The sequence below is a fragment of the Thunnus albacares genome, chromosome 21, assembly GCF_914725855.1.
Source record: "Thunnus albacares chromosome 21, fThuAlb1.1, whole genome shotgun sequence".
NCBI classification, from domain to species: domain Eukaryota; kingdom Metazoa; phylum Chordata; class Actinopteri; order Scombriformes; family Scombridae; genus Thunnus; species Thunnus albacares.
The window spans coordinates 7,814,478-7,931,588 of record NC_058126.1 but is presented as its reverse complement, the minus strand read 5'-3'; the positions used below and the strand labels follow the sequence as shown (position 1 = coordinate 7,931,588).

The following is a 117,111-nucleotide window of genomic DNA, read 5'->3' as shown; positions in this document are numbered from 1 at the left end:
TGTAAAAACAGCAACAATGATCCATCTATCTTTAATATCCAACCATCCATTCATTGTCTATACCTGCTTATCCTGTGCAGGATCATAGTTTGTTGTTCTTTCTTGTGTTTTTTTTTCTTTTTCTGGATTTATTTGCTGTTATGTCGTTTCTGTGCCAGTGTGTGCAGTCAGCGTGTTGGGGATTCACTAACAGCCCCTGTGGGGTTTGCTCCCTTAAATGTCACAGAAAAGGTCAGAGGTTTCATATCAAAGAAATGTTCAAGTCAACACGGAAGAGACTGCATGAAAAGGAGTTTATACAGGGCTGGTTTGATTTCAACATGACACAGTTTACTCCTTCTGGTATCTCTGAGCTTTTCTTGTCACCAAAGGTCTACAAGAAGTGAATTTGTCAGTTGAAATGGAGTGAAAAATGTTGAAACGTTAGCTCATATTGCATGGACGCAGCCACATGCTAAATGTAAGATGAAGGAAACATCACCAGGAATTTGATCATTTTTATGTTTAAATGAACAAAACAGAGATTACAGCAGGGAGAAGAATCTGAGGCTGATTTTCCAAAGATAAATGATCCAAAACAGATTAAAATGCAAATTATTCAAGTGTAAGAGCACAGTTTGAAATATCTTCTATGTGTATTTACACGATCCATAGAACTTATAAAATTATATTTGGTTTCCAAAAGGAAATGAACAAGCCCAAACAGACAAAACGCAACCTTTCGCAAATCACAGAGAAAATACAGACATCAATGACTAGATTACAAATGACATAAATAAACCTTCATTTACAGTAAGTTTAAAGCATTTTTGTTATTTACAGGTGCATCCAGCCTGTTTATAACGTGCTCATTTAAAATAATTAGCCTGGTTTTGACTTTTAATGCCTGCAGCAATCAATGTCCATCCAATAATGTCCAAAACAAAAATACAGTACAGAACTTGTCATTATAACTTACAGTTTCATATGGTTTGTGCAGAAGCTGTGATGAATTCAATACTCTTGTGATTATGTTATCATATACTGTTATCTGATATGATAATAAATCGCCACATAGTGCTTCAGATTTTGACAGATTACTTTGCCAAATGGCCAAAAAGTTCAGTCCCATGCTCAGTAATGTTTGATGAGCTTTCGTCTCTGGGAGGTCTTCCTCAGTAGATGTCTGTAGTCGTACGGATTCTCATCAGTTCGACTCTCTGTGGAGGACATTCTGGGAACGGAGCTCCTGTCGACACAACAAAAGGAGAGAACACTGAAATTAACCATAAAGATAGAGGTCAAAGTAGAGAAAGTAGAGAAAGAAACAGAAATGCCTTGAAAGATTTGAACCAAAAAAAAAAAACAGAAAAATGAGAGAAGAGATGAAAAGATTCATGTTCAGGAGAAGGTTTTCATATTGTTTATCATCTTCAGCAGTCATTTATCATCTGAGGCAATGTCCAGGCAGGACTGGAAAACAGATGAAACTCATACTTGGATTTGTCACCATCTGTCCTATCTGGCTACCTGGGAATGCAAGTGTAGCATTTTTGTAGAAAAAGCTAATCTGTAAACAAAGAAATATAGATCATGATAGCTGCCAGCACCTCATTATTACCATTCTCACATTAGTAGCTAAAAGTCTTCACCCATAACTGCTTGTAGGGTTAATGAGGTTCTTTCCTCTCAGTTGACTAAAACCCTGCAGCCATCATTCAGAAGCAGGAAATAATTGCTTTTTTTAAATTTCATTTTGTTTTGAGGACAAACATTTTCTTTGGATAAACAAGTTAATTTTCTGTTATGTAACCTGGATTATTACTGTATGGGTATGTATCTCTCTGTCTATGCAATTATGTAAATGCATTAAAATGACTCTTGCTATAATTAACAGTGGTGGCATTAATGTGTTTATGTTTATATATTTAACAAACCCAAGTATAACTAATCGATTGCAACATTTTTTAAATAAGTTCAGGACACAAAAATAATTGAACTGACTTGACTATGAACTTGACTATGAGTGAGTCAGTTGATAGTCACATGTTCCATACACCCTCCAATCATATTTTATCCACAACCTACCTCTGTTAATACAAGGTCTATAAACATTTGGCGCTCATTCAGCCAGTAAACAACAACGCTGAGCTCTGCCCTCGCTGCTGCTGCCTGCTTCAGGATTTATCTCCCTCCCTTTACCTCCCCATCCTCCTCCTGTATTAGCATTCAGCTGTTTGTGATGTTGAACGTTTCTTTTTAATGTGTTTATGTTCATCATAAATGGTTAAAATCTTGACATGAGGGTCCTGATTGGACTGTAGTTTGTGTATCAGCAGTGCTGTTAGTCCAAGAAAAGTTTCCCCACAGGCACAACAGAGTACATTGTGTAGTGTTTATAGTATAAGTGCATTAAAATAATTGAAATGTGCATTATTACAAATGGAAGCTCATAGATTTGTTCCAGGACATAAACCATTTCTCAGAACAGGCCATCAGCCTCTACAGAGATTTCAAATGAAGAATGTTCTTGATTTGACGTACCTGTTGTCTTTGGCAGCTTTGGGAGGCTCTGGTTCAGTTACCGCCCTCTCTCTGGGCTGCCTGCTAACAGCAGCCGGTCTGTGCTCTGCAGACTGCCTCCTGTCTCCACGCTGTCTCCTGTCCATGGACCGTCTCCGCTCTGCAGACTGCCTTCGCTCAGGCATGCTGCTGGGTGGTGATGATGTTTCCTCTGTGGGGATGGAGGGGGTAGATCTGCTGGTGGGCAGGCCCCGGTAGTACTGGTCATCTACATCCAGCAGCTTTCCTGGACTAGAGACCGAACAGAGGGGACTTTATTAGCTATTTCTTGTTTGTTTATATCTACAAATACCAATATAAATTATCTGTGGTCATAGTAACAATAACAAAAGACGTCATATTCATCATTCTGTTCTCCTGTTCGTTTCCAACATAAAGTAGTGAATGTATGTCTTTGAATTTGTGTACGAATGAGGCATTTTTTAAATATTAATGAGTTTGTTGTTTGATTTTCTAGCCTTTGTTAATATTGATTACATGCTACACAGGACATACTAACTGTAAGGCTCAGACCCCACAAAAAAGAGATTTGACATTTGTTTTTAATCTATTTGAGGATAGATCTAATTTCTTAGGGGAGAAAAGTTGAAAAGCCAAAGCATTAGGGCTTTAAAATGCACTAAGATACAATATATTTTCTGTTCTGGACATAAAAAAATAGCATAGGAGAACTAAAAAAACATTTCTGCAATTCAACCATTGTCATATTCTTACAGATCAAGAAACAAACAAACTTTATATAGGCTCCTCCTGCAGGTAAACGACTGCAATCTTGACAACAGATCACAGCTGTGTCCTAACTGAAAGAAACTAAAACTGCACATAAAATGTCTCAAATGAATACAAAGCAGCCAAAATCGGAGATTGATTGTATATGATTTCTTATATTTCTTATATATATTTGCAGACATTATCAAAGGCTTTTGACATAAAAAATACATAAATATACCTGAAACTAGATTTCAGACTCTCAGTGCCCTAAACATAGAGTCGTTGATGCTGCCTTAGTGTTTTTATCTGTACTAGATACACTGATTTTTGGACACTGAATATCCAATACTGGAGCTGCTTTGTTTAACTGAATTATTCGTTTTTTGTTGAGTAACCTTACCTAACATGTTTCCTTTACTTTTACTCTTGAACTTGTTTTACTCCAGTGGTGATTACCATGACTGGTGATTATGACTTATATTTTACTGAAGGGGCAACAAGTTTTACTGATCTAAACGAGGAAACAAAAACAAGGAAATTAGGTTCTTCTACTAATAACTTTGTTTGACTTACTAATTTTGAAGATATGTCTTATAATATTATGATATATGTTATGTTATTAATATATATTATATCGCTTTTTCAGTGCAAGACAAGTCTTCCAGACAGGACACATGCACCTGTGATCGATTGTCATGATTGCAGTTGTTCATATATGAAGCCAGTTTGTTCACTGGTCTGTAACACCATGACAATTGGTTTGATGGTTTAAAGTTCTCCTTTACCATCTTTACAAACATGTTTTACAAAAAAACTTGAGGTTAATCTTCCTGCATTTTCTGTTTCCTCTCACTCAGGAGCAGCAGTTTGAGATCTTCATGCTCTTTAAATAGTTTGTCTTTTTTAATCTTTAGATGCAGCTCCTTTAATAGCTGCTACAGTAGATGCTGGTTGCAAGACTCTCTGTATAGAGAGAGAGTCAGGGAATTTTCCACAAGTAATTGTGGTGTCATAAGCTAATTTAGCTTCTTCAAAGGTGAATTTGAAAGTTTGTACTCCACCAGCAGGATAATTATGGGAATATAACAGCATGAACAACAACAGCAAAGCAGTGACATAATCAAGAAGAAAAAAAGGAAAAGAGGGTAATTATCAAGCCCTCAGTCTGCAAGTATCTGCCCACCAGACTGTGTAAATTGCCCATTGGCAGCACAGCCTCCCTCACAGCTCAAGGGGTGCTGTTATGAAGCTGAACCTTTGCTTTGACCTTCATATGAACAGGAGCGAGAAAAAGACAATTTCCATGTAGGGATCAATACAGTCTCACACATTATTAACATACTGTGAAGACCACTATTGGAAATCAGTCTCTTCATGACCACAGTGCTACAACATCAGAAGCATCAACAGTTACCAGTAACCTTTCACTATCTCATAGCAGCAGTGGGATGAGTTTGAGGCCTGATCTGACCTTATGACTGTATTTAAAGGCACAGAACTCATCCCACTGATGAATCATGATGAATGTGCCTTTTTGAGGCTAAAATGAAAATGTCCCCTCGGTGATAATAGTCTGCCCTGCTGTCTGGGCCATCAGCTGAATTATGTGAGTGGCAGAGTACTGGCAGACAAAAACCTTGATGATATCGGCTCTTACGACAAAATTTTGTCATCAGAGTTTACCTTTTTAGACACAGACCTGGATCAATACTGAAAACAATTTACCAAGAAAACATTGAGGTTAAGTAAAGCTTACAGGTTTTAAGAGGTACAATACTGGCACTGCAATGAACAAAACCTGATCTGATCCATTTAGTTTCTGACAATAATAAGACATTCCTTGATGGTATGGTATGCTATTAATATGTGTCCCCAGTGTCCACATTGAGATCTGATTGAGATCCGATTGCTCTGTCCAGCTCAAACAACTGTACGTCACATCCTCCTCTCGTTTGTGCGGGTCCAAACGACAACAACAACAACAAAAAGATGGTAGCTGGCTGTGAAGCTGCACTACTGTATGGACTTTTGCTTGCTTTTCAAAACAGAAGAAGAAGCCACTCACTAAATACCTACAGAACTGGTGAAAGTCCAATGAAGCTCAGGTGTACTTTGTTTGGTGTGAATTAGCTAATGCTAGTATGCTAAGAAGCTAAGATGCTAAACATTTTACCTGCTAAACATCACATGTTCCTGGTAGCTATTAGTTCAGGCTTATTGCCATTGTCATATGCATGAAATACTTGTGCTCTGGCTACCTCCCTATAATGCACAGTAGACATACAACTAAAAACAAGAAATAAAATACATAGAGAAACATCCACTTGATACGTACAGTTAGGTATGGGGCAAACAATACACAATAGAGATAATACTGTACATACATGATACAAAATACAACAGCATTGTGAGCATGTTTGCACGCTATTGTTAGCATGGACCTTTAAGCAGTGCTGTACCTCAGCACAGTCTCACACAGACTCTTAGATATTCAGTTGATGCTGTATTGGTTTGAGCTTTTGTAGCTTTTGTAGTTTTGTAATCTGTAGTTGCTCATGGTCATGTCTGTTTAGCACTGGTTTGGCCAGCAGGGAAACAATTTATCCCTCATGGCTGTAGCAAGGTTATAACAGGGGCTGGTTCAGCTCTGGGTCACTGCTTATGCTAACAGTCCTTCTTCTGCTTATTTCCTACAAACTGCTGTTGATGCTATTGGAAACATAAAAGACATCACTTCCTGCAGTAAAGAGGATGTTTCACCAAAATGACCTCAACACCTGATTTTGAAAATGGCAAATATGAAAGGTTTCATAAGCTGGCAATAGTCTGACTCACTATTATGTTTCTTATACTTTTATGTCATTTTAGGGATATAGTATAAAACAGACATGAAGAGCATTTCTTTGATACTGAGTGATATTGTACCAGCAATACAATTTGGGATTTGGTGGTATGCAATGACTGTTTCTGCTCCTTCCGTACGTCTTTACTCCCATTTATTGTCATCACCTCTGTCTACTCTCGAGCTTTCACTCTTCTTACCACCTACTCCCATCTCCCATCCTCCTCTGCTGTCAGCTTTAGCCAGAGATGCTATCTTTCCTCTTGACCTTCTCATCCTTAATGATGCATGTAAACTGCTCCTGTCCATCGCAGGCTTTATTTATCTGCTAACAAATTATTACCCTTGATGTTAAGCGCTGTGTCGCACTGTGTGTGCGTGTGTGTGTGTGTGTGTGTGTGTATACATCGAGGTATGTGTGTGTGACTGCTGTGATAAAGTACCCTGGCCCCTTCTTGTTCAGCCAGCCCTATCGGTCTATCTCCCAGCCTCTGTGGCTTCTATAACACCCACACACAGGGTGGTAAACTCACCTTGTGAACTATACGACACATATATATGCATGACCACACACACACACACTCACTGACACACAGTTTCCACTTACTGATCCTCTGATAAATTTAGCAATATCACACAATCCTGCACAGAATAACACCAGAAAGATTTCTGATGCCTAACATTCATTTCATTGAGCATATTCAGTGGATGGAAGTGAGGTGAAAGATGAGGCTAATTAATTTCACTGAGGGTGTACAGTATGTAATGCTGCAGATCGTTGAGTTTGGACCCAGACACCGTCCTTATGTTGGTGCAGGGCTACAGTCATTACTCTGTACCAGGCACGCCAAGCAAGCAGGCAGCAGGCCAACCTTTTAAAGCAGTGCAGATAGGTTGTTAAATTAGTTTAAAAATAAGAGCTGGACTTACTCGTCTTTCCTGGGCTTGCGTTTATCATCCTGGACGGACCGCTGAGTGGAGAGACAGAGCACAGATTAGTTCACGTCACATCAAAAACCCAAAGTCTCTGTGTTCAGAGTCGGTTTTGGAACAGTGGTTCCCAACCTTTTTGGCATGTGACCCCTGAATACAAAGGAATGTATCTACAAAGAGTAATTTTTATGGATGAATTCTGCTTTCCTATCCTCTTGCTCAGCTCATGACTCCCCAGTGTGACTCCCACATTGGGAGCCCCTGCACTACACCACTGTTGTAAAATAACAATAGATGCATTTCTAAAATATCAAATACCATTACCTTAAAGATTTTCACTGAATTTCTCTCCAGTATTAAATTCATAAAAGAGTAATAAAATTATTATTTGGTCAGCTATGTTATAAATAATGTTAAAACTACTTATTTATCTCTTATTCTTTAATATGGTAGAATTATTGCTATTGTAAATGTTTGCTACTCTACTTTTTCAGATGTTAAAAGTCTGGTTTTGGATCAAAACTCTCTATTATTCATTGATTAAATAATTGATTAGATGAACTATGCAGTATAATTCGTACTAGGTGAAATAAACAAAATGAAAGCATTGTAAACAAACCTCAAGTGCTGCAAAACAAGCTACTTTGCACTGAGGTATTGTGAGCTGAAATTATGAAACACTGAAAATAAATTGTAAAAAACAAACTAGAACTGATATTCCTCAAGTGGACTAAATAAACTCTGAAACATACGTTTGAGACAACTTTGTAATGGTCTGAGCATAATGTATGTTGTAAAGAATACAGCAGAAAGAAAAGAAATTGCCAATCAATAGCGCATTGTGAAAGCCAATGGCCAGGAAAGCTGTTACAGAGTCACACGGCATCCGACTGTAAAGCTTGACTGTAGTAAGTATCTAAAATCGTTCACCAGCTTCTCTGTGACTCACATGAATCAGGTTGTAATAGGTGGAGTCCTCCGGTGTGTTGAGAGTCTTCGGCGGCTGGGTCCTGCGGGGGGTCCTCGACAATCTCTTGTCAGCTGAAAAGTAAGAAAGACGTTTAAGAACATCAGACGCTGGTATTGTGTGAACATTACTGTGCAGTTAAAGTTTGTCACTTTGCTTCATTTCTCAAACTGCTTTGTGTTGAGACAAAAGAGGCTCCACTTCTTCCTGTTGAAGGTGTGCACATGGGTGAACACTGAAAGGAAAAACTGAACCTCAAATACACTTTTTACACATGATCAGTCTGCAATGTTCAATTCATTGTTGCAGTTATTTTTAGCTGTGATAGCAGCATGGCTCTAAGTGGTCCACCACTTTTGGTCCTGACTGAAATATCTCAACAATTGTTGGATGGATTGCCATGATATTTTGTGAAGACATTCATATTCCCCTCAGGATGAATTGGAATTTTTTTATATCTAGTGCTATAATCAGGTCAGCTGACTGCTGTTAGCCGTAAGCACCTCAATACTGCCTCACAGAACTGCTAGCATGTTAAATAAAGTGTTGTAATTTACCTTTTTTGATATAATCACATTCCCTTGATAATATTCCTATTTCCTACATTTCCTATAATGCCCAAAGGCCATTTAGAAACCTTTTGTGAGGTTGCTGTCCATTAAACGTGGGTTTTTGGATATAGGCTATATAAATATTGGATAGGGAATTGATTGTTTTGTATAGATATGTTGGTTGAGAGACATTCATACAGTATGTACTGTTATGCACTATTTTCATTATAAATTTTACTGGAGCTGCACCAGAAATATTACATTATGATGACATTATGATACTTTTAGTGTATAATTCCTTATGAATAGTTTGTGTTTAGTGCTGTTTTGTATGTATTTTCTTGTTGCGTTTTGTGCTTCAGTGTATATGTATTGTTGAGTATTGTGTATATGCATTTTTATGCAGTTTAAAAGCCCATCTAGGGACGGGCATTGCAAGCTGGTTTAGGCTATAAATGCTGTGGTATTTAGCATTAGTTCAAGCTATATACTTGTCCCTATACAAATAAACATTAAATAAATTAGATGTACATGTGAAAAATACAATACTAGCCAACAAAAAATGGTCTTGAAATGCCATTTTCAGGAACATTGTGAGTGACTGGAACATTGTGAGTAAGTTCTTTCACCACAGCATCCTTTTCCAGGTCATTTCCAACTTTATGACAAAACAAATCAGTCTTCCTCTTAGTGTTCTCCCTTTATTCCCCACAAAATTTGTTTACCTTATGTTTTTGGTTTATTTTGTCCAACTTCTCTCTGTTCCACTTCAAATTTAAGTGAAGGCGGTGCTAATGTCTGCTGAAAGCTGTGACCTTAACAAAATGACGTGAAGAGCCTTTTCTGGATTTGAAGGGGGTCAACAGACGTCAAGCAACAAAACTGACTATTTCAGTGATTAAACCTACATTAACAGTCAGGTCATTTTAAGTGATTGTCTATTATTTCAAAGTGCACCATCAGCCATCTTGCTGACACAGTTTGCAGCGGTCATCGAGGCCGATCATCATGATCAGATGGCTCGAGAGCTGTTGGGATCATTACACATAGCTGACAGAGACTGAGTGTGATGCTGACCTTTGACTCTGTTGTGCTTATTGAGCTGCCCTCCATACACACTCCAGTTTAACCCTAAGGCCTTTGACTGGTCTGGATTTTCCAACAGAGATTATATGAAACAACCTTTGACACACATAAAGTGTCAGACAACTTTGTGATGATGCGTGTTCGATTCCCCTGCAAACTATTGAACGTAAAGTGAGAGGTGTGTTTGTGAACAGCTGTTTGTCACGCATGAAGTCTTCCATACTGTAGTGGATGTGTTGCAATCTATCATATTTGTCATTGCACTGTAACAATATCCCTCTAGGGGCATGTCTATGTTATTGCAATTATAAATATATTATAATGACCTTTGCTTGTTACTCATTATTAATCACTTGCTCATGCAGGGGGAAACACATGGCAAAAACAATCATGTGCAGAAGCGCTCAGGTAAAGGAGGTGAAAAGTTTGTAATATTATTGAACAACTCCATCTAAAGGTCACTATGTATTGCTCAAACAAAGTAAAGCCAATTTCACACACCCTCTTATTAATTCCCGCCATAATTGTTGGAAACGCTGGCTCACAAAACGTGATTAACATTTGATGACCTTTTCCCATGAAGAGCAATGTGACTGGCATTCCTCTGCTCTCTCTCTCACTGTGTTTGTCTGATTAAGTTTATTATGTCAGTGAAATTTATGAGGGCAGCTTTGGACTGAGAAATGACCAAGTGGGGCTAGAAAGCATAATTTTATAAGAGAGTTGCAATAGCCGTCGGAAATAACACAGATAATTCATTCTGCTTTATCTCAGGCCATGTGCTGCTCTAAAGAAAAGCCTGAAAAGGGCAAACATGCCCAGATTTAAGGAAGACTGTAACTCTGTGTTGACTAAGAGCCAAAATGTACTTCAAATATTGAGTTTATTAGCATGTGCATATTATTACATATTGCTGATGACTGTATTATTATGATAGTCCTGTTTATGATTAGTGGAATTATTTAGTTTATGTATGGATAGTGGGTTATTGCTCTCAAATCTGCATATATTGAGTTACTGCTCATGTGCAGTTCATGATATAATCAACAGTGCTATCAGAATGAAAATATGACTAAAACATTAGAAGCGAGTAAGATAAGCTTAAGAGTAGAACAAAAACAATTTTTGTCCATATAATACTTTACACAGTATCATCATGAATGAGGACAGGTTGTACATTTCCAAATGTTCCCTTTCTGAGAGAAGCTCAGTGGGATTTACTGTGCGGATGGAAATGGAATACCTGAATGGATATGGAAGATAATGAACTGTCAGAACCTGATTGGATCTTCATTGGATGTGTGACTTAATTGGAAAAGTATCACTGAATATTAGAATATAGGTCAAAACCTTCTACCTTCTAAACATTCATTGTTAAACCGACTTATCAACGTTTGTAAATCACTGATGCAGGTGTTAAATTGTTTTCTGCTTATGCTGATTAGCACATCTGGACGGGTGTTTAGTGCAAAATTGGAGGATAATCTAGGCTTTTCTCACTCAATCACTTGCCTTTTTAAAATTGGGTCTATAGTTTATGTGTCACTACAATATGTCATCGTTAACTGAGTAGTTGCTGTTCAGCAAAAGTTGCATTGACTTACTTTAAGTTATGATTACGTTTTGTCAACTAAAACACTAATGTTATGATATGTTTAGGATTAGGATAAACTAAGGAAAGCATGATTCTGTCTTGCTCCATAAAGGGCACACAACTGTCTGCACTGGCACCAAATGTTGTAAATGTCTGATGTTAATTGTGAGTTGGGAATCATCTAATATTGACTTTATTTGTGGGATACTAGATTGCTTATATGAATATTCATTACAAATCAGATTAAAATCTCATTTAAATTTGAGAATCAAACACATGGTACACATATTGCTTCAAAAGATGTTGTAATCCTACAATCTTTTTGTAATATAATTAAAAAATACACAGAAGATGAAATGAGTGGCAGAATAATCATGGTGCCAATCAAGGAGAGGCAATCACTGGTTTTATTACATAATTATTTTTCTTGGGCACCTGAAAACCCCATAACAATGACATTTAAGCTGCCAGCTCTGTTTTGTGACGTGAACTTTCCATTTGCTGTCTTCTGTTGCTCACCTCCCCAAAAGCAATTACACCTATCCCTGTGCAAATCAAATTCTATTTTTGATGACACATCGGGTTGAGAGACGCTTTTTCTGTTTTGCCACTTGACTTTCCCAGGTTTACTGATCTAATCAAGCCCTCACGAGAGAGAAGAGAAAGGACGCCGTCCATTGATAACATCACCTTCTACTGTGAAAAGACGGTAAAAGCTCTCTGTGTCTTTTTCTACATCAAGAAATTATGAATCACGTGGAAACGGCGCACTGGCAAAGACCTGTAACTTTGAGATACTAACCCTACCTACCCCAAATCTTGGACATTTATAATTAAATACTGAAGATAATCCCTTTTTTTCTTTTTAGTGTGGCAGGAAATGACTCAGTTGCAGTGAATGTGTCCTAACTCCACTTTGTACTGTGTGTCTATTGTTCAAATACTCTCTGAAAGATGGACAGACTTTAAGAAAACAGGCTGTCAATCTCTCTTAATTGTCTGATGGTTCAGGGCTTCAAAAACACAACCAAAAATGTACATTAACCTCCATGCCGACACTATGCATTATATGTATTGCTTTACAATCTGTTTTTTTTCACAGAGCCAATCTCACTTATCTTACTTGACTGGTGATTCTGGGAAGCGTAGCCATTTATTGCTTTTCCTCTCACAAACATGCCATTGTTCTCAGGGTTTGATTGATGGGCCTGGATGATCTCGTTCAACTTCTGCTGCAGGGATACAAAGTCCTGAGAAGTCTTTGCGATCTGTTGAAGAGATTGGACAACAACAGTATACGAGAAGATTAAAATGACAAGTCGGAGGGATGATTAGCTGCAAGAAAATGTGTTTAAAGCTATTACTGAAACCTCTTTTGAGAAGTTCTCTAGTTGCTCAGCTTCTTCTTGTGTTGCTTTCTTGTTGGCCTTCAAGTTCTTCCTTTCCTTGTACCCTCTGAAGTTACTCTGGATCTTCACTGCGGCGTGCTCTTCCTCCAGTCTTTCTTTTTCAGCGTCTGTCTCCTCTTTATGTTCTATCACAATTTCAGTAACATCCAGGGCCTCGTCCTCCTCTTCCTCCTCTTTAGTTCCTTCTTCTGCATCACTGGTAAAAACAGCTTCTTCCTCTGCTTTGTCCTTTGCCTTTTGTGCTTCTTTTTCTGCTTTCAGTTTCTTTCGCTCCCGATGGCCTCTGAAGTTACTTTGAAGGACAGTAGCAGCTTTTTCTTCCTCATCCAGTCCCTCTGGGTTCTCAACAGACACGTCCTGCTGGGAGTCTGGCACTGATTCTTCTGTCTGCATCACCTCTTCTTCCTCTTCCTGAGATTCTGGAGTTACCTCTTTTTCCTTCTTCCTTTTCGGAGGGATCTTTCCTTCCTCCTCAAGTCGTTTGCGCTCCTTGTGGCCACGAAAGTTACTCTGAAGCACCACAGCTGCTTTGGTCTCGTCCGGGTCATCTGCTTTGACGTCACTTGCAGAAACATCTGCTGCTTCTTGTTCTTCTGTTGATTCTTCTTCTTTTTCTGTCTCTGTCGGTGCTTCAGCTTCGGGTACATCTTCCTCGCTTGTTGGGCTGCTCACTGTCAGCGCTTCTTCTTCACCTGTTGGGCTTTTTGGGCTTTTCCTGGCTGGGATCTTGCCTTCTTCCTGCAACTTCTTCCTCTCTTTGTGACCTCTGAAATTACTCTGGAGTACAGTGGCAGCCTTGGTTTCCTCCTCTAAGTTGACTTCTTCATCTGCTGCAGCGTTTTCCTGTCTATTCTCCATCTTGTCCTCTTCTTGCCCTTCTTCTCCAGCATCTGCTGCCAGCGCGTCCTCAATCACCATCTCATCTGCCACCTCTGTATGCTCTTCATCTTCTGGCACCTGTGTATGATCACTGTCATCATTCTCCTCCGCTTCATAAGTGCTTTCTTCATCTTCATCATTCTCCTCTTGTTTATCATCTGTCTTTTCCTCTTGCTCTTCTTTGCTGGTAGGCTCTTGCTCACCTTCTTCTTCTTCCAACACTGTGTTTGGAGGTAACTCTAGCTCAGCCCCAGCCATTGTCTTTTTTCTCTCCTTAAACTTTTTCCTCTCTTTGTAGCCCCTGAAGTTGCTCTGGAGAACCACGGCAGCCTTAGTTTCCTCTTCCTCGTTGGGAGCATCGTCTTCATTGGTGCTCTTCTCTAGTTCAGACATCTGTTCCTCCTTTTCTTTCAGAGCTTTCTCAGCTTTTTCCTTCTCTTTGGCTTCCCTAGAAAGAAAATGGGTACATCTTGATCTATGATGTCTTTCTGTTCTTTATGTTTAGTTGTAACACATTTGATTTTGTCCTGACTCATGAATTTATTTTTTCAGTGCCATATTATGTGAATTTCCTGTCTCTCATACCGTTTTCTTTTGAAGCTTTTCCTTTCCTTGTGCCCTCTGTAGCGAGCCTGAATCTTGGTTGCTGCTTTATTCTTCTCGTCTACCAACTCCTTGTATTTCTTTTTTGCCAGATAGCCCCTGCAAACTGAAGAGGAAGACAAGATAAACCAATAAAATACAAACCAAGCTTGGATTGTAAAAGATTGAACTGATTCCACCTAAAATTTTCTTACCAGCCTGAAACTGGGTGATAAAGGCCTCAAACTTTGCTTTGTTTTTGTCATCAGCGACCCTCTTCCGAGCTTTATGACCTCTGTAAGCTGGACATTAAAGCATAAATTACCATGACTGTGATTGATGATTTGGTAATCTTCTAATAGATCATGTACGGTTCACTAACCTGACTGCAGCACCAAAGCACTCTGTTCTCGCTCTCTCAATATCCGGCGGTACCGTTTGGCCCCCATCCAGCCTCGGACGTAAGCCTGGAGCACAATGATTCGTTGTGTGGCCTGCTGCACCATCAGATTCAGATGTTCAACATGGTAGTACTTGAGAAAAACCTGAAAGCCAGGACACATAAAGCACTTTATCAACTTTACATGCTCTTTCTACAATGTGAATTCAGAGTCAACTACAGAGTCAGTTGAGCAGCTTTGGAACCATTTCACATTTGCTAACATTGTGGGGACAAATAGCAACTTTTCTCCCTGTGTAACTTCTGGTTAAGTTTCAATCTATGTGACTGACGCAAGAAATCTGTTAAATCACAAGTCTCCAGCCTCGTTTTACCTCGAACCACCCCACTTAACTCAATGCACTGACTGCCACTCACTGCACACTCCCAGAAGTTACAAACTCAACCCTCTAAGCCAGTGAGTCACTTTCCTTCCAAAACCTTTGTTTGTGTGAGAGAAAAAATGTAGATACAGACTTTTCACCCACATAATTTTAATCTTTTCAGTTAATATTCCATAGATTAGTTTGAAAGTTTAACTGATTATTTTTTATTGCATTATATTTTCATGCATACATTAACAATGTAATTTAGAATGACAACCTAATTTACTTTATTTATTCAATTATTTCTTTATTGCTAGTGTTCTGATTTGTAATATTTCCTTTCACATCACATGATCCATCATCCATCATCCATGCAACCGTTAATTCATCTTTGATTGCAATTAATAAATTGTTGGAACGGCCTTTTGGATCCTGCGTTTAAATGTGCTTCAGATGTTCCATGAGACAACGCCACCACTATCACTGTAGTTTTTTTTTTTTTGTTGTTGTTTTTAAAAAACACTCACACAAACAAGTAGCTTCCTTTCACTAAGGTGGCACCTGATTGTAATAGAGTGCAGTCTAGCACATAATGTCCTTTCTCATGCTTGTCTTGACTTGCTGGAAAAATTCAGTTTCTTGTGTGACTTTCCCAAAAAATCTTATCAGGTTCTATAATACATTTGTAGAGTTTGAGACGTGAAGTGTCACTGAATTGCATGGCCTTCATGACTATCATGTGGACAAAATAATAAGACTGTATTATCAAGACAAGTTCACAGGGACTTTTTCTCAGGTCAGTACTATTAGGAAGCCATTGAATGTTCTGATTTGACCACTTTGATGATCAGTCTTTCATGTACTAAACATTTGTAAAGGCCTCATTGTGTTGCTGAAAGGCACTTCAGTAGGGAGTTATAATTTCCTCCTACTCACTGAGCCAGGATGCTGCACAAATTACAGTAAGTATACTAGAGGCTGAAAAGGGGTTTATTAATGTCAATAGCCCATGCTGCTTTAGTTCCTTTGAACTTTACACATGTAGAGCTGAATTACAATAAATTCAATTCAAATAAAATATCACTCTTTTACCTTAGTCTTCCCCATCGCCCAGTTCTCCAGCTTGGCCTTCTCCAGTATTGCAGCACATGTTTCTGGAGTTGCCGCTGGTTCCTCATGAGCATGGAAAGCCAAGATGTAATACCTGAAACAATCAGCCCAGTCAGCTGCACACTAACACGAGGACCGACAAACATAATGCATGGATTTTTGTTTGATTAACATCACTTAAACCACCCCTAAAATGGACCCGGTGTGAGGTGAGAGCCTGCTGACCTCTTTATGAAGTTGGCAAACAGGATGCGGTGAGAGTAGCCCTGCCGTCTGATCTTGGCGGTCTCCAGAACCCCGGTGTATCGCAACTGAACCAGGACCTTCTCCCGGTCAAACTTGTTGGCTTGGCGATCGTTATTTGGTTTGATACAGCGCACAAAGTGGGGCTGCCCTGCCACCATCTTGGACAGCAGGTCCATCAGAGAGTACTAGAAGGGGTATAGGAACATCAGAGTGAAACCCTTTACAGCTTGAGTTTTGGTAGAAAAGACTTGGGAGACATTTGTATTGAAATGAGAGCAACAAAGACTGAATAAATTCTTACTCTGAAGTAGGATGCCACTGTTTGTGTCCTCATGTTAGTGGTTTCTCTCGGGTGGTAAGGTGTGTCTCCAGGGTCACCCGGCTGAACAAACAAACATCAAGCTTATCAAAAAACAAAATAATTCATGCTGTTCTGTATGGGTAACTACAGTACACTCTACACACTAATTACATACAACTTTATGGGATACATTTGGTACAGTGCACATAAGGCCACCTACAGTAAGTAGTTGAACACAAGACGACGAAATAAGGACACCAAACTAATGTTAATGTGCAGTATTAGCAACTGTGCCAACTGAAGCACACCTGTAGGAGATTCACATCTTTAGAGTTGTAATGGAGGCCACATTTACATTACACTTTTATCTGTGTACTGTGTCTTTATCAAAGCTTTTTATCTTTTTTTTTTTTGAAAAATCACCAATCACCGTTTGCTTTTGTATTGTGTCATCAAGAGGCACATGAAGCAAGCGTTTTTTTTCAGGAGTGAACTTTAATTCCCGAGAAGGCTGCAAAAGAGACGCATAAAATGTATAAACAAAAAACGAATGCCAATTCAAGAGAATGATCTGCATGAGTACATGACTTCAAATGTGTTATTTTCAAGGAAAAACAAAACTAGAAGCATGAAAAATGCCATAATTAACTACATATGTATGCGCTTAGAAATAGAATTACAATACAGCTATCTCTAAAGACATCACAGAATGTTACATCAATATGAATGCAATAAATTACATATAAAATATATTAAACTGATACTGCATCTAACATGTTTTTAAATTCAACAAGCTCCACATCTAACACTCAGCACTAAAACACTGGGGAGAACCACCTTTATAGCAAGCCATCAGCCTAATACTACTGTTTGTAGCATTTTGAACGCTCATTGTGGCTTAAGAGCAAAGCCTTTGATGAGCTTTTTTTCTAAAATGTGCAGATGAATGGAAATAGATTTGATGACTCATCAAACACAGTGCATTTAAATGTAGCTACTGTCAGTTGCTTTCAGGTGAACAAATTGCCTGAGGTCTTACATTTAGCAGGCACTGCAATCGTGTCACAATGTGAACTAATTCACTAAAGTAAGTCATATGATGAAATTTCCGGGAGTTTTATTTGGCCATTGGCGACTCAAAGAGACTCAGGCTGGTTATTGAATGCTTGGAGTGCAACATTCAAAGTTTTAAGACACTTTAAAGCAAATTTTAAAACTTTAATTCACTATGCAAGTGATTTTACTTGAATGAGTTACTAGTATGAGGCGTGGTGCTATAAACAGAAAAATATACCACAGCGATAGATATGAAAGAAACCAAAAGATGCTAAATTAACACTTAATTGAGTTGCAGAAGTGTTTATACATTCTACAAAGCAAGGTTGCACTTGTATGCACACATGCATGAGCAAACTGTGCATACAGACTTTGTGGATAAGGTGAAAATTGTCTACACAGGATTTAGTAGAAACTGGCTCTACTAGACATACAGACCACTAAATTTGGATTCACTTGTACATTTTAGGGCAGGAGTGAGGGTGACTATGTTGGTAAAATAATACTTAGACACAAACTATATGGAAATATATTCATTACCTCACTGAAAGAAAAGGAACTGTATAATGTTAGCACTCCCATCTTTACGATAGAAATGCGTTGACAGAAAGAGAGATAAGGAAAAGGGAAACAAACAGGTAAGAAAAAGAAAAAGAAACTATGGTCACAGTTGGGTAAAAAAAAAAAAAGTAGGAACATAAATGGAAAACACAAGAGAAGCTGAATTGTTATTCAAGAGCACTTCATGACTAATTCGAAAGCCTTGTTCTTAATCTCTCTCACCCAACCTGGAAAACATTACAGCCAATTCTATTTGTTATAGTGTACCGTCCTCCTGGCCTGTACTCTGAATTTTTATCTGAATTCTCAGAGTTTTTTATCAAGTTTAGTCCTTAAGTACAGATAAAGTAATTATAGTAGGTAGTTTCATTATCCATGGAATGTCGATAATGAAAGCCTTACCACTGTGTTTTTCTCATTATTAGACTCAATTGGCTTCTCTCAGAGTGTAAATAAACTCACGCACAGTTTTAACCACATCCTTAATCTTGTTCTGGCATATGGCATTGAAATTTAACATTTAATAGTCTTTCCACAGAATCCTATTTTATCAGACCATTATTTAATAACTTATGAATTCCCTATTACAGGACTACACACCATTAGACAAAAATGTCTTCACTAGATGTCTGTCTGATAGTGCTGTAGCTAAATTTAAGGAAGCGATTCCATCATCCATTTAATTCAATGCCATGTCTCAATACAACAGAGGACTCTTATGCTATAACTTTAGTCCCTCCCAAATTGATCTTCTTTTGATAGTGCTGCAGGCTCACTGCAAATTACACTCAACTCAACTCTACTCCATTGCCCCTCTAAAAAGAAGATAATAAAACAAAAGAGGTTAGCTTCATGGTATAACTCCCAAACCCACAAATTAAAGCAAACATCATGAAAATTTGAAAGGATATGTTGTTCCATCAAACTGGAAGAATCTCGCTTAGTGTGGCAAGATAGTCTTAAAACATATAGGAAGGCCCTCTGTAATGCCAGAACCTCCTATTACTCATCATTAATAGAGGAGAATAAAAACAGTCCTAGGTTCCTTTTCAGCTCTTTGGCCAGGCTGATAAAGAGTCATAACTCTATTGATCCATGTATTCCTATAGCTCTTGGTAGTAACGACTTCATGAGCATCTTTAATGATAAATTTCTAACTATTAGAGACAAAATTCATCACCTAGAGCCCTCAACAGGCACTGGTTTATGCTCAAACACAGGAACCTTAGAAACAGCTGTAAAACCTGATACATATTTAGACTGTTTTTCTTTCCTGAACTAACTTCAATGATTTCTTCATCTAAACCATCAACCTGTCTCTTAGACCACATCCCAACTAGGCTGCTTAAGGAAGTCTTAACCTTAGTGAGCACTTCTTTAATAGATATTATCAATCTGTCTTTATTAACAGGCTATGTACCACAGTCCTTTAAAGTAGCTGTAATTAAACCTCTTCTTAAAAAGCCTACTCTTGATCCAGGTGTTTTAGCCAACTATAGACCTATATCTAACCTTCCATTTCTCTCTAAGATCCTTGAGAAAGCAGTCACCAATCAGTTGTGTGACTTTCTACATAACAATAGTTTATTTGAGGATTTTCAGTCAGCATTCAGAGTGCACCGTAGCACGGAGACAGCACTGGTGAAAGTTACAAATGACCACCTAATTGCATCGGACAAAGGACTTCACTCTGTACATGTTGGATCTTAGTGCTGCAATTGACACCATTGACAATCACATCCTATTACAGAGACTGGAACATTTAAATGGCATTAAAGGTACTGCACTAAGCTGGTTTAAGTCCTATTTATCAGATTGATTTCAGTTTGTACACGTTAACAATAAATCTTTCATCTTCTTAAAAGTTAGACTCGGAGTTCCACAAGGTTCTGTGCTTGGACCAATACTATTCACCCTTATATATGCTTCCTTTCAGTAATATTAGTAGGAAACACTCCATAAATTTTAATTGTTATGCAGATGATATCCAATTATGTTTATCAATGAAGCCTGATGAAACCAGTTAATCAAACTCCAAGCATGCCTTAAGGACATAAACACCTGGATGATCTGCAATTTTCTGTTATTAAACTCAGACAAAACTGAAGTTATTGTGCTTGGCCCTAAGCACCTTAGAAACACATTATCTAATGATATAGCTACTCTTGATGGCATTACCCTGGCCTCCAGCACCTCTGTAAGGAATCTGGGAGTTATCTTTGATCAGGATATGTCCTTCAACTCCCAATAAAACACATTTCAAGGACTGCCTTTATTCACTTACGTAACATTGCAGAAATGAGGCACAACCTGTCTCAAAAAGATGCAGAAAAACTAGTCCATGCATTTGTTACTTCTAGGCTGGATTATTGCAATTTCTTATTATCAAGCTGCCCTAACAAGTCTCTAAAGACTCTCCAGCTGGATCAGAATGCAGCTGCACGTGTACTGACAAGAACTAGAAAAAGAGATCATATTTTTCCCATTTTAGCTTTGCTGCACTGGCTCCCTGTAAAATCCAGAAGAGAATTTAAAATCTTTCTCCTCACTTACAAAGCCCTTAATGGTCAGGCACCATCATATCTCAAAGTACCCTATTACCCCACTGGAACACTGTGCTCCCAGTATGCAGCTTACTTGTGGTTCCAAGAGTCTCCAGAAGTAGAATAGGAGGCAGAGCCTTCAGCAATCAGGCTCCTCTCCTGTGGAGCTATCTTTCAGTTTCAGTCCGGGGGGCCAGACACCCTCTCTACGTTTAAGAGTAGGTGTATAACTTTCCTTTTTGTTAAAGTTTATGGTTAGGGTGAGACAGGCCTGCCTTGGACCAGCTCTTGGTTATGCTGCTATAGGCCTAGACTGCCAGGGGACTTCCCATGATGCACTGAGCTCCTCTTTCCTCCTCTCCCTCTCCATCTGTATGCATTCATGTACCAATAATGCATGTTACTAACTCAGCATCTCTTTCTCTCCCATAGTTTTGTACTTTAATGTCTCATTTCTCTCTCCTCCTGTTGCTTTCTGCAGGTATTTCTGCCTCCAGCAGAGTCTGTAGAATCTGGATCTGTGATTGCAGGCCACCCACTGCTAAACACCCACTGCTACAATTATTATTATTATTATTATTATTATTATTATTATTATTATTATTATTACTATACATATGTATGTGGAACTTGCATTGTGCTATGCTCTCTTTCCTCCTACTCTCGCTCTCTTTCTCTGTCCCCTCCCCCCCTCTCTCTTTCGCTCTCAACCTAACCAGTCGAGGCAGATGGCCGTCCAACCAGAGCCTGGTTCCAGAGCCTGGAGGTTTCTTCCTGTTAAAAGGGAGTTTTTCCTTGCTACTGTCACCAAGTACTTGCTCATAATACTGCGGTTGTATTATTGAGTAATGTATGGTCTAGACCTGCTCTACATATATGAAAAGTGCCCTGAGATCATTTCTGTTATGATTTGGCACTATAGAAATAAAATTGACTTGACTTGACTTCTTGGCTTTGGTAGTGAGCTAAAAAAAATATCAAACAACTTTTCAGGGGAAGTTCTCGATGTGGGAGATAATACAGTGATAACGCAGACAGAGCTGTAAATACCTTGGCGAAGGTGATGGTGCGTGTCGGAGTCCGTGGGCTGCGCATTGTGTTTATGGCTTTACCCTTGGTGTGGGCAAGGTTGCCTGTGAGATAAACAAAGAGAGGATGAGAGTCAGTTGGCGAACTGTTCTTACTCACCGGGGGAGATTTAGTCATACATTTGGGAATCATCCACAGAAACAGACCTGTATGCATATTTTTATCAGGATGTTTAGCATAAAGAAGTCTAGAATTCTGGGAATCGGCTGATACTGATGATACTTTAAAACTTAAGTCAATAAACTCAGTGGATCAGATACAAGAAGTCCAGTAATCTTGCCATATATATATATATAGTTTAGGTAATTGGAAACAACCTCACACTGACATGAAACACTGATGCTCAATGCAGGAGCTTTAACACTACTTTAAAAGAGTGATTATGTGATTATTGGCTTTGTGATTCGATTTTGACAGAGTTGGCGGCCTGCTCTGCCAACAAAGGACTCTCTCACTGCCAAGGCCAACTTGTTACAACAAAAGTCTGGCAGCTAAGAGGGGAAAGCCTCCTATAAACGGAAACAATAGCCCGTTGTTTTACTTTAAGCATGTATTTAGCGCTGCTCAAAAGGTTGTGCTTCCGTCTTATTCCTCTTTTCTTCCACTTCCTGTAAGTTGTTAATACCAGGTGTCCTCTTTACCTGTTTTGGTGAGGGGATGGGTAACAAGCTTGCGAATAAGCTCGTTCTCTGACGACCTCAGCAGCAGGACAATATCGGCCGGTAGCATGTCTCTGTTCTTGGCCAAGAAGCCTGCAGCATTGTAAATCACCTTAGAGTTTGGTAGAGAGGGAAAATGCGTATGTAAGAGGCTAACACAGCTTCAGCTTGAGATAAAAACATGAATACAAATATCAAGTCAAATCCGAGTGGACAGACTGGGACAAATAATTACCTTTCCAGCATAGTGGTGAATACCAAAGCCAAGGTCAACCCTCTTTGGTCTCCAGAAGCTTTTGGTCTTCAAGTTATCTTCAAATTTCTCTAAAACAGCCAATAACATACCTGTTACTCACAACCATCCAAGGTTATGTAAGTGACATGAATAACTCAGAATGACATCTCTGAAGTACATTATACCTGCACTGTGAGAAAACTACCTTATTTAAATATAATTAGATACTTCTTAATATTGTTTTGACACTTTGCTCGGTGGAAATAAACCATATCTTCTGTTCTGATTGCCAGAAACAAGGGATGAGATTTGGTTCAGTCCGTCAGGTGTTAGATTTCAGATTATAAATTAGTCCAAAAAGTTAGCTTCTCCTTCATTTTCCATGTTAAATTGGCTTAAGGTATTTGAATAAAAACTCTGTCCCCATGCTAAAAAATGTGATACTTTGCATGCTTCCTGGGCAAAAATAAAGACTGTAGAAAATGAATGAACCCCAACACAGATTTTCTCCTGTTATAGCTGAAGAGACTGACCTACGAGGGTCTGATCAGTGGCCTGTGGAAATCGACTCTCCTCATCCAGAAGAGACAGCATCCCCATGGGCTTCTGCAAGAACAGGTCCAGGAGGGGCCGGTTGTCTTCATACTCAATCATCCGAGCATCCACCTCTTCATTGAGGTATTCATCCTATAGAGTAATGGGAGACATGACAATCATTTGTTTAAAGACAGTTGAATTATTTGTGGAAAGAGTTCTTCTAAGTATAAAGTTTCACTTTAATGTGGCCTGGTATTGGTTTTTTAGTTGACAAGTATTGAGAATTTGTTTAGGTTTTGTTTACTTGGAGATATTATATACCTTGATAACAGTTTTCTATCCTAACCAGCTACTTTATACTCACTTTTATCTTTACTTTCCTCATGTCTTGATTATTCTAAAATCTAGAGTAAGAGTGCATACTGGAGACATCTGAAATTATAAATCGGCTGTGAGCCCTCCATTGACAAAATTAATTTGTTGCCTTTTATTTGGTTTTAGTTGGTGACACGCTCCCCTTCCCCCATTTCGATATATCTGGTCTGGAGGGCAAAGCGAGCTTTAGATCTCTACTTTATACTGAGCTAACCTGATCACATCAGGTTGACTGACTCTTAGAGCTTCCTTGTATGACTCAGCAACATCATCGGAGAGACAGATTTCTATTCATGGAAGAAAAGGAAAAAATGGGGAAAAATCAAATCAAATCAATGTGCTTATTCTAGCATGAAATGCACACTGTGAAGTAAACAAACCACATGAGGGAATCTGCAGGGATGCAGATAAGACTGGGGCAATACTGTGTGTAACCACAAATGGAAACATATATGTAAACATGTAGTATACAGTAGGTGTATAATTAAGTCATGTTTCAGTGCAGGAAAGAGGAAGACGTAAAAGTATTTGAGGAGTTATTCCTTTTTACATCCACCACAGCCCGATTATTTCAGATTATGTGATGCCTATTAATCCCAGCAGCACAGTATAATTCCTTTACGCTCAGTATATATGGCGGCAATATAGGACAAATGTATTTCTGGGCCTGGTGCCAACAATACCCAGGAGTGAGTTTAAGTCCAACACTAACTGTCTTCATCTCCTAATTGACCCTCGTTTGGGATGATTTATAGCTCCTCTCCATGGGTGAGACCAAATCATTTAACATTAGCAAACTATTCTCTGCCCCCCAAGGCAAAACACACCCACGAGACCACATAAAGGGAGACTCATGAACCTCGTTCTCCCGTAAATAAAGACAGCAGCATATTTTACCCTTGCCATCACTCTTAAAGCGCTGGGTGAAAAACGATGACATGTTATCGCCATTTAGATGGAAATGAGGTAGTACAGAGGTGAAAAATGCATACAAAGTGCTTCCCAGGACGTATTCAAGTACTCAGAAAGCATTCTTTGATTTCAGTGATAAGTTAAGACGGATGCGAGTGTGGGCAGTACTTCACCTGTTCCCAAGCGAATATGTGCTGGTTGAAGTAAAACTGGATCTGCTCGTTGGCGATGTTGATGCAGAGTTGCTCGAAAGAGTTCTTCTTGAAGTTCTCAAAACCGAAGATGTCCAGGATGCCGATGTTCAAGCCCTTGTCATCCTCTCTGGAGGTGAGAAGAATGAAACGTTTTTGAATTAGCCATGTGAGTAGCGTGGCTCTAGGGATGGGGAGGTCAGTCTGTCGGTCAGTCCACTACTTTGATCCAGACTGAAATATATCAACAACTCCTTGATGGATTCCCATCAAATTTTGTACAGACACCCATGGTGCCCAGAGGATAGAGGATAACGACTTTGGTGATCCCCTGACTTTTCCTCTAGCGTCAACATGAGGTTTTGTATGAAATGTCTCAGTAAGTATTGGATAGATTGCCTCAAAATTTGTACAGACATTCATTTCCCCTTTTTTTGGTTGAAGAAATATATATCATTCATGACCCCTCCAGTTGGGAACCACTGATCTGAACCAAGATGAAATAACATTAATCTTTTATGCCTTTCTGCATTATCAAAACAGATTCCACAGCTCTCAAATGCTGGCAGTGATAAAGTCCATTGTCCATACATTTTCACACTTTCCATGCAAAAGTTGGAACTTTGTGAGATGACCTCATTCTGAATTCACGACAGCCAAGCACATTGCATCACACTTTCTGCTCCCGATCTTACCCTAGGTGGCTGTCGGGCCGCAGCAGCGTGTTGATGCGGTTGACAATCCAGCTGAAGAGGCGACCGTAGAGAGCCTTGCCCATGGCATCCCTCACCTCCGCCGCTTTTTCCACTGTGTTGGGCCTGACGATTGTCTCTCCCCGGGCCACAACACAGTGGGAAGTCAGGGCTTCGTGGAGCTCATCTGAGCGGATATGCAGCAGAGAGGCCACTGAGGAGACATGAGATAAGAGAGAAATAGGATAAAACTTAGAATTTCTCCTAATCAAACGTGTGTAGAATATGTTGGTGTGAAGCTATGAACATACAGACTCAAATATGAGAGTAACATGTTGTATTATAGTTGCTCTAGGTTCACAGAAAAATATTAGTGAGGAAGAACACCTGCTTTTTCCAGCTCATCCATCACATAAAAGTGATAAACCTCACATTGACAGCATTGTATATTAGCAAGCAGAGCAGACGTTTAAATATGGAAAACATAATGCCAGAGGGAAACAACGTCCTGCAAAATCTAACCGTTGCAAATGTACAGAATGTTTGGAAATGAAAATACTGCAACAGCCTGTCTATAGTGGTGGATAATTTATTTCAGAACAATATTTTCCTATATTTAGCTCCATTCCACCTGGAGCTCTCTGCAGAGTTAATGGAGAGAAGCAGAGGAGGGAGGAGGAGGAGGAGGAGTGAGGGTATAGCAGAGGAAATGAAAAGTCACGTTTGGTTTTACGTCATTATACGTATATGGGAGTGGAGCCATGTCTTTCTCTCTCTCTGTCTCACCATTTTCCAGGACAGAAATGTTGCAGATGTTGCTCTTGTCTGTTTGGTGCTCAGAGGCAACCGGAGAAAACTCGATATCACCGGAGTTGAGGATGGCAGCCAGAGTGCTGTAAACACTGCCCAGCTCCTGCACAAATGATGGACAGATAGTCGGAGACAGTGTGTCAATAACATCAAGCATGTCTTTTTGGCATGAAATGTTATAGCTAAATGGACAAAGGAAAAGAGTGTCATTTACACAACATTAAATTCCATTAACAGAAAATATAAAGATGTCATAATGTAAATGTTTGAGTGTGAAAGATCAATGCACACATCATAAAGGCTTTGTAAGTTGTAACTATTGGCTTTATTCTAAATCAGTGAAAATCCATTATAAGAACTTTGGGGTAAAAAGGTTGTGATTTTTTAAAAATATTTATTGGATTACCAACATTTGTAGCTGGATTATTACCAAATAGAAATGATGAGCACCAACTAGGGATGTGCAGAAAGCCCAGTATTTGTATTTGTGTCTGTATATCTTGAGGCAGCAAAATTATTTGTATTTGTATTTGAATAAAAGTGGAAATAGGTGTAACAGTCCTATTTTTGTTTTTATTGCACTTCAAATTTTAGGATATTAGAGTGTTAAATAAGTGTTCTTCAATAAACTATTTTGCAAAGTACGGTTCCCACTCCAGGTCTCAAACCCTGGTCTCCAAGACCGCGGACCACTGCACTGACCACTCAGCCAAAGCTCAGCACCATCAGACACACAGACCTGCAGCTATTTATACATCCATGACACAGAGACAGAACGAAGCAGAGGAGAGAGACGGAGACAGCGATGCAACCTTGCTACGCTACGAGTCGCGACCTGAGTGCTGTTATTTGACATGTTTTTTTTCCTTCTTGAAAACAAATAATTTTAAAAATATTTGTACAAAATAAATATTCGTAGAAACTCACTATTTGTGCTCTTCTGAATATCAGATTCAGATTCGATCTGGATTCCGGTCTATGATGCATTAATAAATGGTTAATAAAGCTAAAGTTACAACTTATAAAATGTTTATAAAGGGTGCCTCATTAGAGAGTGGTAAGAAAAAGTATATCATGTGGCGTATTTGTAAATCTATCTGCTTAATTAGCCTGATGGCCCTGGTACATGCAAGAATAGCTTTTCTAATGTGGCAGTTACTATCTCAAAACTATGTTTCAAAATAGATACAGTTGCCTCAAAGATAATCTTCATAAGCACTCTGTGATTTCATGCAAGACAAGACGTACTGCAGAATAGGAGGCCGTTCCCCCAGCACTGCCAAGCGTTTAAAGGATAAGTGCTATTGACGTGCAGATCCCAGAGGCAATCAGTTCTTTGGGCCTCATTAGGCTTTACAATGCCAACAGCTGACTGCCTACACGTGCCTGTAGCTTCATGCTCCATCACAAACCATACAGTCAACCTGGGGAACTGCTCGTACACTTGTTGTGAAGCTTATGTTATGTATTTTTTGAGAACATTTTGAGTGTACGCTTGTCTCTGTGTGTGTCATAATACACATACATATACTATAGAAGTGGACGTGCATCTCTATGTGAATGTTTGGACGAAGGTTATGTTGTTAAACATTGTGAGCAGGCCTTTTTCAAGTAATTAAATGCAGTTGTGTGTACCTCCAGGGTGAATCCAATGACTTTGAAACACTGCTCCACTGCATCAAACTGCTCCTTGTAGAAGGTGTTGCTCACTATGTCAGGCCCTAATTTAACGTGCTCATTACAGAGATACCTGTGGAACAAAAAGGAAACACAAAGATCAGGATTGGAATCTCAGCCAGTAGAGAGTTTTGTAGATTGAGGAGGAAATAACAGTGTTTAAGAGAAGGGCTAAGGAATGTCAAACCTACTTAGGTGTTTTGCTGTCGGAGAGCTTGTAGTGGGCGAGTTTCTTCCTGTCAGCCAGACCAGCATAAATGTAGTAGAAGATGTGAAAGTTCCTCTCTCCTCTGTGGAAACATACAAAAGCCTCAAAAATCCACAATGTGTGCTATGATCTTGTGCCACTCCTGTTTTGCTGATGTAAAACCATGATTAAGGAAGCAAACAAAACATGCTATAAACTGGACAGCACATATAGAGTACCTCTGTCAATTCTCTGATGTTGTTGTCAGAATAATCGTGGCTTTGGTTTTGAAGACTACAAAATTATAACAGAAATCCTCTGTTACAAACATGAAATGTGGAGTTTGAAAGACAAGATAGATATATTTTTTATTGTCCCACAACCTGTACATAGTATAGCTATTATAATGAATATGAAACCTGTTTTGCTATGATAATACAATGAATTAGGTAGTAATAAAATAGGAGATAAATAAAGTAAAACACACACACCCGTCTAAGGCTGCACAGTCCTCTTATTTTGCACTTGTGTGATAATAAAACACTTTTTTGATCTGCATTTGGATCCAAATGTTTATCAAAAATACACAACATTTACACACATACTTAAAAACCTGCATCTGGATCTGGATTCTTGTCCTTTAGCCTGACTTTCCATCAAATTTAACTGGAATCTGTTCACAAGATTTTGAGATATCCTTTTAACTAACAGCCAAGAGCCTACAAAGAGACAAACCATCCAGACTGAGAACCTCTTTGATGGATGTAATTAAATATGAAGGCATGATTGAAGCATAATTCTTGCAAAAACATGGATTCATCTTGTTTATTGTCCCCCCAACAAATCAATATCTAACAACAGGCTGAAGAAAAGTGCAGCATAAAACGCTTTCAGCCAAATCAAACCCTCAGACCTGCGTGTCTGTTTTCTAATGGAACACCCGAGTCTGCCTTTCTACTTGAGTTCCACTAAGGACACTTGCAAGACCGCAATCTTTGATCACACAGGAAATAAGCTAGCCCCTCTACTTGACCCGGCCCGTTCCCCAGACACATGATAAGAAGAAAGGATAGATTGACTGAAGTGCGGGTTGAAGGCAAACGCCACCAGTTTCAAATAGAGAAGCAGAGGTGAAAGGAAGAAAGACAGAGTCGATTACGCACTGATCCTTGGCCAGCAGGCTGAAAAACAACCTTATTGGCAATGTTCTCTCAGAAAAAGACCCAATTTAGGTTTCTGTGAATGTTTTTGTCAAATGAAGGTCACAACAGCAATAAGTGTCATGAGGTTGTTTACATTAGACAAAAAGAAAGAGACAAAGACAGAAAGAAAGAAGTGATATTTACACTGCCTGGTGGATGACTCTGGATTTCTCCAGCAGGTACTCGGATATCTGCGCTCCGACCACTGTTCCTCCACAGGTGAACTTCATTTCTAGGTACTTGCCAAAGCGGCTGGAGTTGTCGTTGATGACAGTGCAGGCGTTTCCGAATGCCTCCACCAGGCTGTTGACCAGCAGGATCTTCTCCTGGAGCGTGCGATTATTGGCCTAAATAAAACATCATTTCAGTTTAGTAACTGGGAAAACAATACGGTGGAAGAAATATGCTTTTGTCAAGAAATGATCCATGAATTTCTGCCATGTGCCTTTCCACCCATGTTATATAAATCAAAGGAGACACTGTCACTGCTTATTTTATTCCTCTATTCTGAATGCTTAAATAGCCTTGACAGTGTACTTTAGATATAAAGTTTCCTAATATCCACAGTCAACCGGAAAAAACTGTAACTTTGTAGTTCTGTGCATCTGAAATTCTTCCACCAATGATTTGTTGTGGTTCAAACAGCTGGTCAGTCATATCTTTAGATATTTATTTTTTGTTTGAATCCTATCATTTTTAATGTTTACCCTTTCATTTCAGGTGTTTGGTGTTTTGGTTTAATTTGACTGTGTATGATTTTAAATTGCTTGTTTTTTACCCAAGGAACAGGGATGATCTTTACTGGGAATCCAATAAAGTATAAACAATAATGGGGAAGGACATGTTAATAAAAATGTTGTGTTCATGGAGCACTATGACTCACCTTCCCGAGAACTGTCAGCTGCTGCACCAACAGATGAGCGCCTTCTGTTTTCCCTGCTCCACTCTCCCCACTGATCACAATGCACTGTACACAGAAAATTACATTATAAGGACGTCTTTCGACAAAAAACACCAAAACAAGTTGGATCAAAAACAGCTTTCTGCACCTAGGATGCTATAAAATAAAAAAAAGCACCACATACCTGATCTGCATTGTATGACACCATGGACTGGTAGGCGACATCAGCCACAGCAAAGATGTGCGGTGGATTAGCTGTACGCTTGGCTCCTATGTACATTTTAGTGTACTATGAAGAGAAGGGGGTGGACAAGAGGTGAAAAGTTTTATTTAAGATATGCACATGAGTTTACTGCATATATCATGAAGTATTATGTAAAATAAAATCTAACAATAGTGTCTACGTTTCACTCTGTAAAAGCTGTGTCCGAACAATACATTATATTTTCATTTTGAGAAGAAAAAGGAATGAAAAATAGCTGGACTGGAGGCAAAGAAAAACATGATGATTGGGAGCAAAATAGTCAGTGAGGTATGGAAGAGGCAGAGAAACGGGGGCAATGTGTGTGTGTGTGTGTGTGAACGTGTTAGTGTGTGTGTGTGTGTGTGTGTGTGAACGTGTTAGTGTGTGTGTGTGTGTGTGTGTGGAGGTGAGGCTAAATGGGATGCAGCAGACTGGAGAACTGCAGAGGCACTAATGAGATACACTAGGCTACATTCAGTGCATTATTGACCAAATGTACAAGCACATGCATAAAAAACATACACACACACACACAAACACACATAAAAGCCCATATCCACCCACAGACCTGAGGAGTGTATATCTCCATCTTATGGAAAGGATTGACTGCAATGAGGATGTCTCCCACATACGTGTAGATTTGATCCCTTCCGTAACGATTCTGCAGCTGCTCTGTGACTGTGTTCTGGAAAAAAAGCAACAAGCATGATTCCCTCTACAAATATGTTTCCAGACAACTAAATCCCAAACAAATTAATACCTAGATCATTGTCAAAACCATATTATGAGAGATAAAAATCATCATTACAACCAGGCTGCACTTTAGCTTAAGTCCTGCCTCAAATCAAGGCCCGTGACGCCTGTCACCTCAATGTATCATCCTCATGTCATATGGTGATTAATTCTCTGGTGCTCTCACTGCTTGGACAGGTACATCAACAATAGCAGGGCGGCACTGCCTCCCTCATACCAGCAGCATCTTGAAGGATGGGTGGAAATATCCGCTGGCAACTAAGACCGGTTGTATCATTCAATACGTCAATGCTGGGCTCAGATTTGATGAATTGCTCTAAATATTATTTGTGCAAAAGATGCTGCTGTGCATTTCTCATTGTGTTCATTCAACTGACCGACATGGGCGAGCAGGAAATAATATACTGAATGTTCTAGTTAGAAATGGGAAAAACAAGTATCAATGGTAATGTGATAGGCCTACAGCTCTGTCAGTATGAATGTTTTTATAGCAGTAGCTATAAATCCTAGTACAATTAACCTATCGGAGCCACAATTATCACAAAATATGACATTATTTTATGATTAAATCTTGATTGATGATCATAATTACTCCATGACACAAAATATCTTTGTAAAATATAACCATTATGGCCAATTAACACACAAATAACTCATAATTTTAAGGAAATAATGTGAATATGAAATATGAAATAAATGACAGAGTTGTGCCTGATGATTGATTGTAATCTCTATTTTAACAGTTTTTGCTTTCTTGTGTCTACTTCAGGGCTGATTCTCCTGCTGATTATAGTCAAATATGTTTTTTTTGTTGTTTTTTTATTGAGATACATTAGTTATCATTGACTTCCATACCTCGTCTAGAAACTCTAGGATGGCGAGGTCGTCCACCTCATCGGGGTCACTCTGTGTCTTCATGTGGCTTCCTTTTTTAGTGTGGATACGTTCATGCCTGGAATTCACAGGACGCACAACCAAGTCTCTTACTGAGCAATGTATGTAATGTATATACTGTACATAACAACATACTGTAAGTTATCTAATTAAAATGCAATACAGTATGGTCACATACTGTAGCAGTGAGCAGTGCTGCAAATTGTATTTGCTGAGGCAAAGTGGTTCATCTCTTCAATCAAACCCTGAACAATGTAAATATAATCAAAGCTTCAACTGGATAAAGATCTATATGTAAATTAAATTCTATATTGCAAAAATGATGAACCATGGTGCCCATCTGTGTGCATTGTTATTTCTCCCCTCTTTGCCCTGTAAGAGACTCGGCTAAACTAATCAACTTTAACTAGTTATCAATAAACATCAGTTTCATTTGTCTGCTGTATGTAAAACCCTTTCAGTTCTAGTTCTGATGGGCACCACATAGCCACAAGCATCGTTTCATTCTGCCTGGCAACACAACAACAGATCACATCATTCAAGACATCAGCCTTGTGATGAGTTTTCATTCTTATAAACTTTATATTGTAAAGAAAATGTAAACCAGGAGGCCTTCATCTGTCAAAATTAGAGCTTAATTTTTTTATTTAGCTTTATCAGACTTATCACTTCCTGTGGTTTGTAGGAAAACTTCATTACAGTGCTGTTTCCTCACATTGATTATTTGCTATTTCAATGTATTTATCATTATTTTGCTGATGGTAAGTTGCTAATTTTCCATCGTGACTGCAATTAATCTCAGCTAAAACTCCATTTATTGTGTCTGGTATTTAACGATGAACACTGGTGAGGTTTGAAGCTCATCAACTGATGTAGTTGGTTTACTGCAAAACATCAACTGACCCCAGTTACATTAGAGTATCAAATTGCAGGACAGGAGAAGACAGAGGAAAATGAGACAACAAAATGACTCATAAGACAAACAACAATAAGAAACGATGGCAGGGTGGCAGTATGAAAACAATCGAATCAACCCATGTAGTTCATTGCAAATACATGTGCGTTCACAACTACAACAAGAGCTCTAACTGGACTAAATAAAAAAAGCCAATTATCATCTACTCCTACTGCGGCATAAAGGTCATATAGGCATTTGTTACCTGTCATTACTGTCTGTCTTTCCATGATAGCTTAAACAACAGAAATAGGATTAACATTTCATACGGACAATACACACTTTCTGGGCCAACATTTTGACTCATGTGACACATGCTGTGCAGCCTGCATGTCGAGTGAAGCTGGTGGAGGATTGAGCTGTTGTGTATGTGAGGGTGACAGGGCTTGTAAAACATCCAGCAAGGAGGGTAATTTGGATTATACTGTCTGCAAAAGTTAAGCTGCAGCCTAGTACATTAAACCCACTGACAGGAAGGCCTGCAGACTTTTTTTGTGCGGTTTATAACAAAGCCTATCAATCATTTTATGGTGTGTGACTGTTTGACTTGTACTGCTTGAAAAACGGTGGTACTATGACTTCTAACATGTCACAAATATGCGTGGAAAATGTGAGAAAGGAAACCTGCATGCAAATACAGTTGGGACGATACCTTGTTTTTTCAATGACTCCTATTTGTTGGTTGAGATCAATGAGTTCAATCAATTGTTTCTGCAGTATTTTCTCTCGGCCAACGATCTGTTTGATGAACACATGCTGGAGCAGGTCTAACACATTTGGTCTCAGTTCAAAGTCCTTAATCAGACATCTGCGGGGTGGAAGAAGAAAAGGTAGGAGGAGGAGTGCAATGAAATTCTTGGATTTATATTCAAAGCTATCGGTATAATTATTCACAGAGGCATAACAAACACACTAGCATCCGCACTCACTTGCAGATGAAGTCATTAAAGTTGTCTGACCAGAGCTCCGGCTGGTGGAGAGTAGGCGGAGGATTTCTGTTAAGGAAGGAATGGAAAAGATAAATGGAAAGATAAGATGAGATGGGATTTACGCAGGCAGGGCGGAGAACAAAAGGCCGAGGCACAGAGTGGAATGATTGGAGTGAAATCTTAACACAGGAGCTATTCGCCCATCGAGGACCTCCAGATGTGTTACTGCGGTGGCATGAGGCCCCTTTACCTGTGCAGATGGGTGATATCGATACAGCTGGTTTTATGAAAGAAAAACAAACTGTCAATATAAAATATATAACCAGATCTTTTAGGCATATGGTTTCTCCTGTAAAACCTGAACTCAGACAGACAAACGCTGTTAAGGGGTCATGAGAAACAAGGCCTTACAGCTGAGTAACAGCGGAGCTAATTTGCTGTTTCCTCATTCTGCTTTAAGTACCTTTTTACAAGAGGGTTCCTGGCAAGTGGTGGGGAAGTTGATGATGCCTGCTAATGCATCGGGGGGCCTTTTGCACGTTGGGTCTGACAGCGATAAATTGGCCTAATGAGAGGGCATACATCTTCTGTTTATCACAATATAGACAGCAAATGCATCAGACATTTATTTGGAGTTTGTTCTGCTAATGCTCTGACTATTAAAGTGTTTTTCTTATGCGGAAGACAAACAGGGACTTATGGAGATGACTTGAGTCACACATGAGCTACTTTAAAATTATACAGCTATTCAAAATGTTTAATTTGCAAGGTAGATTTTGATTTTAATAACTTGTTTGTACCCTTCATACCCAGGTAAACTTTGTATTTAGCAAATGTGTCCAGTATTACACCTACTTTCTACAGGATTCATATCTTCTCTGTTACACATAATGAGGGATAAAAGCTTAAATCTTTACACGTGCGCATAATTAGGAGAGTCCTTTTAATCTATGCTCCAGAGTCTGATGCTTTGAGCTGGGATTTGACTTCTACTGTCATATCAATCCCTCCCTGTCTTTCTCTGTTTCTGCCTCTCTATTTAAATGTGAGGAAAGGCAGACAAAGACGATCTGACTTGTTCTTGTGGATGTTAATTTGGACTATTTTCAGTCTTTGTCTTGCCATTCTCTTTTTGGATTTAGATGAATGTGTTGAGGGTAATTTTGAGCATTGAGATCTGTTGATATGTGTGATGTACAGTGGAAACCTTGTAGAGGGATATGAAATTATGGTTTATGTTGGATTTGAATTTGTGTTGTAACTAACTAACCTACATTTTCCAAACGAGACTAGACAAAGTAACAGAAAACCATGCACAAAGTAATGCTATTTGATTCACAATTCATAATTAATAATAATTTATAAGACTATAGAGAGATGAAGATTAAAATTTGTAGGGTTTTTGTGTTGGATGGAATGCATAATGCTGATGATATTATGATTGTATACTGTAGAAGACACAGCAGAAACATAGTTTCCAGGGGTAAAAATGTTTGTTTGTTTATATTTTTTGTTTATTTAACAAGGGCCATGCACAACACAACAGTTGGGCCAGAGTTAGCCATATAGCTAATTTACATCTGCGGTCCCTGGGCAGGAAAATATTAAAGGCAATACAGTACAATACAAACTATTAACAACATTACAATTAGCAAAATGTATAGTACATCACATATAAACCAACATCATACAAAATATACATTACATATTCTTCATGTTGGAAAACAGTTGGTTCCATACAAAGTTTTAGATGATTGATCAAATCATTGGTTTGTCTTAAGACGTGTTTTAAGTGTTTTTTTGTTTCGTTTTGTTTGTTTTTTTTATAAATACTGAAGCTTGTTCATTCGCTGATATGTGTGGGAACTGAGTTCCATTTATCTGTTGCTCTGACTGAAAATGCTGATTGTCTGAAAGCAGTTTTCCTAAATTTAGCTGAGCAGTCACCTCTGACTGATGCTCTGGTCTTGCTAGCATTGTTCCTGCAGAATGACACACATTGTGTAAATGGTGGCGCATGATCATCAATTAATTTATACATCAGGCACATATCTGCAACGCAGAGAAAACTGCTGAAGGTCAATAAATTATACTTTTGAATGACGGTACAATGATAGTAGCTCCTTGGTTTTTTTATCAAGAATTTTCACAGATTGTAAAGAGTGTATAATGGTTTTAGCATAGTCACTCATGCCTGGGACCAGCTTGTAGCACAGTAAGATAAGTGCAAGAAAATTACTGAGTGCGTAAAGAGCTTAGCAGCGGCTAGAGGCAGTTGATGCCTAATATATCTAAAATTCATCAGGCTAGCTCTGACTCTTCTTGAGACCTTTTTTTTTTTATCTATTTCTTAAAATTTAAGTTAAAATCAACATTTATGCCCAGAAACTTGTTGAAGTACTCAGCAATTTTTATAACCTCTCCTTTAACTAGGATGTCAGGTTGATGTGCGTCATTTCTCTTGACAGAAAAATACATGCCTACAGTTTTGCTCACGTTAAGAATGTTTAACAAATGTTTTAAGTGGAGTCTTTTCAATCCAACAATTTGTCCTGCTCTGCTTTTATAGAGGTATAGCATTAGGAACAACACCTGGTGTCTACTGGAGCCCCATTAGCCAGGTGGACCAGCTAAGCCCACTACTACTACAGCTGCAGAAAGGTGGTAATGGTTGCAGGAAAATGTATGAGATTTGATTCAACTTTTTAATATTCCATGTAAAAACTGTAATGAAAATGAAAAGACACACCACTACGGGGTAAAAAAATGGCATTCAGACATTATAGGGAACACATCAAACTGACGGGCGTCTCTGATGATCTACTGTTTCTGTTTGGTACTGTTTAAGCCAAGGCTAAATTAAATAAGATGGGTGTGGTTGAACCGATGCCTTCGGTGTGGCTTTTTCCAAGACTGCTTGACAAATGAAGCCAGAGTAGTGAGACAAGGGAGGTGAGGAGTGAGAACAAAAAGCCTGAAGCTCTGGCTGCAGCAGTCACATAGATTCTGAGAAAGCTGTGTGATGGCTCCTGTGGAGCACGACCCCCTGAGCAAACACACAGGACAGCTATGACACAGGAACGGCCTATGTGTGTGTGTGTGTGTGTGTGTGTGATGGACAAAGTGCTGTGCCGTTAAGATGACAGTGACGGTAAGTGCTTATGCAGCTCTCACACTAGAATTAGGAGACGGTAAACAATTACTTTTCACCTTCAGCCCACAATACACACTAGATGAGAGGAGGGTTGGTGGCTGTGCTCTCAGCCTCCCCCACAGGAGGAATGGGATCAGTGCCAGGAGGGGAGGGGTTTTAGAATAAGCCCCTGCAAGCAGAAAAAAGCCGTTTGAAATGAAAAAAACTGTACTTTGTCTGGTGACAGTCAGTATAGAGAAGCAAATGACTGTGTTGGGGTGCAGGAGATGGCTTTTCAGGATTGCAGTACAAGCACTGTGTCTACATTCCACTCTGTCAGGAGTAGAGGGAAATGAGAACAAGCCCACCACTGTCTGATGGTCTGCATCAGTGCAGTGAATAAAATATCAGCTTGTTTTTGTTCTGCTAAGAGGAAATGACATGTTAATCATATCTTCAATGCATTCTCTTTTCTTATGCTTTCACAGAACTGAATCAATTGGTCAACTGACAAAAAATGTGATTTTGTCTCAAGTAAAAATGCAGATTTCACCCGTTCAAGCTTTCACAATGAAAGAATTAATATACAAGTTTTGTATAAATACTGTTATAATGTCAAGTTGGAAAACACAAACCTGTAGTCATAGGAAGATGGTGGACTTTGCTTCATAATCATATGATTTAAATTTAAGGTTACAGTGAATTGTAGACTTGTCTAGTGCAGTTAACACACTTGACACAAGGCTGAAATACTTTCATTGAGGCAAAAACCATTCACTCAAATCTAACTGTAGTCTGGCTATATAATGATATTGTCTCAACTTTCAAACTGTAATCATGTCTGTCAGGGTAAGAATCAAGATTGTAATCATGATAATGCTAGTTGGGTCTACTTTGGACAGTTGCTGCCAGCTTACTGCATCATATACCGTATGTTTGCCTCCACATTCTCAAAGGCAGCTCTGATTTCTCAGTTCACAAGCTGTCATTGGGAAGTCACAACATTCATTAATGCATTCATAAATGCATTATTGTTTCTTTACTTTGACAGTGTCACAAAATAAGGGAGATGAAAGTTTGGAGATACTAAGTGTCCAATTACCTATCTAATTATGTTTAGGCAAATGTTCATTTTGCCATAATGAAGAGACCAAAGTTCAGTAAACTATGAGTCAAGAGTCAAAGCCAAATATTTTAACTTTAAAGCCCTCGTGATAATTATGGAGGCACAGCAAGAAGGTCCTGAGATGGAACCCAGTTAGCACCGAGGTTTAGAGTATTTATTAAGTTTAAACATTGCAGATAGTGCCTGGGTCAAAGTCACAGTCCTCTGATAACAATAGATTATATTATTTTAGGTGTGATGGAGGCTCACCTGGGTATTTTGAAAAGGGCTCTCATTGGGTGGAGGTCAGACAGAGGTGGATCTCCATCACCCAGCTCTATGGCCGTGATGCCCAGGGACCAAACATCACAACGAGCATCGTAGGTCGAGTCCAGCTGCTGCTCACATGCTATTACCTGCAATGCAAAACCATGAAAACAGCGAATGTAAAAGAGGCTTTGCAGAGTAACTTTGTGACTAGACTGAATTAAGACAGAGAGGTACTTAGATGAGTCAGTAGGATGTAGGAGTGTGCTGTTGCTACTTCACCAGCCAACGAGGTGCTCAAATATCAAAGGAACAAATGTGAAAAACTGCAACACTAAGTTGACTAACTGGAAGAATCTTCTTTATTTCACCAACATGTTTAGGTGCAGGGTTTTCATCAGTGTAAAAAAACACAGCTTATATATACACACGTGTTTTGTGACTGTGAGATGTTTTTTTACTGTTTATGTTTCATCTTGTTGTGTAATTTTATTTTAAAATTTCTGTCCATCATCCTTTAGAGGCCGGCACAATCACCTTGATGAAGTCCCCGCGCCGAAACACATTGGTGAAATAAGGAAGATCCTTCCAGTTAGTCAGCATAGTGTTGCTAAGTCATATTAAGTAAAATGGCAATTCATAACTGCAGTGTTAAAGAAAGTTACTGCAGCATTAATTAGCTAAAAGAGGTGTTACAATCTCCTGATATGTAAGAGTCTTCAAAGTGAAATTTGGCTGCTAAACAAATTTCAAAGTCCAAATACTGAAAAGCAATGACCATTATACTGCAGTGATCACAAGATGGAGCTCAGATGGTGAGAACTGAATAATAATAATAATAACTTAATATGAATCACCACCTTTGTCATAGTCCCAAAAAATTGCTTAAATAGTGAAAGGTTGCAGTCATATATATTCCAACATATTTTGATAATTATTTTAGATGACCATGACTTCACTGATCACAAGATCTAAACATCATTAAACTTTTGGCTTGCATACAGTTCAGAGATGATTTCTCTTTTTTTTTTATCCCTGAAATTACTAATTAGACTTGAACAGACTAGACTTGTATGATAGGACTGATGTTGTTAAGTTTTGGCCTACTTCCTTAGTAGAGAGTCAATATTCATGTATTGTTGGTGGATATTTCATTAGCCCTTGCACACACATACTATATACTAAAAAAACATCTAACAGAGCATAATGTCAATTAGTTTCCCATTACCAAAAGAAGAAATTAAATTGTAACAGAACTCCAAAGGCGCAATCTCATCATCATCTACTGTGAGCAATATGGTGTGAACAGACACACACACATACACACAGACTATCATCAATGTCCTGAGGGCAACATGGTACCCAATCAACAATATGAATCATCTGAGTGGGAGGTATAAGTACACAAAACTACACACACACACACAAACACACGTTCACTGTCAAACAGCTGCAATCAATATAATTTGTATTCCAAATTCTCTGTAGTCATGTGCGATAACTTATGTACACATACAAACAGACAAATCATTACCAGATTATCAATAAGACATCTTGAAATGTACACACATGCTCATTCATGGAAAACAAAACACAAAGTCTCTCTCTACTCTGTTAAATCAGTCCCCTGATCACTATCTTTGTACAAAAATCTAAATAAATGATTAAAACAGTTCCACAAAAGAGCCAAATAGATCCAGCTGACACACCCTAAATCAGCACTAAATGTACTTACAGCTCTTGTAGAAAGTGAAGCTCATTTAAAACTTATAAAAATTGCAGATGTGACACAACTTACCCCACAACTCAAAGTTACACAAGTAAATCCTCTTCAAAAGGTAGGTAGGATCACATCTGAATAAATACGATACCGTATATTTTGCAGAACTCTCAAGGACGTCAGCAAAAAGCTTTTCTTGTTATAACATTAATACTGTAGCTCCTTCTTTAAGGTTCTCCCTCCTGATCCCCAGAGGACAACAATTTCAACCCTTTTGAGTCTAGAGAGTCCACCTTCATCATGTTCTTTCTTTGAAGTTAGTTGATGAACATGTTGTTCAATTAAGATTAAAATCTTTGAGTCAGTCTGACAGGATGCGTCATGCATTGTTTAGTCTAATGTATAATTTGCACAGCATGCAAACCTCATGTAAATATGTCTATTTTGATTTGGTAACAGGTTGCACAAGGTTATTCTATAGAGGGTAAATTGGGTGACAGTGTTCACACTGGAAAGTAATATATTTAAAACCATAATGCATTATAAAAGCGTAAGTGCGGTGTTAAGAAAGAGTAGCTGTGGTGAAGAGTATACGTTTACCCGTCTTATCCCTCCAGAGGTTTCTAATGGTTCATTTAATCTAGTCCTGATCAGTGTGTCGAGGTTAGTGTTCACACAGCTTGTTATAGGATGCCTTTACCTCAGGTGATGTAGGTTGGATTCAATGAAATATCAATGAAAGGTGTCTACTTGATAACCTAAAACACGCATCTGTTTTCCCTTAGTCTCAACATTCATTCAGTTAACGTTCTGATTATTTCAAGGGTAACTTTCTACTCACTGAAGAAGTCAGGTCTCAAGTTTTGTATCCCCTAAGAAATGAGTTTCCTCTGGTAGTGTGTCTTTGTCTTGGAGATGTAACAAATGACAGTTTCATTAAAACTTAGATGTTACTCTAGTTGTTTTTGGCTGTTGTTTAATACGTTTTTGAGCACATTGTACTCACAGAAGTAATCTTGGGACACACCAAGAGGACTTAGACAATCAGACAGCTTGAAACCAATCCAACATTTTAGTTAGATTGTCTAAACCTAGACAAAAGAAAGATAGTGTATTTGAAATGTTTGTAATAACCCCTCATTGCACATGAAATCTTTAAACTATGATGTTTACAGCAGACAGTTTGAGTAATGGTTTGCCTTTGTTTTCTCTTCTAAATCAAGTGATTGATGTCCCCACATCCCCCTGATCTCAGCAATGAACTGAGCACAGTGTTGTTATTACAGATTGAAACAATGTCACAAACTAAAAAAATAAGATCCAAAATTGAATTATTCTGTAGTCTGACACTGTTTGTGATTTAAAACAATAAAACATCACACAAAAAACAAACAAACAAAAAAATCTTATGGCCACTTCATAAGAGTATCAATTTTATACGTTTGTAGGCCACTTTCATTTATTGTAACTCTAAGAAATATTTATTTTTCTGACACACTTGTTGTTTTCTGTCTAGATCTGTAATTGCAGTAAGAAAACACTCCCAGAGGAAACAAACTTTCACTTTATATTGTCCCTTATACAGATAATAATAGTTACATCTGAAATCAAATCATATGCACAACTAAGAAAATAATTCAGGTGATATTTCAGCCCTTTAATCTGCCATAAAAAAGAGCAGAGGATGTGACTGGGCGACTTGTTATGTGTAATACAGGTATAAAATCTTGATGTTAACATTTCTATATAGCAGGTACAGTACACTGCAGGTGCACTGAGACGTGATTAGATGGGTAATGAATGATGGAGGCTGTCCGTTCCATTTTTTTCATGAACATCATATTTGATAGTGTTATCTCATTGATGATTATTAACTGTGGCCCACTGGGATCTGCTCCAGGCTAATGTACTGGAAAGAGAAGAGGCTGCGGGAGCGTTTATAGGCCAGTTTTACCGTACCTCCGGAGCCATCCAGAAGGGAGTCCCCACAGAGGTGTTCCTCCTCAGACGGGTATTTGTCAGCTGGGCTGAAACACCTGCAGAGAAGAGAACACACACCTCAGCCATTTTAGCCTCACTGTCAGGACAATGCAGACAATTTAAACTATCTCAATAACTTCCTTGACATGTTTTTTTTTCTTTCCACAATGATCAGACGGGTAAAAGTGATGATCTGTGAAAAGGGAAACGGTGAACAGTAAACAACAGGGTGCTGCTCTACAGATATAGGCCTGAATGAATCTCAGAGCTTTCTCGTTCCCTACTGATAGAGCTGTCACTATAGTGACAAGGAGGAAAAACAAAACCCACACATACACACAGAAACATCAAGCTGAAATGTTTCCCCCTGCAAATGATAGATTACTTTGAATTACAAATTCCTATGTGACTGAGGGTGATTTTGCCAGGCATTTCAAGAACAGCATTTGAATACAATTCAACTGTAGACAGACTCCTCTCAGAACAAGATATCTGAGTGATTTATTAGTTTAGCTCATACTGTATATATGCCCTTATAACAAGACACGAGGACAAAGTCAGGACAATCATAGTATCAAGTCAGAGGGGAATAAATTCAGCACAAAACGGGACTGCAGAGCGAAACAGAGGGCATGTATGTCCCTATGTGTGTATGTTAATGTGCGTTAAAAAGCTTGACAAGGAACATGCTGACCCACAGTCGTGACTTCAGTCCAGTCCAGATGAATCAGCGTTACACCACACTGTGATGTATCCCAGGGCTGGCTCGGCTGAAGCAGCAGCCAAGATCAGGCGCGGCAACCAGGACAAAAGCAGAGCCTCGAGACAAAAGGCTTACCAACAAACAAAGGTGATCTACTGATGCACGGCATGCTGCTACAGGACATTGTCTCTGTCTTGTACAGCATGTGTTAACGCAAATCTGAATCACATGTGTTCTAGCAATCAGACATATGGCGTTAAAAAGCTCAGAGGAAATGCAATCCACCAACAAAACACCCAGATGACGAAATGTGTTCAAATGTGCTCAGAACATAAAACTTGCAGATATGTGCACAGTCCTTTTGTAGATACATGAAAAGCATTTACACTACATAAATATATTTATAACAGTGTCAGCAAAAGCCCATTCTGTGCTCTATTTTCTGACAACTTCATTACTGTCGGTACTAGTACAGTAATACACTGATGCTCTGAGGGTGCTGGTGGGTTAAAGCCAGCGGTGGAGAGAAATGCCAGGAGTAGCAATGCGGAGGAAAACAGTTCTGTGGCAAACATCAAAAGGGATTAGAGTTACGTGCAGCGGAGGATATATGCACGAGGCTGACGCACACACTCACATGCTGTCACTAAACCACAGAGCTGAACCACACAGACCCTTAGTTTTACATTGATGCAGGTGCATACACACCGAAACCAAACTATCCCTCTTAGCCCACAATTATCTGATCAAATTTATGGTTTACGCACACACACATATGTACATCTGTTGTAATATATATAAGGTATATGAATGGGTGAGTATGCAGAAACACAAGGAGGTCCCTATTAAAGCTCTCACAGCCCCTCTCTTTCCACTACATTAGCCCCGATTGGAGCCTGGTGGGCCACACTTAATAATCATCACAGAGATAACGCTGTCAATTAGAATATTCATGAGAGACCCATGAACGAAAGGCTCCTCTCATTCTTCCGCTGCTCTTTTTGGGTCCATCTCTTTGCTATTTTGTTTCTGCGCTGGTGATGAGTCACTGCGGGGGCTTTATCTCTTCAGCTGCTTAGTGTAGCGTGCGCCCCTCCACATGAAAAACCATTAATCCCAGCATGACGCATTGCCTGCGTGTAGCGCAGAGAAAAGCATGAGTTGCCCCCCCCCCCCCCCCCCCCCCCCCCCCCGTATTTTTTTTTTTTTTTGGTTTCGTCACTCTGCAAGTTTTTACACACGTCTTGCTTCTTTCTAAATCGCTGCTCCTATTTTTTCCCTTTTCTGGTGAGTGCTCGTGTCTATTTTCGGATGTAACGAGTATCTGATAGAAATTTTAACTGTCAGCAATGTTTAAGACTTGTAGACTGTTAATAACAAAAGATGTTACAATCATTTTTGTGCCTATGGGTCTCTCACTCTGGAACAAACTCCGATATGGGCCTTTGCTCTTTGAAAACTACTAAATTCTTCATTGGCAGATGATACCGCAGGATGCCTTGTCTTATCAGCTCAGTTCACTGCTTTGTCTCACGTCTCACAATATATGCCTAGTATCTTGAAGAGGTGACAAATTTAGATTTACAGTAAGCACAGAAATGTTTTGTGTCAACAGATCTAATTTACTATAAAAGCATCAAATCAAGTCTACAGGCATGCTAGCTGCACTGTGATGCTGTACTTTGCCTCAGAATAGCAGTACTTTGACATAAATACTAATGTCAGCAAGCTGATATTGATAACAATAACAATGCTGACATGCTGATGTTATCAGTCACGTAGTCTATTTGCTAATTAGCACAAAGCTGAGACTGATGGGAATGTTCCTAAGTTTTGAAGGTATTAGGTTATAAAACAAAGTGTTGGACATATTAAAATTTTGACCTAATGGTGCTGATGATGCAAAGTTAAAGGATCACCAAAGTTATTATATTTTCATCCTGAGGGGGTCATGACACTACAGTAAATTTAGTTCATACTCTCCAGACTCTTGTAGTGTCAAGAATGTGTCTTTTACCTACAAACATACTATTGTAGGCCTATATTTTAACTCAATCTTCAATATTAATTGTTTTATTTGCTATTACTTTCGTCCATTTTGAGATCTCTCTTTGATTTGTCTCTATTTGAACCCTTTCTGTTCCATTATGTATCGAGTGTTCCTATTTCTTATTTTAAAGACAGATGAAGACAGACTATTATTTAATGGCAATCCATCCAATAGTTGTCCAGACATTTCACTCAAAACCGCAAATGTCAACCTCATGGTAACGTTAGAGGAAAAGTCAGGGGATCAACCAAAGTCATTAAGATTCATCCTGAGCGCACCAAGGATATCTGTATCAAATTTTGCCAATCCATCCATCCCATAGTCGTTGAGATATTTCAGTTTGGAATAAAGTGGTGAACCAGCAGACAGACACCACTAGTGGCTAAAAATACAGGTTTGGTTGATCATATAGGGGAATAAACTACATCTGTGTCACATGAGAGAAAGCATCAAGACATTTAGTTGTGGTTTTGTCATTTTAGCTTTCTCCCACAGTGATAAAGGTACAAATGGTACAACAAGGCACAAACTGCTAACCCTAACCAGGGTAACAGTTTCAACTTTATACATATCACATTGAACATGATGATGCTTATGCTGCTTTAGACGTAACTTTCTCACTTTCAATTTGTGCCTCTATTCCTGTTCTTCACTGTTGCCTTTAGTGGTTTCATTTCTACAGTTTAGCTTTTAGGACAAAGTCTACGTTTCATTAGACATCCTACCGTTTCCTATCACAAAAAACAGTGTCTCTTCTTTTACCCACTACACCTCTTGACTCATTCATGCATTTGTTTTAAATATGTATTGAACATTTAAGATCATATAGCAGCAAATATACATTCCCACAATATAAGCTAATGTAGGGGTTAAATATGGTTTGCAGCGTTTACTCTAAGGTCTCAAAACAAATGATTTATTGGTCATAATGCTATAACTGTAAATGTAATTACTTCCTATCTGGGTTTCGGGAGCTGCTCACTATACAACATGCACACGCTGAACTGAGAGTTGAAACTTTACAACGTTTTTATGTAATGAATTCCTTCTCAGACGCACTTCTATAGATACTGTACCCTTCCTATCTTAGACATTCGTTGTTTAGCCAGAGAAAGAGCAGATAGTTGATAAGATGTTCTGAAGCAAACAGGAATCTGGATTATGCAACAGAAAATTGTTGATGTTATTTCTGATGCCCAGATCCTAGCCAAATAAATAGTCTCATATGTGCAGTATCTTCTGTGAATCCTTAAAGCCTTTTATAATGTACTTGAAACAATGAGGACTGTTGAAGTTTATATTCATTTTGCAGCACCACTGTTGTTCTTTTTACAAGAATTTCTGTTGTACTTGTAATAAAACTAGTTACATCAAGTGGTAGGTGTGTGATTTTTATTATTATTATTTTATTATTTTCATTATCTCCGTTTACAAGATCAAGCTGTAAAGAACTGCTGATACACTTAAACATTAACCAAACAAATTTCCCCGTGTGGGATAATAAAGTTGACCAGAATCTGAATTTGAATAATACTTTGCATTATCGACTACTGTCTCAAAATGTCTAAATTTGGTAACAAGCTAACAAGCTAGTGTTTGGAGCTACAGAAGATGTGTGTGGGTTGAGTCCCCTTTTCTCCACATCACTGGTGTGTTAGCTTTGCAGTGGCTATTAGTTGCATAATAGATCCAATTATTTAGATTTGTTTGACATATTTGCAGACAAATATGCTTTAACAGATCAAAATTTCATTGTATTAAAATTGTGTGCAAAACCATACTTATATGACCATTTAATTGGAGTAACAACATACTTTATATGTACTAAGAAACTGTATTTAACTTGGAAATCTTGTTGAAATCTTACACAGTATTCTACAAATTCTTAAAATTCTTATGCATTACATAACATAATATCAGACCTGATACTAAGGGCCATATTTACATGTACTCAGCATATTAAAGACTGGCAATAAAACACTTTTATCTGTAGATATTTAACTGCCACTCTTATCAAGAGGGATTTAAAATGTCTCTCTCAAAGACACTTTGACAGCTCAAGTGGCTGTAGGTGGACACACAGCTGTTCTGGAGATCAGTCTTGTGATTTGACAGTTCTTCACAACCACCACTAACAAACATTGTAAATGTCAGTGATTGCCTGCTGATGTCTTTCTTTTCATCTGTGCAGTCTGTTGCTTTTTAACATATGCAAAATGTAATTTCAAAATGCCACCTCCATCCAATTAAAAAATACAGTTTCTTGGTAGTTATTGATCAGTATTTGAGTGTTCTTATTTTGTGATTAAAAGCCTACAGTTAGCTTATAATTTCAGTATTTTCAAACTGAAAAAAAGATTACAACCACTTGCTGTAACCTAACTTCTCACTAGCCACTACATGCATTAACTATAAATAGGTTGTTTCTTAGTTTATTATGTTTTCATGGAAAGTGACAAAGTAAAAAAAAAAAAAGAACAGCTTTTACTGACCCTGAAATGTCCTGCTTAGACATATGTGCAGTATATTACATTTGTTGTGTACAAGTCCATTAGTACACCCACTGAGGATGTAACATTTCACAAATGTCAGTCTATTCTTTTGAATTACACAGCAGCAAAAATAAAACGTGTCTGAGGACAACCAAATGTAATGAAAAAAAATAGGCGATATTATCTTGGCTGCGTTTCAACAGATTATGAACTCATGATGAATTGTTCCATGATGAATTGAGAGCACATTGATTCTTGTAATGCAGCACAATTTATATTACACCTCTTAATAAACTAACTATTTCATCTTAGGATAGAGTTATTGTGTTGAATAGGCTATGATGTGAAAACTGAAATTTAAAAACACAACAATACAGCCAGGGTTTGGTTGAAACTGGCGTCTTGCCAACTGCCGACTGGGTCTTATTGACCTTTTATGAAGTTTATCTCAGGTTCATTGCAGGCCAACAAAGGTTCAGTCTGATAACAGTAAACGAGTCTAGACAATAAGCAAATCTAGACTTTTGGCCTACCGACCATAAAACACCAAAACATCACAAACTACTAAACAAATTTCATAAATCAGGATCCTAAAAGAGGTCAAAATACTTTCCATGGGCTCCCTTATCACAACGAAGACATTTGAATGCACAATGCAAATTAAACGTGTAACTTCTTGATCCTTGGAGGCCTCAAACTCTTTCTCTTTTTCTCTTCAAAACTGGTGCAATAAACAGGTGTTGAGAATTTCTATGACAGCTTTGTGAGGAGGATGAAAAGGTGGCCAAGCTCCATATTAGCTACTTCACATTCATCCCCTCCTCCTCCTCCTCCTCCTCCTCCTCCTTGTATAAGAGTTGTGCACTTTGTGTTTCATGGTTAGGAAAAGGCTTTTAAGAGAAGCCCACAATTAGTCGACTAAATACAAACCTACACGCACGTTGAGTGGGGATTTTATTTGTAATGAAAACAGGCAGCTGGTTTTTCAGAACCTGAAGAAACGGGCGTGAGTCATCCCTGGAAATAGTCAGAATCACTTTGCCTATCATTAGCCTTCAATCCAGAAACTATGGTGTTCTGCTCTGAGCGCCTCATTTGGTTAAGAAAACCCAAAAGCAAATCAGTGCGTACACAGAGTGAATAGCAACAATGTCCTCTGCTGTCTGGTGTAGAATGTAAAAGATATGGCTTAATGGAAAAGTATAATCGTCTGCCACCTTGTTGGGTTGTGTAAACCTCTCAAGGAAACTAATTAGTAGCGCAATTTATTTAGCAAGCAGCTGAAGGTAATGGATTTGACCCTTTGCAGAATCCTGTTAAATAGAGCCATAACATGATTTTCACTGATTAGAGAAGGATAGTACAAGAACGACATGATGTACAAAGAGAAACATTGCATACCGAAGTCCACGAGTTTGACCCCTCCTTGCGTTGTCAATAGGATGTTATTGCCTTTGACATCACGGTGGATGGTCTTGTTGATGTGCAGGTGCTGGAGGCCCTGTGAAAAAAAAAAAATAGGGTTAGCAGCTTTTTCTGACAAGCACCTGCCTCCAAAATGATCCCGTTTAAACTCACTCTTTTCATTAAAGCTCTTTATTGAGGAGGAGGTTGTTCAGTTCAACTCTACAGTACACTATTGTCTCCCCACCGGCAGCCAGGCACATTCAAAAGGCCAGACTTACCATGAGGGCTTCATGCAGGATGTAGGCAATAATGGCTTCATCCATTCTGTCTCCCCTTTTCAGCATGCCTTTGGCAAGATCTGTCACCGAGCCGCCATTGCAAAGCTACGGCAGAAAGACACACAAAGAAAAGAGGAAAATGAGCAAATAAACTCAACATGAGTCAGCAGTTATAGCTTATACAATGTGTAGAAATCTGGGGCGTTTTAGAGATGCAGAATTTCACGTGGAGGTAGAAAACAGCAGAGGATGAAACCGTTTTTGATCATAAGATTTCACAGTCAGAAAAGGGATGCTGAAAGTAATTCAATCAATCTGTAGCGGCTTATCTTTTAGAGACAGCTTAGTGGGAGGTGAAAATTGTGCCTGTGGAGAAAATGTACATTTTGTGAGCGGGGTTTAATCTACGCTGTGATGACTAAGCAGGGTAAAAATATCACTATATGTTTCCAGACAATGCCAAGGTTTGTAATATAAATTACGCACCATTTACAGGCTAAAAATTCTTGCTGGATATAGAGCGTACCGACATTAAAATCAGTGTGACCCCTTTCTTCTACTCAAGGAGCAAGAGACATTTCGTTTTTGTGTGTTTATAGGCGTTTTCTTATGGTATACTGTGTCTAGATATGGACTCCACCGTCAATAGCAATCCCCCTTGGAAAATTACAGAAAATTACCCGGTGGGTTGCCTTGGCAACAATAATAACCCTTAATTTGGGCCTTTCTTTGGGGGATGCCAGAGGTTTACGAAAAATAAAAAGCTCTAAGATGTCAAACATTGTGCTGGAAGCTGGTAGTCGACAGAAATTGCATATTCCCCATATGAAGACTGTTTGTAAACACAGACCTTGTCACTCTGTGAGGTAAAAGATATCATCTACAGATGCAGAAACACACAAAAGCAATCTCACGTCTTATGTTTGTTGTGAACATTTTGCATTTCAACACATGCAAAAAAGAAAAAGGAAAAAAAAAAACTTCCAAAACATTTTGTGTTAGGAAATTTTAATCATATCTCTTCACGAATTATACACTTGTTCTTTTTTAATTACACTGATTTCCCGTACACATATACTGAAAGCTTAATTAGGCAATAAACATGCAGTGGTGTTTGGTTATTGAGGATAAGAATCACTCCCCTGCAGCAATTGTACTAAAGACATTGTGCAGCACATATCAGAAAAGGTAACTAATGAATACGTTATATACTACAGCATTTACGCAACTGTAACTTTTTTAATGCACATTCAAAATAACAGGCTTTGGTACACAGCAGCACAGCATGAGTCTTATAATACAATATTTTCTTTTTCCAAGGATGGTTAGGGAAGTTGGAAGTTTACTTAATTGTATGTTTTGTGAAAAAAGAGCAAAAGTGAGAAATGCATCCATATTTTTGAAATGCTTTATGATGGTACTATAGGAAAATGATGCTAACATCTTGTAGTATTACTCTATGGATGACTTCCCCTGCCTCCTGCACTAAAGTGCTGACTTGTAAAATAGTACCATCACAACACAAGTATAATATCTGCGGTTGTGTGCCCAAATCACCAAACAGGGACCCATTTTGTCATCTCATTATAATTCCACCCACAGGGCTTGTTTCTCCATATTGTTTCTTTGCTACATAATGCAGCTAATTGAGCTAACCACAGGAAGCTACAAATTGTGTCTTCCACTTACAGTTACAATGAACACTTTAAATACACAATAAAACACTAAAATGCAGCATGACTTTGTTATTGATGTCCTGTATCTTGTTGGAAAAGGATTTTTAAAATACAGTACATCAAAAAATAATCCATTATTTGAGAGTGAAGCAAGTCTTTGACCTTGACTAAGTGATGGCATAAGTTTCTCCATCGTGCCTCGTGTCTGTTTTCTATCTGCCTATCCAGAGGGCTGTTGCAGGATGGATGGCAAGTATCTCAGCTGCCACATGGGGAGCTTAATCACTCCCTCTCTCTGCTATCAGACGTGCAGACAAACTGCAGTTAGGCAGAGAATACCGCCGAGGCTTTCACAGACAGCACAGTGCCCTGACAATGAGCCCGAACCTGACGTCAGTCCACATCACCACTGCCATATCACTTGTCATCATTAAATTACACAGGGCAGACAGACAAATCCATATTAATGAGAGGTGCGGTGCCCTAGATTTTAGCTGAGCTAAACGTTAGCGCCCTCACCTTAGCCACACAGTGCTCACCTCCAGAAAGTGATGCTCGACATGAACATTAATTATTTCAGATGTGGTGAAGACTCAAATCTCTGCAGGGTGGAAATGATATATGTAACCCGCTTTGATTTAAGTCATGTACAGATTAAACCGGATTTCCTAACCTTTCTATGAAATGAAAGCTTGCGTACAGATATTTAAACATAACTAGTTTAAGGTTTCTTTTCTGAAACATCTCTATGATCATAATATACAGTAAACAAATCACTTGTTAACAAAAGATTGCATTAAACCATTAAATTATAGCAAACAAAACTGTAGGGCTCACTGGAATATACAGTGCACTAACAGGTAAAAAGATGATTGTGTAATCCATTAAATCTGGTCAAACTGGTCATGTTAATTTTGGGATAAAACTCCCACTTTGCTAAGAAAGATACAATACAACTGGTTGCCATTTACTTGCTATTATCCCAAAAGTGGACTGCAAAAATATCCAACAATAGAGAAGCTCCACAGTAAAACAAGCAGACTAAATATTATTGCTAAAAATGATTTATAAGTCTGTCCGATTATTCATTGTTAGGAATTTGCATTTTTCAATACGGCAGAAGAGAAACTACTAATATAAAAGGTTTGTTAAGATCTATGTCTTACATCTACATCTTGCATGTCACGTGAGTTTCTACAGAACTGTCAATTTTCAAAGAATAAAACTGAATACATTGAATATTGAGCGGGACACTCTCCATTACAAATGAGGTCAGGTGCTTGTTTAGTCATGCAAATGAAAGGAGTTGATCAAAGACGGGTAAAAGAAGTGGATGAAACAAACGTAAAGATGAAACAAACGGGGGGCTGTCCCCTCACTCAGTCTGGAGACACCACACTGCAGCCTTTAAACACACAGGTGCTGACTTTCTATCTTTGATGTACGTTTTCCCCGCAAATATAAATCTATATTGTTTTGCTTGTTTACTGTCACGTTAATGGAAGCCTGGTGTTGCATCAAGTCTGCAGCACTGACTAGCCGCTTGTGTTTCTGCGTGTGTGACACGCTGGATCGTCTCCAGAGAAAAGCGCTCCTATTGTTACTGTGGCCTTATCGTTTACACGAGCATAAAAGCTGAGGTGTCTACTTTCCAACTGTTTATTGGAAACTCCCAACTAGGAATACTATTTTAAACCTCATTGGAAATTAATGACTGCAGAAGCCCGGGGTAGGAGTCAGGACAGACACTAATGGGGCTACATTTTATATAATTTTTAACTTTCATATGTGTGTGACAAAACCACAATGTAGTACAAAGATAGAGGACAAGCAAAACTTAATATGAAAGAAATTGCAAATTTGATTCATTTTATTATATTATTTATTTGCAGGGATGATGCTCATTAATCAAAAGAAGAAGAGAAACTGAGGAATAGTTAGCCCAAGAGGCTAATTTTCATCTGTTGTCCCTGACCAGATGTTAAAGAGGCAGCCTAAAAACAGTACACATCCACCATCAAACAATGTCACAACACAATATAATTAACAACACCAGCTTTGTATACTCATGTTTTTTCCATCACTTTTTTCCACACTTCCTTTGTATTTCTTCGAAAACTGTTCATTTTTACTCCATTCGTCAATCCCCAAATTACACTGCTTTTACCGCCATTAATTCCCTGTGTAAGCACCATTTAAAAAACTCTGGGTGTGCTGTCATATGGCTTTATATGTTTTTCAGCCACTCAACCATAAAAGTATGTTTGATCAAGTTCTACAGAGACAATTTTAGTTCTTACAGGTTTTATCATCTCTGTGAAGCTCTTTAAGATGCCAGTGCACTCCTGATGAAGGCCCGTCATGCTCTTACGTCTTGCATTTCTTAATGACTGAACCCAGCACTCAGAGGTGGTTACACTGACAGGTGTGTGCCTCCTTAAAATACTTCCAGTCAATCTAATTTGCCACAGGTGGACTTCTAAATCAACTAAATCAACTCTTAATAACTCTTAATAGTTCAGCTGCTGATTGTTATAGCGCCATCACAACAATAGATGGATGTGTTGTAGATTCTCAGAGCATGCCATACATCCATTATATACATTCTAGTTAGATTGTAAAAAGCTAGCTACAGAAAAGTACATGATTACTGAGCTGGACAGTCACTATACACCCCAAAGTAATCTTGTTGTTCACTTTGTGACAAGGAGGATGATCACTGAGAGTAGAGTGGTTTCCAGTGGAAGTGCCAAAAAGGTTTGGATTACAAAGCTGTCTTTCACTTTACCCCATGTTGTCACTATCAAATCTCTACTGTCATCAGAATCACATTAGAGAAAACACAAACAGCCAAAGCGGATGAATTACAGTTCACAGTTGGTTTACACATGGTATCTCTATAACTCAGACGCAGAGGTAGAAGTAAAAATCTGGCCCAGGTCAGTGTCAAGGCAAAGACTCTTCATGAAGATGGTTCTGTCTTTTGAATATATATTCAAAAGATCGGTCAAGTGAAAATGTTGGAGGTGTAATAACACAAGTGATATGTGTTCTGTGAAGTCATTAAAACAAGGCGTCACAGCCGAGATCAGGTATTTCTGGTCTAAATGGACTCACCAGCTTTCCCATGTGATGGTTAGCCTTTGCTGCTACCAGCATTATTATAAAAGGTAGTAACAACAAAGAAGTTCAATTTTGGTTTCACCAAATTGAATACAGGGCTCAAAATGCAATACAGGCACAGAGTAACGCAATTTCAATTTGTGACATAGTGACTTTCATTTTTTTGCATAATGGAAGATGAGATACATCTTTGAAAGGTGAGCTTTTAAAGGTTGGACTAAACATTGGCCTTCATTTAACAGGTTCTTTGGATGAAACATCGCAGCTCACAAATGAAATGCACATCTAAATCAGGGTTTTATTTCTAATCAGAGAATAAAAGTCGCTCCATCATCACTATCTTTGAAGTATTTTTAAGCTCTCTGGGAGCTAAACTGGGGCGTCATACATGAAAGCTTGCTCATCTCTGCCCGCTTCCGCTATCATAAAGGAGCACACTACAGAGGCAAAGCCAAAAGCTCACAGACCCCAATGAGAGGATAACAAAGTAGAGGATGCAATTTGTATGAATTCTGTTCATAATGAGCGGTCTGCTGTCAATGCAGGGTGAAGAAAGGCTCCTCTCAGCAGAGCTAAAGGATGGAAAATTACAGTTTAGAAAGGGGGGACAGTAACCATGGTGAATGACCACCTCACTCACTGCTTTCCTGTCTCTTCACTGCTAAACCTCATGTGCATCTACTTCAGACCAACCCTCCCGCCCCCCCCACCCTCAATACACACAGCCACAGTCAAGCAGTAATTTCAGCCTCAGGATTAGCCACCAGATTTAGACTGCTGGCTGCAGAGTTTTGCAAGGGAATTTTTGAAAATGGATATGCAAACTACAGAGGAAGCAGAGAGTAAGCAAAGTAGAAAAGCTGAGTGGACTCCTGTATAACACCAGATTTGTATTTTTTACTTGCAGGAATTGAGTCCTGACAGATAACAGCTAACAATCACTTCAGTGCAAAATAAGAACTGCCTTATCAGATAAAGGTCTTTGTTTTCCTATAATGCAGGTTGTAGTCTGATTATTCAGCATCTTAGATTGTACTTGATATCTGAGCAAAGTAATTGTAGGGTCCTCTGCAAAGGTCAGTAAGGAAGGACAGCGATGAAAAGGGAAGGAAACACAAGCTGGAGAGGTGAAAACTATCTACTGGGTTAGCATAACACTGCTGCAGTTGATGCAAAGCCCACTGAGCTTGGATTACAGAAATATGGACACTCTGTTCTAGCACTGCTGCAGCTGAAGAAAGGGAACAACACAATGAGGAGGGTACTTAATAGAAATGGTCATTGCTTTTTAAAGTGCAGGTGTTTGTTCAGACCAAAGAGAGAGCGTGTTACAGCATACATAATCAACTGAAGGTTAAGAAAATACCTTAAAATTAAACAGTATATTGGTATAGCAAGATGCACACAAATAAAAATACCCCGTTGTTTTTGCCTTTATGTTATTTATCTGTTCTTTTACCATTTTTTCCACCATGTTTGATGTGTTTTTTCATGATTTTGGTATTCTCTTGAATCAGTTGTGTATCTGTATGTGTCTTTTTTTTAAATGAATTAAAAAAGAAGAAATATTTGCAATATTTACATCCAAAGCAGTAGTGCAAATACAAAAGTTCACCCATGTGTGTCCATGTAAACTTCAACCGGACCGTTAGACTGTAGCTAAATGCTAAAATGCTAACATGCTCACAATGACAACACGCTGATGTTTAGCGGGTATAATGTTTACTATGTTCACTGTGTTGGTTTTAGCAGTGCTAAGATTAGCCAATTAGTGCTAAAGACAAAGTACAGCTAAAGCTGGGAGTGGCATTAGATTTGCTGGCACTTTGCTGCAAACTGAATTGACATGATGATGGTGCTCAAGAAAAGTCAGAGGATCATTAAAGTTGTTACAATTTAAACTTAAACGAAAAAAAAAAAGAAATGTCAACCTCACAGTGGTGCTATAGGCGTAAAGTCATGGGATCATCAAAGTCAGTGGGCTTCATCCACCTCAGTCTGTACCAGCGCCGTGACACTTTCCCTGCATTATTTCTTATCAAACCTCCTCAAGTCTGCTGGTCATGTTTACCAGGTTTGCGCTACTCTCTATCAAAGCAGGAACACAAATTACATGGTCAGAAAGTCAAAAGCCAAAGAAAACTGACATCAGCCGTTGTGTTGGACCCCCGCAAACACTTTCCTCCTCTGAGGTTGACCTCCATTACATGTTTGTCAGGAGTCTGACATTTCAAAAGCGCTACAGCAGGCAATGAAATATGAAAGACTGAGAAGTGTGGAGCTGGAGGCGAGTCTTTTTTAGATGTACAGAAAGCTGCGGCAGCATCACCAAGGTCCCACTGAACTTTCAAATTATAGATCACAAATTCATATGTGGATCCAGCCATCGCTGTACGACAGCAAGTGCAAGAAGTTTTTGTTCGAAATTAGGATATTTTGAACATTTTACATATAAAAATTCTGCACAACCTCAAAAAATAAAAAAAATCCAAACAACAGCTACAAAAACAGACATTGTGACCTTTGCTCCAATGTGCCAGGTGTATAAACTAATTCACTGCGACAGCCCCTTAAAGAGAAATCCCTGCTCTTAGCATGGTGCCCACGATATACAAGCTATCCCCCACCCCCACCCAACACATCTATAATGCTAACTGGCCGGGGACCAAATCCCCCAGGTGCAGGTGGCCTATAAGTAAACTCCAAGACTGCTTGTGGTGGCTTAGTGTTACATAATCCCTGGCCAGATTTGGTCACCGCTGTATATACCTGGCGAGACATGCTGTGTGAAGTACAATCGCACCTTTAATCTTCATCTATACTCTCTTTGTCTGAACGGTATAGCCTCAGTATACAAGCAAGTTTCAGTCAATTCTATTCAGATATAACAGGTGTTCCTACCTCCAGTACTAGCCACAACTGATCCCCACATTTCACATCTTTCTTGTAGTACATCCCATAGAATTTGACGACATTGGGGTGGTCAGACAGAGCTTTGAGGATGTTGTACTCTGCTTCAATCTCCTCATCGATATCCTGCAAAACAAAGGACACAGATCAGTTAAAATTACAGAATAAATTCATTTTGTTACCTTCAAAGTCATATTTCGCTCATGTTTACATGTTTCCATTTTGTGATTCTTTATGTCAAAGAACAAGTGAGGAAAACAATCGAATGGTGGTGATACCAGATTTCTAGATTAAAGGAATTATTCCCCATTTATGGAAAAACGCTTATTACTTACGCCCATGTCAATACATTGAATTGAAGCCGGAGCTGGAGACCTGTTAGCTTAGCTTATCATAAAGACTGTGAACAGCTCGTCTGTCTCTGTGCAAAGGTAACAACATATATGAAGTTTTTTTTTTTTACCTTTGGACAGAGCCAGATTAGCTGTTTCCCGCTGCTTCAAGTCTAATGCTAACCTAAGCTAATCAACTCCTGGTTCCAGCTTAATATTTAACAGACAGATATGAAAATTATGAAAGTGATATCGATTCTCTTGTCTAACCCTTGCCAAGAAAGTACATATCCCTTTAAGCACTCTGTTGCTGCTCTTCAGTTTGTGAAGTTTCTTTCACTGACTCTGGAATTTAAAGTGAGCGAAAAGGGCAAATCCATCACATCTTAATTATAACAATTACAGGATTCTTTTCTGCTGTACGGTGCTGCAAGACAGGAGTATTTTACATAGAAATCATAGAGGTGGACCTGATAAATGTTAAAGATCTGTAAAAATATATTCACCACACACACAAATTCTTTGTATCCTGCCATGACATAGGACATTTAAACGTTTTGTAAAGACATCATATATTATTGTATGCTAATTCCTGTTTACATTGAATTGTTTTTGAGCTTTTTAGGAGCTAATCGTATAACAATGTGCAAATTTAACATGATAAAAACAGAATATATGTTGAGATATCCAGAGGTTAATCCAAGTTCATCACAGTTATTTTTAAGGGATGATATGCAGTAGCAGTGTAATGTATACTATATATAACTGAAGCAAAAATACTTGACAGTGCTTAAACACTGTCTGTGTTTTTCACCAAAAACAGTACTGACATAAGACAACATCACAAATATTCTGCTGAAACGCTTCATGAATGTCATAACCTGTAACCAAGCATACTATACAGCATATAAAGGCACTTGAGTTGTACTGTATGTAACAGGTCTATACATGAAATAATCAATGCCGTGATTAAAATGAAGGTAATGATGGTCCTCACAGCCTAGTGGTCTGTAGATAATCATTTCTTAATAATGAGAAACAGTAACAACTTCACGAAAGACTAATGAGACTCTCATCAAGGTGAAGGCTGGTTTTAATAGATGAAAGTGGCTCCTCGTTAGAGCTGCTAAATAAGCCGTACAGTTCAATGTACCTTCAAAATAGACAACAGAGGAGGTATGATCAGTTTATGCAGGACACAATGACATCTAATTTCTCTAACTGTTCTTTGGGGTGAAACACAGAGGCTGCAGGGCAAAATAAAGTATGAAAGCCTCCATTAATGTCTGAAAACAGTCACAATTGATTATGTTAAAGTGAATTTCAGTGTAAGAAAGGGACAATATATTGCACCAAAGAATCTAGGTTTCATTGTCCCTCAACAATGTACTTCATCTTGTACAGTAATCAATAAATCTTGTCACTGTAAGACAAAAAAAAGCTTTACAGGATGGATCAGTCTTACAGTACCACCAGTAACATCACATAAAGTTGTCAGAGTGCTCTTGCTGTAGGCCACATTTTGTTCACACACACCTCTGCCTAGGTGCCAGATGTGTTTTGGCTAAACACTGAAGCTCTGCCTAAGAAAAGGAGCCCAAAATTACCAGAGTACCGCCATGATATGCTGCACTGATAATGAACAATTCATCAGAAGCAATTTGCTCCGATAATTTGCTGATGGTTGTAGATGGAAGAATAATTAGAAGAAACTCTTTTACTAAATGTCCTGTGCACAGAATAAAGCCGAGCAGGATGATGTTTATCTTGTCAAGGGAGGAGCTAATGAGTCAGACACCATGCTGACGATGGATCAGATCTGTCAGAGATCTGTGAGCATGCTTGCCTGAACTTTTCACACCTTTTAACCTCTAATTTTAGTATCCTGACTAGATTCCCCTATGTGAAAGGAGTGAATTCTTTCTGGTTGATCTTTCTAAGGTGCGAGTGGGCCTAATGGTTCTGACCCTTGCTGTTACTTTCATTGCTTTATTTGTATTTGTATTATATTCAATATTTGTTTTCTGTGTTAGGTTTCTTGTGATATTTTTAATGAAAGTGATAGGAGATAGCATATAAGCATGATATTAAAGCCTAAAATGTAATGTAACTTAAAGTCTCTTACTTAGAAAAGACTGTCAGCACATATTATCATGCCATGCTGCTGTGGGGTAGCTAATATTAAAGTATATTACAAGTATATGAAGTGATTTAACTAAAGTAATGGAAAACAAAACATAAACAACCCACCAACACTAAATCCCAGATTCAGTTCACCAACAAAATGCAGCTCATTCATTAGTTTTCTGTTGATGATAATTACAAAAATCTTCATATTGAAGTAGAAAATGCATGAAAATAAATGTTTTCATTACTGTTTCCATTTCCATTATAGCATTATATTACATTTTTTAATGTAGGTTGTAGGCTTTTTACCAAATGAGCCACAAATGCCCAAATAAACTATGAATATAATTATTTCTGGATGACACCGCTCAGTCAATCAGTATCATCATATTTTTATTTTTTCCACATATGCATACGTGTACTCATGCATTTTGTAGAGATCAGATGGACTTTGAAGTTTAAAGTGTAGACTGTAAGACTAATGAGTGAGCAAAGCAAACTGTGAGGTTAACAAAAAACAAGATGGATCAAAAGAGAAAAGAATTGTTGGTCTGATTTAATCTATGTCTAAATCTCTAATATACAGATGATGTAAATGTGAGATACTTAGGGACACAAGGCAGTAATTTCTCCGCCCTGTGCCTCCACCAAAGGCATAAACACACCACAAGCTTATAGCTGCCTTAACATGCACTGACTGCAACATGTGCATGGCACAGACTGAGGACATTATCCAAACAGTATAAAACAAGTGAACATCAGACTACACGGACATAAATTGTTGTATAACATAAGATTTAGGCCTAAATAAAATGACATATGTGTAAGCTATTACTTACATAATAAAAAATGAAAAAATTCTGAAATACAACTTACATGGATAGGATCCAATATCTTTACTGCTGCTTTACTTCCATCGATTTTATTGAGCACTTTGTAGACTTTTCCATAGGTTCCTTTGCCAATTGTCTCAATGATTTCCCATGTGTCACTTGGATCTGGAAAGTTGTCAAAGACAATCGATTTCCCTGATTGTGGAAACATCTTCAGGAGAGATCTCCTACGGAGGAAAAACACAATGGTCACTGTTGGAGAAAAAAGGCAGCTTGGAGAGAACCTTGTATATATTCTGCAGTATCTACAGACTGGTGTTTTCAATCACTGTAAAAACAAGGTAAAAAACAAGTTAGCAACATAGTTAACACCTTATTTTTATTTCTATTCTTTATTCGGATCCACAAAGTGGTTGCTAGTCTTCAACAACAATAAAACAAACAGCAACTTAAAATGAGCAAGATATACAAGCTTCTGCACGTGATGTCCACTGTTGGTAGCAGAGTCCATCTTTCCTGCCCAGTATGCAAATACACATGGGATGATGCAAATTAGAGAAATTGGTATTCTGTTAGCCACCAGTTAATGGCTATCATAACTGAGGCAGTAGTTTGTTTAAAACACACATTTGACAGATAACCTTTCTGAAAACTAATCTACTTTTGTGGTATATTCTAAATTAGACATATGTGCACTTCCTGTTTTGCCCCACTGGTTATAAGATAAAGTAAAAAGCATAAAATGAGAGGGTCCTCTAATGCTCCTAAGTGCTGTCATGCTGGTTTGTTTGGGAATTAAGCACATCAAGTGTTTAACTAGGGGATAATCTGGTGGTATCTGGATAGTCGAGGGTTAATTTTACCGTTTGGGGGATTTAACAGTATAGTAACACTATAAAGATGTATGGTGCTATTGTGTTAAAAAGAAAAAAGCTGAGTAAACTGGCAGCAGGTGAAGCTGTAAAACCCATTTAACTCCCACAGAAACAGAAAGTAAACATGAACCTTCCTTTACACTTAGCAGACTTGCTTTTGGATCTCAAACAAAACTTCAGAAGTAAATTTCAAAGGCTGGTTTGAGCTCAAAGTGTGATCAATTTCAGACAGATAGTCTTATGTCGCACTGTATTTGTACAACAACAAAACAAACTACTGTCTGCACTTTTATTTGAAATAACTCATCCATTTCTGGAAAGACTGGGTATGTAATTATTTCTTGGTCTGATGTCATTTCCAATTTAATTAGATTTAATTTGCTGTAACTATGTGTTGGATGCAGATAAATCATTCTTATGGATTACACTGTTCCAGTGTTAGATGATGTTATGACCTTTTTGGAGCAGCAGCTGACTCATGATGAAATCAAAAGGGTTTCATAATGTGTGGATTTGAGATAGTCATGATGTACTGTATATGCTTGTGGCTAATGATAGTAAATGCAGAGCCTCCATTTATCTTAACCATCAAGGCATTCAGTAATCTGTTCTAGTTTTCTATAATTTAACAATTTGAGATTTAAACTGTCATTTAAAATTGTCATTTTTGCCAATTTTAAGACTGTGTTGTAAGTGTGTTCTTCACTACTGTAAATGCTAATTTTAAAAAGAAAAACATGTCTGATCACTGACAATTGATGACTTTGCAATCTAAGCATCTCTTGATGTCTTTATTTTGTTTCTTGTCTAAACTCTCAGAGCAAAGCTGATATCAGTCACCCTATGTTGTTTTTCTCTCTGCATTTGGATCACAAGGTAATACCTAAACACAAAGTTGTTAAATGCAGTAAAAGAAAAAAACACAAGATTGTATCTTTACATGGAAATGTGCAAAGGAAAGTTAGTCAGAGCAAAACAAAAAATATGTAAAGCCAAAATACTGCTAAATCCAACACAAACACCTCTACACACACACACACACCTTTCATAAATCCCTTGAGATAAGGTTGCCTGTTTCTACACACAAACACCCACAAAACTAAAACCACAATAAAAAGCAGTATAAATTAAAACAAACTTACATTGTCCTCTAAATAGGACGTGGGGCATTTTGGAAAAAATAATTAATCCATTTCTGTGTAAAAGGTTAGCATGGAGGCAGCGGCAGGCTAGTCCGGCCTGGCTCTGAGTGTGAACCACAGAGGAGGAGCTAACGCGAGCTAATCTCACTAGCAATTCCCCTGCTCCAGTGCTGCCATTGGAAACCATCTCTAAGTGGTAGGAGATACCATGGGATTATCAGGAATTAGCCACTGTTGCAGCATGAGCCTTTCCCCATATAGACACCCATTCATACACAAAGGAAAGCTGGTTAGAAAGCCTAAGCACACGGTGCTGCAGAGGGCCATTCTTCTGTTCATTATCAGTGGTCACTTTATTTATGTCCAGCTACCCAAGGTGCTATTATAGATTAATTTCCCAGCAGTTATTTTATCTAAATAAATCATGATCATTATGATGATTTAAATCTTTTTAACTGACTTATTGTGAATAAATCACTCCAAAGCAAGATAAAACTGGCATACGTAGATTATTTTGCAGAGATATTATCAGTCATTGCTTATGCAGAGCAATTAGACTCCTATACATGCATCCCCATGTAGGTAATTGCACTCATGTTAGCCTAATGTACAGTGTCTAAGTAACCTGCAGACATCTTCAATAATATATCACTGCCTCTATATGTGACAACATGCTGTGACACATGAGACAAGAGGGTGAAACCTTAGGACTCACACTGGACACCTCAAACAAGAGCATGGGGTGCAAGGAAATGACCCCTGAGAGGAGACAGTGTATGTGTGTATGTGTGTGTGTGTGTGTGTGTATGGGGTCATCTAACCTTGTCTGCCCTGGAGCACTAGCTAGCTGTCACGTTTAGTTAGTTGTTTGGGGATGTGGCATTAACACAGTCTGTGTACAAGCACACAAAATAATGAACTGCACATGTGTAACTGTATACTGCATGAACAGATGCACCACAGCGATTTTGCAAGAAAGAATACAGCTTTTATAAATGTTTGAAAATCCTGCATTTTTTAGATTAAAACCAAAGATAAATTACATTCGCACACATGTCCTAGGTTGAAATGTACTCTTTCATCTGAGTTTCATCTAAGCAGAGGTTTGGAGCTCTTAGATGAAACACAAGATCCATTTGGCAAAAGGGAACACCACCCAGGACTAATCTCTGAGGCTGATGAGTGGGTTAAAGTTTCGTCTTAACCTTGGCACAAGCAGACTGCTGGTCTACAAGCCAAGATAATCTGCCTCACTGGACACATCAAAGTCAAAAAGCACAATACTTTCACTTAGAGCGCGGGATTTTTGTAAAAGAGTTGTGAGATGCAGTTATGCAAACGTACAATAGGCCACTTTGCTGTTGCCAACATACAAACATTAATACAAGTATTACCACAGTATTTATTGCTGACATTACAGTATAAGAGGACAAATTTGTTCAGGATTCACGTACAGTCAACACTTTGGCATAAAAATCTCTGCCTGACTATTCTAGGTAAAAATGTTAAGAGGCATTTTAAAAAGGCAAAGCAGGTATAGAAGCTGCTAACTACTCAGCATCTACAGTAAAGTAATTGCACACAGTGAACACACTGAACATAAAAACATCACTCAATACAGATTTTGGCAAATCATATCAACTATTTCATGTTTTTACTGACCTTTGATGGCTGATGGTAAAAAGGAACAAAGACGACAGAGACACATGGATAGTAAGGATCGAGCAAAGATTTACACACATGCACACACACACATACTGCACACACAGGTAAAAACACACCAACACACACAGACTCTGACGTTGAGCCACTCCCAAAGTTTGCAAATAGGAAATCCAAATGAAGTAGCCAGGCTTACATTTTTTTAAACAGAGGAAGCAATTAAAAGATGCACACATTTAACCAAGAAAAAAAATATATAAATATAAGTTTTTAGCATTAGTAGCATATTCAGTGACAAAACTGATCAAAAACCAAATGTCACCATCATACTTACTCTTGCATTTACATGCTTGAGTATCAGTTGTGGATGGTAGCATTAGCAAGAGCAGGATGTTGTTCCTGTGTGCCCCAAACTCCTTTGCTATGTATTATACATCAAGAATAAGGAACACAATATTGCTGAGCATACCAGAGTTATTGGGTAGCAAGTAATTAGTTTTAGCATGAGGAAGTCCAGTTGCCAACAGCCGATGAATCTGATAGTGTCATAAATTAGCCTAGAGAAGACAAGCTAACAACAGGCGAGAACATGGACTGCAGCGAGGAGCGAGTCAGGTGTAACAGGCCATGACTGCACTGGATCGCACTCAGCATCATTTAGCAGTGTCCCATTACACAGGCGCTGCTGGGGAAAGAGTCGCTGTGGGGCTGAGCCAGAGCTGGACTAAGAGTTCAGGTCAGATGCTGATGATATCTAAAGCTTTAAGTTCAAATAAATTCAGGTTGTTAGATATAGCGTTTTTGCATAAACAAATCATTATCACCGTCATTATGAGATGTTGATAGAAACAAACCTGAAAATCGTGGTAAAGGTCAACTGGATCAAATTTCCTTCCCCTAGAACTAAAACAGACCCTCAATCTCCTTAATTCATTCCCACTTCACCTCACTTAACCTGACTCGTGCCGGACCTTTAACTAATAATTTAACTGTCTGACAGGTGAGCTAGCCTCCTAACCAGGGTGTCGCTCAAGGCTTGTTCCTGTGCTATAAATATTTATATACAGTCAATGGTGTTACCCTTGTTTAACTTGTTAACTCGCTGTATTTCCTTTCGTCATTAAGCCAAGCTAACGTATACTTGTTTAGCCTCGCTAACAAAACTGCCATATTCACACCTGTTTAGTTTGCTAACATGCAAGCTCTTAAGCTTAACAGGTGGTTAAATTAGCTCACAGTTTATTTCTGTTGAAGTATTGGGGAAAAAATCAATTAATTGTTTATTAAAATGTATAATTAGAGATTGCTATCTTTTGCTGAAGGTTTAGTTTTTGACATTTGTAAATGCAGAACTGATGTCTTCTTAGAAAGTTAGATCCATAACCCTTTGATGGCCTACTAACATGTAAAGCTGCAGACTTGGTGGCTTATTAAAAAATGAGGATCTCATGACCATGTATTAAACAATTACTATCATAAAGGCTGATCACAGATTCAGTGAAAGTGCAATTAAAAACATGTTTGTCCTTTTCTATTTAGAGGAAATGTGATCTTAATCTTGAGAAACTCTGCCACTAGCAATGATGATGTGCAAAGTATCATTTGTCTTGTGACTGTACCATTTGTTTACATTAATAATACCTTTATTTTTATTTGACAGTGCATACAGCACTTTAAAACTTTGCCCAATTACATCCTTTAACAGCCTCTTCATGTAGTGGAAAAGTGCGATTTCACGCAGCTATGACTTACTGTCTACAAATTATTGATTCTGCTCAAACTGTCAGAAACTAATTGCTTTAGCAGTGAAGCTGTTAATTTATCATACAGGCTAACAGATGGCACAGTGATTGTTTTCCCCTTAAACACTTTGAGGCACGTATCCATTAGAGACAGAAAAACTCAATGAACACTGAATCTAAAGATTATTACATCGGTGTATTCATCTAATTATTGTTGCTCCAACTCAATTTAACAGTTTGAATTCAAAATTATAGGAGGAAAAGTTAGGAATGCCCTCTATTGTCTCAATTATAATGATTCTGATGCAATGCCAGAAACCTTGAAATTACATTTTCAAAAGGGATTTTGATACTCACTTGCTGTCTTTGGCTCTTTTTTGAAGTTTCAATGCTTTGTGTCCTTGATTTTCATATGATTGACTGTTGAACTCATTTAGTAAAATAATGAAACCTAACAGAGCAAATAAAAACAGTTAACATTTAAAACAAATGAGTCAACTAAAACAAGAACAGCTGGAAATGAAATAGTTTGACATTAAAAATTTTAATTGCCCTAACAATAACAATGAGGTAAGCTTCAGATTGTTCTGCATATTATTTCAGGTTGTAGGTGTACAGTGAGAAAAACTAGATTTTCTAAGCTCTGTAAAAACAGTCGGCACCTGCAACATAATCCAATCATGAGCATGTTCGATAAGGGCCTGCATTAATAGACGACAACAACGTGATGTAAGGGGATAAAAAACCTGTGAAGGCTTTAAAAATAAATAAAACCCAGTGTCCATCACGCCTTATAGAGAGGGAGGGCCACCCAACCTTAGCATACAGCTCACAATGATGAGTATCATAATTATTACCGGTAATAAATCTTTGTGCAGAGTGAAAAACAGCATCTAAGGGCTTCAGAGTCACAGCTGAAGCATGCTTGTATAAAATGTCACCATAATCCAAGACTGATAAAAAAGTTGCCTCAATAAGGGTCCTTCTACAAGGCAGAGGAAAACATGTTTTATTCCTATAGAAGAAACAAATTTTTGTCTTAATTTGCACAACAGTTTAGTCACATGATATCTAAAAGATACCTTCTCATTGATCCAAAATCCAAGATACTTGTATTCTGTGACTCTTTCAATAATTGTACTATTCTTAGTAGAGATGATGAGATTATCATAAACAATATTTTTGGCTCTGATGAAAAACATGACTTTAGTTTTATCTGCATTTAGAACTAACTTATGGTTTTGGAGTGCAACTTTGAAATCAGCAAAGCAGCATTGGACAGATATTACAGCAGAATGTACAGCATCCACAACACAATACAAGATAGTGTCATCAGCATAAAGATGTATATTACATCCAGTTACAGCAGAAACAATATAAATTATGTAAAGAGTGGACAGAACAGGCCCAACGACTGGGCCTTGTGAGACACCTTTTCAATCTGAACAAATTCAGATTTAACAGTTCCAATAGCCACACATTGACGTCTGTCCATGGGGTAACTCTGAAACCATTTATAAGCAATTTCATCAAATCTGATACTATGAAGCCATTTTAAAAGCAATGCACAACCAACTGTATTGAATGCCTTTGAAAGAGCAATAAAAAGAGCTGTGCAGTATTTCTATCAAAAGCCGAAATGATGTAATTTAAAACAAGAGTGGCGGCAGTAACAGTGCTGTGCAGTGCTCTCTAAAACCAAATTGGTGTATGCTTAGAATAGAGTGTGCTGAGAGTAATGATTTAAGCTGATTGTTTACTAGAGAATCTAGTATTTTTCTAGGCATGACAATTTAGAGATGGCCCTGTAATTGTTAAGCTTGGCTGCTCCACCGCCTTTGTGTAATGGAGTTACATAAGCAGCCTGCTGGACCTTAGCAACTGTACTAGATAAAACACAATGGTTAAAAATATATAGCTTTAAAAAGCAGGGATCAAGTCCTGTTATCCTTGCCAACCGAATTCTTAAATCTATAGCTAGTAATGCATTGGCCATGTCTCCAGAAGGGAATAGCGGAAAATGAGGCCTTGGCATTACTTGGGTGTCAGGATCATTGGTGGACAGAAGGGATCCTGTATAAGTTTCTTCAAACAGGTTGCAAAATGTCTATTAAAAGCTACACAAATCTCTTTAGGGTCTGATATTGAACACTAATCAGCTGTGGCGAGAGGAGGAAACGAGAGTGAAGACTTATGGTTAAGAGAATTCACTGTCTTGCAGAATTTTACTGGATTTGGATATTATTTTGGAATTAAAAACAAATAATAATTACATTTAGCCTTTTTTATTGCAGATGTATATTTGTTTCAAAGGTACCTGAAAATAAGCCAATGACCAGGGTTGTCGGTACACCTAGTACAAGCCCAGGCTCTGTTTTTCTCTTTAAGCAAGGGTGAAATTTCTGCTGAGATCAAGGGACTTGACCTATTCTGTACTCTATATATATTTAAAAGGTGCATGCTTATCAACTACAGACTTAAATGTCTTAGAAAAGCTCAAGTCAAGCTTGGTCAAGAGCTAATTCCACATCTAGGATCTTAGCAGTATCATGAATATCACTTGCCAAGAGATCAGTCAAGAATGCCTGTTCATCAAAATGTCATCAAAATTCCGTCTAATCACCAAACGTGGACATAGTTTTTTATCCTACTTCTAATGCAAGCTATTGGACAATGATCACTAAAACCGTGCTCAAATACTCCTTAGTCAGTAATTGTGTCTTTTCTGTTTTGAGAAAGTCAGTCAGAGACGACTTAGAGGGGTTTTTTAAGTTTGGCCTGGTAGGGTCCAGAGGAGGTTAAAATTGTCAATAAAAGTTACGTTGCAGGCTGTTCAGGTTAACTGCAGCCAGGTGTGGAAGCTATCAGTGCAGCTAAAATGCCCCGAAAGGGGACCTTAAATAAGATCTGTTTATTATGGACCATGAGGAAGTCAAGGAGTTTGCTTAAGTCACGTTTTAATATTTCAGAAAACTAAATGGGACTGTAATTGCAGCCAACATGAACAACAACATCCTGGGCAAGTGGGTGTTCAGCCAGGATGCTGGGAATCTTAACCAGGATATCAGTCAATCTCCAATAATGAGCGTGGATGGAGGGGGAGTAATCAGTGGAGGAAATTGCACCCGTGGTGAAAGAATGTATGGAGAAGGCTGGACAGAGTGGTGGGCAGGAGCTCCTTGTGGCAGTGGGAGGTACGTCCAGGTATGGCTGATGACGTCAAGTAGTACAGGGAGTACAGAGGAACATGACCCCGTTTTGCAAGAAAGGTTGAACTCATTTGCATATCTTTACACTTAGAGGCCTCACATGGCTGAAATATTGATGGCAGCTTCTAAATTATCAGCTCAGAATAACAAATATATGGCTGCCTCTGCTCCTTACTGAGCAATCGAGCTATGGAGCAGTAATTTAATCTTTCTTATGACTAAGTTTGTGATCTTGGCAATGGTTTGCATATATACAGGAGGTGTTGACCTGACAACCACAAACAAACGAAAGAGCAACTGATGCTCATACTGTATTTAGCTGTTTCTGATATCTTAACAAGTCCATAAAAGATCAATTATGGCAATGTCTGCAAGAAGAGTCAATAATGATGGCTGTCATAGAAACAGTACTGATTTGTATTGTCTTCCCAATTGAAAGAAGAATAAAGAGGAAAAGGAGAGAGTGAAAAGTAGATTTTAAAGAAGAATTAGAAGATATCTTTCAAATACTCTCTGTCGAATGACTGTGGAGAAGATCTAATATTTCATTTCTAAAAGAAGAACTACAGTAGGTCCAGTGCTTTGACCGAGCCATAAAGCTTCATCAATCAGTCGGCTTTGGGGCCCCTGGTTTTTTGCCAACAATAAATCTTGGGGCCAGTGATGTCTCTGTCCATTATCAACACATTGTGAATCCTACTTCTGTCATCAACCCCGTCCCCCCACTGATGACCCCCAGTACTTTCCGTCTGGGAGGGACCCCACATGATCAACGTGCCGACTTAACTGTGGCTCCCCCAAGCACATCCTCTAGGCTTGGGTGGCTGCAGCAAACCAACCTCATTTCCTGCTCCATTGCTTTACAAATGGCTCCTGGAAGCTGAACCAAGACCAAGGATGGAGATGCACTGATGGCTATAATAGCCATATGATTAGAGTGGGCATGGGTCCAGCTCAGTGTGCAGACTGGACACACCTCTGAGCCTAACTGTGTGACAACAGAAAAATACAAATGGTAGAAGATGTCTATGCAAGGACTCCATGAAGTAAGGAAGTATTGATCAAATACCATTCATCTTTTAAGATCAAAATTCTTGTTTTTAGCCCATTTCTGTAATATCTTTCATGGTAAGCAGCCATTAGTTTTGGCGCTTTATAGATCATTTGTCAATAAAATTATATGTCCAGTATTTGTTTCATTTTCCCAGGTTGTCAGATCCAGTGTTGTGATATTTGAGCATCTCAAGGTGGCACTGTTTTCTGCCTCATTATGCTAACTGCTTAGTTCTTAGTTATTAGCTATGCCACTGGCATGGACAGGGATGGTATTGTTGGTTCGTCGGTCGGTTTATCACTTTGGTCCATCTATGGATTGGCACAAAACTTTCACGGTTCCCAAGAGATGAATCCTAATGACTTTTGTTCCCTGATTTTCCTCTAGCACCACCATGAGGGTGAAATATGTGGTACTGATTGGCTCGTTTCGCCTCAATATTTGGTTCAGACATTCATGTTGCCCTCATTTTGAATCAAAGTCCTTTAACTTTTCATCAAGCACCATTATCTGTTCAAAATTTGTATTGGTGCTTGATTCCCCATCAGCCCCAGCTGTGGGCTGCTTTGTGTTTAGTAATAATTAGCATAATGTTAGCATGCTAGCACAGTATGTTCAGATGGTGAACATGGTAAACATTACCTGCTAAACATAAGCACAGTAGCATTATCATTGTGATCATATTAGTATTTCGCTCAAAGCATCACTATGCCTATAGTCTCTACAGAGCAGCGTGCGTAGCTGTAGACTCTGAGTCTTAATTTTAAGCCACTCATGCTGCTGAGAGAAAATGTATATTTCAGGAAAGACAAAGCAAAAGTAAAGGTTTCATGATATATTGAATCATTGTGTTATATTTGAGTGGAAAATGGGAAATTCATTGTATTGAAAATGTCAAAGATCATTACCTACATTACATTACATTACAACTTAGCCAACATAGAAACATTAACATCTCTGCGGCAAAGTTTAAGACACATGTGGGCTCTGCAGAAACTTCTAAATAAAAACCTTATGCCACATATGAAATATTGGATGAGAACCCAAGTGTGACACAAAGCCAAATGTGTGACGTGTTACATAAGCAGTTAATAGGCTTAATTTCCTCACAGGTAACCTACATACTGCTCTACGGCACTCCAAGCTCCTCACCCACTGATCAGCCGCTAGGGAAGAATCATCCTTTCTGACTGTCACTGTACTGCCAAGATATCTCATCTTATGAAACACATAAGATGGCTGCATAATCAAATAATCCCTCTCACATGCTGCATGTAACTGTACATCCTTCTACTTTGATTTGGCTCGTGCTTATTTGAGTCGTCTTAGTTAAAGCACGTTTTGTGATTGTCAGAAAAAAGGATGATTGATTGCATTTTAATGAAATGAAGAGTATCCACTGAGTTTAAGGCTAGAACAAACACAAGCTGTATCTGTTTCTAGAAACTAGAAATAACACCAAGAAGTCCTCCAAATTAAATGACCAAATAGGTAGTTTGACCATGCACTCCAGAACGACCCATAAGAGCCTTTTCTAATCAGGCGCCTCTATCAGCAGTAATCAGCAGGACATCATTTGTCTGTGCTCTCCAACATTGTTGTAATAATTATGTTTTATGGTGTGACAACACTGTGGTTAACGTCTGGTAAGATTTAGGCACAAAACCGATTGGTTAAGGTTAGGGAAAGATCATGGTTTGAGTTAAAATGATCCCTTGATATGTGGTGTGAATTAAAGTTACCACTTTCTTCAAGTTAGGCAACCTTCGTTATCATGGCAACAGTAAACACCAAAACAATTGTAGTTCTGTTTTTTTAAAAACTGTCCAGACTTGCAGTTGGAAATGTGACACTTGTGGTTGGAAACATGAAGCGAATAGCGGTTTCCTGCAGCAAGGTCCACTAAGTCCACTTTTTGCAAGTTAGGATCTAACCAGCCACCCGAACTGCCACCTATGAATATGGAAATTAGTCACCTTGTATAGACATCATCTGAACTGCACCACTTCCCCGGGTCATAATTACTATGGCCGATAGATGGCGCCACTCAAACGTATAGGTCATTTTTGGTGACTGACATTACAACCTATTGTGCCGTTTTTCTTGGAAGGACAGACTCAATAAAACATAGTTTTAGCCATTCAGTGATAATTACAGTATGACATACACTCTCTTAAACCTAAAGCCTGTTTCGTATGCACTAGTGCATGATTTACCCAAACAACCACTGTGCAGAAACAGCTTTAAAAACAAATTAATTGCTTAGACTGCTAAAGTTGCTTGACACTAACTAAACAAAACTCGTAAATATAAAATTAGAATTAGTGCAATTTAATGAACAATGAACAATTCAGCAAATTGTCTTACCTGAAATTAAAGAAGCTGTTTTCAGACATACCTACTCCGCTGACAGACAAGTTATGAAATGTGTTAGGATTCAGAACAGTATAAGAGGTTGAGCACAATTATGTTGTTGAAAATGAAGTGGCACTGGAATGACAAGCAAGTCATTCAGCTTTGTCTCCTCTAGCCCACTCATTAAACTCTGCCTGCATTGTTATTGTGAATATTTCTGTATTGTGTCAAAGACATAAAGTGAACTTTCTTAGCTTTAGATAGAAATAATCAACATTCTATATGAAAGCATAACTAAATATGGGTTAGATAATTGCTTTACGCAATGCAGAGCCATTGCAGTTTGATCAATACAACAAAACAAAAACATAATCAAGAATCATTCTTCTATAAAGCAGCTTCAGTGAAAGTGACTTTGATGTCTCAAAAGATAAATGGCTGTGAAATAAAAACTTTTTTTCTGATTAAATTAGTAGGGCAGCATTTCCTGCAGCCCTTCAGGCCAAAGCGGGACACTTTAAAGGTTTCAGTGTGTAGAATTTAGTGGCATCTAATCACTTGAAAATAAGAATCGCTATGTTTTTGTTACCTTAGAATGAGCCCTTTATATCTAAAAATAGAGCAGGTCCTCTTCTACGGAGGCTGCCATGTTGCACCACCATGTTCTACAGTAGCCCAGAACGGACAAACCAAACACTGGCTCTAGAGAGGGCCTTTCGCTCTTTTTACATGTTTTACAGCCAATGTCGGTTCTCCTACATGCTTAGAGGAGGAGGGAGAGGGGGAGGGGTATTGATTTAGTTGCAATCTGCAACCTCACTGCTAAATGCCACTAAATCTTACACACTGGTCCTTTAAAAAAGGGATAAATATTTGCATGACCTCAAACTGTTGTTCATGTTTTGCTGCAGTGGTGACACACTGGTCTGAAGGACAAGCAGTAATTCATGAAGGTTGATTGATTGATTGATAAGGGTATCAATTAACACAGTGGTCTCTCCCTCTTGTTGTGTGTGCACATGTGGGAATCGATATCAGCCACATACAGTGTCGCCCCTGACACCATCAATGCTGCACCAGTTCCTGCGACCTTCTTTCCTGCTCTACCATTATTACAATTTGAATGACTTCGCTGTACTCATGCCTCAGTTTATTTTTCTCATCATATCCTGCAATCCTCAGTTTTGAGATCACAGAAAGGAAAACACTCATGTAAATATCTTGCGTTTCTCATTTATTCAGACAGACCTACATAAGGTGCTGAAAGCTGCTGACAGTTAACTCAAAAACCCTCGACTCCAACGCCTTTCCTTGTCCGCCTATTTTGTACACTGTTGCTAAAACAATTCATATAACAGTATAACAGTATGCCATTGCCCCCTCCTCCCCTGTACTAATCACATGGTCATACTTGAAAGCGCCGAGTGGAATAATGGCATAGTGTTGGACACAATCAGGCAAAATCAGAGATCACTTCAAGGAGATTTGAGGAGGGACGCTCTGATTGTTGATGCCTCTGTGATGCAGATCAGCGGATGGCTGGCTGGGTCCGCAGGCAGCACCCGAGTCGACTCCGTCTGTGAAGGCTGATTGAATAAAGCTACTGATGAGGCTATTGTGGCCTAAGGTACGTGGTGTGAATGCTTGACAGGCCCATGACTGGCGTCAATGACTGGCTGCCATTGTGGCAAACCACTGGGCCGTGACTTCCCCAGCTGTGGTATAGAGCATATCATGAGCCACTTAAATGAGTATTGGGATAGTGCAGTTGATAGAAAGATCATTAGCCTATTATTGGCAACACCATATACGTGCATGAAGCTCCATTTTGGCAAACCCTTTTATTTCAGCTGACCTGACAACTTTTCTCATTATTACAGCGTTTATGTGTGTATTTTGGGACATTTTACTGTAGCTTTGGAAGAGTGAAAATAATGTACATCATTTGTATTCTTAATCCATTTTCCTTTTCTCTGTCATTTGTGCAGAGGACAATGCAGCGCCAAGCTTTTCACCTTGTTTGTTGACTATTTAAGCTCTGTGAAGGCAAAAGTGCCTTCGGGTGAAACTGAAAAATGAATGTTTGCATACATTTATTCGGTTTAATGCAGCAGTGAGGAACACAGCTCGACACATGATTAATCTAAGCCTTGTTTTGCATGTGATGTTAATGGATTTGTTGTCGGTTGTGTGATGTAAGTCGGGCGAATGACAGTGTATTTATAGCAGCCTTTGATATACAAAAATTGAATTCTCATTCAGATCTCCATAATTGCAGATCTTAACACAAGGCTCCTTTGAGACATTTTGTTCATAGCACCCTCTGCGGCTCTGCAAATGTTAATTCAACCTGTTCAACGAAGTGACATTCAATTTATGGTTAACTATTTGTGTTCTGTAGGCTAAATGTATAATATTGGGGATTTAAAATCTAATTTCTCCCTGGTTTATTAGCTGATCCTGATTTTGATGCATTTATAAACATATACACTTTTTTTTGGTTTTGCAACAAAATATTTTAACAAAACTCAGTCATCTGAGCGATCTCAGCGATTTGAGCTAAGAGCTAACATCAGAATGTTTACCTACTGATAATAATGACAATGCTAACATGCTGATGTTTAGCAGTTTCATCATCTAAGTTTAGCATGTTAGCATGCCAACATTTGCTAATCAGTGACAAAACACAGGTACACCTGGAGCTGATGGAAATTCCTTTTGTTTTCCAGACATTTACTCATAAACGAATAAAAATTTTGACCAGTTGATGGTGCTAGACAAAAAGCAAAGGGATCACCAAAGTTATTATTCATCCTCTGGGCACCGTGGATGTCTATACCAAATTTCATGGCAATCCATTCAATAGTTGTGGAGACGTTTTCCACTCAAAACCACAAATGTCAACCTCATGGTGCTGCTAGAGGAAAAGTCAGGGGATCACCAAAGTTATTAACATACAGTGTCTGAGGACCATACATTTCTGCTGTAATCCATCAAGTAGCTGTTGAGATATTTCAGTCTGGACTGAAGTGGTGGACCAACAGACAGACAAATATCACCATTCTAAAGCTAACGTGGCTAAAAATCCTCTGGCACAAGTAAATTGGTAAGTAAGTGCATTAAACACAAAGTCTTAATGTGAACATCAAACAGCTTTTGACCACTCCAGCCCACTTCTCTACCATCCCACATAAGTACAATCAGCGTTCATGACATGATGCTGTAGTCCCAACAGTGACTCATCGTCAAAATAGAGCTGGTCCTCTTCTCCAGTGGAGAGGAGTTGTATAACGTGGTGATGCAAATGCCCTCTGTTGCTCTTCAGTATACATTTCCCTCCCCTGATTTGTATGTGTGTTCGTCTTTGCATCTGTGGAGAAGCTTTTGTAAAAGTATAAATGTTGTTGGGCGGAGGGGTTTAGAAACAGTGGGTTTAAAGTCAAATAGAAGCACTGCATAAGACTTGCCAAAATATTTGTAGACACACATTGACCACCACTCAAAACACTGTCATTTTTCACACTTTTACAGTATGTAACTCTATGTAGGCTCTTTCATGCCATTTCAGCAATTAGACCAAGCCAGAGTTCTGCAGTTTCTCTTTAAATTTTGATGACATCTTTGGTGCAAAATGATAATTGTTGTGGTGTTTTGGCCCCACAGATCACCTGTTTTCATTATTGGGCAGTTATTGAAGTTTGTATATCTTCTTTTTTATCTCTGCTCGGCCATGATGGTATTCAGTTCTTCATGGCATAATAACAAAGCTGACATTTAAATACAAACAGGTTTTTTGTATATAATTTTTTTAGGGTTGGAATTTTAAACATTTATTAGAGAAACTTAGAGAGATGACAGGACATAAGGGAGATAAATGTCCCCACCATAGCCCCTAGGCCACCAGGGTGCTACAAAATGAAAACAGGTTTGACTTTAAGTGTAACCTCTAGAGTTTTACTTTAAGTTTCCACTATCTCAGCTTTTTGTATAGTGCTGAAATTCCCTGATGGAGCAAACATATTGAACTCACTGATTACACTGAACTGGCTTTTGCTCCATATGGCCACAGACACGGTTTTCCATGTTCAGTAGTGCCGCCAGCTTGAGCCGACAGCTACAAACAAATACACCCACCCACTGATGCAGTCATCTCACATTTGGGTACACTACAAATAAAATCATCCACAACAACATGTATTTTGCTCAAAAACCTCCATGCATGTTTTGCAAATCTGTAAAAGGGGGAAGGGTAAGCAGGGGGAACCTGCAATGTGTGAAAACAATAGACAGATTCGTTGGAAAGCCCAGTACTGTGTGACTAACATCTGTTATCATAATAGAGGTCAAGTAGAAGAGAATACACAGAATATCCCAGTTTCCCCTAATCTGGCGAAATCCTTCCTTGTCAGGGGAAAAAAACGGACCGGACTAGACCTGAACTGTCAGATCAGTTGCAGAGACAATGTGTGGCATGTGGTACCATCATATTCCAAAACATGTTTTTCTCACCAAACCCTGACTTCTAGTGGGCAACACAAGACTATTTTCATGGCAGATAGCCAAAGCATTTCCCCTACAGCCAAACCTTCCATCTATCTGTGTCTGCAGATAATATGACAGCTCTGATCGACAGTTAATGGCCAATGGCATTTTAGTCATTTCACTCTTCTGCTTTTTTTTTATTTTTATTTTTTTTATCCTCACACACTTTTTTTTTCCTGTCATTAGTCCTCAAAGAGAGGACTCACAGGACTGTGACTGAATCATCCAAATCAAACAACCTTCTCAGGAAGTAGACAACATCGCTGAGATGAAGAGCACTCACACACTCAGGCATTCGGGCCACACTGAAACATATCAGACAAAATCTGAATGTTAAATCATTCCTGGTTTCCAGCGAACATTGTGAAACATATTTACATTCAGGGTTGTGTCTGCCTGCATCTAGTCTCCTTCAACCCATTTTTCTTTCTTGTGCCAAAGACGTCTGGTCCTGCGTCACTGGACGAGCAACCAACTGGATTTGAGGGTGGGGTTGGGGTTCCTTCATGCTGTCATCTTGCGTATGTGCTCTACGTCACATAGCATCATCTCCTCTGTGTCCAAATGATGCATTCATGAACGCAACTGTCACATAAGTCCCCAATCTGCTAGTTTCTGGGGAGGAGAGAAAAAAAAATCTTATTCACAGATGCAATTCCTTACTTTTGTCTTGGTAGTTTGTGCACTGCTGTATGTGCTACCACTTGGTAAATTTTCAACTAAATGTATACAAGGTACAGTTGGCATGGTAAATATTACAAACAACCTTTTTGAGCCTATAGCATACATCCATTTATCATTTTTTGCTCTTTCATCTCCCATGTGGCACCCCAGTCACTCTGAGGACACCTGGGGGGTAAGAAACAAAAAACACTCAGTGCCTCTGACCCTGAAAATAGAGGTCGCACCAGCTTTACATATTTCCTTCAGTGCAAAGAGACAAGGCCATGGAGGTGCTGTACACAGAAATAGATCATCTCTAGTGTGGCCGTTCAGCCATATACTGTAGCAGCATCAGAAATTATTGTAGAACTACATAAAGCTTTGGATGAGACTTGATTGTTGTACTGTAAACGTGCGAGCTCATGGATCGTATGTCGTGGCTGAGTGCAGCCATCTTGTTTCTCCAGGAATGAAATCATGCTCAAGGCAAATCATGATTCTGGCAGCATGATGTCCCCACACCCCACCCCTCCACCTTCACTGGTTTTATCGAAAGGGCTGTCTTTGCCCGAATGGGCTCACAGGGGGGTAAGATGAGGTTTGGTTTAGGGTCCTGTTTTGCTGGATTCCCCCAGAATATATTATGCACCCCCCCTCTTGCTTTTAAGCCTGCAAGACTATTATCTAGCAGCCCCCAGTAAGTTCTTATCAGTGGCAGCCAGATGGAGAGCACACCAGCAATACCTCAAGACTTGTTGATCGAGCAGAGCTGACAGAAAGGCTGTCATTGTGGAGAGATTCTGTGGTTTCAGATTAGCATCTCCCTTTTTTTTCTATTTTATAATTACCAAGAGAAGTCTCATTAATGCCTATTATTTCATTGGCTTGATTTCTTTGCCAATCTGGACAGCTTGAAAGGTTTTAAAAAAAAATGGCAGGGAAGAAAAACAGATTGTCTGATCAGAGGAGCTTTGTTTTTCATTATATATGTTCAATGTAATGTGCTGGTGCATATATAAAGGCTTTAACAAGACACTTGCTTAATGGACGGAGCCAATGTACTGTTAACCCATCAGACTGAGTCTAATCAGTTGTGGTAGAGCAAACTGTGCATCGAGGGGTGTCTGCATGATGTGTCTGGCTGCAAACAATAGAACATGACAAGAGTGTGTACTGGATACAACACTGTCCTCTAGTGCCTCTTACCACAAGCAGCTCAATGGTGGACTACACTGAGACGACCCTGCTGTTATCCAGTGTTCTCATGCAATAAGACATTAACCGGGAGGACAAAAGGTATCCATGCATGTTTATTTTTTCTCCCAGTAAAAGGCTAAAGATGGAACAATGACTGTCCATGAACAAAAACGGTTGTTGACTCCTCCAGCAGCCATCTGATGTCACTGCAGAAAAGGATAAGAATAGGCATCCACCAACCAGTGTGCAGACTCCGGCCCCCACCTCAATTCTACCACAGGGGGAAATACCCATAATGCACCATTTGATGCTTTTGTATGGAATTGGCGTCACATTGGTGCTCTGACCCACTTTTTCAGCAAGCTAGCAGGTTATTTTAAGATTTCATTAGCGAGAGGACCAAGGGCAAACAAAAGGTGAAGGGGCTCAGACGCATACTCAGACCAACTGTCCGTTATTTTGGAGGGAATTCAAATCTGTCTGAGCACCTGTGCTGCCTGTCTGCAACAAAAATTGTCATTTATGTACCGTTGAGGGTGTACTTCCATGTGCGGGGCAAAACGTGAGTGATGACAACTAGTTTGATGTCACATCCTCTATTTATGTCAGTGTCATTTTTTGCTCAAGGGGAAAGTATCATCGGGTTGAGTGTGATCACCACTACTGTACAAAACACCAGACACACCCTGCAAACATGCTTAAGATATAAACCAATTTAAATAGCAGGGGTAACTTGGATCACACATCAGGTAGGAAGGGCTACAAAAGTTTTAGTTGTAATTCAACATTTCTGAAATATGCTTATTCACTTTCTTGCCAAGATTAAAAGAAATATCCATCAGTCAAACATTATTTTGTGCAGGTTAGTGCAATTCAAAGTGCATTACAGATGACTGACAGGCTGATAAAACAATTAGAGACTAAAGTACATGGGGAATTAAAATAATGAAAATGTAATAATGAAACCAATAAAATAGATTAAAAACAGTAAATTAGATAAAAGATAATAACAAAATAAGGGGCAATAAAACATTTTTAAACATGAATACAATAAAATAAATGATTGAATGAAATAAATAATGGCCATAAATCATTCTAATCAAAGGCCAGAAGTAGTGGGTTTATGTTTAAATATATAAGCACTTTCAGCTGGCAGGCAGACCGTTCCAACAGCTCAGAGCATAAAAACTCAAAGCTGCCTCGCCAAAACTTTTTGTCCTGTACTTTGGAACAAAAAGACTCATGCCAAAGGACCTGATCGGCTTTCTTGGTTCATACATTGCAACACCATGAGAAGATTGATACCTAGCTTACATGTGTCCATTACATATGAAGCAGCAGCTGGTTAGCATTAGCTTAGCCCAGAAACTGGAAAGAGGGAAACAGCTGGCCTGGCTCTATCCAAGCTAGCTGTTTCCCCTTGTTTCAAGTGTTTGTGCTAAGCTAAGCTAACTAGTGACTTTATTTTTAGCTACCTCCCATACAGCCACAAGAGTTGTATCAATCTTTTCTAATTCCTGGCAATAAAAGTGAATTATTCCCAAAGTGTTAAACTATTCCTTCTGTTTTGACAACAATATTCTGTTTAAAAAGACAGAAAACAACACAGAAAAACTGATAATTAAATGTAAGACCAATAAATATGCTGTTATGCAGCCAAACCAAATGTTTCATAATTCCTCTTATTCATCAGAATGCCAAATGTTATCACACACCATTAACAATCTGTTGGACAAACAACAGCCCCAATAGGCCCAAGGAAATGCCAACACAAGTGGAGCACTGTTACTCAATATCTAGCAATAATCTCAGTAATTGTGGAAAGGTGACATTACACTCAGGGTGTTTTTGAGCCAGGAACTATTTTCCCCAGAGAGCATAAAATCAGTTGCTCAAGTCTGAGCTCTTTCGCTCCATTACAAACCTTGTAATCCTTTATATAATATGTAATATAATATGTCTGAGGCATTTATTATGCCGCAGGTCTGCCAGTATAACAACAGAACATAACCCTGGCCAATTGGAACCCGCCAGTTCAAACACATTTCACTTGCACCATTAAGAGCATGATTGGTGGTTATTACAGGCTACTGTCTGTGAGAATGTCCAGATGCTCTTTTTGTCAAGGTCAGGATCAAAGCCCGACAAAGAGGATGAGGAGGAGGAGGAGGAGAAGAAGGAGGGGGTGGAATTTTTGTACCCATCAGGCACTTGGAGCCCACGCAGTGACGTGGCACCTGCAACCAAGAAAGGCACAAAATGGAGCCCCAGCTGGCCCCACACCAGTGTGAGTCAAAAAGGCCGGGGGAGGAGGAGAGAGCGCTTCAGGCTCAATTGGGCCCACATCCTATCTCCATCCTCAGCTCTGAGCTCCATCACCCTGACTCATTAGCATCAAATTCACAGCTGCCACTTGAGTATTAGCAGGTGGAGGCTGCATTTCCCTGCCTTTTTTTAGGGACATGCTGACCAATAAGAGTAAAGATGGAGGTGAGGTGAGTTCGCATACCTCAAAAATAAAATTTTCATTTCAGGATTTGCAGAAAACCTACCATTACGTTTCCGACCAGTGACAAGAAGAGCAGAAGTGACATTTGTACGCCTCAGGATATACAAAGAGATGAATGCTGGCAGACAATCGCCCAACGTTTTCTACCTCATGCCACTCAGCAGACCAGCATGCACCTGTCCCCTCTGGCTGTTAACAGGCTGAGGGGAACTTCAGGTCGCCTCTGCTGGCATAAAATGTTCCTACACTGTCCGAAACTTGACCAGCTTCTCCGACATCAAGGTTTATTACTTGGGTGAAAAGATGAGACGGAAAGAAAAGAAAGGATGAAGAGAGATGGAGAAGTGATAGGTAATGAGACATGACTGAATGAGTTCATAACAGAAGAGGGCGGGGGGGATGGGAGCGTGGAAAGTGGAGGGGGACAGACAGATTGGGATGTGAGAGTGAAAGATAAGCAGAAAGCCGCCGTGTGAATGGGAGTGACAGTGACAGAGTCCCATGCAAAGATAAACAGCCTGGGTGCAGCCCCTGTAATGGCTTTGCACAAGTAATTTGTCACTCCATGTGAAAAGCAAACAGCAGGGAAGGCGATGGCAACACTTTGCACTGACACTTACCATCGCCCAAGGATGTCTTACCAAGCTTTTCCCCATCTGTCTACAAACACTGGTGCTGCCCACTCCTCTGGTCAAGAGACAGACTAAAAATATGTCTCTGCAAGCAGCACCATATTTAATGCACTATACGGCTGTGCTACACTGTCGATCACATTCAGATGACACCTGACATAGGTTTTAAGATTGGGGTGTTGGTGAAGTTTTACTGAAAAGGCCCTTTATCGTTTTTTCACCTGGGATCAAGCGATAATAAATCTTTCTCGGAAAGGTTACAGCTTCAATAGATCATGCACATAGTTATCATCTTGGCACATATTAAAGTCCTTGCATAAAAACAAAACTCACTGAAATCTCTGTATGAACAAACAGTGTTTTCATTTTCATGTGTTGGCAGTTCAGAAACATTAACACACTTTGCAACAAATGCTCAGTTCGGTTCATTTACAGCATGTATATCACAGTATGATGTCAACAGAATTATTATCACAAAAACCAAGAACATAAAGTAACACCTCCAACAACAACAAAAAAAAATATGTGCAGGAAAATGGAAATTAACTATCCACCATTTTGGAGTAGAGAAGGACAGGAAACAGTGATTTGTAAACATCATCTTATGTGTAAGCACTGCCATCTTGTGGGTGTTTCTAACACTACACATCTTCTGCTCTTAAATAATTTTAAAAAATCCATTATTTCCATTAGTGAAAGCAGCTGCAAATAATTTTTATGGCTATCGAGTACAAAATATACATCCAAAAAGTGTATCTGTAAAATGCATAAACAGCAAAGAATAAATATTCCCAGTTGTGGGAGGGGAGGGGGAGGGGGGTAGTGTTAATCTTTGTAGATTTACATGCATCATCAATGTCAACAGTTAGGCTATTTGTAGTCATACTTTGGGAAGCAAGTCAACCTTACTAACAAAGTTTGTTAAGGATTCCCAGTATTGAGATGACAGCAACAATCCCAGAGATGGAAATCTCCAAACCTGAACGAATAAAACTATCTCAATGAATAGAGGTAGGCCTAACAGAGGAAGTGTTTTTCTGGGGTCCGCTGACCCTTTAAATGGAAAGGTGAAGAAACTAAATTATGCACAGTAATGTCACTGCAGCAAATATTGACATTGCATTTAATCAGCAAAACTGTAATTATGAACCTGACAGGACAGAGGAAACTCTAGAGGAAGAGCTTGGACTTTTAAATATTTTAATTAAAAATGTCCCAACAGCTCTGATGGAGCTCAGGATTCGTCTTGAGACGGGCAGCTTTAATACAAACAATTCACTCTATAAACTTGGAATGTGTGTAAAAACTGACCTGTCAGATGTGTAGAAGAGCACAGAACATTATCATCTCTGCTGATTTCATTCAGTGACACATGACCAACATTACTGTTCAAATTCAGAAATTAATCTAACATGTTACAGACCTGCCTGAATTTGAGTAAAAGCTGGTCTGAATAACTCAGCATACATGGAGTTTTGGAGAGTGCTATGTGTGCACACCCCTAAAAATGCAAATTGTGGCTTTTGTGCTGTCGGGAAATCATTATTATTTATTATGCGTCTTGTCATGTGCAGCGCTATATTACTCCACATCCCTCTGAAGTGGAGATCCACCTTGAAAAAAAAAAAATACCAAGACCAAAAATATTTGGATCAAGGCTCAAAATATTTGGGGCTGAAGTCTAGAATGATTGGCCCTAATGATGCCACTGCCCTGTTCCCCTTGAGACATAAAGCAAAACTAAAAGATATGCAAAAATGCTACATAAAAATACTTAAATCCAGCAGTTCAGGTTGGAGGAAAACAAAAGAACATAATTTTGTGATGCAATTATGTTGTATGTCACCTCTCCTCAACGCAATAAAATTATCATCAACCTATTAAAATGCTCTCTGCAGGTCCCCCCAGCTGCGGGATGTGAGAATGCAACACCCTCGGCCTTTTCCCTGAGATGGGCAGCAGCTCGCCGTTAGCTTTCATGTGGTCTATTCTCCTGGACAGTTCAGCATCGCTGTCAATGACCAAGGTGCACCTTTGGGCGTAGCTGACCAGAGTCTCTTCTCCTTGACGGAACATGCCCACTAAGGGGACCATGTCTTTGCCAGCCAGGTGGAGCTCGGCAATCGAAGCTGTGTTGGCGATGGTATTCCGGTCGATTCCGAGATGGCGGAAGGCTTCACTCATGCTTTTCTTCTTGATGAAGGCTGACAGGACTTGTTTGTAGCGGTGGATGACGTACTGGACACCGGTGGCTGGTGGGAAGAAATGATAGGCAGAGTACATATAACAATGGGTACTGTGGTTTTTACAGAAGTGGTGAAACTATGGTGCCAATACAGGGATAAGCTCTTGATTAGCATGTACCAGAGTGATAAAGCTAGAGACTTTAAAACTCATTTTCAAATGTGGGAGGAAATGTTTTTCTTGCAGCTAAGCATACTAAACAAACATTTATACCCTTTAGTTCTGCTCCAGCTCACATCGACTTGATCATTACCTCTCTTTCTACTGTAGTCTTTCCCTTTCTTTGATCTTTTCTTGTCTTTGTGGTGTTTCTTCCTTCTGTGTTCACTTGAGGCCGCTGACACTTCAGATGAGTCAGACGCTTCGGAGCCACTGTCGCTGCTGGCGGAGGAACTGGAAGAAGCTCTTTCTCTCTTCCGAGATTTGTTTTCTGAGTGCTGCACTTTGCTGGGTTTAGGAGCTGTGTGTGGTCAATACGGAAGTGACATGAATAAGAGCATCCATAAAATGTTAATATTGTGATTTTAAACATAGTCTATCGTTTCACTCAAGGCACTGACCTTCACTCACTGGACTGGGTGATGCAAAGGTATGCATGGAGCGATTGCTTGTGAGGTTCTCAATCTGGCTCCGTAGGAACTTGCGGTCCTGCATTAGATCCTCCACCTGTCTCTCCAGTGCAGCGATGCGCTCCTGTTTGTTCTCCAGCATGCACTGCAGCTTGGTGATGGTCAGCAGGACTCTTGGGGGCAGGCTCTCTACATGTGAGGCCGCTACAGAAAGGCGAAGCAGCATGGGAAAGCATTACAAAACACTGGTTATGTACTTCACTGGCAATATTCCATACATGCTTATTGGAATAGCTACAGACTTGGAGCTCCAAACTGCATTTAGTGGTCCACATGAGTATTATGTAGACAAGTGAAGGTGACGTACACCGCTTGTGGTCTCAGTATCAAGTATTTTTTATTCAGGGGCTCTACTGGCATATCTTTGATTTGCGTTCGGTGTTCAGAGTGTTTGACTTGCAGGGGAGTATTTTTACATGTGTTCATCTCATGTTTTGGACCTTTGACCATGTTTAACATAGACATCCGACATTATAACAGTATAAAAATAACAGAAAATCTCAAAAAGTGTATGTCCCCTTTAAATGGTTGCTTTAGACTGAGACTGCACAATCTATCAGTCACAGAAACATGGTCTCATTTGTTTCATTACACCATGATATGGTTATTAATGCAACACTGTTACAGTACTTACCTGACATGGCACTGCTGGGTGTGTTGTCCTGAACAGCATCTGCCGAGGCTCCTGTTTGAAAATTCTCCCACTTAATGATGTGGAGGTCGTCCTGCTCCTGCTTCAGCCTGGCAGGAGAGCCAAACCTGTCCTTGGTCCTCACGGAGCTGGAGTCAATCTCTATGCAGGGGGAATAACCTGATGGCTCCTGCTGCCACACGGACGACATCTCCTCAAACCTGGAAGAGGACAAGAGGTGGGTTATTTGAGCCACGTAGCTTTGAAGTGATTGTACATTCAAGGACAGTTCATGAAAGGTTTTATATTCTATGGATGGTATCCTGCAAGAAAGGCATTGTCAAAATAAAGTATTGATGCTCCCCTTTTGCCAAAACTACATTCAAAGAACTATATTTTGATTACTTTGCAAGGCAGCTTGGATTCGCGAGATCATGCAGGAATCCATCTTGTCAGGCTTCAAGTTATGTTCTTGTGTCCGAACCACTGGTGGCTCCAACCAATCAGCATCCTATAAGAATTCTTGTGTGATCTTGTGAATCCAGCTGCCTCGCAAGGTAAGACGTGATAGACGGATGGTTCATCTAATCACCTGCCAAGTATTTCTATGAAAGTTCCTGCCCTATTCCAAACAGTTTCCTTGGATGACTTCTTAGATGGTTCTGTGTAATATTTTGAGGGGGGGGGGCTGAAATTCCCGAACAAAGTATTGTGATCAGATACTGAACTTTTGTACACTAACCTACAATTTTTATTCACAAATGGTAAGATTAGCCTCTCAAAAGCGTGTTTATACATTTGCAGTTCTAAATGTTTATAGTGTAGGTTAATACAGGTTTCAGAATCAAACCCAAAATCATTTTCACCCCTAACTTCTCCAAAAACCTCAGATAAATGTTATCATAAAGGTAACTATAACATTTAGTAATATAAATAACACATTTCTGAATTATGGGCAATTTTACTGGCCAGCAGACCGTGTAAGATAGTATAAAAGTAGAGGGAGTATGAGACTGTCAAACTGTGACTGTTAAAATATAGCTAACTAGTGTATGAGAAATCACTCCATGAGAATGTGGAAACGTGGATATAAAAGCCAGAAAATTACAAGATACAGATCTTGTAATTATGAGATAGTTTATAATTACCAGATACAGTACAGTAGACATACAGTCCACATAATTAGGAGATAACGCTGCCACTTTTTTACTTGGTGAAAGCAATGTGCTTCCATACAAAGAATGCAAAACTAAAGCATGACTCATCGTTCATTAAAGCATGAATAATGCTCATGTTGAAATTCATTCATTGCTTGAATTAATGCATCATGAGCTGCTGTCACTTGATATTTAATAATAAAGGCCGTATTACTTCATATGATTGTTTAGCATTCAGTGGACCATCAAGTCATTAGTTACTATATACATTAGTAGACATTATATACAGTATGAATGTATAAACAATGACAAAAAGCAGCAAGTTTGAGACATGCAGTAATGTATAACTGACACTTGTCATTCTGCACTTGTTCAAGAAGCTTTTTTGTTTTTTTACACTTCACTGGTTTTCAAATAATTGAAGACATGCAATTAACACATGACTCAACTGTAAGTTAACCATCATAAATCAGTGATCTATAAATCAGAGTTAAAATTAATGTGAACACTGATTTGTGTTTAAAAAAGGTACCATATACTTCCACACTACCTTTTATACTGATTTCTGATAATCCTAATTACTGTAATGTGTAACCGTTACAGTCTTTCCTCTGTGTATTTCCTGCATATGATGACATGTTGTACAGTCTCTGCTTCCTGAAACTGCTAACAATGAAAAGTGTGTTGTTGAGATGTCCAATTCTGCTCACTGTGACTTGTTCTTTCCTGCCTCTACTACTGCTGTGTTTCACATCCATCAACATATCAATCTCAGGACGTCTCATCAAACTAATAATAATAATATCATCCACAATATAATACTATCCACATTATTCAGTGACATTAATATCTCCCAGTGTCTCAAATCAAGGAGGAAATAAAAGCAAATTGAATCAGGTAGCATCATCATGCCTCTGTCTTCTCAAATGATGATTGGTAACCCTTAACCTTTTCTCATAATTACAATATCAGGATCTTGTAATTACGAGAAAAAAAAAATCTTGTAATTATGAGAACACATTGGTGACGTAATTGCATTCACCTCGTAATTATGACTTACGTATCTCATAATTATGACTTAGTATCTTATAATAAGGAGAAAAGATCTCATGATGACTTATGCTGCAATTCACTGTACTTGGAACTCATAAAAAAATGACCTCTGACACGGAAAAGTGTAATTCAAGTCGGAAACTCGGGGAAGATCCATCTGGCCAGAGTTCACCAACAGAAACACACCTGACATCATAGCAATATGGCGGCACACACAGTGAACAGTAAGTATAACTGTCTTTTCATCAGTTTGTACTTCGTGTAGTAACTTTGTAGTTGCCATTTCCCCTCAGTTCATTTGTGTTTGATAGAAGTCTTTGCGAGCATGCCGTACTAGCCTACTCCTCCTGTCTCTTTTAAAGGGTGCTAAGCTGTTAAATCAGCTGCTGTAGTGTTGGGTTGAAATGAAACGCTGCATTTACGTGGGCCTCCAAACATCACTTTGCTGCGAGCATTGATGTTTTCCCGAGCAGATACATTGTGACGTATACAGATTTGAAGTCAGGAATACCAACTCGGAACTATCACCTTCCAACCTGCAATGGATTGCAGCTTTAGTATCTCATAATTACGAGATATTTTTTTCGTAATTACAAATTCCTGATCTCAACAGCACACTTTTCATCATAGAAAAACTTGGTGAATGTAATGTGTAACATGAACGTCTACTTGCAAAAAATACTATTCACAAGAAACAAAGATTTCAATGTATTTAATTAGTATAATTTAAATAAGGGCTGCAATTTAAGCTTTAAGTAGGCGACATTAATTTACATTAATTCATGTGTGATTTTCTGCATAAATAGCATTAATTTATGCACGGGATGCTTCATGAATTATGTGAAATGCATATTGTATGAATTAACGGCAACTCATGCATATCTAAATATAGGAACAACACATTTATCACTGCGAGGACAGAGGTATTTTCGTCATCATTATTGCATCATAATTTATGATTTAAGGTTCTATTAAAGTTTATTAATGATTGACAAACAATCCTTGCTTCAATTTTGTGTTTTTTTAAATTACTGCAGCGTTCAATGCTTTTACCTTTGTACTGAATTAATGATAAAGCTAATAGTGACCTAATCATTTATTAATCTGGAGCCGCATGAGTTCAAGATATATCATGCATTAATACATTCATTAGAACATGATGAATCATGCATTAGTTAAGCATTATCAAGCATGAGCAGGGAACCATTGTCTTTGTGCTTACATACTAATTTTCTTCAAGCAGACTTCAGAACTTTGTTATATTGCTTGAAGGAGTAAAGAAATATTTCCCCGTTGAGTTGTTTTTCATTTTGTCATACATAAAGTATCGTCATTAGCTGTGAATATGGGGGAATGTACTGTAAATGTGTCTTTTCCTAGTCATTTACAAGATGAGTCAAGTATATAACATGCAATGTCCAAAGCTTTAAGGTGGGAAATGTAAATATCAGTAAAATAACTACCACTGGTCTGGACTGGTGCTTGTTTTAAGTTTAATTTAATGACGTACAAAACCAGGTGACCACCAGAAAGGAGTCAACTGTCACCTACAGAAATGTATTTGCCCTCTGAATGTCTCCTAGATTGTAAAATGCTAATATCTCCAAGGTGCTCCATGCTGTTTTTAAAGCTTTTCCGGCTTAAGCTCCGCGTGGGACAATTCACACAGTAAATCTATCGGCTGAAGATAATTTCTACTGCAGGACTTCAGTGGCATCAAATAACAGAGGTGGCAGCTTGTGCAGACACGCACCTTGTAATTTACAAGACTTTGAAGTGTGTTCTTGGTATTCTGTTTACAGCCAAAGTAGAAGCTGAGTAGCATTCCTTGTAAATAGCAAACTAAACTTCATGTGAAAAATAGGTGGTATGCACCTTTAATGAATATCAACTCATAGTGGCGTGATTTCTTAATTAATTTCTTAAATGTGAGAAAGTCTTGATAGCTACATCCTGCATTACTTTAGCATTTTGTTACCTTACTATAAAGTGTTTCCTATTGGCTGCAGAGTATACTGTGTAGTGGTGCATTCAGGTGCTTCATAACTGGATGCTATGTTCTAAATGGCTAAATTGATGTAAATGCAGTAGTTTATCTGCGTGTTGTCAATGCAGGAAGTGGACATCACTGTATCACTCAATGTTTCCATGGAGATGCTGATGGACTCTTTTAACATGTGCAGGCTGCAGCATCCAAACACAAGTAAGTAGTGAGTGCTGCAGTGATCAATCTGCCTCAACAGCTGGCATAACGGATTAACATGCTATTAACTCACACCAAACATAACTGCTATGTTTGAAATGTTTATTTTACAGTTATATAACAAGAGGCAAAATTCTAATAAAGTGTGATAATGTAACAAGTCTAATACTGCTGTATAGTGTATTAATTGGTAGAAAAATATTAAAGCAATATATTTAGCATGACAGAAGCTATTATGTTATAAAACTTACAGAGATATAATGTCTCATAGGATACAAAGGGCCAACCATTTCTCATTGCAGTGGTTTTAATTAGCTCCTACCAAGATGGATGCTAATGACTGTAATTGCCAGTAAACGGGGGTAAAAAGGAGCAACAAAGCCAGAGAAAGACGTACCTTCAAGAGAGTCCAGCGGACAAAACTGATGATGATGATGTTCTTGTGTTTGTGCTGCTGTACGCCGAAGTCTCACTCGGCGTGAAATGCCCCGTTTTTCAAAAATATAAACAAGAGACGAGTGGAAAAATGCGAGACTACAACCTGCATGTCTAAGAGAGGGGCGGTGTTAGCGAGCGCTGACGTGACTCAAACATTACGCCGCCTTCAGGTGCCCCACGGAAAGTCGTACTTTCTGATATTACGTTAAAGGACAGTTCCAACGCGATTGGGATTTTTTTAATCATTACATAGATCGCAGGAGCGGGGCCAGCCCGCCCTATAAAGACCGCATGATATCTAACATTTGGTAGACAATTGGCAGTTGATTTGAACTGCAGCGATGTGTTAAATCGGCAAACTTGTTTATTTCTGTTATCATTTTCAGCCACAACTGACATTTCAAACTATATAGTTAATCTTCTTTCTTACATTTCTTTCATTTTTATGCTACTCCAATTTACCTGAATTCACCCTGGGAGATTTTCCTTCCATTTTGTGGGTTGTTCAAGTTTAAATTTCAAAATATCCGCCAGTCCCTGAAGGCAGCGACAAAGCAGCGACAGGTTTGAAGGGGGGCGTGTCTTCTCATATGATGTGAAGTCCCCATTCACATCTCTAGTCTTGAGTAGTTGTTTGGAGAATACACTTTATAAAGTTTTACATTTACAGCCACTGAATGTTTGATGAGGTTGTCAAAGAAACCATATTCTGACTTGTGGGCAGACTGATGTGTTGCCATGACAACTTGATTGTTATGTTTTAATGATTCGGTGGCAGTTGTGATGAGTATTTTCACATTTCACAAATAACTTTCATACAAATGGAAAACTGGTTTCGAAGTTGGTATTTTCCATTATTGATAAGTTCCTAACAATAGACACAAACCACTGCTCAGTTATCAAAATAATTAATTTTCTGTCAGTCCAATTATCAAAGACAGTCAGAGGTCAAAGAAAAGCAGACATGACGTTACAGGGAACTTTATTTGCAGTTAGACCAAAATTCTTTGGCTGTAGAGAGACAAACACTAGTCCCATGACTGCACTGATGTCCTGGTTGATGTTGTAACTATCTCACTCTATTCAGCTTGTTCCAAACATGTTTACAATAGTGGTAATTTGAACAAATCTCAGCTGCCTTAATAGAGACACATAAATGACACAAGACATCAGACGATCCAGGTGTTGCTGTAAATGTTCAGCTCACCTAAACGTCATCAGGTTTCTTCTCATATACTATCTGGCCTATTTCAAACAAACTAAATAATGCCATATATTAAACACTCTACTGCGTTAGTCATAAAATACAAACAAATATATAACAAGGTGAGGTGCATGTGGATTTGTCAAGTCTTTCTAATTTTAGTATAGGACAAAAAGGCAACATAGTGTAAATCAATACATAGTTTCTTTCAATAAGCAACCAACAAAATATAAAATCTCTTTTGTGAGTCAGTTGCGAGGAAAATTCGGAGACTCCATTCACATATAACTTTGCATATCCTTCATGATTCCAGCTAATATTCTTTCAGTACAAACTTTCACATTTCTTCATTTAAAAGCACATTATGTCATTTTCAAGCCATATGGAGTGATTGCATTAGTTGTAACAGCAGTGAAGTCACTGAGTTTGGCGTATGGAGGGTGAAAGATAATAGGAAAATAAAAAAAATGATACAGAATTATTTGATCTAAAACAATATAATACTTATAAGATGGTAATAATGCAACACTACTGTGATTACTTAAGTGTATGCAGCATCTTTTTCCAAGTGAACATGTCGTACGTTTATAATGTGATTATCCCATCAACTCCTGAACCTCCTGATCACATCACACTCTGTGTACTGTAATTGCATCAGTGTGACTTTAGTCGGCTCCTGTTAATGTTGGAAATGTATAAATTTGGTCCTTGTTCACAGCGAATACTAGCTACTACATAAACGCTGGTACAGATGTTAAAAATTCACTAGAAATGGGCAGTAATTAACAGACATAGTAGACCCAATTCACACACAGATGAGTAAATCCAGTTCGAGGGTTTTGTTATTAATGTCTGCGAAAAATGTTAAAAATTGAGAGCCACCTACATTCACAGAGTTCAAAAAAAGACATGAGCCAGGTTAATTATTTAATCACTTTCACCCTCCTTTTCCCTACATAATGCCACATGGAGAGACTGAGTAGTGTTAGTGTGTTAGACAGAAAACAGCAGCGCCCTCGGTCCAACATACTCGACTGTTTCTGCCACTGTCTTCTATCTTCTAGCCCTGACTGCCTCCCCCGATTTTCAGTGGCAGATTGCCAAGAGGAGACGTTTGAAGTCTCCGCTGCACTCGTCCCTCAGGGCGTCCTTCAGAGACACGTCATACTTCTCCAGGTACATGTCTTTGATGGTCTCCAAATCATACTGTTGACAAAATGGGAAAAAAGTACACTTAGTACACTTTGTGCCCGATCACACCAGAGCTCAAGCCTTGGTCAGGCTGGGAGAGGCAATCATGTTTCAATCAGAGCACTTACATCCAGTAAACACACCTGGTTACAGTGCGCACTCTATATCTGTATCTATGATCTACTACAGTCTACTACATTATTTATACACCACTTTTTATTAGCATATATTATCTTATTTGACATTTTCTTTTATGTGTTTGGTTCTCCTTTTCTTTGTTCCCTTAACCACCTGTTCACATCATGTATTGGAGCGCTGTAACTTGACATTTTTGCTGTGTAAAATCTTTTCTTTTTTTTTTAAATCATTAAAAAATTGTTAACCCAACAAAAAAAGGCATGGATATGGAAACATAGCTTTTTATAATCAGGTCAGGGGATTAGAGAAACTTGATTCCTCCTGTAGAAAGCTGATTTCTTCAACATGTTACACATATAGATGTACATATACACCAGGTTTCTATAAAAAATTTGGGTAACAATTCATTTCATGGTAATTACATGATAATTAGCAAGTAACTTCATTGAAATTTCTTTGAAATTACTCTGAAATTACCCCAGAGTTTACCTTGAATTTCATGGTAAGTAGGTATAATAAGCAAGTAATTCCTTTGAAATTTCTTTGAAATTACCCTCAAATTACCCAACATTTACCTCCAATCTCATGGTTAGAGAATTTTTGCAGGTTAATTTCCAACTAGTTTCTGTGTAACTTCTGCTGAGCAGACCACTTAATTGAAGTGAGTTGTTGCATCTTAATTTCCAAGTAGTTTCTGTCTGCAGGCCAGTAAATCAAGGTACATTTTTTTTAACCATTTTCATTCTCACCAATTTCTGTATAATTTCAGCACATCAACTTTCAACTTTGTAGCAAATGTCCTAAATGTCCATTTTTTTTATTGTAGCCACCATAAATTGCTAATTACCAACAAATACAACTTCATAATCAAGAATCAAGTTAATAATTGCCCATTTTAAAAGTCTCACAAAGCACTGAGAGTTGAACACTTCCTAATTTCTAATTTACTACAATTTTTGGTTTAACATTCATTTGTCTTTAATTTTATTTCTGTAGTATAATTGAGTTGAAGATTTACATCAAACAAAGACATTTTGTATTTTCTAAAGAGATGCTTTGATTATATAAAAAGAAACTACCAGGAAAATGAAACATGACAGAATGCCTCTATAAATATATTTTCCATCATTTTTCCTGAGTCAGCGGTCATGTGTGTTTTTTGTGGGCTGGAGGTCTTACTTCTCTTTTCGTAGAGTCTGCTATCACTAATCTCCTTACCAAACCTAGGCAAGCATATATTCAAACACACACACACACACACACACACACAGGTTATTATAGTTTTCTCTTTTCAATTAGCCTAATTGTTATTTCTATACTATTTTTGACTTTCATGTCCAATTCAGTTTAGCTCCAGTTTAGTTTTCAGTAGTTTGTTTTTATCACAGATTGTTGGAGAGTGTATAAAAGACTGTTAAAGATGGTTACATCCATTATCCTGTCAATCATAGGCAACATACACATAGTGCATCCACAGACAGGGTCTCATACACAACATATTGAAAGAGCCTGGTGTTCTTATAAGGAGAACGTCTACCACTTGAAGGAGAACCGAGCGCCCACAGCTCTTAAGATGAACCCCACATTCATTGAGCAGAACCATTGGTTGGCCAAAAAACACTGTGATGGAGTGGTTGGATGCCTTTTTAAAGACATTAGTGTTATTTAAGGTGTAAAAGTTTTAACAAAAATGCTATTTTTATGTCAAAAACTTTGTAAAAATTACTCCACCCCCTGTTTAATTTATTTGTTAATGTATTGTCTCTGACTTTTAACTTGAGTGGTGTGAAGACACTATTATCAGACCTCAATAAGCAAGCAAGGAATGAGACTTTTAAAATTGGCAATTATTAACTTGATTCTTGATTATGAATTTGTATTTTTTTCTAATTGGCAATTTATGGTGGCTACAATAATAAATGAACATATAGGAAATTTGGTAAAAAGTTGGACTCACATGCTGAAATTATTCAGAAATTGGTAAATGGTTAAATGTACTTCAATTAAGTGGCCTGCAGAAGCAGAAGGCAGAAACTACTTGGAAATTAAACTGCAACAACTCACTTCAATTTAGTGCTCTGCTCAGCAGTTAAACAGAAACTGGTTGGAAATTAAGTTGGCATGATCAGCAGAAGTTAGGCAGAAACTAGTTTCCATGATATCACCATGAAATTTGCGGACCAGTAAAATTAAGTGTTACTAAAAATGGTTTGCTTTTTATTATTCCCCAACTTTCAGTATTAAATTCCTTTTAAGTCCAGATAATAAAAATATATTGTGTCTGTACTATGACAGAGTAGACAGAAAGCTGTTGCAGAAAACAGACTTTGGTTGCTTGAGTGGTACTGAGCTTTGACTTCACTTATCAAAGAAATTTTAAAAAATGATTGCATTACCTCAGCGCGGCACACAATGATGCGAATAAGGGTGTCCTCGTCAGTGCCCGCTCCTTTCATCGCCTTGTTCAGACGTCTGGCAAAGTAGAGCTGGGGGTTCTTAGCAACTCGCACTGAGGGAAGGGAGAAAGACTTTTAATTACATTTTCACAGCAGTTAACTTTCTGTTGCAATACTATCAACTTTTCTCTAAGTGAAACTAAAGAATACAATACAATCTCTTTATTCAAAACCTCCCCCAACCTCTGGCATCCACCACTGACTTTATCCACCCCCAGCGTTGTTTAACAATGAAATGTGCAAAAAGCAACACAGTTTCCAAAAGTTGCTTAATATTTTATGTTCTACCTTTATGATTTTGAGATGTTTTTCACTTTAAATGTGACCTACAGTATGTGAGAAACCCACTGACATCATCATTGTGTCTTATCTTATATGGATGATAATGATAATTCCTAGACTGTATTTTACGAACCGAGAGCAATGTAGCATTTCTTCAGCGTCCCAGAAGTCTCATTCTCAATGGCATCTAGGATTTCAGTTCCAGAGAGCTACAGAAAGAAAATGCCTCAATGAATACAATTTCCGGTAATGCCTTAAATCGTTAATACTTTGTTTTCTGGATTTGCACCTGCAAGAGAAGCAACAATCGTACGAAGGGTAAAGCAAGATATAATCCCTATTAATTGATATGCTAACTGAAGATGGCATGTCCCAGCCATATTAACTGATACAGAGTATCACTGCAGGCTATTTATTTGTAACACCAAACCCTACCTGCTCATATATCTTGAAAGTGGCCTGGAGCTGCAGGTAATTCCTGCTGGACAGGATGTGGCTGAAGGTGGACTCATCCGTCCCAAAACGTCCCTCACCAGCCTGCATCAGATTCAAATTTTTGAGGATTAATTAAACTGCTATAAAAGTATTATAAAACTTTATTTCAAAGAAACAAAGTACCTCAAACAGGCTGGTAGCGTCTTCTTCAGCCAGACCTTCATCCACCTCGTAGCTCTCATCTCGGTTGCCCTGGAAGAAGAGGAAAAAGGTCACTTCTGCTGTGTAGTGAGGCCTTTGTCTGACTCAAGCAAGAGTATCTGGCCTCCGTTTTACTAATGAAAGGCAGTCTGGAATGTGGCCAGCGTGTGTGTGTGTGTGTGTGTTTATAGGAAAGAACTGGGCACAGGGAGAGTGAGAGCTCGATTTCTGTCTGATGGCAGACTGGAGGAATCTAGTTACACGAGTGGAGTAGAAACTCAAGGCCATTTACCTGCAAAAGAGATGTGAGCAGGTTTCTTACATCCCCACTTGTGTCTCCTTCGATATCTGCTTCAAGATCACGTTCATGCACTAAAAGGGGAATACAGTGTGAACCATAGAACAGTCAGATACAATGATGAAAAATAAAAGTCATACTGTTTATTTTATATCTAAACATGTAAACATTTAAACCCTCATACACTCTATGAGATACAAGTCTGTCATGTTCAGTACTTTCTGTTTTAACCTGCTTTTTCAGTTAAAGGGGAAACAGAGAACTTTTCAACTTCCCCCCCTTCTTAGCATTTCCAAGAGGTATTATTGTTCGCGCAGCTGTCGCAAAGACAATCAGATCTCTTTCTGTTTTCCTCAGAGCCTGAAGCTCCCGTAAAGAAATGATCAACAGCACTTCGGAAATAAGAGAGAAGAAAGACGCATGTTCACTGAGGAGGTAAATTGAAATTTTCACAATTTTATACTGAATTTGTGAACAAGTAAAAGCTATTGTAAGGATGTGCATTGAATAGTTATAACGTAGTTTGAGTAACATTATTGCTTCGCACAAACAAGTAACTACAGCAGAGTTTGGTGTCGGGGAGTAACGTTAAAAGAAAACAGGAGAAAAAGTATCAGTTTGTTCATTCATTAAGTCTATAATGGAGAAATAAAAGCAGAAATTCTTTAGTATGTGTTGAGAAAAGTGAACTGGGCTGGTAGCATCTTCATGTTTGATGATAACATTTTTTGTCTGTTGATTTTCATAAGAACAAGTATATCATATGATTCATATACCATACACACTGATGGCATAAATCAGCCTGACTGGATACTGATCCAGTATTCTGTGGTTGTAGGGCTGCTAGCTTAGCTAACTGATTTATAGAGGGCTTTCTTCCCTTTAGCTACCGTAGCTAACGAGAAGAAAGTCCTCTATAAATCGGAAGACAAGTTTATTCAGAAAGTACACTAAACGCAATGAAAACATGGCGTAAGCAGATATAAGTAGTGTGTCATCAGATTTGCAATATTCCACATCTATCATATAGCAGTAAGACAACAGGAAGAGGTTGGCCACCTAACAAATTATTATGAGAAAAAGCTACTGATAGCTACTGGGAAAAACAAAAGCACTATCCTCTTCCTCTTTTGGTTGCGCAATGGTTGACGCACTTCCTTTGCGCTTTCATTTTCCCAGGAGATCGTAGACGGTGGCAGACAGAAATGCACGGTGAAAGCGAGGCTTATAGGGAACCAATCTAAATGCCAATGGTGTCATTATTCTATAGCCGTTACACTGTGCAATCAACATTTACTTCAAAATGATAAGTTAAAGCGAAAAAGTTGTCTATTTCCACTTTAAGTTAATAATTATCTTGCAATTCAAAGTTTGACCTTTTTTTACTTCTCAAAAAGTCCTGTGACTGCAGTTCCTTTTATTTTTAATGGTATCTGAACCTTTTCAATGAATGGATTCCTGCCTGTATGAGTCTTGAAACCATTCCTCACTTTTCAATTATTAGACACTGACACCAAAAGTTGATATTTTTAGATAACTGAGAATGTTCTGCAACAAAATTCAAATGTATAATTGCCTCAGTAATGCAGAATACATATATTTTAAGTATATTTAAGTGATTCAATGCATGTTTACTATCATCCTATCAAAATGAGACACTCTGAATGCCTGTCAGGACATAAAGGTCCATATTAAGACATATATTGGAAAAGCTAGTAGCAGTAAGACATAGTCTACTTTATTAGGGTATATACATTGTAACTGATTGCCTTATTTCAGCTTAACAAATCATTTATCAAACTAAAATACGCTGTAGGACAATGTACACCAGCCAAAGGTATTTTTCCACAACAACGTGACAAACCACATGTTGTTATTAATAATAGCTTATCAGCGAGTAAACTGTGTCATTTTTAGAAAGTGACAATGATTAAAAGGAGAATGAGAGATAAAGTTTAGTGTGGTCATTGGCTGAGAGACCTTTAAGTATTACAAGAAGATGTTGGTAAATATAATCATCTATCATATCATGTTATCATTGTGTTCAGGAAGTTACAGCCGGATGGGCCTTGACTAAACAATGTGTGACTGTACATTACATGGCTAAAGGGACAGGAATAGTGCTGTGTGGTGAACTGTATGCACGCTCAAATGAGTCACCATTTCCTTTAAGGTTCATAACACAAGGAAAGAAAATATGACTTTTAGTAACTTTATGGGTGAAAGATTTAACTCATATGCCGCAATAAGATATCTACAAATTGATAACAACAGTATGGAAGATGGTGGTCAAGTAATGTATGCATTAAAAAAATAATTTTTAACTTTTTGAATGCTTGATGTGCTTGTTATCTTACCCTGAAAGTAGCATTCCTTGAACAGGGCAATGTCCTGTTGAAAACAATTAGATACAATGAATATAAAGTTTGAATATTCTACATAAAACACTGAATTAGTTAATAAAATTTAAGACTGACAGCATTGGTGGCGGTGCAGATGATCTCCACCAGGACGTCCTCGTCAGTGCCCGGTCCCTTCATGGCCTTCCTGAGCTCCTTTACAGCATAAATAACCGGGGGGTCGAGCATGGCGAGGATGGCCTTCTCAAAGTTCCCCGACAGCTCGCTCTTCAGCTTGTCCACCAACTCCTGGAGCAAAGGGGCAGAATGAAATGATTTGACTTGATTGGTAAAAAGGAGAAAATGTTCTCATATGTTTCAGATTTGAATAACAATCATAAATGATTCGCGTGGTATAAATTATGTGGTTAATCATGCATTATTCTGTGTCGTACTCACATCGTCATACTTATCAAAATAGGCCTGTTTAATTTCCTGACGCTGAAATGAAGAGCGGTTCGCCAGGATGTCAATGATGGCCTGCTCATCCGTTCCTGAAAAGAAGACAAAACACAAGCATTACAATGGTAAACAATGTAATTTGCATTTAATAACATACAGGGACATTACTAGAGCTCAAAAAACACTTTTTCACCAGTATTTCCAGCTTACCGAGCCCTTTGCAGGCTTTGCGGATGGCCTTGATGTCAGCAACGACATCAAAATCCTCATATGGGACAATAGTGGGCTGAAAGGAGGAGAAACAGATTAGAAATAATTATCAGAGGCAAACAATTAAAACCACCTTTTCTTGATTTTATCAAACGGATCATTGTTTAGGTAAATGAAATGCAGACGGACTCATGATAGCGGTGCGGGAGCAGCTGGCAGATGGGGGCGGGGAGGATGGTGACACAATGCTTTGGTTGAGGAATTCAGGGGCAGAAGTCTTTAAACAAACTTGGTGGGGGCCACATGAATAAGGTCAGCAGTAACCAAAGTGCGGTTCATTGTCCAACGGCGGTCTGGGTAGAGGTTTCAAATCCCCCCGATGTGTCCTAACAATAAAACTGTTTTCTTTTCCAGGACAATATGCTGACTGTTGTAAGACTAGAATAACATCAGAATCTTCACAGAATCATGTTTACTTCTCAAATATTTGATAGACCTGCTTATGGGGCTGGGTGTCATTTAAAAAATTACCAGTACCAATACCAGTACCCTTAAAGTAATACCGACACTAATAGAGTAGTTAATTTGATACCCATCATGTGAATAGTATTAGAATATATTATATAGTATTATAGTATTAGTATAGAATAAGTATTCAGTTGTATAAAATGCCACCACTTCGCCCCGTCCAAATGATTTTTACACAAATACATTTTGAAATTGTTCAAATTATTATTAAAATATTTACTAAATAACTGTACAGAACTGTACAATGAAGCAATATTCTTCACCACACCGCAGACTGTATGGGTTTTAGTTGCTGCGGTAGTGGGCCAATCACACGTCGCATTAAATCGAAGAACTCTTGTGGTGATTGGCTGCAAATATATACAAATAGTCATTTTTTTCTACATCTGGGTACAAAAAGGATCGAAGGGGTTGTTTGACTGGAGAAGTTTTGATACTACTTGGCACTGAGTTATTTTGGTTGATACCTTAAAGTTATTGAGTACCGATACCCAGCCCTACCTGCTCATAATATTATGTAATTGTTTTATGTTGTGGGCCACCATTATTTTCTTGATCAATCTTTAATGTGAGAAAATGGTGAAAATCCAGTTATAATTTTCTTAGAGCTCATGGTGACGTCTTCAAATGTCTTGTTTTGTCTCATCAGAAACCCAAAGTTATTCACTTAACTATCATGTATGGCACATAAAAGCTTCAAATCATCACATTTGAGAAGCTGAAACCAGCAAATGTTTTGCTTTTTTGCTTAAAAAATGATTGAAATAACTATTAAATCATCAAAATTGTTGATGATCCCCAAAATTAATTTTCAGGGGAACAACTAATCAGACTGATTGACTAATCAACTAATTGTAGCAGCTAAAAAACAACATAAGAAAAAAGTTGATTGTTGTTAATTACAGTAGGATAAAGGTGGTTTAAACATGGAGATGGAAGTTTTGGATATCTGCTTTATTTTCCAATACGTTGGTTGTCTTATACGTCAGGGAGGACAATGAACAAATGACGATAAAGGAGCAAGACACCAAAATGTATAGAACAAAACCGGTCACCCTCCCCCATCGCTGCTCCTCTGGACTCTTACTGTCTAGTCTGCATACTGAGCTCCACTCATTCATCTACACACACATCTAACGGGGCTGTGATGAATTCCGCAGGGGAGTGGCCCTCTCCTCTGCGTGAACCCAGACACGGCTGTCTGTCACACGGCGTCATTTGCGACGTTTACATCGGCTACATTTAAAGAAACACCAAATATTATGAATTTGAAACCCTTTCATTTTCCCTATCACAATATTTAAAAAACAGAAAATATCACGATTACGCAGTGCGCAAGGTTCAGTCCTTGCGCACTGCGTAATGGTGGTAATAATGACAATTCTTCAATGCGCAAAAAGCAATATATATAATATCATTGGAAATGAATGTTAACCTCCGTTCTTAACGTTAATCCTATGAATGGCTGGATACAAATCTTACAGGCAATCCAATTAACCAGCCCGAAACTCTCGCTCACAGTTCGAGCGAAGTCCAAACTGCTGCTTCTTGTAGAGATTTTGTTCGCTATTTGACGCGTTGGCAGCGCAAAAATATAAAACAGGAAGCCACTTACTTGACAGTTGCCCATTTTTTAGGATGTTTGTCCGGAGGAGGCTGTCGAAAGTCGTTGAGTAGTTTGGGGTATTAGTGCTCCTGACCAAGACGCGGCCCAAAGCAAGCAGAAACCAGAGTGTGACGTCACCACGGACCGCTACACCGCCGGGTTAACTATTTACAGTCTCAGTTACTGTTAATGTCACAGTATGTCTGTGTTACACAATACTGACTTTACACTGATTTCATCAGGCTTCACGGTGTCTCTACAATCATAATCTGGCTAATTATTTAAAAACGAATCTGTTATTTATTCCTTTTTTTGCAAGGCTTGTCGTCTAATCCTCTACTATGAATTGCAGAATAAATATACATATGTAAATACAAAAAGTCATAAGAATATAATAGTGGTAAACACAACAAGCTTCATATGTTACCACTTAGAATAATGGTCATAGACTAGTGATTGTTAAATCCTTTATAAACTAGATGACCTGGCAGTCAGCATCTATCAGCTCTGCTTTAATGTCCTACTAACCTGCTTTAACACTCCTGACAACTGTCTTTATTGTTTTATTTGAATCCCCATTAGTTGCTGCCTCAGCAACAAATACTCTGACAGTAAAATACATATAATCAGTGTTTGTCCTAACACTTCATACTGTACAATAAACAATATAGTCACAATATTTCCATTGCATCCAACAATAAAACTGCATGAGGACTATACAAAGGCCTAATTAAAACACCAAAAATAGAGCAATTTTAATTTAAATTGGATTTGATAAGTAAAAACAGAACCACAATGATAATGTCAGTTCATTTAAACATGCACATTGCAAAGAAATCAAAAGAAAAAATAACATGCATATGATTTTGTTTATTTTTCAGGCATGTCTTTAAAAATAACTGTCAGCTTCTTGACCTTTGACCTTCCTGGATGTGTTAGACTGTAAGTGCTTCTGCAGCTGCTCTGCTTTGTGGTTAACTTATGTGGTTATGTGTGTTTCTGTGCCCAAACACTGAAATAAGCTGCAGATCCTCCACGACACTCACCTGTTAACCGGACCGATTTGCCATTTTGTTTTCACAATTTGACCGTTTGAACTGCTAAGAAGATCTGACCTTAACCTTAACCCTGCAATTTAGTGGTCTGAAACCAGGCTACCATGACTGTGGAGTAAAACTGCTACAATGGCTGAAATATTTTTAAAACTAACTGTAAAACTTGGTGTACTCTTTCATCAAATCAACCAACTTTAATTCACAAATTGGTAAACCAACAAGTAAAAGTTATGACTAGTTTCTCTGTTGTATGTGAGACTATAATTGGAGTTTAATGCTCCACAGTAGTAATTACCAACCCTTCCAGCCTACACTATAACCACTGTCCGTTCTAACTATCCCTACATCATAATTACTCACCCACGGAGGGACAAAGCTGCTGCTGCCCTTCACCATGAGCCCCAATAGCCCATGAAACCTGAATACATGCACACATGCGTCTGCGTAAACTGTTCCAATTAGGAGCTCGCTAACGTCACGCTAACAAAGCCATGCAATTAGAGGGGATGAGTCATCTCTCTTCACTATATAATCATCTGAAGAGTACCTGAGAGATCAATCAGGGGAAAGTTTTTGGACAAAGTGTTTATATTAGTTATTCACACAATGCAGCTGTTGCTACTGTCAAACACTATGATGAACACAGTTTCACACATTGTGACAAGATATGAGTCATCAACATTTTCTTTTTTCTTGCTGTTTACCAGTACTCTTTAACCAAAGTGTACCACACTCTCTGCAACTTATAATTGCATCATCTGCAATTATACGAGTTCTTTTCAGTTTTATGTGAGTCAGCTATTGAATCAAACTTTCCTTTCCTTTTTTGCTGACAAATCTAAATTCAACCCAGTCATAGAGTTCACTTGTTGGCCGCGTTGTCCAGTAATCATAGGGGTTTCGATCTCCAGCTCTGCCTAACAGCAGGGTTGTAGATTTCAATCTTGCATCACAAAAATGAGGACTTAAGGCTTGACTTGAACTTGACTGCTGTGAGACTTTACTTTTAGAGATTACCCACCTGACTTGAGATTCAGACAGGCCTTGCATAACCACACAGCTTGACTATTTAACCACCTATTAACTTGAAAGGAAAACACTGTCAAATACTGTAATTTACAGTAGATGGCCACTTTAAGACTGTAGGGAAATCACAGATTTTACAAATTAAGTTTAGGTTACTCGTCATGAGATATGAGATAATTTCTTCTGCTGCTTTGGAGGGAAATTCCTGAATTTTAAGAAAGTCACCCTGATTTTTTTATATATTTTTTACAGAAAGCCCTGACTGCATTACAAACTGGAGGTGTGGTTTATGAGAGTTGTGGGCATTTACAGATGCAGGATGAGGGTCTAGTGAAAGATACTGAGTTGCATTGTGGGCATTGAAGGACCCAGTGATTTTGGAGATTAACTCATACTAGAGACTAAAAGTCAGGATATATCTGGCTGTGCTGCTTTGATTTTTACCATTCTTTCCCCCCAACTTTATGGAAGTGTAATACTAGATCACTGGATTGCCTCTTTATGAAAAAGTCAAAGTTGACTTGCCCTAAAGGAGTTAAAAACAACTTACCATACTGCAACTCCCACACCAACAAACTGCTGTATAAAATGTGCTCCATTTAGCACCCCTTTAAGTTGTTAGACGCCTCCTCTATTATGGGAAGAACCAATGAAGGCCATGAACCTGTTCTTGGTATGCAAAGTGGAAAATGGGGACGCAGTTGCCAGCACCAGTTAATGCAGCAACTCATATGCACCTAAAAATAGAAGTCTCACTTGTTTTTGTGTTCTCAAATTGCTCATACTTGCATTTTTTTTTCTCGGTAAGTTTATTTTTTTTCTCCATTAAGACATTGCTGCTTAAAAAGCCCAAATATCTTAAGGTTTCCTGAACTAACCCGAGTCGGGAGTATATTTTCCTGACTGCTCTGTCGCCCCCAGCTGTCTCAGTTTGGGGGTGTTATGGTGCAGGGGGTTCCCTCTCAAGCCTTTATCACGGATCTGGGGAAGAAAACAAAGGCAGCATTCAGAAGCCAAAGAAATGGGCTGCAATGTCATGCTGGCTCAGGACCCAAACTCATGTTATGACCTCAAACACAACTTGTTTAGAGTCTGACCAGCTCCAACTGTTAATAACCACAGACACAGGTTTCAGTTTCAGCTGCTATGAGACTAATGAAATTTGTGTGAATGAGGCCAGGTTGGAGTTTAACTTGCAAAAACATTTCTGGGCTGCAAAGAACTACAGGAGGCAGCAATGGCCTCATTTATTGACTTAAGTGTCAACAGGAATTTCTTGGAGCAAAAGTAAATAAAAATTCTGGACAAGAAGTTGTCTTGGAAGGCCAAACAGATTCTTTCATGTTTACTTTTTCTGTTTCCACAGTGCAGGACTGCAACACAAAGATTTTATTCCATTGGTCAATCTGCTTTGTTTCGCTGCCTCTTTATATCTAAAATAACTTGAGATCTAGCACAGCCCTTTTTTGTGTTTTTGACCTCTATTAAGGTTTAATTTATTCAATGAGATAAATTCTGCTTCAAGAGCACATTGGCTTCAGAATTATTTATATAAAATCTTTGCTAAAAGAGACCTTAAGCACTCTGCATGACATGTTAACAGCGCCACAAATCATCTTTGTTACTAGACAGATTTGCATACATGTGGCATCTTTCAGTTCTTTTTTCCATCACCGCCAGAATGATCATGAGACCTCCTGGGCACACAAAGCTTTCTTTGCATGGAACAATGCCGGGCTAGTAAATGGTGCATTGTTTACCTTCTCCTGAGGTAAAATCCCTGCGGCGTAGAGGTTTTTGCTCCTTCTCACTGTGCCCAGGTGGTAGTTCGGTGCACCACTTCCTGGCATCCCCCAGATAGAGTGTTGCATGGTGTCATTGTGCTAAGAGAATTGTGAAACCATCAGTAAACACAGTAATTTATCATCAGTTGTATCATGGAAGAAAATAGACCATATCAATGCTTATATACAATGAGATCAAATAGTGTGATTAATAGGATCTTTAAAATAACCAATATCAAACAAACTAACTTTTTGTTCATCAGTGGTTTTTCTTCTTCTCTCCCTCTCTGTCAGTTGTTTCCTCTCCTCTACCTGCTGACAAAGGTCTCTGTAATATTGCTTTTTAGCGTCCTAAAGAAAACATACAGTAAGTATCACACAGGAACATTGCAACTGATTTTTTGTGGTTTGAATATGCAGAGGAGAACATCAGCACACGTTTATTATGACCTCACTGTTGTTGTAACACAGCTTCCGGTTCAATCTTGGGTCTTTGATGACCGTTTCTTGCTGAGCAGCTGATGTTGAAGCTTTTCCCTAAAAGAAACAATTTGACAACCTGTTTGCACTGAGCTGATGATGTTATGAACCAGTTTTAATCACTGCTAAACACGGATCAATACCACCATCTAGTGGTTACATCTGCCAACTACAGTTTCCTTTACAGGACTGTTCTGGTAATATTCTAAATTTTTCTTCTTGTTAGCAAAAACCATAAAAAGACAAAAACCAATAATGAAGTGATCCATCTAACAATTATTGTAAGTATCCAAACTCTGATAAAGCTTATTCATCTGTGCCATAGAGTACACTGTCACTTTAGTTTTATTTTGGGTCAATTGCATATACACTGCACCATAAATATTCTCTAATGCACAACAAATACATTTTTACTCCTGTTTGAGCAGTGTTTTTTATTAACTGCAGAGCCCAGCATTATTCTGCCTTATTTTTTTTTAATGAAAGCACAGACAATCTCGGGAAGTCCAAAAGTATTAAGAGATGGACTAACACATTGTTAGTTTAGGTCTTTTCATGAGATTTGCTGATAATAGCATAAATATAGAATATTGCCAGTCCTATCCTTGAAAGGGGACATATTATGCGTTTTGTGATTTTCTGTTATTTTTATACTGTTATAATGTCATGTATCAGATGTTAAACATGAACACATAACATGTCAAAGTTCCAAAACTTGAGGTGAACGTGTGTAAAATCCAAGCAGCAACCTCTGGTGCTGAAAAATGAAGCCAATGCAGAAGTGCCAAAAACCTGCATGCTATGTAATAGCCATCAGGGGGCGACTCCACTGGCTGCAAAAAGAAGTCTGATTGTATGGAAGTCTTTGAGAAAATTACTCTACTTCTCTCTTGATTTAGTTTATGATCTCAATCGCTAATTTCAAGTTTTCTTCAATACATCACGATGTTCATTTTGTAAATTATGGTCCAATTTAATTTAAATTTGACGATAAAGCAGGGTATGCTTTAGGGCGTGGCTACGTTGTGATTGACAAGGCGCTACCACGGCGACATTGTTGCTTACGTAATGTAAACATTGGGTATAGGCGTAACTGCTGCTATTTCACAGTGTTTTCAGTTCACTAAAGTTAATTGAACATTGTGATCACCTGAAAAAGTCTTGTTCAGCGTTTGGTTTTAATAAAAGACCCATCAATGAGTCGGATGATCAGTTTTTTTGGTGAGTACATTTTGTTTTAATGGTTTTAGGCCTGTTTTTTGCAGCAAAAATTAGAATTAGCATTAGCATGATCACTTTTAACCATAGATTGTAATTTCACAATGCTAACCAAGCTAGCAGCTAGCGCTATGGTCAGCTCCAACCTCTCGTTCATATATGGTCACTTCTGGCTCCAAAAATCAAATATGGTAACAGCCAAATCCAAGATGGCGATGGTCAAATCGCTACACTCGAGGCTTCAAAACGGCAGTTCACAAACCAATGGGTGACGTCACGGTGACTACGTCCATATTTTTTACAGTCTATGGTGAAAACACAGCCTTCACGAAAAAACCCAGGGCTTCAGCCTGCCCTGAATGCTCCGTTTGCATAGTTACCTCTACTTCCCCATCAAGCTGTCATCAGATTGTTCATACATGCCAACAAACACGCGTCCATTCTGTAGTCTTTGTTGCTAAGCTTGTGCCATGGTTTGTTTGCATGGTCTATTTACATATTTCAGATTTCAGATTCAGGCTCAAACATGTACAGATTATTTGAAAAGCTTATATTTTGAATAAAGAATGAGAAAAAGAGATGAAATCCCACTACTACTGTTTGCCTCCGGAGCCTGCGGGAGTCTGCCTAGGGGCAGCTTCAAGAAGCTATCCAATCAGAACAGAACAGCCCCAGGGGGAACTTAAAGATGTTTCAGATGGAGGCTGAATTGAGGGGCTGCATAAAGGGCCAGTATAAGATATTCCAGTAGAGATACAGAATATAAAGGTAGAGCTGGAAATGTGTATGTTATGTCCTCTTTAAGGAAATAAAATATGGCAGCAATTTGGTACATTTGCTATAAAACATACAGCAATGGATGCATGAACTGAAGTGATCCCTTTGGGGTCCGTGCTTACCAAACTTACAGCTCCTTTCAGTGTTAGTAAGGGCAGATGAGCTGGAGAAGAAAAATAGGCAGAAATCAACTTAATTCAACTGTTCTTTCTCTTCTCTCTAAACTGAACCCTTTCTGAACATATAACAGACAGTTTAAATTCCAGACCTTAATAGCGTTTCCCAGAGTAAGCACGAGCTCTGTTTTACTCACATAAAGTAAATCAATAAATCTATTTTGCAAACCAGACAGTCTCCTCCACTGAAAGGAAAAAAAGCCTCTTTATGAGAGCCAGAGTCGCTCCCACTGTAGTGAAGCCCACTCATAATAAGTTGTACTATCAGGATGACTCACGTTCCCTTTCAGGCTGTGACTACAAACACACGCTTCTCTTATACGGTACTTCGCCCAGGCTTCCCATGAGTGGAGGTGTGTGTGTGGAGGTTGTACTGTCATGAAAGCAGTCATTACAATATTAAGGAGTCTTAACTAATCCACTGCTTCTGTAATGTGGATTTAATTCCCTCTCTGTTCTCTTTTAGCTATGAACACCTGTCTTCTTTATTTTACTTTAAAACACAGAGGAAACACATTATGGAAAATACATAATTGTTATGTTCAGCAGCATACTGACATATTGTCTTTTCACTATGCCTTCACTGTTTTATCCATTCTGAGATTTTATGCTTCATCGTGTTATGTTTGTACAAGCTTCAGTGAGCATATCTCAGTCCATATTTAGGACAATTGTGTTTAAGTTAACCTGAACTATTAGTTTATTTGCCAAGTAGGTTTGCACATACAAGGAATTTGCCTTGGTGCTGTGGTGCATAATAATCAAATAATCAAAAAATAGAAGGTAAGAGAAAAGACAAAAGACATGTGATATAAATATATAAATAAAAACTAAAATATAGCAAACATAGTAAAAATGTATTTTAACTGAAAACAGCTGTTGATTTTAAAATGATTGTGCAGTTGATGTTCACATGAGGTTCAAAGTTTATTCTTGACCTTGGTTGAGAAAACAAAGTCTAAAAATAAACTATAAGGTCCATTTAGTAACTATCCCGGAGCTTTTGATCATATCACATGATTTTCATAAGCGAAAAAAAAAAAGAAATAGAAAATATTTGACATTTGAACAGCTACGATTTCAACCACAAAAACTCCAACTGCTGATGAAGATTATGTGACATGATAGAAAGCACCAGAACTGCTACTAAATGGACCTTGCATGACTGATTTCCCGACATACTCACATGTTTCAACTGTCACCAGGATATTCTTATGTGAAGCCACAAATATAGAACAAACAACCTAGTTTATAATATACATCATGGCCAAAAGTATGTGGACACCCAAACATTACACCAATATCTGATTATTATTCATAAGACGTGACATTAATCTGCTGCTATAACAGCATCCACTCTTCTGGGAAGACTAAACCACCAGATTTTGGAGCCTGGCTGCAGGGATTTGCTCCCATTCAGCCACAAGACTGTTAGTGAGGTGATGTTGGGCGATGAGGCCTGGCTCGCAGCTGGTGATCCAATTAATCACAAAAATGTTGGATGAGGTCGAGGTTAGTGGTCGTTTGTAGCGCAGACGTCATACGGGTGCCAGTGTGGAAACATAGAGGAGGGGAAAAGTAGCTTGGCACTTGCAGCCCTTTTATCAGAGTCATATATTTGTCAGATTTCAACACACAGACATTTGGAATATATGGAGTCAACACAATTTACGTTTTACAAAGATAGCACTATGTCCAACGTCTATATGGACTTCTCTTCGTAGATGGCTGTACTGTCATGTTGAAACACAGCTGGGTTTTCGCCAAATTGTCACAAAATTGGACAGGGGTGTCCACATACTTTTGGCCATATGGTGGACTCTTGCTTTTTCATATCATACTTGTTTTCCTTGTTTGGTCCTCTTACTTTCAGTAACGTTGCTCATTTTATACTTATTTATTTTGCTGTGTCTCGCCTTATCTTATCTTGTTAAACCTTATTTTATCTTAAGGGTACCAACATGAATACACCATCACACACACACACATAAACACACACACAGAGTATGATTCAGATTCCAGCACAAATGATTGAGAGTGACTCAATGACTAACAGCGTGTGAATGATCTCACATTGGTCCCCGAGAGAGGCCGCCTCGCTCCCATCAATCAGCTGCCTGCATGCTACCTGGAGGCAGAGATGGTGAAGATAAAGCACAGTTACCTTCTGGAAATTGCTATAATTGAGTGATTAAGACCGGTGACGTCAAATGAAAGCCCGTTTTTTATTGAATGAACATTCGCTCAGCCTTCATTTACGCATGTTGGCATGACTGTGACTCACCAACATCCTGGCCTTGGGCTTCGGGCTCGGCATCTGTGTTTGTGCTGCAGTAGTCCCCGGTGAGAGACAGAGCGATGATGGTGAGTCAAAAAGGCCATTTTTGCACCTAGTGTAAAATCAAAACAAATTGGATTATTAGATGAGTAGACCTGCCTTTGTCCTTTCCACACTGAATGCCTTTATTTTGATGCCTCCACTTTTGCGTAAACAGTTCTGGGGCCATTATTACTGTCAGAATCATCCTCGTCTTCATCGTCACTTTGGTGATGAGCCCTGAAGTAATCAAATTCAATTGTTAAGCTGAATATTAAGTTGATCTTTAGTGCTAAACAGCAGTAACTATGTCACTTACATGCAGGATCCTTTGTCTTTACAAACACAGGAAGAAAGCTCAACTGATATTTTGGGTTTGGATGTTTTCACCCCCACCGTCCACTCAATTCTCTCATTGCTGGACTCGTCACTTTTAACCTTCACATTTCTCCTACCCTGTGGACATCAGACAGATTCTCATAACAACAAATCAGCCTTAAGGCACTCTTGACTCCAAACTACAATCTAAGTCAGGCAACAGTGTGATAACAGTAAATATTTGGGGAGCAAAAACTGACTTTTTTCTAGTCTTTGAAGTAAAACAGACAGTGTGTTCATGGGCTGCTGGGAAGGTCGGTCATCTGCTAACTATCCCCTTTTCACTAGTTTCATTTTAAAATTGTCAGAATTCAAACTATGAAGAAAATCAATAAACATCTTGTGTGTAGATGTGGTTGTTCTTTGCAGTATATATAAGTTGCTTGGAGAGACCTGAGAGAAGAGGAGAGGTTAAAGCATAACAACTCAGAAAGTGAACTTTTCTCAGAATTTTTTGACTTCACAGCAGCCTTTTGTTTTGTTCAATATCCCACCACACATGAATACAGGAGCAGTATAGCCAACAGTTTACTGTACACACCACTGCTGATCCAGCTGGGCACTGAGGAAGATGTGTGGGTGACTCTTCATCACCCTCCATGGTTTTCTTTGCATTCATAGATAGATAGATAGATAGATGTTATACACATCAATTGCAGTGACACACTTGGAGATATATATGCAATTAGGCCTGCAACTAACAATTATTTTCAATATCGATTAATCTATTGATCATCATCTTGATCAACCAATCAATTATTTGGTCTATAATATGTCAGAAAATTATGGAAAATGCCCATCACAATGTCCCAGAGTCCAAGGTAACGTCTTGTATTGTCTGGCAACAGTCAAACATTTGCAGTGTACTATCATAAAAGACTAAGAAAGCCAGGAAATATACATATTTAATGCAACTATTTTTCTCATTTATTATTAAAATTGTTGCTGATAATTCTGCATCAATTAATTGACTAATCATTGCAGCTCTACATGTATTTCATGTAGCTATGTGAGCAAACATCAGTATAAGGCTATGTACACCTACAGAAGGCCACCATTTCTAACTTTAAACTTACTTAATTAACAAAATAAATGTAACAGCAGTTTTGGTAGCAAATGTAAGTTAAAAGCTTACACAGTAATAAATTATTGATTAATAAATGCAACTTCTACTAACTGTTGCCTGCAGTTTGAGTCATTCATTGTGATGAGTTTGTGTTTCCTTACAGCATGTGATTGACAACTCCGAAAATAAACTTTACATTTAAACCCGCACAGATCAGATAAACTTATAATTACCCCAAACTGGCATTAACACGTATTTAACTGCTTTATTTACCTTGAAGGTGATGGCTCTGAAACCGTGAGTTGGGAGGATGGGAGGGGGGGGGGGGGTGAGGGGAGCAAACAGGAGTCACAGGAGGAGCAGTAGAGCAGAAGGCGAGCGGTGAATTTAGTTTGTAAACATTTAAAATCCGCAGAATGGAGCGAAGGACGGATCAAACGTCATCATCACCTCAGGACGTCACGACACGGAGCTCTCCCGCCACGAGGGGGCGGTACGCTGCTGAGGGTCCACTCTGCTGTCTGAGCTGCTTTCAGCTCATTGAAACCAGACATGTGACCTTTAACAACAGGTGATTAACAAGGCAGACACGACACAACAAACGTGCTTTAAGTGAGACAAACAGACAGAGATGTAAGTTTCAGTACAGTCTGAAACTCCTTGTGTGTGACCATAATAATAATACAATACCACACATTTCATTCACAGTGAAACTTAAAGTATTACAGTATTAATGACACACAACAACATAAAGAAAAAAGAGTGTCATGTCAAGGATGAAAAATTAAATAATAGTTTCGATAATAATAATAAGAAAAATGAGGAGAAAAACAATAAATTTATTGTAAAAAAAGAAAAAGAAAAAAGATGTGCTTAAATGTATGTACAATGTGCTTACACAGCTGGAAGAGCAATGTTCAGGAAGATACACATGGACATGCATCCAAAATAAAGACGACAAAGCTCAAGGAAGATGATTAAAACATAAACACATGACAATTATGTACAAGCAAGTAGGTGAAAAATTAAATACAATGTCTATGCACAATGTCTGCAAGTAAAACTGTTTCTGTAAACTGTAAACAAGGATACAAGTAGTGGAAAGTGCACAATATTTATTTAAAACTAATGTAAATATTTATCATTTTTATGTACAGTAGATGATTTAGTGTTGCAGGTTTATGCACAGCGATTGCTTCTGACGTCACATTACTGATTTATTCATCAGAGCGATTGCGTGTGGAAAGAAACTGTTCTTATTTTAGATATTTCATTTATTTAAGTATGTTTTTTTCTATTTTATGTTCAAATGTTTGTGTGATCTATGTATGTTTCACCTCGCTGCAAGACAAATTTTCCTTTAGGGACAACAAACTCGAGTCAAAAAAGGTGAAGATGAGTTTTTACTTCAGCTCCAAGCAGTCTTTCCCCCCTTGTCTTTCATCCTTTTTTCCCTTATTGTCCTTTCTTTCATTTCTTTCCCCCTTTCCTAATAGCTTCCCTAATGCTGAGTAAGGTAAAGGCAGCACCAAGACCCTTAGGAGGTTGCTGACCTGTTGATTTTTTAATTTCTAGCATTTCTACTTGAAAGAACGTGTAGGATACACATTTTTTATTACTATGCATTACACACATGCAACATCAGCAGAGACAGAGTGACAGATACACATGGCACAGTCACAGTCAGAAACACACACATTTTCAAGTTCACAGCTGGAGTGTGTCCGTGTTTGTGTGTGTGTTTATGTGGATCGGCGGGGGTGTTGTGTCCTCCAAAAGGCAGAGGATATTGTCTGACAGCACAGCAAGAAGAGGAATTTCTCAGAGGAACGGGCTCCTCTCAGCACACAGGGCCTGAAAGGTTTCTCTAATTGGGAGAGGTGTCATCGGTTTCCCCATCAGTTAATCACAGCAATGTGAAAGTGAGAATTGCAGCCAGGGAGAACTCATCATTTGGGAAAACGCCACTCCTTGTCCCTACGAGTGTTTGCACATTGGGCCCAGGAAATTCACAACTCTGTGTCATGTCTGCAGGGACTGTGAAAGTGCCCTCTAAGGTGCCCCCACAGTAGAGCAAACATTATAAAATGTCCTCTAAGTTGCCCACACAAAGGAGAAAACATAGTTTTGTAATCGCTGTCTTAGTTATGAGTAGATCAGGATGAAGAGCCCTATAGAGTTTCTCTATATGTGACAATCTGGAATGAAGTGCCCTCATGGGTGCCCTTTCAGTGGAAGAAAATGTGATAATGCCCTGTAAAGAACCACAAGATATAATGTGGTATCTGATGAGTTGCCGCTGTAATGGGGTGAGCTGGAGGTTTTGTATTGCTGCCCTTCTAGTGAAAAAAAAGTGCCATTTAGGGTTCCCCTAAGTCTAACATAGTGAAATGCAGAATTGGGTGCCCTTTAAATTAAAAATAGGGGATTAGGTGCCCTCTAGGGTGCCCCCAGGTGTGACAAAACATGATGCCATCATGAGTCCCCTTTTAATGAACAAAAAAATGGTGAGTGTGTCCTAAAAGATGCACTTAAAACATGGTGGAGTGCCCTTCCAGTGAAGAACATGAGATACTTTGCCCTATAAGATGCCCTTATAATGGAGTAAACTGGCCATTATGGTAGAAATTAATGTATCCTTTATGTCGGCTGACCATTAGGCAAATAAAGTACCCCTTAAAACATGTTGTAGTTGTTGTAGCTGACATTATTTCATTTAGTTGATTTTGGTACAGTACTACTCACTAGTTTGCTCACTCACACCTCCTTTAGATTGTTTTATTGTCTTTGGGTGTTTGTAGTCTAAACTGCCAGTGACAACTGGATCAGTCAAGTGTTCATTCGCCAAGCTGAGGGTGATCAAGAGCCAGCATGGAAACAGATGTGGAGGAGGAAGGCTCTCAGATCTTCTTCTGTTGTCCATTGAGAGGGACATCCCAACTAACCATAACAAGGTCATTAACATTTAAAAACTTATGTAACTAAACAAAAGATTCGTCTGATTTCACCTTAATCTTGCTTCTCACTTCCCTGACAGGACTGCTCAAAATAGCTAATTCTCAAAATGTTAATAGTTGTATGTTTTTACTACAGATGTTTGAGAAATACACATTTAAATCATTACTTAGTCTCTGTATTTTATCACAGAGATGTTTTCAAAGTCAATCTTTAAGAAGTAAATCATTTTTAATAGAGGTTTTGTTTTCCTTATATTCTGATTCATCCTATAAAATGTTCATCTTAATTGGGGATGTGGCCTTTTTACCAAACATGCATCATTGTTCTCTGCTGATGGGGCCCATTGAATGTATCAGGTGCCCTTTATATTTTTTTCACCCCTGCCCCCTCAGACAGCCTGAGTCCACCTCTGCTGTTACCGGTATCATGTGACGTTGCTGGGCAGTTTAGAGCTAATTCGGCTCATAAATATCTAATGATCCCCGGTTGCAGAGGAGGAGCCTGTCGATTAATGACATCTTGGGTTTCAGTAACACTAATAACAACATTGATTGCCAATATTTGAGGAGTTCATCTCCAAAAATACTGTATATCATTTTGGGCCAAAGCCATTACCTAAAGTTAGTCATTCAATATCACAGGGGAGCCAAAACTGGCCTCATCCTGTCAACCAGGAAGATAAATTGGCTATTAGCCTTTTGGATTTATGATAATTTTGTGCAATCAATCATATTGTAAGAATAGGTGCCAAATGGAGGCTCATCTCATTATTACAAAACTGTCCTCAGCTGTATTAATATGGAGGCTGTGTGTGTTTGATTTTGGGAGATGTGTAGGAGTTATTTGATTAGGGCAGGCAACCTTTATTATTAGTATTAGTATTATTAAATGTTTAATCTATAAAATACCAGCAAAAAGTGAGAGGTACACACATCCAACAAAAAAAGCAACAAAAAAACATCTACTTTATACCATGTTCAGCCTTGTTTTCTTGTATCCTCGTACTTGTTTTTGAGACTTTGACACCAGCTAGTTTTTGGACTTTTGCCTGCCTTCATGATCCCTTATTGACTGACTAAATCCTGCTTTTATCCTACTACTCCTGACTATTGAGTCTACTTGCGGACGTCTTGACAAATCGAATCTACTAATTGTTTCAGCACAAATTTTTATATTGGTATGTTGTTTTTTTTCTATTCAGCTCATATTTTAGGTCTCATTTAACCCTTACATACATACATGTACCTCATAATTAGTCTCGACCAAACTTCTGAATAAATACAGGTCAAATTTTACCCATAACACCGTCTATGTTCAAAAATGTGTGTCAGCTGCACAGAAATTAAAAAGGTGACATAGTCATAACATTTCAGGCTGAAAAAAATTGTGTTTAGGGTGTTTTACTACTCTTAAATGCAAAAATATGTCAAATTTGACATGAACAGTATATAGGGATTACGTTTTTGTCCTTTTCTGTGACATCTAGAAGGTATAAATACATTTTGTCATATTGATGTATCTATCAGTGTTACAACATATTCTGTGACTCACCAGATTTTGTGACCTGATGCTGTTTTCCCCTTCCTTAACCTCAACTTCACCTTAGTTGTAACTCCAACCACTATTCTCTTTGATGCCCTACCGTAACCTAAACCCAAGGAGATCTTGTTACAACTAAAATTCAACACTTCATTCATTAAACATCATTTTCGTGACATCTTTGAGAGAAATTTGAGATTTTGGGCTGTCTAAATAAAATTGACTGAGCTTGACTTGGATGTGAAATTTTATCCAAGCTGATAAGAGCTGTAAAGTCAAACTACACAGTCATAATGTTTAACATAATGCATAACCTGCCATTGTTTAAATAAAGGGAGAAGTTTGTCCTGTAAATCCTGTAAAATAAAAGCCTTAGGAAGACACTGACCACCTGTAATAATCCTTTACAGCTTTTCAGTATTGAGTTAAAAGGTCCAGAAGGTGCGTGTGAAGATGAAGATGAAGATGAAGTCGATTGCACAGGAATGTTAATGGGTATTTTTTAAATGACGTTAGCCTCGTTAGTCAGTCCTCCAGAGATGCGTCAGTAGGTGCTGATTTACCAGCAGCAGCTAAGCAGCTTCAAGGTTTTGATGAGCTGCGTTTCCAGTTGTTCGTCACTGCTGCAGTCAAATGAGGACATTTTTTGACGAGGGTATGAAATTACTCATTGAATGACCTATTCATTATCTTACTCATGCATGAGTGCGTAAGTAATCAAACTGTGTGTCTGTGTGTGAGTGTGTGTGTGTGTACTTGAATGCTGAATTGCAAGTATGTGAATGTGTTAATGTGTATATTGTGGATTATCTGCAAGCCCTCCAGTTGTGGAGGTGGCAGCGGTGGCGGAGGAGCGTTAGCATAGGCTCTCTGTGAGTCATGGATGCTCACATCACCAGAGGCTCCTCTAATGATGATGCCACCATTGAGGCTGTGTAGGAGTCCAGACCAGAGTGTGGCTTCAGAGGAACAGG

At 38.6% G+C, this 117,111-nt stretch overlaps 4 protein-coding genes across 9 annotated transcripts; all 4 read right to left on the bottom strand.

Annotated features, from left to right (window-relative positions):
• Window positions 1–276: 276 nt before the first annotated feature.
• On the bottom strand, window positions 277–62,183 carry myo3a (myosin IIIA). 3 transcript variants are annotated; one of them, XM_044340357.1, is made up of 37 exons: window positions 62,094–62,183; window positions 60,120–60,303; window positions 56,776–56,910; window positions 49,076–49,180; window positions 48,792–48,891; window positions 42,125–42,201; window positions 38,449–38,594; window positions 33,941–34,006; window positions 33,664–33,819; window positions 33,217–33,246; window positions 32,018–32,114; window positions 30,978–31,094; window positions 30,350–30,454; window positions 30,148–30,231; window positions 29,409–29,611; window positions 28,067–28,165; window positions 27,834–27,948; window positions 26,175–26,301; window positions 25,392–25,602; window positions 24,679–24,826; window positions 23,215–23,368; window positions 22,682–22,770; window positions 22,429–22,558; window positions 21,749–21,831; window positions 18,135–18,176; window positions 16,539–16,619; window positions 16,217–16,422; window positions 15,974–16,085; window positions 14,499–14,661; window positions 14,332–14,418; window positions 14,120–14,243; window positions 12,617–13,982; window positions 12,370–12,514; window positions 7,998–8,089; window positions 7,046–7,086; window positions 2,524–2,793; window positions 277–1,228 (listed from the first exon to the last, which is right to left on the bottom strand). In XM_044340357.1, coding segments are annotated over exons 1-37 (5,607 nt in total). In that variant the 5' UTR covers window positions 62,096–62,183; the 3' UTR covers window positions 277–1,113. The 3 variants fall into 3 exon arrangements, with proteins under 3 accessions (XP_044196292.1, XP_044196294.1, XP_044196293.1); XM_044340359.1 differs by lacking the exon at window positions 18,135–18,176; XM_044340358.1 differs by lacking the exon at window positions 33,217–33,246.
• Window positions 62,184–82,540: 20,357 nt separating this feature from the next.
• LOC122972465 (coiled-coil domain-containing protein 106-like) lies at window positions 82,541–90,718 on the bottom strand. Of its 2 annotated transcripts, none has more exons than XM_044339590.1 (5): window positions 90,476–90,718; window positions 85,166–85,383; window positions 84,463–84,675; window positions 84,156–84,362; window positions 82,541–83,910 (listed from the first exon to the last, which is right to left on the bottom strand). In XM_044339590.1, the coding sequence occupies exons 2-5, from the start codon at window positions 85,371–85,373 to the stop codon at window positions 83,531–83,533; spliced, it is 1,008 nt and encodes a 335-aa protein (XP_044195525.1). In that variant the 5' UTR covers window positions 85,374–85,383; window positions 90,476–90,718; the 3' UTR covers window positions 82,541–83,530. The 2 variants fall into 2 exon arrangements, with proteins under 2 accessions (XP_044195525.1, XP_044195524.1); XM_044339589.1 differs by lacking the exon at window positions 90,476–90,718 and adding an exon at window positions 89,973–90,179.
• A 260-nt stretch (window positions 90,719–90,978) lies between these two features.
• On the bottom strand, window positions 90,979–101,515 carry anxa13 (annexin A13). 2 transcript variants are annotated; one of them, XM_044339593.1, is made up of 11 exons: window positions 101,373–101,515; window positions 99,230–99,305; window positions 99,017–99,111; window positions 98,696–98,863; window positions 98,576–98,609; window positions 96,213–96,292; window positions 95,903–95,971; window positions 95,720–95,821; window positions 95,418–95,493; window positions 94,943–95,055; window positions 90,979–92,423 (listed from the first exon to the last, which is right to left on the bottom strand). In XM_044339593.1, exons 1-11 carry the CDS (start codon window positions 101,385–101,387, stop codon window positions 92,304–92,306), a joined length of 948 nt encoding a protein of 315 aa, XP_044195528.1. In that variant the 5' UTR covers window positions 101,388–101,515; the 3' UTR covers window positions 90,979–92,303. The 2 variants fall into 2 exon arrangements, with proteins under 2 accessions (XP_044195528.1, XP_044195526.1); XM_044339591.1 differs by having other exon boundaries at window positions 98,696–98,866; window positions 101,373–101,513.
• Window positions 101,516–103,150: 1,635 nt separating this feature from the next.
• LOC122972467 lies at window positions 103,151–112,133 on the bottom strand. 2 transcript variants are annotated; one of them, XM_044339594.1, is made up of 11 exons: window positions 111,914–112,133; window positions 111,116–111,181; window positions 110,516–110,652; window positions 110,164–110,269; window positions 109,953–110,007; window positions 107,826–107,866; window positions 105,667–105,765; window positions 105,478–105,579; window positions 105,205–105,327; window positions 104,323–104,425; window positions 103,151–104,181 (listed from the first exon to the last, which is right to left on the bottom strand). In XM_044339594.1, the coding sequence occupies exons 2-11, from the start codon at window positions 111,173–111,175 to the stop codon at window positions 104,159–104,161; spliced, it is 849 nt and encodes a 282-aa protein (XP_044195529.1). In that variant the 5' UTR covers window positions 111,176–111,181; window positions 111,914–112,133; the 3' UTR covers window positions 103,151–104,158. The 2 variants fall into 2 exon arrangements, with proteins under 2 accessions (XP_044195529.1, XP_044195530.1); XM_044339595.1 differs by having other exon boundaries at window positions 105,679–105,765; window positions 111,914–112,127.
• Between the last annotated feature and the right edge of the window lie 4,978 nt (window positions 112,134–117,111).

Excerpts from the sequence above, each read along its gene's own strand:
- anxa13 (XM_044339591.1), bottom strand. Across the intron at positions 95,494-95,719 it reads CTTTCAAGATATATGAGCAG|CTCTCTGGAACTGAAATCCT; the intron begins GTAGGGTTTGGT and ends TTCTTTCTGTAG. Across the intron at positions 95,056-95,417 it reads GAAATGCTACATTGCTCTCG|TGCGAGTTGCTAAGAACCCC; the intron begins GTTCGTAAAATA and ends CCCTTCCCTCAG.
- myo3a (XM_044340357.1), bottom strand. Across the intron at positions 26,302-27,833 it reads TCATTGGATTCACCCTGGAG|GAGCTGGGCAGTGTTTACAG; the intron begins GTACACACAACT and ends TCATTTGTGCAG. Across the intron at positions 22,559-22,681 it reads TTCACCACTATGCTGGAAAG|GTGATTTACAATGCTGCAGG; the intron begins GTAATTATTTGT and ends CCAAACTCTAAG.
- LOC122972467 (XM_044339594.1), bottom strand. The coding sequence starts at position 111,175 with ATGGAGGGTGATGAAGAGTCACCCACACATCTTCCTCAGTGCCCAGCT. Across the intron at positions 110,270-110,515 it reads AAAGACAAAGGATCCTGCAT|GTGCAAAAATGGCCTTTTTG; the intron begins GTAAGTGACATA and ends ATTTTACACTAG. Across the intron at positions 104,182-104,322 it reads AAAATATACTCCCGACTCGG|GTGCATATGAGTTGCTGCAT; the intron begins GTTAGTTCAGGA and ends TTCTATTTTTAG.
- LOC122972465 (XM_044339590.1), bottom strand. The coding sequence starts at position 85,373 with ATGTCGTCCGTGTGGCAGCAGGAGCCATCAGGTTATTCCCCCTGCATA. Across the intron at positions 84,676-85,165 it reads ACCCAGCAGTGCCATGTCAG|CGGCCTCACATGTAGAGAGC; the intron begins GTAAGTACTGTA and ends GCCTTTCTGTAG. Across the intron at positions 84,363-84,462 it reads ACCCAGTCCAGTGAGTGAAG|CTCCTAAACCCAGCAAAGTG; the intron begins GTCAGTGCCTTG and ends GACCACACACAG.